At 36.4% G+C, this 130465-nt stretch overlaps 10 protein-coding genes and 1 pseudogene across 12 annotated transcripts; 6 read left to right on the forward strand and 5 right to left on the reverse strand.

Moving 5' to 3' along the window:
- Window positions 1-2772: 2772 nt before the first annotated feature.
- LOC146136953 (peroxisomal acyl-coenzyme A oxidase 1-like) lies at window positions 2773-27026 on the reverse strand. Its single transcript, XM_083395877.1, has 15 exons — window positions 26879-27026; window positions 25695-25860; window positions 24758-24912; window positions 22961-23068; window positions 22140-22259; window positions 20982-21097; window positions 19013-19185; window positions 17471-17633; window positions 16184-16285; window positions 14701-14789; window positions 13240-13368; window positions 9271-9385; window positions 7997-8143; window positions 5611-5820; window positions 2773-3523 (listed from the first exon to the last, which is right to left on the reverse strand). Exons 1-15 carry the CDS (start codon window positions 26994-26996, stop codon window positions 3440-3442), a joined length of 1995 nt encoding a protein of 664 aa, XP_083252003.1. The 5' UTR covers window positions 26997-27026; the 3' UTR covers window positions 2773-3439.
- On the reverse strand, window positions 27026-29001 carry LOC146136954 (phosphatidylinositol transfer protein alpha isoform-like). The gene has a single exon (XM_083395878.1). It carries the CDS (start codon window positions 28957-28959, stop codon window positions 28114-28116), a length of 846 nt encoding a protein of 281 aa, XP_083252004.1. The 5' UTR covers window positions 28960-29001; the 3' UTR covers window positions 27026-28113.
- A 2020-nt stretch (window positions 29002-31021) lies between these two features.
- On the forward strand, window positions 31022-47439 carry LOC146136955 (ribonucleoside-diphosphate reductase large subunit-like). Of its 2 annotated transcripts, none has more exons than XM_083395911.1 (20): window positions 31022-31135; window positions 31695-31783; window positions 32528-32705; window positions 33224-33324; window positions 33463-33522; window positions 34014-34130; window positions 34367-34452; window positions 35600-35741; window positions 36210-36293; window positions 36676-36754; window positions 38158-38320; window positions 38661-38862; window positions 40130-40276; window positions 41088-41309; window positions 42029-42105; window positions 42680-42815; window positions 42895-42990; window positions 43762-43950; window positions 45399-45509; window positions 46850-47439. In XM_083395911.1, the coding sequence occupies exons 1-20, from the start codon at window positions 31117-31119 to the stop codon at window positions 46928-46930; spliced, it is 2379 nt and encodes a 792-aa protein (XP_083252037.1). In that variant the 5' UTR covers window positions 31022-31116; the 3' UTR covers window positions 46931-47439. The 2 variants fall into 2 exon arrangements, with proteins under 2 accessions (XP_083252037.1, XP_083252038.1); XM_083395912.1 differs by having other exon boundaries at window positions 46853-47439.
- Window positions 47440-50266: 2827 nt separating this feature from the next.
- On the forward strand, window positions 50267-51532 carry LOC146136956 (uncharacterized). The gene has a single exon (XM_083395803.1). The coding sequence runs from the start codon at window positions 50506-50508 to the stop codon at window positions 51058-51060; it is 555 nt and encodes a 184-aa protein (XP_083251929.1). The 5' UTR covers window positions 50267-50505; the 3' UTR covers window positions 51061-51532.
- A 10497-nt stretch (window positions 51533-62029) lies between these two features.
- LOC146136957 (uncharacterized) lies at window positions 62030-63375 on the forward strand. Its single transcript, XM_083395597.1, has one exon. It carries the CDS (start codon window positions 62458-62460, stop codon window positions 62869-62871), a length of 414 nt encoding a protein of 137 aa, XP_083251723.1. The 5' UTR covers window positions 62030-62457; the 3' UTR covers window positions 62872-63375.
- A 7474-nt stretch (window positions 63376-70849) lies between these two features.
- LOC146136958 (uncharacterized) lies at window positions 70850-79049 on the reverse strand. Its single transcript, XM_083395884.1, has 7 exons — window positions 78938-79049; window positions 78394-78557; window positions 76888-76997; window positions 76140-76268; window positions 74953-75104; window positions 73066-73314; window positions 70850-71444 (listed from the first exon to the last, which is right to left on the reverse strand). Exons 1-7 carry the CDS (start codon window positions 78975-78977, stop codon window positions 71272-71274), a joined length of 1017 nt encoding a protein of 338 aa, XP_083252010.1. The 5' UTR covers window positions 78978-79049; the 3' UTR covers window positions 70850-71271.
- A 4408-nt stretch (window positions 79050-83457) lies between these two features.
- LOC146136959 (NEDD8-activating enzyme E1 regulatory subunit-like) lies at window positions 83458-89136 on the forward strand. Of its 2 annotated transcripts, none has more exons than XM_083395423.1 (6): window positions 83458-83625; window positions 84260-84363; window positions 85512-85728; window positions 86800-87502; window positions 88069-88255; window positions 88816-89136. In XM_083395423.1, exons 1-6 carry the CDS (start codon window positions 83484-83486, stop codon window positions 89053-89055), a joined length of 1593 nt encoding a protein of 530 aa, XP_083251549.1. In that variant the 5' UTR covers window positions 83458-83483; the 3' UTR covers window positions 89056-89136. The 2 variants fall into 2 exon arrangements, with proteins under 2 accessions (XP_083251549.1, XP_083251550.1); XM_083395424.1 differs by having other exon boundaries at window positions 83481-83631.
- A 2921-nt stretch (window positions 89137-92057) lies between these two features.
- On the forward strand, window positions 92058-92897 carry LOC146136960 (phosphatidylinositol transfer protein alpha isoform pseudogene; annotated as a pseudogene).
- A 1216-nt stretch (window positions 92898-94113) lies between these two features.
- Window positions 94114-107289, reverse strand: LOC146136961 (transmembrane and coiled-coil domain-containing protein 4-like). Its single transcript, XM_083395249.1, has 11 exons — window positions 107069-107289; window positions 105936-106086; window positions 104567-104757; window positions 103373-103515; window positions 102285-102503; window positions 101272-101436; window positions 100014-100108; window positions 99030-99156; window positions 97516-97633; window positions 96505-96684; window positions 94114-95864 (listed from the first exon to the last, which is right to left on the reverse strand). The coding sequence occupies exons 1-11, from the start codon at window positions 107254-107256 to the stop codon at window positions 95096-95098; spliced, it is 2346 nt and encodes a 781-aa protein (XP_083251375.1). The 5' UTR covers window positions 107257-107289; the 3' UTR covers window positions 94114-95095.
- A 1583-nt stretch (window positions 107290-108872) lies between these two features.
- On the forward strand, window positions 108873-114186 carry LOC146136962 (uncharacterized). The gene is made up of 8 exons (XM_083396296.1): window positions 108873-108879; window positions 109321-109431; window positions 110076-110164; window positions 110879-111046; window positions 111695-111978; window positions 112472-112649; window positions 113581-113762; window positions 114183-114186. Exons 1-8 carry the CDS (start codon window positions 108873-108875, stop codon window positions 114184-114186), a joined length of 1023 nt encoding a protein of 340 aa, XP_083252422.1.
- Window positions 114187-115153: 967 nt separating this feature from the next.
- Window positions 115154-128044, reverse strand: LOC146136963 (uncharacterized). Its single transcript, XM_083396297.1, has 11 exons — window positions 128021-128044; window positions 127703-127773; window positions 127143-127251; window positions 122758-122818; window positions 122112-122203; window positions 119644-119752; window positions 118472-118666; window positions 118025-118130; window positions 117362-117480; window positions 116361-116524; window positions 115154-115625 (listed from the first exon to the last, which is right to left on the reverse strand). The coding sequence occupies exons 1-11, from the start codon at window positions 128042-128044 to the stop codon at window positions 115440-115442; spliced, it is 1236 nt and encodes a 411-aa protein (XP_083252423.1). The 3' UTR covers window positions 115154-115439.
- Between the last annotated feature and the right edge of the window lie 2421 nt (window positions 128045-130465).

The following is a 130465-nucleotide window of genomic DNA, read 5'->3' on the forward strand; positions in this document are numbered from 1 at the left end:
ATCACTGCAGACTAGATAGTAGTTAATTAATCAACTGATTCCGATTAGCCACCTTGAAGGCTCCCTATGGTCTATATTTCCTAATATTGTAAAAAATGAACGTTTAAAACATTTTTCGCCTGAAAAATTAAGATAAAAGCTTTTCAAAGCGCCAATGCCAAACACCTTTCTACAGTAACACTGCGTCGGCGATTGTTTATATTGCTATGATCAACGTGACTGTGTTATTTCTATTTGGCGTCAGGTCACGAATTTTCACATTTATTAAGCCGGGACGTGCACGCTTCCTTTTCCTTTCGCGTAACGAGCAAAGCAACTTTTGCCGTTTGACCTACTAATAGACAGTGTGCGTTAACACCCAGACACAATAGGCGTTCCTATAGACTGGGGTTCTCAAACCTTTCTGAACTTGACGACCAGCGATTAAAGTAAAATCATTTTCTAATCTCATCAGTTTTGTAAACAAGACTTTTTTAAAATGACATAAGTCCACTCTAACTCTAACCCCGACCCTAATTCTAACTAAACTCAAAAAGGTGCGCACATCTTTTAAAGGTATTTTAAAATGCGCGCGCAGTTTTTGCACAGTTTTGCGCACGCTTGGCAAAACAAAGCCATGTCCCCTGATGCAGTTTGGAGCCGCTAGCCATGGGTTGAGGAACACTGCTCTAACATGTAATGGACATTATATAGTTAGTTAGTTGAATCTAAAGTAAAACACGGTTGAAAAAGACGTGTGTATATTTCAACAGGTGAGACATGAACACCGTGCTATCTGAACTCCACTAAATCGAAACTAAACAAACTGTCGTAGCATTTCAAAGTGCTTACTGTCAGGTCGCTTATATATTTATTGTACATTCACATAATTCAGCATAGCTCGCTTTTAATTAAATGGCTTACAGCGCAGTAAAAACGGGTCTCGCAAGTAAGGCATGCATCTTGACTGTAGTGTTTTTAATTAAGCATCCGCGTGACAATATATAGCACAAGAGCGACTGCGATGGGGATTAATTGAGTCGAAGTGCCGGCTCGATTTGCCAGAACGGCCAGGAAAGGAAATGAGTATCGAGGTGAAATATTTAACACTTTACCAGGCGAACACGCTATAATTACAAGCACAAACAGACATGAGTCGTTCCTCTACACGTGTCAATATTCAACTGTTGTATTTAAACATAAAAAACAACATTTATTAACTAGTTGAATGCTGTAGCCTACGGGTAGTATTTTTTTATTTGCATTGTTGTAATGACTTAAGTCTGAAAACGTATACCTGAAGTTAAGTCGCAATTTTTAAATGACCTGACTTAAATTATAAGTAATTAATTAATTAATTACTTTTTAGCTAGGTGAGGTTCTTAAAAATTCATTTACTTAGTTCAAAATGACTTGGTATAAAAAACATAATTTATTTAGCGTAAGGTTTCTAGCGAATCACTTGGCCTAAGTGGATCTAATTACTGTTTTTACGTGATTAAACCAGGGCTGCGGAGTCGGACTCGGGACTCGATGGAGTCGGAATCGGGACTCGAGTAAGACCGCGTAAAACTACCCAGGTCCGAGTCCGACGTGCGCATGCGCAGTACCAAATATTAAATCTGTTAAGGCGGCAAAATGTAAGTAGTAAAAGTGTAATAGCAAGTGGTGAAATATTTTTAAACCATGTAATGCGGGTGGATCAATAATGACACCAATATGAGTGGATTGCAGAAAATTCACCTTAATTTAGTTGCGTAAATGGGTAAAATACAGGCTGTAGAGTCAGAGCTATGATCAGGACTCGACAAAATCTTACATTTGGCCGGACTCAAAATCTTACATTTGGCCGGGTGTATTTTTTTGGCCCGAGTTGTACTCGGGTTGTTTTTAACCGACTCCGCAGCCCTGGATTAAACTAGAATAGACTGAAGTATTTTTGGCCAAGTGACTTGATTTGACTGTTGTCTTTTGGATAAATAACTTGACTTTGTGTTTTTAAAACACTTTGGCGTACAACCGGTTGTGAAACAAATATATCTTAGGAGCATAATGGTTGGAGGTTGTAGTAAGACGTAAAAAGAATATCAAAGCCCATACAGAAGTAGATATCATTCGAAACGTTCAAAATGATACCTACGTCCAAAATGAATAGAGTTATTTGAAACGCTCAAAATGCTCCACGTTTTTTTGGCTTGAATATTCTTACTACAAGTTATAAATTACTTTTTAGCGGCTTCCAAATCGGTCAAGTTTCTGCACAACACACTTTAAAAATTGACGCTTAAATCGGAAATGCAAGTCTGCATAAAATACTTTTCGGAAGAAAACTTCTAGTTTTGAAAAACTAAACTTGGATTTTAAATTTAATTCAAATAAACAGTATTATTGCCATAGTGAACAAATATTTTAAAATTATATTTTGCCTATGCCTCATAAATTAAGCTGCACATGAATAAGTTCAAAGAGCTTTTATAAAAAAAACGTTCAAAGCATTTATAAAAGACTTTTTGAAATACAAATCAATTTTAAGACAATCAAGGATTTTATGGCAATATCGGTGTTCACTGTAGTGGGTTTAGGGCGATGCCTAATGTTAAGGGGGAACTATTATATAAAAGGTCCCTTAGACTCCTTATAGATGATTACTACATCGACCCAACACTACTTGATTTATCAGTTCAGGTTTTATTAGCACCTTGAAACTCTGCTCGACTCGTCTCCGATAAAAATTAAACACAAAGCACACGAAAGAGAAAAGAAGAAGGCGCAGAATATGATTACGTAATTGGGGGAGAGAAAAAGAACAGCAACAAGTCACGGAACAGCGGTACGTTTATACTTAATTTAATCACGTCACCGCACCGCCATTGGCTGTTTGTATTTATAAATGAATTAACTTTAATACTGTGTTTTTTGCAAATTAAACAGGCGAGGCACTAAGACGGAATAACGGCATTAGGTTTTAAACATCGACCAAGATTTTTTAAGCACAATTGTGCTCCGGGCCACCAGGGTGCTTGGTGGTACAACAGCTGCCTTGGTTTGTTTGCCGACTCGAACGCCAAAGACCCGGATAATAACTTCTGTTTCCAGAGTGACAACGGTTTGGGCGACCGGGACGAAAATAAAAACGTTTTAATTTGAAAATGACAAAAAAGCAAAAGAAAAGACCAATTTGCAACTTTGTAAACTTAACCGCAGATTAGACTCTATTAAAAAATCTTAAAAGATATATATATTTTTTTAGTGGGTGGTTTAATTATTTTCATTAATAGGCATTTAAAAGAAGTGCATAGAAGAAGTCGTTTTAGTGAGATTTTGTTACGAGCAAAAAAGTATTGGCGAAAATTGCACATATGGGACAATTACAAGTACATGGCACAATTACCTTGACGCATTAATAATCTCAGGGTTATTAAAACACCACTTGGGTGAACACATGATTAGAACACACGCCTCAAAGCTTGGATTTTGGGCCTTCCAATATATCTCGTCCTTCCAGCAAATGTGGCTTTAGATACTGGTAGGATGCCTGGTGAACCTGCAATATAATGTACATTTTTACAGTCTCTAACTTACTTTTATTAAAGACATAAAATGGTCATCTCATTCCGACATCAAAAATACTGCGTATTTGGTTCTAATCGTTAGTTGTTGTAATTACTTAAGTCGACGACTTGATTTAAGTGCACTCAAGTCACTTTTTAAAATGACTTGACTTAAGTCTTTTAGAACTAATTGATTGACTTGAATTTAAGTCGTTTAAGCAAACGACTGGACTTTAATTCAAGCGCTTAATTGATAAAATTTAGTCAAACTTGGTAATTGTTTTGCTGATGGCGTTTGTGGTGCGAAATATTGCGCAAAATGTCGCGTTCACTGCTTTTGTAAGTTTAACCTGTATTTCTGATGCAACCCACAATTTTTGACCTGTTATATCTATGACTTGGCTTGGGTAAAACTAATGACTTAGATATGACTTGATATTTGGTGAAATGGCTTAAATGGGACTTAATTTTTTGCATAATGCTTAACACTATGCTACTACTGAAACATACATATTATTACCGATACACAATATTAGAGATCGACCGATATCAATTTTTTAGACCGATACCGATCAGCGATTTTTTTTACAATTTTGGCAACCGATACCCGATACCCGATACAGATTATTTTATATACCTTGGAAATGTTCAAAACTTGAATAAATTGAAAATAAAATCCTAATACAGTATTAGTTTATTTACCTTTATTAATTATTAAACTATTATTTTGCATATTAAATTGGAGTAATGCTAAAACCCAATTTTTTTGGATCAAAAAATAAGTAAGTTGTTTGTTTTACAGAAAAAATTATATTATATTTTCGCACTAAAATATCGGGAAAAGTATCGGCCTACATTTACCGATACCGATATATCGGTAGAAGCCAAATATCGGCCGATATTATCGGTAAACCGATATATCGGTCTATCTCTACACGATATACAATATGTATTCTGTGAGCAAGCCCTTCTGTAGTCGTACTGGCCAGGCAATCCCACACGTATATACACAAGATCCTGATCAGGCTGACTGATTTCGGTAATCCTCTATAAAGGCATCTTGTGCACTATGCTACAAATTGACCCACCCCCACACAAACGTAAACTCGCACCCTAACCTAAATGTTGTGTGTTTAATTAATAACTGTGGTAGGATTGTAGACCAGCGCCACATATTGTATTAAGTAAACTAAAACTTCTGGCTTTACACAAACGTCGGGAAGTTATAAGATTTTTAATATCTGCAGACTTGGGCAACTTTTAATTCACTAAAGTAAAATGCGACAATTCTAATTGTAACTTAATTTGTGAATGGCTTGTGGGCTCAAATACTAGTTCTAATCTAATTAGGATTTTACCAAAGAGACTACTTTGTCGGACGGCATTTTTAGTTTCTCAGTAGAAACCTAAAAATTTAAATTAAAACTTTAGGTCGAAACGACTTGTAGGGGAATTTTACAATCTAAAAGCCAAAACCTAAAAAAATAGCACAGAAATATTTGCAATTTTAATTCTGATTAGAGTAAATTGCAATTTATACTTAATTGATTATATGAATAATTAAATTTTTTTCTAGTTTATACTTAGTATTCTAATTTGAGAAAACTAAAATGATCTAATTCTAATCCATAGTTTTAAAACTTAAATGATCTAATTTTGGAGCATAATGGTTGGAGGTTGTAGTAAGACGTAATAAGAATATCAAAGCCCATACAGAAGTAGGTATCATTTTGGACGTTTCGAATAACTCTTTATTCATTTTCAACATTAATGTTGAAAATGAATTAAAGAGTTATTGTTGAAAAATGAATTGGATGTTGAAAATGAATTAAAAGTTATTCGAAACGATCAAAATGATACCTACTTCTGTATGGGCTTTGATATTCTTATTAGATCTAATTTTAGTTTTAATCTAATTTAAAAAAGCTAAAATGAATCTACTTGTCCAAGTCTGCTACAGGGTAAAGCCTAAGCCTAAGGCATCTTGTGCACTATGCTAGTATGCTAATACGCATTATTCCGCTTTACGGTTTTGCAGGTCTTTGCCCCCTACAAAAAAACGAGCTTTCCGTTTTTTTACCTCTGTTTTGTTGAGCGGCGAATGTTCTTTAGCGTGTCGAAACAGCGCCTCGTACACGTTCCCGTCGTAAACTCCCAAGCAGGATCCCAGGAACCGATCACTGAAGTCGAAAGCGTCCACGATCCCGACAGCGTTGGGTCGCAGCTTGGCAAGAAGTTGCATTTCGGCTTCATAAGCTTCGTCGCATTGCTGGGCCGTCAGCACTCCAGCCTAAAGATAAGTTATAAGCTTGGAAAACAACTTGGGGAAGAATAAATTGGAAAACAACTCGGGAAAATAATAGCTTGGAAAATGACTTAGGACTTGGGGAAATAGCAGCTTGGAAAAATATTTAGGAATTGGAAAAAAAAATAGCTTGGAAAATGACTTGGCGGTGCCGCACGACACCTTTGAGAATAGGTTGGTTGTTAAACTGGGGTCTTTGGGTATGTGGAATAGTTTTTGGGGCCTATAAAGGTCTTTGTGAAATCTAAGCGTATATTGACAACTGGAATTTTTAATGAAAAGTGTACAATTAATAAAACGTTTCGTGCCCTTTTCCGTTAAACTTGACTTCAGTTTTCCCATTATTTGGCCGAAAGTTGTTTAACTTGAGAAATGCCTTACGAAAAGGTGGTAGGACTTTGCATACGTTTGTGGAACTTATTATTAATATCAAGAAGGCTACTATGTTGGGACACTGACGTCGTGTGTTTATTGTTAGAATGTAGGTGTGTTTATTGTTAGAATGTCAGATCGCAAAGTTACTGGAAACCTTTACGCACAATAAAAAAATCTGTGCGGTATCGCATCGTGGTTTCTTAATTTCAACAAAAGGGTTTCGAATTTGCTCGGAGCACAAAAGGTTTTCAAATTAGCACTTTTTGAAGAACGGTTTCCGAATTTTGTACTTTTTGCACTCAAACATAAAACTCCGGCTGCGAATTTGGAGCCGTTTTTTGCCGGAGTCAGACTTGGGACTGTTGTATAGGACTACTGCAAATCGTAAGGTGAAATACGTTTGGTCAAAACTCATTATATGGGTGTGTGAGTTGAATTACACATCTATGAGTGAACAGCTTCATTTTATGGTTTGATAAATTTCTGCGGATTCTGACTAGGACATTGGACTCAACTAAGCCGAGTATTAAGCTGGAATGGAAATCATTTTTTTTGTCTGGGCCGAAGCTTTACTCCAGTTGTTTTGAAACAATTCCCAGCCCATCTTTGAACAAAGCATATCATCCATTCAATACTTTGTAAAGATGCTACTCGTAGACTTCCTACTTAAAAAAGATAAATGTTCCGACTCCGATATTAATCAACAAATGTTTCATCGACTTAACGCAGTTGTACTTAATAAAGGCACAATATGCAGGGACCTTCAGCCAAATCGCTGTGGTTCAAATTCCAAAATCGATATCCCAATAAAGCAACCAATTAACGTAATGCATTTCGTCACCGAATCGATTTACGATAATTCGTCAAGTTGCAGTTGCGGTCCACGCGAAATAACTTCGGTCGATTGATCTGAAAATCGACATAAATTTGACGAGAGTTTAAAATGAAGGAAACAGAAAGCATTGAGGTGTATCTCGCTTAAACGGGTTTAGTTCGATTTTGGGATTTGAAGGTCTCTGTTTAATTTCCTTGGAGGCCCATCAAAGGATTGTTTTTACTGTACTTCAATGTGCATTGTTTTATACGAATACCGACGACGGCTTACTAGACACAAACGTATTTTTTGTTTATTTCCCTTTTTCTTATTTTAAAGTTTGTTTTGATAAAGGCTTCTGCAGATTGTAAAAACTCTACCAAAAAACAAACATATTTTTACCTACAATAGCCCATTTAAATTATAATTTTGGTATAGGACACTTTTTGTAGATTTTGGGAAGTCGGTGACAGGGTGTCACCAAAGCAGTGACAAGGTGTAACCGAATCAATGACAGGGTGTCATGGAATCGGTGACAGGTGTCAGCAATTCGGTGACACTGACAGGGTGTTAATAAAAAGTCACAACCCCTGCTGGTGTTTTGAGTGACGTAAACCGTTTCTCAAAATTACTCCAATGGTCTCTTAAAATAGAGAGTGCGACTCCTACCAAATGTACGATTTCGTCGAGTCCCGAGCCCGGCTCTGACTTTTCACTGTACAGTACACCCTTGAGTCTTATCGGAAGGTAAGTCAATCTGGTCGGCCGAACTGTTAAAGGTCGCGGGTTCGAATCTCATCGAGTCTTTTGAGGCGGCCATTGCCCATCCGTTGGTGCTAACCTGCTACTAAATTAACAAAGTAGAAAAATCGGATTGAATGAATGATCGGGAAAATAATAAGGTCAAACTACATACAATTTAAAATATACAAAGTTTCCTATTTGGTCAAAAAGGTCCTATATGTTACAAACCTTTAGAAAGTCGCCAAGGTTTTTGTTAACATGGTGAATGCCGTACAGGCGAGCCAGGTCTTCCAGAATGTCCCGTACCGACGGCGAACAACGAATGCTGGCGATGTGCCGGACGAATGACGTCAGAATGTACTGGATGACGTAAGCCTGGAACACAAATGCACAAATATTATTTTTTGAGTCATGTATTCAGAACTTAGCAATTAATTGGTAAAATTTTTGATTTGTTATAAGTTCATTATAAACTAGTTGTAGAAGGCTACGTCACATAATGGCTTAGTGCAGGGGTTCTTAAACTTTTTTTACCGCGGCCCCCTGAAAAAAAATTTTGCTTAACATGGACCAGTGCAAGCAATTTTTAAAAGTTGACGTCATAAATTTACGTCATAATACAAAGACACTTCAGAAATTTTCTTTTTCCTGTCGTAAATATGTGAAATGAAATAAAGTTTAAATATATTCAGTGCAAAAACGTTTTATTTTTAATAAAGCCTACTATTTTCGTTGAAAAATTGTTTAGATATACAGTGATAGTTGAATAAGGCCTTCATGGACCCCTAAAACTAGTCCACGTACCCCCAAGCCTTCATGGACCCCTAAAACTAGTCCACGTACCCCCAAGGGTTCATGGACCCCTTAAACTAGTCCATGGACCCCCTAAACACGTACTCCCAAAGGGTCCATGGACCCCAGTTTAAGAATCCCTGGCTCAGTGGTTTGGTTTGTCGTAATCCGATATCCGATATTCTTGAGGAAAAGTATCGCGACTGGTCCGATTCTTAATGACGTCATTACTATAATCAAACACGCAAACATATTCTTAAAAAAAGGACACTAAGTATAAATCGTAAAGTAAAAACACTAATGTTCTTCGTGCCTACAATGCGGGGTTATATTATTGGTCGTAGTTGTTTAATATTTTTTTAAATTATGTTTTTGCTTTAAATCTAAAAAAAATGGCAAACCCAAAGTACAGTGCAGAATTGTACAACTTTTGCAAGCATCTTTTTTTTCAGGCACGCTTAAAAAAAGGTAAAATATAAATCTAAAACTTTGTTGGCCAAATTCGCAGTAAGAAAGTCATAAAAGGCGATATGGTATGTTTCAGTGATAATATGCAACAGCGGAAAGCGTTATTAATAGGCAATTCTGCACTGGTTAGAAAATTCCGCCTTGTAGGCGCCTATGCATGCAACAGTTAACAATTGACCCCAATGCATCGCGTGCCGGCGTGCAAGTTAAACAGTAACTTATCGACAAGCAGGCGCCGTTACCTTTGCAATGTTGACCAACTGAACGGAGCAGACGTTCCAAGCATTTTCTGGCGTCGCCCCATTGCGCGAGAGAGCGGACATTTTCTGCGCCGTCGTTTTGATCATAGCCGAAGCCCTGTGAGAAAAATAGGGATATTTTAAATCTGGCGAACACCTTTTTTAGGTGTCACTATATAAAGATAACTTGCATTGTATTCTCGACAAGCTTTCGTACAACCGTGCTTTATTAGGTCAAAGTGAAAAGAAAAGATTTTCTACTTAGACCTAATGAAGCACGGTTATACGAAAGCTTGTCGGGAATTCAATGTTTACTCTATTTATAATTAGACAAATACGGCCATTTACAAACCTCTTCTTAGGTAACCTTAACGTTTTTTTTTCTGGATTTTGCGATTTTTTAGTGGAAGCTTTACTGGCTCAGATAATGCATAACCTATAGGTCGAAACATTATTTTTTATGATTAAAATTTAAGGATTACGTCTTTATAAAGATGGTGTCGACTGCTTTTTGGCTTTGAAATCACTATCAAGCTAAATTTGACGACATTTAATGGCTTTAAAAAAAAATACAGATTTTAATAATCTTAAAACTGTACAAATGTCGTGGTCAACACAATAACGAACGGTTTGAAACGCGCTTTCTCAACATATATATTGAGCTGCACAAGACTTTTGACAAAACCTAAAGGATTTAGGTAGCTTTTAATGTGCTAGTTAATTTAAAGACACTCAAACCATTTCAAGATATAACGAGTTTGCGGCAACTCCGGTATAATTATTAATCGCCTGCGTAACGTAAGTCAAACAAAGAGACTATGATTACCTAAATGCATATTTTCAAGTGTGCCACGTATTCCATTTGCACAAAGATATCTTTCAAAACGAATCAACGAAAAATCGGTAAAATCGATATTTTGACAGCAGTGAACGAGTTTCATTTTTCTTATGAAATTCGCCAATAATGCTTGCTTAACGCGTCAATGGCTTTAAAGACGAAAATAACAAATTGGTCGGAAACGTTTTGTGTAGGATTAGATCAAAACGGTTTCCCATATTAACGATAAAAAGTACAAAAAACGCGATATTTCGCTGCCGATTCACGAAATTTTCGGTTAAAATCAGGTTTCTTTAAATAGTTGACGAATTTCTATGTGTCTTTAACGTTTAGTTTACATCTAGTCGGTTCATAATTAAAAAAAGCACGTAAAAAACAAAATTAATACATTTTAAGCATTTATATTTTAAAAAATTAAAAAAAAATTAAAAAAAACTTAAACTTTTGTAAAAACGTAAGTCTCTCTAAAAAAAATTCTACTATAAGACACACACCTCTCGAAAGAATAATAAAGCAATCTAAAAAGTGAAGACATAAGTAAATTAAGGGTGGATATTCACTCAACGCTTAAACAATATTGGCAATCAAGCAAAATAATTGTGTGAGCATCAAAGAGGTTGCTATATGGACGAATGGTTTGTGGTTACAATTAGCAGCATATATAGGCTACAGTGGCACGCTCTTAACGATAGGAATCGATTTTGTATAGATTGGTAACCAAGTGCAAGGCAATTAATATACACTGCTGATCTATCTCGTACGTGAAACACTGCGGTTTTTAATTTTTTTTCATCTCCTAAAATTAAAAATTCAAACCAATTAAAACAATTTAATGAATTTACTGTATTTATGGGGCGTTGTATGAATTATAAATTGTTAGGCCGACAAACAATTTATTAAATGTGCAAACTCCGCACTGATTTAGATGCCTTGGAATTTTGAAAAATTGACAGTCAAAACACTTCCCAGAGAAATTTATAGCTTTTCAAAAACGCCAAATTGGATATTTGAATAGTATTTGAAACAAAACAGTATTAATGCCATGAATAGGCGCCGAACTTCCAAAATTCCAGGGCGTTTTTTTAAACAGTACAAAATGCGTCAGCAATCAGTATTCACCAAGAAAACGTAACAATACTTGGGAAACTGATTAAGCGCTTCCGTGTTTTGTCATTGAAACAATGCGTTGTGTGACGTAACAAATAGCAAATGCGCGCTCTAAAACGGTTAGGGCAGGGTTTCTCAACCATGGCCCTCGGACCCCCTGGGGGGCCACAGAGCGGTCATTGGGGGGCCACGGGCATCTCTAGCAAGTTATGCGAAATTTTTTTTAAATTTATTTGGAAAGTTACGCCTAATGAGGCCTTAAGGGTGGTCGTTCGCGAGGGCAAGTTTGGTTAAAGGCCTACCGCTGCGGCGAAACAATTACTGTTGTGCTTCATACGTAGCCACCCAGAGCGGCGTAAGCGTTTTCTTGGGGCGGCCAATTATTACTCCCCGATAACCTTGCCTAATCATTAAGTGTCCTACAAATGTTGTTAGATGAGCAACTAGTGTGCAATGCCAGGTGCAACGGCTTCACAAATTCTTTTAAGGCTGTTTTGTCATGACAAACTAAGTTAATTTAAATCAAAATGACTAATTTGTACAAAGTAAGTGTATTTATTCGTTGATTAATGGCTGCATTTGTTATTAACGCGAAGAAGTAAAATAAGTTAAACACAATGCTTGGTGTTTTTTTAAACAGGGGGCCACGAGGGTCGAGAGCCATTCAAAGGGGGCCACGAAGCATAAAAGGTGGAGAACACTGGGCCAGGGCAACAGCCGCAACAGTCATAATAATCTCTGTCAGTGAACAACATAATACTCCCCTCATACACGATTATTTATTCATAACCGAATGGTAAAGCGTTGAGTTGTACGTGCTAACAGAGTCGTAACATACCTAAAACTCTGGCAAGCATAGGGAGCGCGACATTTTTTGTGGTCTACCCGTATTATTTTTTAATTGTCTGAAAGTTTTATTTAAACATAGACTTCATTGTTGCGTTATCTTTAAAAGTTTTTGGTTGCGATTGTCAGCTTATGCTTCGAACTAATGTTTTCTTATAAGCGATCAAGCTTCACAGCGTCTTTTAACATTTAGAAATGTAACGTCACACGAAGCAGTGTGTAAAATGGCATATAAAAAATAAAAAAAATAAACAGGTTGACTGTTCTGTCGATTTGAGGCTCAGTTGATAGGTTGATGCCCATTTTACTAGAAGAGGATTTACTCCGACAGAACTCTTATCAGCCTATAGGGCTAAGGCTTTGACCTACATCAGAGTTCGGCAACCTTTTTCTATAGACGCGTGTCTAAGCTAAACCTAAAACGTTTCGGCGGGCCAATATTAAATTTTACCTGACAATTTTTAGTTTACAATGAAAATGGGTTTAATTAAAATAAGAAGAAGCGGTTAAATTCATTAAGATATTCGAAGTTGACGAGCATCCATGGCGCAGGTGCATGAATAAGATTCGCGCAATGCGCAAAAATGCCGTTACGTTATTAAAATACCTTAGGTGAACGGCCTTGTGGCTTGTTTTTAAAAAGGTTGCAGGCTTTGTGTTATACATTGGCGGGTCGTTTAGCACTTCGTCTTACATATATCTGCTAACGGAAACTGTCCCACGCTGTAAGTTCCGCACATTATTTTGGTGAACCTACACTGTACAACTGGTAGGGCGTACTTTCAATATGATTAGTGGAAATTGCACACTAAATGCAAGTTCGACTTGGTCAAATTCCAGGGCGTTTTGTTTTGACACCCTGCCAATTATCTAGGGCGTCTAAAAACGCTCTGCACACCCACGTTCGGCGCCTATGATGCCATGGTCAAGACAAATAAAAAAATCATACAACTTGAGCTGTACATAAAATGAGTTGAAGAATAACTAAGATTTTTGGAGAAACAAACTATTTTTAGCATTTTAAAGTGCGAATCAATTCAAAGCAAATCTTTTCTAAAAGATTGAAAATCTTTGTAGCAACCCCCCCCCCGTTGATTAGCTTGCAAGTTTATTGAACCAGAGAAGAGTTTAATTAAACGCAAGATTGTAAAAGCTTCGGTCTCTAGTAATCGGTTAATTACCTCAGCTGAAAGCAGTTAACCAGATTGTCGAGGGACATCAGGCTTCCGCGGATGTTCGCTTTACGAAGCTTCAGGAAAGAAACGGTTTCGTCAAGTTTTCCGGGATTATTGGCACACTTCACCAAGTACCTATGGATAATAAACATGCGAGAAAAAAATTGTGATAAATTTATGCAAAAATTTTTAAATCCAACATAATACGCGACTCTTAAGACCTCATACTGTAGTCTGTACGTAATGATTTTTATGAACAGAATGGACATGAAATGGACAGAAAAAATATTCATAAAATTGAAGCCAAAACTTCAACCTAACAGGCGAATTCAGACCTTATTCTAAAAGTACTGATCTGTTACGAAAGGATAGACATACAAGAACAATTATGCGGAAAATTCAGGCGAAAATTCCAATTTCACATAACAGGCGACTCTTAAGGTCTCGTACTGAAGGTAATAGTCTGCTATGAACAAATATTTTTTACACAATGTACAAAAGATAGATTCATAATTCCTAACATATAAAATTTAAAAAATAGTCTACTCTTAAGTAGTTTTTTACAAATTCTACAGGAGCAGTTCCTGAACCTGACACATCAGTGATACTCTGTTATTACCAAAGCTTTAAAAATACTACACTAAAAGTTTATTCATTTCAAGTTAAATTAACTTTGGCTTATTTTATTGTTTTAGATAAGTTGTTCGATGTACGCAAAATTATGTTAGTAAAGAGAAATAAATCAAAACAACACTACAAACTACAACTAATCTGATTCAATTTTAACCCAAATTAAAATTTACAGAAATCAGAATTTTCTTTCAAATACCAGAATCTACCTGATTTCGAATGGTGAAAAACAAACGAATCTGGTTGCACATCAATGATAAAGATTTAAACTGAGTACAGAGCTTAGTAAACCAATAATCAATTTGTTTGGATAAAAAAATAAAAAAAAGATTTTCAGTTTACTACGTTCGTACTTAGTTTAATCTTTATAATTTACATAAAAGGTAGATTTTTTAAACTTTAAAACCAAGAAAAATTACCGTTGGTCGAATTAGGCATTCAGCTCAACTGTTTGACGTGTGCAAAATCTGCACCACGTGTCTAAACATATATTTGTGTTTTTACATTTTTTAAATGAGACAACCGCGTTTTACGCCAGGCTTTCCAGCCCGGTAAGATACAATCAATCAGCCGATTGCATTGTCATCTTAAGCGGCGTCACACAAATAACAACCTTTCGCTAAATAAAGCAACGTCATCTGTTTGTTAATTATCAAGGGGTTCTTCTGACAACTATGTATTCAGCGCCGACGTTTCGATTACCTATACGAGTAATCTTTCTTCAGGGCAATGATTGTCCTGAACATATTAGTCAGAAGAACTCCTTTATAATTGATAGAACGCCTGGCGGCAACAGCATATTCACTGTTGGGGTTAATTCGTCACTCGCAACTCTACCTGGCAGTCTGGAGGTACAGAACCGTGTTTTCTCCTTCGTAGGTACAAGCCGGGGTCACTCTAGCCAGAAGATCGGGCAGACCACTTGCCTGAAAAAAAAATCGTAAGGGTCAGGCAACAGAAACATGCATAATTGTATATTCTGTGATCAAGCCCTTCTGGAGTGGTACTGGTCAACGTTAACAGCACCAATATATAATACACAAGATGGCTACGGAGAGGCTCTCTGCCAACCTAATCAACATTTTATTATAAGCAAGGCCAGGCTAGAAAAACAACTAGCCTGCGGTGAGGTTCGAACTCACGACCTCCGTCATACCGGGACGATTCTACCAACTGAGCTACGCAGGCTCAGAAGGGAGCAAGTCGAGAAACAACCATGACACCGTTGCCTGCTGCATACTGTATTTCAGCAACTGAAAACATACATATATACATACTGTGTATTCTGCGGCACCAATATATAGTACACAACATGCCTACAGATAGGCTTGCCGAAATCAGGCAGCCTGATCGGGATTATAGTTGAAGCAAGTCAATGCTAGAAAAACAAGGGGTCACATTTCGTATTGCCAATTTTCACAAAACAAAGTATTCGATTTCACTTGAAACTATAGACCAGTGTCGGTCAATTATTGGCTGGCCGACATGTTTTCAAGGCTTTTTTTGCTTGATATGATCAGGGTTGGCAGACAGGTTTACGAAAACATAGACATTCGAAGACTTTTCAAAGAAAATTTGTGTCCTTTCAAAGACCTTAGGTCACTTGGCGTTTTATTCCAAAAACAAAAAGTGCTATGGTTAGAGTAAATTAAAAATTGTTTTTTTTTAACCGCACTTATTTAACACATTTACAAAAAATAAATTTTAAGACTTTTAAAGATTCAAAAACTATGTATCAACGTGTATGTTGTGGGTGACTCGCATTTGAAGTTTATTTATTATTCAAAAGTGTTGTAGTGGTCAGCAGTCCCTAGTTGCTACTACAGAAGGGCTGATCACAGTATATACCCAGTGGATTCCACGGCTTATTATAGTGCTTCCCAACCAGAGGGTCACGAACCGTTTCTAAATGTTACAGTTTTCCATTAGATCGGAAAATTATTGCATTACCATTACGTAACATTTATGCAACAATGTAACAAATACGTAACAAGTAGGTGTGCTGTGTCGCATTAACTATTTCAGTACGTACGTCAGCAGTAGATGTGGGTTTTATGTAAGTTTATTTGTTTGGTCAAACTTCATTGTGGGTCGCAGAATAAAATTTGCATTAAAAGTGGATCGCGAACTGAAAAAGGTTGGGAAGCACTGGCTTGTTGGACATAAGAGTTTGTTTTTGGGGACTACTCGCGACTCTTAACTCGTTATACGGCCCCTATAGGGTCGCTACGCCAATTTTGAAGCCCCTTGTCTACATAATCCATAAGCACAAACTTGGAAATCGATTCGTGGTATATCGATGAGTTAGAAACGTCCATACGTGTGAATATCCGTGACCTCCGCATGCCCTCCTGCAAATCTCCACGCCCTCTGTGCACTGGTCAGCTGCACTTGCCTTGAAACTTGCGGCGAGCGCGTGCAACTGTTGAATGGAACACAATTTATGTGTGTGAATATCGTGCAATCATACTTATACTTGAAAGATTTAGAAGAACATTGACATTTTTGTATTTAATTGTACAAAATTAGATTCATTTTTTTTAAATGCAACTTGCTAAAAATCCTCTGGAAAGTTACACTAGTTATGTGTCTAAAAATATCGAGCAATCATACCTACCTAAAGGTTTAGACACAAAAGCACTTTTTTACACAGTAAAGAAGTACGTTTAGTTTCGTAAAATGCAACAAGCTTCAAATGATTAGTGACACACAAGACATATGTAGAAATATCGCACACCTATACCTATTAGAGAGATTTACAAGAAACACAAGAACTATTTTTTAACCCTGTTAACCAATTATTTTAAATTTTGCAACTAGCTGTGAATACTTTGGAAAGTAACACAAAACATATGTCACGCTTAAAACAAGGTGCAAGCCGACTTGAAAGGTTTATTAACCACACAGATTAGGTTAAGTTTTATAAAATGCAAGTAGCTTTAAATGCTATGGAAAATAACACAATCTATGTGTAAAAAAACGTGCATAGGTAGTAGAGACTAGATTAAGAATTATGTTGAGTTTTTAATTAAACTAGCTTTAAATGCTCTGTGAAGTAACAGCCATGTTTATAAACACCTACAGGAGAGGTTAAGAAAAAATATTCAACATTTTTTTTAACCTATAGCAGAACTATTTTAAATTTTCTAAAATTCAACAATAGTTTTAAATGCTCTGAAAAGTTACACAAGCCCTTTTCAAAAAAGTACGACACCTGACATTGGACCGATGCCCGATATTTTGGACGATAAATATCGCGATCAGACCCGATAAAAAATGACGTCATAGCTATGCGAAAACAAGCAAATTAGATTAATTTGAAAAGCTCAAAGGTATATTAAAATTGCTTAAACGTTTAAGAAGTTTAGTTATCTTCGGCCGTTAACCTAATATATTTTTATAAACTTGTCTTTTAAGGTAGAAATTACTAAAATTCCATTTTCAATGTGGTATCGGATCAGGGCCGATACCACCATCGTATCGAACGAGTACCGATACTGTCACTTGGCAACGGGTAGCGGCTCCGAGCCGATATTATCGGCCAAAAAGGCTGAGAGACATCGAATTAAGGAAACGTTTTGTTTCGCATTACTGGAGTCGGAAATACCTCGGCCAATTCGGAGAGGTCTCCCTTGTCAGCGTTTTTCAGGAAGTTCTTGTGCTTTAACTTTATCTGCTCACCGGCGAAGTTGGTTGCGTACACCACTGCTATTTGAGGAAACAGCTTGTGCTGTTGTGTGACGTAATCCAGTACGACCACCTCAGAGTCACTGTAAAACAAAATTGATTAGTTTTTGTTTTTTAAGCGCAGACGACTGTAAGCGTTTTGGTGGCAAGGAAAGAAAAAAAAACTCGTTGCCACGAATGAAAACAGTGGTTCTCAACCGCCGCACCCTTCTAATGCCCAAGGGTGTCGAGAGATATTTGAGAATCTTCAAGAATCTGATTTTTGCTCAACTCTTACAACTTTTTGTGCAAGATAAGAGTATAGAATAAATTCAATTAAAACTTACTACGCAGAGTTGATGTGTGTTGTTCCAGTTCCGGTTATTGTGACACTCTAATGAATTACCTACGAAAAAAATCTTGTAGGATTGTCGCAATATATTTATTATTTCTGAGGGGTGCCGCAAGCCATAAAAGGTTGAGAACCACTACACTAAAACTACTGAAAATCGCAGTGTTGCAAAAAAATCATATTGAAATTTATTGGCCGTTTCGGTATGTGATCTTAGACCAGGGGTTCTTAAACTTTTCTTTACCGCGGACCCCTAAAATTATTTTTTGCTTTGCATGGACCCCGGTAGACAAGAAATGCTCCAAAATGACGTCATAAATTGACGTCACAATACAAAAAGACTTCAGGACTCTGTTATTTCGGTCCACGAAATGTGAAAGTTAAATGGAGTCTAACTATACATTCAGTACAAAACCGTTTAATGTTTAATTAAAGTGTTTTCTTTTAAAAATTAATAACTTTAAGTATACACTAGTTCTCTAATTAGGCCTTCATGGACCCCCTAAAACTAGTTCCCCCCAAGGGGTCCATGGAACCCAGTTTAAGAACCCCTGTCTTAGACCGATTTTCCAGTGTTGTAATGTCTTAATGACTTGACTTAACTGCACTTAAATTTGAAGTCTTTTGAACGAAATGACTTGACCTTGGCTTTTATTGTTTCCAATGTCTTGGGGTGAAATAAACGGATTTTATTTAACATTTTGATATAAAATTGAGTTATTCATCTCAATTGTTGCATGTAAGACTATCAAAATTGCAACCTGTTTTTTTTTTCTTTTTTGTAGTTGACGTATTATTCCAAATCGGGTTTTAACAATTTTAAAGGTTTTTATTTTGATAGTGATTTGACTTGGAGATGAGAGGTGACCATGATAATGACTTGACTGGGACTTGATAGGGGTAACTAATGAATTGGACTGGGACTTGACGACTTTTTTTTCGAAAAGACTTGACTTGGACAAGTTCTTTCCCAAACGACTTGACTGGGACTTGAGTTATTTCAAAATGACTGACTAACACAATAAAAATCGTTCTACTATCGTTGTCGAAAGACATAACTTGAGCTGCACATAAAATACATCCAACACTATAAAATACGGCTTTTCAAACGAATTTTTTAATAAGCCTTACTTCGGATTGATCAGGCCCTGCTGTCGAACAGTGGAATAACGGACGGAAATGGTGCACGCTTTGGCCAGCACGTCGATGGCCTGAGACTTTGGTAAATTGACTCGTAGGTTGACCATGGAACCGTACATCATTCGATCGCTTACTTTCTTCACGTAGCTGCCGTCCACTTGCACCTGTACGAACGTGGTAGGGTAAGAATTGTCGCGGGGTGAAGTTTACACGGACTCCAGCCATAAGACCGAAATAAGAAGAACACCAACGTCGGAATAAAACACAGTTCGGAATGAGAAAAGAAGAACGACTAATCGTAATAGTGATAAAAACATCTAAATCGGAATAACACCTAAATGGCCAGGAGCATGCCTATGCAATATTTTGCCTAACCTTAAACCCCACCCTTAAGTACATCACTAACTCCCTAACCCTAATATATTTTCTAACATCACCTTTTATACAGCAATAACACAAAAAATCCAGGGAGAAAATAGCGGCATCCTAACGGCGCCATTCAAACTAAGTCGCCCAAATCAAAACGGCCTATGCCTGACCCATGGTCCCGATGGTAGCATACCCTCTCCATACAGTCTAAGGCGTTATTTTTAAGTCATTTAGGCCTTATTCCGACAGGTTTATGTCTTATTCACTCGATTAAGTTCTTATTCTGTCATGGATATTACCACGTATTTGGCTTTATTATGTCGTTGGTCTTAATACTATGGTAATGTAGATTTTATTGCTATTAATATTATTGCTTTTTAAGTATTTTTGCGTGACGTTGCTGAAGCAAAGCCCAAGTTAGGTTTGAGTACACGTTAAAAACAAATAAAGAGATATTTGAAGCGTTCAAAATGTTACCTACTACACTACATGGGCATTTGGCATCGAACTTCCAACTAAGTGGAGTACACTTTTTCAAAAACAACCCAAAATTGAATTATCTCAAAAAAAGTAACCGACTGCACTAAAAGTGTCACAAAAATGTTTGTATATCACAAGAAATTTTGTGCACTTTATCACAAGAAATGTTGTGCAGAGGGTGTGGCCTGTGGTAGGCCAAGCGTGGAACTGTGACCTTTGCACTAATACGTCACAACTGGATGGCATTGTTGGCGCTAGGACAAATTGCAGTGCCACGCTGTGTTGACATTATTGCCATGAGTAAACGCGAACATGATGACATCGCCTGGCGTGGGAGATTTATGTGTCAGTGATGTTTTGGACATCATTTGACTGGTATCCCACTTACAGTGTGGTAAAGTGCAACAGAAAACACCAAAACCTTGTATGTGCACATTTTAAAATGACTAAAGTCCCAGTTGAGTGATTTATAAAATAACTTCCGTCCAAGTCAAAATTTTTTGAATAAATAACAAGTCTCGTTCAAGATCAAATCATCAGTTGCGCAAGTCAAGTCCCTGTCAGGTAATAATTAAAGCAGCAGTAAACATTAAACTATTAGAATTGGGTAACTCGTCCGATTAAGAGCAATAACTAAACTAAAAACTAACAAAAGTGTAATAAATGGGCAGCTCAATTTTATGAAAAAATTGCATAATGAAAACATAAAATAGTTAACTAGCTCAATTTTATGAAAAATTTGCAAAAAATATAATAAAACAGTTGGCCTAAAAGATTTAAAGCAAGTCAAGTGATTTATAAACAGCAGCTTTAGATTAGTCATTTGACTTTAGTCATTAAAACAGTGGACTGTTGAGTGCTGACTAAGGTATCTATACTCTTTTGTTTTCGAATTATATTTGAAAAACCAAAGCTATTAATTTTTTTTTGAAAAATATTATGTCTAATATTTTTTTTACACTCTTAGACTCTGGGAATTTTAAGTCCGCATTGCGGTAATGTTTCTACTCTAACAAAAGGTATACAAGTCCAACTAAAGAACTAGGTTAGCAGTAACTGTCATAATATTTCTTTTGTAAAACGCTAATTATTGTTTAAAACTCTTGCATACCTCCGCATTCTTGCAAAGCATATTTTCTCTTGGTATTCGGACATTTTTCAAGTAAAGAAAACCGTTGTCAACAGAGTGAAAGCCAAACTTGTTACCGATATCTCCAACGGTGACGCCTTAACATTTTAGACAGAAGTAAGAACTAAGGTTTAATGATAACAGTACGATACCGATCAATAAATCACACATTAATATCCTGCTTCGTGAAAAAAGCAATACTCATAAGACATAGCAAGAATATAAAATCCCATAAACTAGGCAGCATTTTTCATTTCGAATATCTCTTTTTCTATTGTGGGGTTTTGATATTCTTACTACGTCTTACTACAACATCTATTATGCCTCAAAATACTTATTAAAATAGTGCTATATACAACTATTTACCATGTGCCATTATATTTGGTCAGAATGACTACATGCAGGATTAATCACAGAAAACATGTTGTGTATAAAGATGTTTCAGTTGCTGAATCAGGCTATTAATTCCCTCTAATTGAGGTTGTAAGTACGGACAGGATGCAGCAGGCAACGGTGTCATGGTTATTTCTTAACCAGCTCCCACTAACCCTGTGTAACTTATTCGGTAGAGCGATAGTCCTGGAATAGTGTGAGGTCATAAGTTCGAACCCTGCCACAGGATAGTTGTTTCTCCAGCCTGGACTTTGTTTGCACGAAAATCCTATGAGGATGACTGATTTTGGTTTGACAAAATATTTAATAAAAAGATGATGTGTAAAGCAGTAAGGTTTTCAATCATAAATACGAAAATAACTGTGCCAAGACCTTCTACACAAATATATTAGGCAAAAAGATTTGATATATACTGTAAGGATGTCTAATACTTTACCGAGACAATTCTTTTTTCGAAAAAAAGTATCGGAATTGTTTCAATACCACATAACGTCATTGCTATGCTTAAACAAGCAAAAATGTGAAATTGAAATTTTCAAAGATCATTTTTCATGGTTAGTAAGTGTAAATTTGGTATCGCATTGACACCGCAACCACCCTATTATCAGACAAGTACCGATACTATGACTTGGCATAGAATAATAGCTCCGATCCAAAATTATCTGATATTACCGGACATCCTTCCCTTAATGTATATTATTGCCTTCATTGCTGGTAAAATCTACAACATTTTGCTTACTGTTGTACCTGGCATAGGCTGGTGAGTGCTGAGATCTCTGATCTGGACGATAAAAGGGTGCATTCCATATTTGACACCTTTGATGCGTAGGTTGGCCATTACCATGGCATGGTTTGCATTTTTGCCCACTAAAAAATAAAGATTTAAAATTTGTCTTTGCAAGACAGATTGATATGCATAAAAGCATGCAAAAAATGTGCTGAGTTACAGTAAATAATTTACAAATAGATAACTAGTTTTATATTATGTATACATTATATATACAATTATACATATAGAGTTGTATGTCATATCTGGCAATGTAAGTTACACGGATACGCATCAATTGTTTTTCTTTTTAATTTGTCATGAATATTGTGTCAAACAAGTCCACTACAAAAAAAAAATTATGTTTATAAGGTTAAAAGTTGAAACATTACTGACTACTGTAGTTAAGTTTTTGGCTGGGTTTTATACATAAATACATAAAATCAAGGTTTAATGGCTTACATTATTACAGGGTGGGTAACCTTTTTCTAGTCACAGGACAAAACCAATATCAGAAACGTGTCTACAGGCCGTAATAAATTTTAACTGACAACTATGCATTCAGATACAATGAGTTTGCAAAACTTCCATTGTTAATAATGCCAAATCCAGGGTACACATTACACCACTACGCTGTAAAATTTTTGCTTTAACCTAATAAAAAACAGAAATAATGGCCTCTTATCATTTCGTAAAGGAGGTGGCGGGCCCAAAATACTAACGGCGGGCTGACTTTGGCTCGCAGGCTGTCGGTGGTGCCCACCCCTGCCTTATTAAATTCAATTTGGGTTGTTTTACTCACAATCTCCAGGCCACCATTTCATGGATGTGATGGTCGGACAGTTTAGAACAAATTCTTCAGTCTCGTGATTATAATCTGCTGTCATTTCAAGACCCCTCAGAAAAGTTCCTGAAAACAACGTGAATGATGTGTCATAAATAGGGCGAATATTTTTTGACTTGTCAAAAAAGGCAAAATTTTGTCAAAATTTAAACGTTAGGTCAAAATTTGTCAATATTTTTGTAAGTCAAAATCGAATAAAAATGCACATAAATCGCTTATAAAATTAAAAAAAAACTAAAGTCAGCTTTTTGAAATTGGTCGTTCGGTTATTTTGAAATTTATCTTTTATTTTATCAAAAAAAAAAAATAGTTGTGATATAAGTTCAAAGTCATTTTAACCGTATTATATCTTTATTAGAGCAATATACAGTATAAAAAACGCGTGATTAACGACGCTAGGTTATTTAAATCAATGTATTTCTAACAGGTCAAAATTTTGTCAAAATACATTATTTTCAGGTCAAAATTTGTTAAAATTTTAATTTTTAAGGTCAAAATTTCCTATTTTTTTGGTCAAAAAATATTCGCCCTAGTCATAAATTATTTCAAATACTGCAATTGTCATGATTAATATTGGCATGATACTATATTTCAGATAAATAACTCAATTCGCCAAATATGCCGGTAAATGTAGATTATTTATATCATACACGAATCAGTTTCATCAATTCATGTTCTAGTCTTAACAGACAAAATTTATTAAGTTACTACTAAACCAAATAATTTGGCTCAAAACTAAAATGTTTTTTTTTATTTTTCTCCCTAAATCAATTTTAGTTTGATTTGCACATTTGAACACCATTTTTCTAAATATATATTTATACAAAGTACTGTTAAATTGCCAAAGTTCAGCATATCAAAACGTTAGAGTGATACCGGTACAAAAGTATACTAATTTAAATTAGAAAATAATGTTACGTGCTTAATTAGCACTACAAAATTATCACCGGTTGCTAATTACGCCGACTGTAAATTCTAACATTCATTATTAAAATCACATTCACATTAACCTAGTAGTAACTCGTTGTGTTTTAAATATATTTAAAAACAAATATATTTTAAAACACATCGCTACTAGGCTGATTATTTTTGGACTTAATTCAAAATTTTCAAAATTTATATGTTCAATCAAACTTGTTTAAGTCAAAATCAAGTAAAAATGCATATAAATCATTTACAAAATTAAAACAAAACTATAGTCAACTATTTGAAATTGTCGGGGCTCAGTTGTAACTTTGTTTTTGCATTATATAGTTGTTTATCTTTGATTTGAACAAATGTATTGAACAGTATTTTTTGTATTTTTTGCAATTTATTGTTTAAGTCATCAATGTATTTCTAATAGGTCAAAATTTTGTCCAAAAAATATATTTTAAGGTCAAAATTTGTAAAAATTTCTTATTTTGTAGGTCAGAAAATAATTGCACTAATGATAAAAAATCGTATAAAAATTTGTTTTATTTGACTTTCCAAACAAGCAATTAAAGCAGCACATAAAAACACTTGAAAAACTGTTTTAAGACTTTTCAACATGCAAAACTAATCACAAAAATTCAAGATAGAGACTCTGTGAGAACAGCGTATAGGCTATTTTTTTAGATTGTTGAAAAAATTTGACAGACGGTTACGGTCCCTAAAAACACCTGCTAAACACAAGACAAGATAATTACAGAAAATTTTTATGAAAAATAACACTTACGGTAGCTACAGCATAAAACTTATTGTACCACTCTAATACACCATGCTTAACCTTACCATGACCAAGCTCTGTTTGAGCATAGGTTGATATAATGTTGAGGTTTGCAGATAGAGGAAGCCATTTGGAAACTTGATCAGGAGAGCCAAAGCTCATAAGGGAAGGAATGAAGGCACCCGTGTGTATGAGAAGGTTGTAGTCTAGCGGCATAGCCCTAATTAAACAAATATCATATATTATAGAGATAGACCAATATATTGGTCGACCAATATATTGGTCTACCAATAATATCGGCCGATATTTTAGTATGAAAATATATAAGCTTTCCTGTACAACAAAAACTTACCCATTTTTCAATGAAAAAAAATTGGTTTTAGCATCACGCCAAGTTAATATGCAAAACAATAGTTTAATAATAATTAATGTATATAAACTATAACGATATTCGGATTTTTTTTCAATTAATTCAAAGTTTGAACATTTCTTAGGTGTATATCGGGTATTTGTTGACAAAATTGTAAAAAAATCGGATATCGGTACCGGTCCAAAAAAGTGATATCGGTCGATCTCTAATCATATATGAGATGGAATTAAAAAAAAATTGTACTAGCGCATAAAACAGTAATTTATGCATCCGTTACTTAATGAAACCAATGTTCAAGACAAAAAGGATCAAAATTTGCTCCAATATCAAATCACACAAAAAAAGTTGAAATTAAAACGTTTAAAGACTTTTGTTTTAGGTTTTTGGCCAAAATTTGCAAAAGAAGCAATCAATTGCTCACTTTTTTTTGTTTTACATCAGAATATAAAAAATAAACTCTATTTTTCAACAAATATACTTGTGTTGTGTTTTCCAGCTTTTATTACTGCTTTGTAATAACCCTTGCTTGATTCAGAATAAAAGTGTGGGGCCACATTTAAATTTTATATACTAACACATAGCTTCAAAAACATAATAATTGCATACTCATATAAATTAAAAAAATAACTGACCTTGGAATGTGCTTTATTTCTGGAGACAGAGGATGCCAGCCTTGCTTTTGAATTATGCCTTTGAAAACATGAACAGATTTCTTGGTTGCTTCTGTAAACCTTTCCTCTCTGGTCAAGGCGGTGACTGGTGGACCTTGCAGAACTGGGTCATCGGCAAACACCTTTTCTACATTAAAGTAGGGACGTCAGATACTTAACACTTTATTTCTGATATACTGAAACCAGTTTTTGTAACAAAAACTATTGCGATGTGATATGACATTACTATGCTCAAACAAGGAAAATGGATACATTAAAACACTCAACAGCAATTATTTCAAAGTTATTCGGCCAAAATTTGCCATAACATCAAAAACTTCAGTTAGCTCCAGTTGCTAACCTATTTAATGGTTTATATTGTTAACTTTTAATTTAGAAAAACCTCAGATCGCAAATTATGGCTAAAATTGCTATGCTAATGTAATTTGTATTGAATCGCTACTGAACCTAGTATCGGACGAGTACTGATACTACCACTTGGCACAGGGTATCTACCTATTGATACTATTTTCATATTTATCGGACAAACAGGAGTTTTATTTTATTGTCTTAGAGCTTTTAAGCATAGATTTGACGAATTATTATAGTTTTCCATCAACATTTTTTAAATTTGTTTTGTTTTTAAATGAGCATGGAGACCTAAAACATTTCCTAACTCTGAGGTGCTTGTTAGCAAATATAAGGGGCAAGATAATAAATAGGGTAAAAACGGGAACCAATGTATGGCAAATATTACTTCTTAAACACAACATATTTTATTAAGCATTTAAATTGTTGCAACCAGGCATAGTAATACTATTTAAAACTAGATGGGAGTCGATAGGTACAGAGAGCTTAAACAATGACGTCACAATATTTTTGGTTTTTTGCCCCCCAGTCGAAAACCCCTAGGGATACAGACTCATAAACCTCTTATGCACACCTACGTCCTACATACCACTTTACGTCTTGACTAAAAATTTGAGAATTCTACAATGTATACTTTTTCTATAAAGCTAAAGACAAAAATCGGTCTGAAACATTTAACGGAAAAACAAGATATATATATGTCCCGAAAATTTTCGGCCCATATAGATAGCTGTTGAATCATAACAATTACCAGAGGAGCTAGTTTTGGTTACTATAATTATTAAGGTTAGGCTTACCAACTTTGCGTCTTAATTGAGTTTCAGTTTTTCCACCATCCCAAACGTTGGTTAGTTCCTCGATATTAAAGGTAACCTTTCTTCTTTCTAGCTCAATTAATCTCCTCTGTTTAGACATTTTTTTAAATTATGCAAACAATCCTAAACCTTCAGCAAACAAACAATTTCCAATAAAATTCCACAAAAAAACAAATTAAGGGTTTGCTCTGTAAAACACTACACGTTTATTACAATTTAATTGGCTAGCTTCTCAAAAATAAACCAAAACAATGCATTTCATGTTGGTAAACTTCTGTTAAGTGCATATGTTTTCCAGAATAATTTAGTGGAATCTAATTGCAAATTTAACAATGTTGTATATATGTATATACTTAATTGTATAGATGACAAACCATACTAACATTGAGTTTACACAAAGTTTGTTTAAGGTGAGATTAGCTGACGTTTATTACAGAGGTTAACAAGGTGGAAATGATTTAGGATTTATTCATTTCAAAAGGTTGGTTATTTGTTAAAAAATCGACATTTGGAATTTATGTGTTAAATTACTTGGAACCACAATTTTAAGTTACAATTTATTCGTAAAAAATTGCCTAGTACACATAGAACGGCGTCCAATATATAATGTACAGGCCATAATTTTTTCTACAAACATTCTAATACCGTCAAACGAAAGAACAACACAAAACTATGTGAAAAACTTTACTAGATCTGCCTGACATAGTACGACAGGTATTGACGATAAAGACAAACAAGGTAACAGTGAACAAAAATCCTAACCAGTCACCCCACCCGCAAGATGTGGCACCAAACTGAAAGCTGCAGTTTAAAGTTTTGATAGTTGGCCTAAAACAGTATGTCATACTATTCTTTAAAAGTTAAAACAGAAATATAAAGCTTGGATTTCTGTAAAGAGATTACCCAAAAACAAAATGAGATGTGCGGGTGGTTGAACTCTGTTTTACATAGACTTTTTTCCCAGGTTTTGCTTTTACCTCTTAAGTGATGGTGCCAATGCTTATAAAATGCGCAATATAAATATCAAACCTAACATATAATTATAAACACACATTATTATTTTTTCGCTGTCAACAAGAATTGCTATGTTACATGTTTGTTCATGTCGCTACTTTTACTTTGTATATACAGCTGATTTTTTTGATTTCTAGTTGCACGACAACTGAAAGTTAGTCAACGCAATTCTTCCTCGGGAATTTGAAACATGAGTAATTGGTTTACAGCTTGTCAACGGCAGTGGTTACTCGCAATTGACCGGTGTTCCGCAATTTATCCAATTCACTTTTAGTTTCATTTTCGATTCTGCGAATGTCGTCCATGTTCAGTCCATACCAGTTGTCCATCCAGCAAAACAGCTGCCTATGAAAGTTGGTGAACAGGCGAGTCTCCTGACTGTGGATGAAGCTTTCCACTTTATCCTGTAAAAGACGCCACTTAAATCTGCAGGTTACAAGCTTGTAGGCACACATGTACTGCGGTTCGCCTTCACACTTAGTTGTTGCTGCTTTGGCCTTCAGTTCATCTATCCAGCCTTCCTTGAGCAGACCACGATCACACTTCTGCGATTTAAACTTTGTCGGATCCGTTTCGACATTATAATCGCCTCCCTTTACTGGCGCTGCTATGTCAATGTGAACAACGCCCCTGTTGGCCACTATATCTTTCCACTGGCTTTTCGGTAAATTATGAACGTTGTCCGACTCTCCCAGGTCCGGCTTATGAATGGTTTCAATCTTGATTTCAAAATTGTCCTTCATGTAACCGGGATTGGTAAACACAGTTTTGCAATTTGGGTAAGCGTTCCAGGCCTCTTCAAGAAAGTCTAAACTGCCAGCAGGAGCAAGAGCTGCAAAAATTTTAGGGACCCTCGACTTAAAGCGGTAATACTTTTTGGTGTACTGACCGCTTTCTCCGTCCTCATTGTAGGGTTCATTTTTCAACACTTCTATACCTTCTCCGCCGCCACTTTCTTCTTTACTTGCTTGAGCTACGGCCCACAGTTGGGCCACTTGATATTCGGAGACTGATATGGGCAGAACAACGCGATATTCTTTTACCAACATTTTGTTTGTGTCACTATGGGCTAAATTTAATTATAAGGTAGTTATTCTAAAAAGAAAAGAAAATGTTGATAACTCCTAGCCTTATAAAAGCAAAAGTTTGTTTTGTCATACAACAATTTAGAAATAAAAAACTTTTTGACAAAAATATAAACAAATATCACTATGATTATAACTTATCTAAAAAAATGATTCAAAAATCAATATTCTTAATCTAGGACTTTTTACCAAGCGGGATGCTTTTTGACAATTTGTTGTTGTGGTTTCGAAAGCGTGCACAATAATCGTTTTAGCGGTAAAATATTCCTGATCAACAAATTAGAAGCACCTATAACTCTGCTATAACAAAATCCAGAATTAGCCTGAAAACAGTATTTCATCACCATGAAATTTTGTGATTTTTAAAATAGAAATAGAGACTGTCAATGCGGCCGTCAACAACTAAAATGTCATACACTCCCACCATAGATAGATAGATCACACTGTAATACCGAACGTGGTTTTGATACAGCGACTGACATTATTACTTATATTTTTAAACCATGCACTTATGATTGTTACAAGATTTAGTCCTGCTTTAAAATCTTACCACATTTATTTTAACACTGGAAACAAAACAAGTTGTCAAAGTTGAAATTACAAGAAAGGCATAAATATGTATAAGAACAAATATAAAATAAAACCACCCAGGCCCAAACACTAACTTCCCAAATACTGTCAGCAATATACCCCCCCTCGGAAAAATGCTAGGCCAGCGCCGAAGATTCTACTATGATCCAAACTCATACCAAAGGCGAAAGTCATTTCATGTACCGCATAACATCTTATTCAATAGAATCCTAAATTTTAGCGGGGTCTGTTGGACTATTTGTTTAACCTATTGTTTATCTAATGGAGTGACAGAAATAAGACTAACGCGCTAAATTATACGACTAATTAAAACCAATTTCCTTTACATGCCGTTAAAAAAGTATTTCCTTTTATGAAACAAACGATTTCACTCCCCTTTCAATTTAATCAAGCGTAGCGAGAGAGTGAATTTTGGCTTCTATTTTAAACAAAATATTAAAAGAAAACTAAAAAATATAAAAACAAAGCCAAAATAAACTGGTAGAACAAAAATATTTAGACATTATGTACTTAAAACCGAACAAAAAATTAGTACCGTCTTCGAAAAAAACGACTTATAAAAAATTGTGACGTCGATACGGTGACATCACCCCATATGTCACATGATCATTGTGAGTATAATTCAAATAATGAAAAAATAATGAAGCTGAAGATTTAATAACAATATTTTGGTTTTAGCTTTTAAAATATAACCTGAATTGAGTTTGTTATACAATTCAGGTATCCTAAACAGAGTTATAGGATACAACCCACTAACAGTGTTTCATGTAAGTCATCAATCCACATTATAAACAGAGCACATACGAAAATTCAATGCTATTCTACATTTTTTAATGTGACTTTGAGAAGACTTTTAATTCGTTTTGCTAAGAGACCCACCCATTTCTTCAACCTGCTCGCCGCATTAAACAAAGATTCGTTGAATTTAAGAGGGGATTGTATTTCGCCCTGGTGTGCGACCAGACCAGTCTCTGTGAACCACAGCAACATTTAGCCCACAAACCGCAAATCTAAGGTGCGCAACTGCGCAACATTTCGCAGAAAAACTAACTTCTTGTTCCCTTAAAAATGACCTATCTATTACAAGTTTAACAGTCACTAAATATCGAAAAACCTATAAAAAAACGAAATGGCACAATATAAGAGAAACAATGTGTAAAATATTGATGATCGCTATAATGAACGTTAGCTAAGTCTGAAAATGCTCCAGAAGGGGCACTACCACCTTAAAACCCCTTAGAATGTGTTTATTTTTGGTAATTTTCTGCCAGTTTCGCCCGATTGAAAATCACCAGTGTATAACGAAAATTTCGTAAGCTAGGGCGCGTTTGCCTTTGGCGCGAACCAAAGGTGAATTGAAAAACAAAAAACGAAATTTCGCGCGCAACCGACTTTTCTTTTCTTTTGCTCTTCGAAATTTACGGCATTCCGTCTTTGTCGACTTGAGCTACAGTTGCTTTTTTGTTTGAATCAAGCCGAAAGTTTTACTTGCTTATATTTTCCGGAGGTTTTGAAATACACGCAATAAAGATGTATGTTTACAAACGCGGTAAGTTATCTGAATATGATTTACGAACGTTGTGCGTAACAATTTTTTCTGTTTTATTTTTCTCGCTATTACTTCAAGGTGTTTTGTAATTTTATCTATATTTGAGTTTCTTAAAACGCTTGCCCTAAAGCACTAAGATGCGCCTTTACTCAATACGCCAAGAGTAAGATACATCTCTTTTAGTAGCACATTACCAATGAAACGCCTGTCCTTTGATTCACAAAAAATGTTTTTTTTGTAGAATATTGGCAATTATTCCCTGTGCAACAATCATTGATGATTTTTTTTAAGTTCTTAACTCATTTTTTTTCTTGTAGTTAAATTAGTCCAACTTGTTACAAACTTATTTATTAAATGATAAAACTAATAAAATGAGAATAGAGGTAAATTTTGAATTACAATCTTATATACTTCTAGAACCAAACCTTTGGATAAATGATTAATCTGCACCCTAACCCAAAAGTTTACCAGTGTTTTATGTGGTTTCCAGAAAAACAATATTACAGAGGTAAAATTGAATCCTAAAACTTGACATAATCTTTCAAAATATTTGTTTCAGATGGCCGAAAGGAAAGAGTTATGTTCGACAAAATTACCTCGAGGATTTCCAAGTTGTGCTATGGCCTCAACATGGATTTTGTGGACCCAGTATGTCTTTTTAGCTAGGGTTTTGTTAATTTGTAATAAAAATGTATTATATGACTTTAGCTGTTTGTTTATTTTAAATGGTTAAATATCATTAACTTCATACTAAAATGTCATAAGCTTTAAAAACTCAATGTAAAAGAAATGTTGAGTCAATCAAGATATGTACATTACGTTGTGTTCAGTTCTGTCGTAAACATATAACCCAGATTGGGAACCTTTGGACATAGGAACAGACTGCAGTTCATAATTTGTGGCCTCCAAAGATTTTTGGTAAAATTTAGTTTGTCGAAATCATGCAAAAAATTCTGCATTAATTACACAAGGAAGGGCTTATTTATTGTTTATTTAATTTATTAAACAGGCAGTATTGCATGCCAAATGACATCACTGTCCGGTTTTAGGCAAAGTACTTCTGCATGTAAAATCTTTTTGGCAAAAGGTAGTGTAATGCAATTTGGGTGCATGGGAGATATTTGCCCAGCCTTAAACTTTCTACTGCGGTAAAGTTCTGTTGAAATTTGTTGGCTTGTGAATTTGTTAGTACTAAAAACTAAAAGCAAGGTTTGGTTTGACACATTTGCCTAATTTAGACTTGCGAGGGCGAACAGCTTTACAGCTATTCCATAAATTGTGACCTACGGCTGTCACAGCCCTGAGGGGGGTAAATCCCCTGCAAGGCAAACTTAATAATCTGGACAAGAATAAAGCTATTTATTAAAAAAAATATTTGTGCTCTTTTACCAGGCAAAGATAACAATGAAAGTTATCAATGGAATCTACGAAGGGGTCACTACAGTGGAACTAGACACTTTGGCTGCCGAAACAGCTGCCCACATGACAACAACACACCCGGATTATGCAATTGTAGCAGCCCGTCTTGCCGTCTCCAATCTGCACAAAGAAACTAAGAAACTATTCAGTGGTAAGACTGATCAGCTAGTTGTAATAGATTTGTAAGGTACTTGCCTCTGCTTGGATATCAACTTTTCTTGCACTGTGTTAAACACAACACATTTTTCAAATATGTACAAACTTTTAATATGGCTTAGAAAATGGTTGTCATACATTTATGGATCAGAAACAGAAATAAAAATAAAATTTATTGTTCGGTTTTAGAATTTGTTTGTTCCCTTAAAAACAAACATAATCCCTTAGAAGAAATATATAAAAAAAAGCCAACACAGACCTAGCGTTTTTGTTGAAATAAAATTTTGTAAATTAGCATCTTAAATCTTGTTTTTAAGTTATTTTTGCCCCGTTCGACACTCTAGTTGTGCAAAGTTCAATACTGAGGTGAACCAAGCAAATAGCTTTTCTAGATTGTCATATCCCAAGATTTTGTTTTCAATTCCAGTTTTTGTGACTGAATATTTAAAAAAATGTTTTTTATTAGGTGTAATACAGTGAACAGTGTCAATAATTTTGTAACTTACCTTTCAGCTGTGATGGAAGATCTTTACAATTACGTGAATCCGCGCAACGGAAAGCACTCACCCCTCATTTCCAAGGAAACATTCAATATTATTTTGGAAAACAAGGATGTGAGTTTGGTGAAAAAAAAGTGCCTGAAAACTAGATTTGGAAGATTAACACAACAAGAAACAACCACCCTTTTTATAACATATGTTTTGCAGAGCTAAAGCTAACCATAAAATATAAAATCTGAATATTTTTTTCAGAAACTGAACTCTGCTGTTATTTACGACCGTGACTTCAGCTACAACTTCTTTGGATTCAAGGTACAAGCGAAAGTCCATCTGTGTGTGAAAAAAATTAGCTGTATTGCTGAAGTGCACCTAATTGCATATGAATATATTTATATATATATAGGACAGTCATGTATGCAGCATGAAGTATCTTTATACTGCATACATGACTGCCCTGCATATTTAGCAAGCCCACTGTTCTTATTCATCATTTTTTTACCATACCCTATCTGTCAGAAGCACTACACTACACAGCTGAGAGTTGAATTAAAACTATTGACACATTCTATTCCACCAGGTCGAATTTGTAAAAAAATAATAACACTAACTTAATGATTTAACATTTAACAACAAAGTTTATACAGTTATACACAGTACGCTATGTGTGTCTTTATTCAGTTCAATATTTGACTGATGCTCTGCTTCTTTTGTTATGTGATTGCTAAAAATTGAAATTAACCTGGTTGGTCTCCTCAAGAGATGTGGTATAAATTAATAGATATTCATGATTTTGTTTATTTTAGACATTGGAACGGTCCTACCTATTAAAGCTCAATGGTAAAGTTGCCGAACGACCGCAGCACATGCTGATGAGGGTTGCCATTGGAATCCACCAGAGGGACCTTGATTTGGTTTTGGAGGTAGACTTTAAAAACACCATCACCACTTTTTATAACTGTTTTTTGGATATTTTTCTATAAATTGGGGATGTTTACAATTAAACAACCCTGTGCAATTTATTTTGGTGGTATCAAACATTCAGTTTCTCACTGGCAAGATTACCATTTGTTTTCGCCTCCTAAACTTACCACATTACCAGATTTCCAGTTAAAATATGTCTCCTATATTAATTCGAATTTTTTCTTTAATTTTCCAGACTTACAACCTGCTGTCTGAAAAGTGGTTTACCCATGCTTCCCCAACACTGTTCAACGCCGGTACCAACAGACCCCAAATGTCCAGGTAACAATTGGCTACATAAGTTGAGAACCAAATTGACCAAAATCCATGTGTATTCTTTGCACCTTTTAATTAAATAAGAGCTCTCCCGACCTTTTAGGCTCACAGAACATTTCTTGTTTGCCTTCTTTTTAAATGTCAAACTCACTGTTAGATTGTGTTTTATTAGTTTATTAATTTGAATAAGAAGTGTGTGTTTGCAGAAAAGTATACCTCTTTACCTCTTATGTAAACGCTAAAAATCATTATATTACAGTGTTAGTTACTGAGGTAATTTTATTGTATAAGTGCAAACATAGCTGTCTGTAACAGGATTGAGATGCACCGTTGCCAAATACATTCCAAGCGTTTTAATTTACTACAAACATAAGGGTCAAACCAGGAACAAAACTAAAAACTCAAAACCTGTCCTCGTCCTAAGGTGTTTACCTTTCACACTGTATTTGTATTGTATGCTTTTTTGTGCTTTTGTCTCTTATAGATATAGATATATATAGGATAATAGCCCTGATTGCACATAGTGTGTTGTTTTTGGAATACACAACAACTCAAAGTAGCCGATAAGTTTTGCCTTTTTTTCCCTATATTTGTTTTGCCGATGATGTTCCCCGGGACCTTTTAAGTTTTGAGGATTCCCGGTTTTAAATCATCGAATATTATCCAGGGCAGTTCTTCACGCCTTTTCCTGGCAAGGCTTTTGTGCCCAGCCCTTGTAGGAAAAAGGATTTTGCGGCCTGCCACATAAGAAGCATAGAAACAAGGGGGTACATTTAAAATATACAGGATCGCTAGAACCGTTCACCCCTAAATCCACCACACCAAACCCCAATCGCCAATCCCATATCTTTAACCAGAGCTGCGGAGTCGGTTAAAAATAACCAGAGTTCGACTAAGGCTAAAAATAATAATACATAGTGGTTGGAGGTTGTAGTAAGAATATCAAAGCCCATACAAAAAGTAGGTGGCATTTTGGGAGCTATTCGAAACGGTCAAAATGAACTTAATTCTGTATGGGCTCTGATAAACTCATTTTGGATTTGCAAGTTCTGTACAAATTTCTATCTGATGAAGTATAAGCAACGAATTTAGTTTCTCGACGCCCTAGTAGCCAAATAAAAAGGTCTTTGGCTAAGAGTCTACTCTTTTTTAGCTGCTTTCTTCTAACGATGGCGGACGACAGCATTGACGGTATCTACGAGACACTAAAGCAATGCGCTCTTATTTCGAAAACAGCCGGTGGAATTGGCCTGGCAGTTCACCGCATTAGAGCATCTGGAAGCTATATTGCTGGGGTAAGTTTGCCCTGGCGTTCACTTATTTTCGCTAATATCAGAGCAAGTACATAAATTAAAAAAAAAATCAGTCTGTTAGATTTAAAATGTCAAAAATTATAATAGGATTATCACCAGTATATATATTTTTTCCAAAAACGTGTAAATTTATTTTTTTGCGTTTTTAAGATATTAATGATGCTCGGGTTAAAGTAAAATGTGGTTTCTTTTTACATCTGAAAAGGTGATTTTTATTTTTATTGCTTTTGTGGTGACTCTTATTTACAGGACAACCAGTCTTGTTGATTTTTGCCTTTGCGCATAGCCAACTTATTGTACCTTTTTAATTTATGAATACTTAAAACTACTTTTTAAATGTACACTTTTTACTTTAAAATCCCATAAGTTGACAGGCGTTGGGAAAATACCCTGAATTTTCAATCAATTGTAGGTTATCTTGTTTGGTGAATTTAATTTGTTTGCTTTCAGACAAACGGTAACTCGAATGGCCTTCTTCCAATGCTTCGCGTCTACAACAACACGGCAAGATACGTTGACCAAGGTGGAAATAAGGTACTTTACAGTTTACAGCAATGCCGCGCAGATAAACCTTACATTTGTATCTAAAAAAACAAATAATTTTCAAAATTATTTACATAGGTTCCTTCATTTTTTTAATATTAGACAAAAAGTGGAAAAGACCAAAACAGAATTAAATATTTCGCTATATAAAACTGGCCGAAATTTTATCGCATATTTGTTTATTTCGTAGAATGTTTTTTATTTGTGTTTTTTTTTCGTCAGAAAATGATTGCTACTTTCGCCCGTTTTCATTTTCCCCTTGAAAAATATTAGCCTGATTTAGCCAGAAACTTTGTTTGGCTTCTACACCATTGCGAGAAATTCCTTAATGTTTTGTCGGCTGCATAATTTTTTGTTTTATTTGTATTTGTAGCGTCCAGGCGCCTTCGCCATTTACCTCGAACCGTGGCATGCTGACATCTTCGACTTTTTAGACGCAAAGAAAAATACTGGTAAGATACAGATCACCGATCGGTTGAAAATAAATGAGGAGTCACTGAAAGTTGATGTCCACTGAAATATTTATCAGTTAACAGACAATAAACACAATGATGTTAACAACAACTTAGTTCCCTAATTCGAATGAATCACACAAAGTTATCAACACTAATAACAATAAACACAGAATATAAAACTTAATTTACACCGCAACAGAGTAGATGTTACCACTAACGCAGGCGCGTCTCAAATGAAGGGCAAACAAAACACGTTTAAACGAGACACGCACATGCTCTAGGCAAAGCGCGCCACTAGGAGCAGTGTTTAAATAAAATAAAACACTAAGGTTAACAGTCACTTCAAAATGATACCTTCTTCCGTATGGGCTTTAATATTCTAACTTATACGTCTTGCTACAACCTCCAACCATTATCTTAACTTTTTTATTTATTCAAAACGTTCACGAAACTATACCTACTTCTGTATGTGCTTTGGTAATCATTCTACGTCAACTACAACCTCCAAACTACGTAAATATCACTTCTAGCTTTTCTAAAAGGGCCGACTGGCCTTAATTCAAGGACTGATACTTACTACATTTAAATACCTACTAACAAATTAATTGTTAATCGCTTGATGGAAAGTGTCAATAGATTTACGACTGGGAAACACCATAAAGCCTTGGACGGTGTTTCCCTGGAGTGGTTTGTCATTATGAACTACGTCTTAGATAAGGCTCTACAAACCACTCCAGAGAAACACCGTCCAAGGCTTTATGGTGTTTTCCAGTCGCAAATTAATTGTAATTTTGCTTATTTAAAAAAAGTAATTCCAATTAATATTCCCGACGTATAAAGAATCCAGTATTGGATATCGCTTGGCGAAAACATAGCAAAAAAACATCGGAATCGGATTTCAATGAATGCTAGAGTGCATAAATAGTTGTCTCAAAATGAATGTTGTTTTAAATATGAATAAAGTTCTGTATTGCGCGCTGTAAAACTAATCTAAAACCTCCTTGTTGTTAGTCATTTTAAATATGACTTTACTTGATACATTTTAAAAATGACTTGACTGGGACCTAAGATTTTAAAACGACCAACTGTTGGTCGAACATCCTGGAGGTACTGAAGCCTCGTAAGGTGATTTAAACCTTGTTGTAATTGAAAACCCACTCGTGGCAGGCAAGGATGAGTCCCGAGCTCGGATTTGTTCTATCGAATTTCTAAGCCCATACAGAAGTAGAACGTTTCTAATAACTCTTTGTTGATGTAGAAAAAGATAGTTACTTCTGTATGACTTTGATATTCTTACTACGTCCTACCAACTACCACAATCTCCAATCATTAATGCTTTAAAGTTGTCCAAATTGTTTTTAAATATAATGTAATATTCCTCTATTGCCCTGTCGTGGCAGGCAAGGACGAGTCCCGAGCTCGCGATTTGTTCTACGCGCTTTGGATTCCCGACCTTTTCATGAAGCGCGTCGAGTCGGACGGCGATTGGTCGCTTTTCTGCCCCGATGAGGCCAAAGACTTACACGATACCTGGGGAGAAAAGTTCGAAGAGCTCTACGAAAAGTGAGTATTGAGGATTTTGTGTTTTCGCTCTTTTTTATCTTTTGTGTTTTTAATATTTTTTTAATGTTTTAATTCATTTTTACCAAGCAAGAAAACGCAAACCCTAAACAAAAAAAAACGGCAATAATTTAAGGTTTTTAACAAAATGTTAATTTTTTTTGAAGAAAAGCGTTTTTATTTTCTTAAAAATCAGGTACGAAAAAGGCCCCGGCAATTGTCGCCATTTCATGTTTTGTATTTTTTTTAGATTTTCTTAAATTTTCATCAAATTACTAATTTGTTTCATTGTTACGAAATTTCCGTTTTTGTTAAGTACATTTCTTTCCCCAAAACCACCAAGGTACGAAAAAGAGGGCAAGGCGCGAAAAACATTCAAGGCGCAAAAGTTGTGGTACGCCGTGCTGGAGTCGCAGATCGAAACAGGCACGCCCTACATGCTTTACAAGGACGCATGCAACCGCAAGTCGAACCAACAGAACCTGGGAACCATACAGAGCTCCAATCTATGCACTGAGATCGTCGAATATACCAGTCCTGATGAGGTTGGTTTTGCCTGTGTGGGGTTTCCACTATGTCCGATAATGTCGTATCGGCGCTGATACCTCATGCTAAGTTTTAGTATCAGCACTCGTTCGATGCTAGGGCGGTATCGGTGCCGATCCGATGCCAAATTAATTTCTTCATTTCAGTAATGTGTTGCTTTCAACTTAGAGCTTTCTTCCTTTAAATGTAAATTTCTGAAACTATTAAGAATCAGAGATAAATAGGTTTCATAACGCAAAATAAAATTTAGGCCAAATGCCCTTAAATAATTACCATAGCACTTATTAATTTTACAAATTGTGCTTATTGGCTCATAGTAATGACGTCATGTTAAACGTTTGGGATTTGAATGTTTTGTTGTTACCCGTTCTTTTGCTTTACACCTTTTCCGTTCACGTCATGTGTAGCAAAAAAATGCAAATTATTTCGCCTACCGGTTATAGCAGATCGATCCTGAGACTAATAAACCACTCTTTCAGTCATTAGGTCGACGATTTTTAAGTTCGCTACTGGTAAAGTCCACGAAAAACTTAGCTATTCTTAATACTAGCGTGCCGCTGATCACCCGTGTATAAGGCTTAATGCTTTTTTCCAACAGCCTATTAAAATCTAGCCTACTTCTATACATCCAGCAGTTTTTTTTTACCTGCTTAGAGATTCAATAGTTGTGGTTAAAACTTTCAGAAAATGATTCTTTCTAAATTATTTACAAAGCACATGTAATTGAAAATTTTCCCGTTCATAGCACCAGGGTGCAGAGTTGGGACTCCGGACTCGACGGAGTCGGTTAATTTTGCTGAAGTCGGACTCGAGTAAGATCACGTAAAACCACCAGAGTCCCGAGTCCGACATGGGCAAGCGGAGAACCAATTTTTGAAATTAATAAGGCCACAAACTGTAAATTGTAGAGGTGGGATGGAAAGTAGTGGAATATTTTCCAACCATGTTTTGTGAGTGGATGAATTGTTTGAACTCTTAATAGAGGATAGCTGAAAACAGTAAATTGTAACGATGGAATAGCAAATGGTGGATATTTCCAACCTTGTATTGTGGTTGGATGAGTTATATGACACACACGAGTGGATTTCTCAATATCCACAGTATTTAGTTGCGTAAATTGCCGGAATACAGGTTGTAGGACTTAAGTAATCGCGCATTTGGTCGAACTTGAAAGCTCTGATGAACCGACTTAACCGATTTTCAAGCTGCTGAGCACCAGTGTGCCACTTTTTACACGTTCAACTTTATAATTTTTTTCCATCTCAGGTGGCGGTCTGCAACCTTGCCTCGCTGGCCCTCCCTATGTACGTCGCCGACGGCAAGTTTGACTTCCAGCGACTTTACGAAGTCACCCAAGTGATAACGAGAAACCTGAACAAGATAATCGAGATCAACTACTATCCAGTGCCACAGGTTTGTTACTTAGATCAGTGCTTAGCATCGATCTCCAGATTTCATTCACCCTTGTCTCATGATATGATAAAACTCTCATGATATGATAAATCTCGTCTATATATAACAGAACAAAATGACTTGGGTTTTTTCAATTTTTGTTAAGATCAAATTAAGCTAAGTTTTACCATTGCAAACCTATAATTTTTCGAGTCCAGAAATATAAAGCTACAAAAGCACAAATACAGTCACCAAATTTTTGTACTTTAAAATACCAAAAAACAACAGTTCCGTAACCGATTTACTGCAGACCTGTCATCCATTTCTGACGGTTCATCCTTTTGGTTGGTTTACCCCTGCAAAAATTTTATTCATCCTGGGGTGAACCATTCACCTGATTAAGAACCACTGACTTAGATCATTCTAATATTCCATAACTTGTGTGCTTTGTGTTCATTTATTGCGTTATAGACCAAACTATTACATTTCTGTTAATTTAAAAAATATATTTCTGATTTGGAATCGTTTTTTGTTAAACAGTATTAATTAATTTGTTATACGCAGAAAAAATATTAAAGCCCATACAGAAGTAGGTTACATTTTTTGTACGTTTTAGATAAAATGCATAAAGAGTTATTCTAAACATACAAAAAAAAGATTACCGTAAAAATAACAAACTAACAGTTCTTTTTACTATTTATTTGTACTGAAGATGCCATAAATTTATATGGCGAAATGCACATTTATAATAAAAGTTTCAGACCTTGCTGACCGATTTTTGTCCCAGCGATGCAATTAAGCTAAAATAAGAGTTCGTGCATTGTTTTTTCAGGCGCGGAAATCCAATTTCCGCCACCGTCCAATAGGCATTGGTGTGCAAGGATTGGCTGACACCTTCATCGCAATGCGTCTACCCTTCGATTCTGCCGAAGCAATGCGTTTGAACGTTCAAATCTTCGAGACCATCTACTACGCAGCCCTTACTGCATCTTGCGAGCTAGCAGAACAACTGGGCCCATATGAGACCTACCCTGGGTCGCCCGTTAGCAAAGGGGTAAGTTTAAATACCCATAGGCATAGATGGTTTGCCACAAGTCTGGGAATCTGTAAGTGTCTTTACTTATACATTTAAAACGATTTCCCCCACTTTTGGAACTAGAATTACAGTTTGGAACTAGAATTACATTTAATTATTTAGAATCAATTTAATTTATTTGCAGTTTGATAGAATGTAAAATAGCAAATATTTGTGTGATAATTTTTAAACATTTAGGATAGCCTACCGAAGAGTATTTGTTAAAATTCTTAGTTTCAACTGACAGACTAAAAATGCGGTTAGCAAGTAGCGTATTTGGTAAAATTCAAATTAGATGAGACCTATAATAATTAGAGCACACAAGCAATTCACAAATTCGATCAGAATTTGTACTATTAAAAAAAAACGTTTATCCTTAGCGTTGCGAAAAAAAAAAAAACTTTTAAAGATAATAAAAAAGTAAAGACAGAACCATTTTATTAAACGTTTTTGTTTTCGTTAAAAAAGTCGGTTATTAGTGTATTTTCTTGAAATGAAGCTACTGTAAACCGCTTAATTTGTATGTATTTCACTCAAAAAAAGCGAGAATTCCATAAGTTTGTACCTTTGTGGGCGGCCAATATTTTTTACTTATTTTAAAAGCACGAAGGCGTTCGCCAAACGTTTCGTTTTAGAACCCTCTTTTTTGCGGGCCTTCTTTTTTCGCCTTATATCTAACCATGTCGTTTTATTTCCAGATCCTCCAGTACGACATGTGGAATGCAACGCCAACAGACCTTTGGGATTGGGCCAAGCTGAAGGAAAATATCGCCAAGTAAGTGTTTTTAGTATCACATAATATGAAAAGCGAATATATACCTCTTCTTTATATTGCCTGAAATAAAACGTTGTTGGCTGTCACGGATGGCGATTTGAGATAAAATGTTGTTCAATAGTATTTACAGCTAAACTTTTTTAGGTTTTATACTGTTTTGGTTTACCTGGCATTAGTTTATTTTAATGGGATTAATTTAGATCAGGGGTTCTTGAACTTTTTTCGCCACGGACCTCTCAAATATATTTTTGCCCCGCGTGGACCACAGGAGGCAAAAACATTTTATATATGACGTCATAAATTGACGTCACAGTACCAAGATTTCCACCAATATTCTTGGCTTTATATGTTATATTTTTTTCACTTTTATGTTTAACATTAAAGCCCATACAGAAGTAGGTAACTTTTGAACGTTTCGAATATATCTTTATTCATTTTTAACATCAGATGCACGGGATTTAATATCCCTACTACGTCTCACTAAAACCTCCGACCATTAGACTCCCAATGTTCAACATTAAACTTGAAACAGTCGCAATAAAAAGCCGTATTGACAACCAACTTCCTTCCCTAGGCACGGAGTCCGCAACAGCCTTCTCATTGCTCCAATGCCAACAGCGTCCACTGCCCAAATACTCGGCAACAACGAGTCGATCGAACCTTACACGAGCAACATTTACACAAGGAGGGTACTGTCCGGAGAATTCCAGGTAAGTGATCGAGCGTTAACAAAACATCTCCTTGTCATTACAATTAAATTACGATTTTTTTTCTTCTAATTTTTGTCAGATCGTCAACCAGCGTCTGCTGAAAGATCTGACCGAGCGTGGAATTTGGAATGAGGATATCAAGCTACAGATGATCGCCGCTAACGGTTCGATCAAGGTGATTTGTGCGTTTTGTGTCCCTCGCTATGTTACGTCTAGCGTTACTTTTTCCTTCCCAGAAAGTCCACGAGCGAGTGTGTAATGTTGGCCACTATGACTTCTGCTTGGTCAGATCGCGGTTTAACAAACTTGTTTATAAATCTTTCAGATTAAACGCAGGTGTCACCAGACTACTGCCGCTGGGCCCAGATCCGCCGTTTCAATTAATCTGGCTTTAAACTGTCCAAACTGTACGACAATTTATTAGGGCTCACTAAAGTTTTATTGCGTAAATATTTACATTACCTTCGTTTAACGATAAAGTTAGACAAAACAATTTATACCCGGCCAGCGATCGTAAACCCTCAGTTATTCGGTCCTTTATGATAAAGATTAAGTGATCCCTGCTATAGTCTTAACTCAGGGTTCACCAAATTACTTTCCACGGGTTTAATTTGATTCGAACCGCGGCATATTTCTCAAACCATCCTAAAATACGGCTATTTATACTTTATTAATCGAAATATTTTATCTGTATCGGCAATTAAAACGCAAAGCAAGGAAAACCTCAGGTCGAAAAACGCCCTTGTAATAGTTTTTCACGTTGAAAATAGACTGAGACAAGGCAAAAAATCCGATTTTTGTCATAATTAAAACACACTATTGGAGATAAAAAAAGGTCTAGATTTTCGAAAACCCAGAAGCTTTTCTTGAAAAGTGTTCGTGAATGTTTGTGGCAACCCTGGAAATAGAACACAGCCTCAAACACCCCTCCTTTGACGCGTTTCAGGACATAGCGGCCATCCCTGACGACCTAAAGGCGATCTACCGAACAGTTTGGGAAATTTCTCAGCGCAACGTTGTCAAGATGGCGGCCGACCGCGGACCATTCATCGACCAGAGTCAGAGCCTGAACATTCACATCGCTGAACCAAACTACGGCAAGCTGACCAGCATGCATTTCTTCGGATGGAAAGCGGTGAGTAGAGTCGAGTTTTAGACGAGTAACCTAGGAAATAGTTCAGGCCTCAGGCCTCAGGAGTATTGTTTTTTCTTTTGGTGTGATCGGCACACATTGCCCTGTCTTGACTGATAAAGTTTTGGTAAAATTGACATTTTGACGGGTCACGAGTAACGTATAATATATTTATTATGTAATAATAATACTAGACCCACCCTAGCCCAAACGCTAACCCACATCCTAAATAATTATAGTAGTGCTTGTTTTTTTGTTATACTCGATTAACATGCACTTCTGGCTCAAAAGCGGTTAGAAGAGTCGAGGTTTGGACGAGTAACCTGCGCGGATTCGTTCTAACTCATGGATATGTTTAACTCGGTTCGATCGAGCTACATGCGTTTTTTGGCTGGAAAGCGGCTACAAGTTTATTTCTGGGGGAATAAGCAGCTACTTGACCTAAAATTTCGTCACTTTTTTCTATTATTCTATCAACCAAGTTAGACCGGCCGAGTTGCCTACTAGAGTTTATTCCTGGATTCTTCTCCCCCTCAAAATAGCTATAAATGGGAAAAACGTTTAATTGGCCTACTCGAGTCGAGTGCAAGAACTTTTTTAACTTGGGATTTATTGAGTTGTCGCCAGTTAACGACTTGAAATCGTGAGTATTCGACTCATTCCGAGTAGCCTACGCGGAATCAAAGTATTGTTTTGTCGTTGCTAGTATTTCATTATGGTTTTACTTGTTTTTTTTTCGTTTTTTTTTTGTTTGGAATCGTTCAAGAGTCCACATTTTCATCCGAATAGCCTAGTTCGATTGGAGTATTGTTGTTTTTTTACTCGGCATATTTGGGTTGCCCATCTTTTTAACTGGAAATACTTTTGGGAGTGTTTTTTGGGAAGAGTAGTTTGACCAAATATCCAACTCGGATTTGCCCATTTGAATTCTTCCGAGAAAAACGAAAGACCTTAATTGTTATTAAACACAGTACACCGAAAGCCATCGCAGACTCACCGAGTCTGTTGATCTATGATGCGAGCAGGGCAGACTAGAAAAACAACTAGCCTGCAGTGAGGTTCGAACTCACGACCTCTATGAGCTAGCTCAGTTGGTAGAGCGACGGTCCCGGCTTGACCGGAGGTCGTGAGTTCGAACCTCACTGCAGGCTAGTTGTTTTTCTAGTCTGCCCTGCTTGCATCATTGATCAACAGACTCGGTGAGTCTGCGATGGCTTTCGGTGTACTAATTATACGTAAGGCGTAATCGTTGGTCAAAAAGCAGCTTCGAAGGGCTAGATCTCAGCTATCAACACACATATGTGTGAATGTTTCATTGTTATTAAACACTTCGTACTCCCGACTCAACCATGTTAATCAAACGTGAACATTCAATAAGTTTTGTGCATTGTCACACACTGTAGATCCAATCTGGTTCTACAATAGTTAATATTTTCGATCTACGACCTTAGGGTCTGAAGACTGGCATGTACTACCTTCGCACCAAGGCGGCCGCCCAGGCAATCCAGTTCACCGTCGACAAAAAGAAGCTGCAAGGCGCAAAAGACGAAGCGGACAACGAGGTAAAAAATGCAGCTGATTTTAAAAATGTTGTTTAGCCTTTATGCTCTTATTCATACGTTTTCCGCGTATCTAATGTTTAGTATCGACAGCCTTAATTAAACGGGAAGAAGTTTTTTTATTCGTGAAAACATTAGCTTTACTTTTGCCTTCAAATTATCTTTGTGAACATTTACAGTTTTTAGTTTCAGTTTCAATTTGAACAGCCTTTTTTACTCAACGTCATTTTTGTTTTGTTGGGTAAACCATTATTTTGAAATGTTTTGCATTTCTTGTGTATTTGCATGAAAGTCGCACTTCATTTTAACTCCCGACCGACCAATTGCCATAAAAGGGGCACATTTTATCACAAGAATTTTTGACCCGGTGTTAAAATTACGCTGTATTTTCCAGAGCTGTAATTCTTACATCGGCGATACGACCTTATCGGACGCTGGTGCCGATTCGATTAATACGACCTTAGTATCGGACGCTGGTGCCGATTCGATTAATACGACCTTAGTATCGGACGCTGGTGCCGATTCGATTAATACGATCTTAGTATCGGACGCTGGTGCCGATTCGATTAATACGATCTTAGTATCGGACGCTGGTGCCGATTCGATTAATACGATCTTAGTATCGGACGCTGGTGCCGATTCGATTAATACGATCTTAGTATCGGACGCTGGTGCCGATTCGATTAATACGATCTTAGTATCGGACGCTGGTGCCGATTCGATAAATACGACCTTAGTATCGGACGCTGGTGCCGATTCGATTAATACGATCTTAGTATCGGACGCTGGTGCCGATTCGATTAATACAATCTTAGTATCGGACGCTGGTGCCGATTCGATTAATACGATCTTAGTATCGGACGCTGGTGCCGATTCGATTAATACGATCTTAGTATCGGACGCTGGTGCCGATTCGATTAATACGATCTTAGTATCGGACGCTGGTGCCGATTCGATTAATACGACCTTAGTATCGGACGCTGGTTATATCGGACAAGTAGACACGCGTAATCTTTCGCATTGATTACCATAGGGATGTCCGATATACCGATACCGATACCACATGACGTCATTACTATGCTAGAAAACGTTGAAAGATATTTTTCAGTTATTAGTTAAGTTGCAGTTGTCAAACTGCTGTTATGTGCAAAAATAGATGTTCAAGGTATAATCCCTGCGTTGAGCCGCAAATACTGGCAAAAACTGCTATATTAAATTGGTATCTGTCTGGCAGCAATACCACCCAAGTATCGGACTAGTACCTACCACTTGTTATCGGGTATCGGCTCCGATCCGATATTATCGGGCAGTCCTAGTTACAACACACGTATTTGTACTTTTAGGAGCAAAACCGATCTGACAACGAGGCAGCTATGGTGTGTTCACTTCAGAACAAGGAGGAATGTTTGATGTGCAGCGGCTGAACAACTGTGATGATGTGGTTTATGCCCTTAAATGCTTATATACTGTTGTCTCTCTTTCAACTGTACACGTAACTGCAATCTGTACATATTGACCGCTATAGAAACAGCTATACACGACACACTGATGTATTGAAATATGTTTTGTTGATTAGACAAAGTGAATTGGTGTAACTTGAATTTTTTGACAAAGCCTTTAATGAAAGGTGTTCACGTTGAGATATTGAATCATTTCTACTTTGCTTAGCAAATAAATACAACGATAATATGAAGAACTTACAATATTGTATTTTCAGTGGTTTGAAGTTAATTCGATTTCGTTATATCTCCCCCGCTCTTGTTTCATACGTTCCTATTACTCGTTTGTTTGTTTATTTTTTTGTTGCACGCGCCGCTCATTTCACACTAAACTGCCCTCTCTTTTTTGCGTATATATTCTTCGCCGTCAATCAAAATCTTTTTTTCGCGTTAGCTTTCTCTGTTCGATGCAATTTATCAAAAAAATAAAAAAAGTTTAGCGATAATCCTTGTAAGCTGAGTGTTTCTCAGCCGATGAAATTATGGCTCACCGTTAAAGTATTTTGGTCATAATGATTTGACTTGAACCGAAGTTTTTCTCGTTTAACGGTTAGCCGTTGTATCTTTGTATCAGTGATTTGACTTGACCTGTTTTTTAGTTTTGCGAACTGAAATAAAGTAAAGGGTAAAGGGGTAGTGGCTTCATCTTCCCATTGGCCAAAATGGAGGCCGGGGATGCCTGCAGTGTCAGTAATAGGTTCAGGCCCAGTCCTCGGGACAAGCATTCTCCCAAAGGGACGCGGTGCCGCCACTTGGAGGTAGGGCTCGAGTTATAACTGCGCATCGGCAGAAGGTCAACATTTTCGCCTTTTTGTTTGTGATGTAGGTAATAGGTTAAGTGTTAGTATAAGTAATAATTTTAGTATTTTACTGGCCAAAAAAACGCGGTGTTACCGAGGAAAAAAATGCCAGGACACAAACCCCACAGTGATCCGGTCCAAGACCACCGTCAGGTAAGTATTATTTCAAAAGGACTTTTATTCAACACTGTTCGATTTATTGAGTTTGGTTCTTAATGCTCAAGAGAATTAGGAGTCTACTCTTGTTATACTTCCAAAAAAGCTACTCTTGTTATACTTCCGATACTCAGTGAACAAAAAAAAAACGGTCCCCCAAATTTCTCCAGAGAATTCCCAAATTTTGGACTTGCAACTTTTTGGTATTTAAATAAAACACTTGCGGTCTCTTAAAACTACTTAGCGGTCACCCAAACCAAACCTTAAAAAACCCTGGTTGTCGCCATTAGGTGGTTCGTGGTCAGAAATCTTGGTAATTAAAGCAGTTTTGCATTAACTACATGAAATAAGAGGAATTTCAGTTTGAATAAATTATGAATGTAAAAAGGTACATTTTCATCAGTAAAATTGGCAAAAATGCAGTTTTAGTTGAGGCATGGTTCCTCGTTGTGCCGTATACTAGGTCATGACTTACAGTTTAGGAACTACATCACGCTTAAAACGCAAATATCTTACCAGTAAATCTATGCGAGTCCGAAGCAATGTATCGGCCACAACCGTCACCATGGCGACGCTAGCGGAAATCACGGAAGCAGCCAAGCACGACCTCATGAGATGACGTAACCGCTTTAAGGCCGCCCACTGGTTTTGAGTACTCTGTTCGCTCTTTTTGAACTCGCGCCGGTGCCGACGAAAAATGTAAAGGAACAGTAAAAAGAGGGCACCTGTAAATAAAACAATATTTGGTGAGGCAGGATAAGCCAGGGTTTTTTTAAACGGATCATTAGGAGGCACAGGTATTTAGTATATTGCTGCAAAATCGAAGTGTCACGATATTAATTGAACGCCAAACACACATATACACACAGCACACGCATGTACACACACAGACACATACATACATACACACACACACACAAAGGCAAACACAGACATACGCAACACTCACACCACACAGACATGCACACACACACATATTTACACACACACACACAGGCGGCCACATGCATAACACACGTACAGACAGACGCATAACGTACAATGGTATGAACACATACATATCCGTACACGCTCCATACGCAGAAATAGTGAGTAACTAGACCTGTGGTCGGCAAACCCCACTACGTAAAACAGCGTCGGATTCAGAATATTTGAATTTAAGCTGTAAAATAACACGGCGCCTTGGTGCCAAAAACACTGCCCTATCATAATGATAAAACAACCTATAAAACAAACAAAATATGCGCGAAGCGCTAAAATTTTTTCAATTACAAACAATTTAAGGTGAAAAAAATATATAGTTCGACGGGCTCCCAGGACCACCACATTTGGCACTTGGAGCTTTCCAAGCAGAGCCAATTTGAAAATTCTATGCCACACCAATTTTTAAAATAAAGTACATGTACGACTTCACGCGGCCCACAACTACATTATAACACTAAACTAATAAAAAGTAGCTCACGGCCCACTAAAAATGGCTCTGGCTCTGCGGCCCACAGTTTGCCGACCGCTGGACAAGACGTTTCCACAAGCGTCACAAATTGTTGCTGAGAGTATAAAAGGTTTACCGTGCAGTAAAAACACCAGTGTGTAGGACAAGTAAACCACGTAGTCGTTAGGTACGGTGTCCGGCTTCGCTTTGTACATGCAAGATCCGTTGGTCGCGTCAAATTCTCCACTTTTAACAGTGAATATTGGCAACACTAAAGCCACAGCACCGACGCCCACTATCAAAATGATCAAGCAGCCGCTAAATCTGAGATAGGTTCACAATATAGATGAAGGGGAGTTCGAGTGGAAAAAGATCGACTTGGGAAAAGTTAAACGTGTTACGGCAACCTTTTTTTTGTCGCTTGTATTTTATAATCGCGTTTGTTCCAAATATAAAAAAAACTGTTCCAATCGCGTTTAAGATTTTCCGCGAATTTGTAAGTACATTGGAATGTAGTTTGCACCACAAAGGCTAACAGTGAATCTTTTTGCATCTGAAAATGGCCTCAGGCTTGATCTCAGCACGACTAGAGTTAAATTTGTGTTTCCGCAGACTAGCGGGTCTTTTCAGTTCGTGAGTTGAATAATGAAGCTCCGTCACGTTTTTGTTTATCATTGGCGACTACTTTCGTGGTACGCGTGTAGCAATTACTTTAATGCAACAATGTGCCGGCTGAAGTTCGTGTTAGTTAAGACAAACTAAACTTTTACCCGGACTAAACAAAAAACAACGATAAAGCAAAGTTCATATTTTTCTTTCACAGCGACATATAAACTTTATATGTTGTTGTTTTGCACGAAGCTTACTATTTAACGTAGCGGCGAAGGTCTAGCGCAATAAACTAAATGCAGGAAAGGTAAACGATGCAATAAACCATTAGGGATTTCGGTATAGAAAGATTAGAAAAAATAAACTTGAGTATAAAGCTCACATAAGGACAGTCTATCATCAACCTTTATCTTTTTTCTCTAGCTTTTGACGCGTAGGGTAAAGTATCCAGTTAACGCCGTGCCAGTGTCCCTTTCGAATTTCAATTTTGAAAGGTTGCCGTAATGTCAGGAAGCAAAGGATATGGGGAAAGCCCTCCGGCCTACACCCCTGGGGCTCCGGCCAATTCCGGAACGCCAAAGGTGCAAACAGTCCCCCAGCAGCCTCCGGAGCCCCAGCAACCGTACCCTGTCGCCCAGCAGCCCCAGCAACCGTACCCTGTCGCCCAGCAGCCCCAGCAACCGTACCCTGTCGCCCAGCAGCCTCAGCAGTTCAACCAGCAGGAGCCTCAGCAACCGTACCCTGCCAATCAGCAGTTTCCACAAAAGCAACAGCAACCGTACATTGTCGCCCAGCAGCCTCAGATGCATAACACGGTCATCGTCCAAGCGGCACCGCAGATCCTCAGTCGCAAGTCTACCAACGTGGTGTGTCATGTCTGTCAGCAGCATATCCAGACCAGGACCGACTCACATCTGAAAAGCGAGGCCTGGGTGTGGGCGGCGGTGCTGTGCTGTCTTGGTGGCCTGCTGTGCGTCTGGATACCCTTTGTGTTGGACAGCAGCTACTCGGTAACCCACACCTGTCCCTCTTGCAACACCATGCTTGGTCGCGTTTAAACGACAGGCGAAGTTGACAATTGTACTTGACTGGGATTCGTCACTTTTCCAACGACTTTTTGCCGCTCACGTGGTCAGCGTTTTTTAGCGCGAACTGAACTCCGTCAAGTACTAATTGCATTTATGAATTTGAACGTGCAAGGTTTTGTGCTTTGTATATACCGCACTTATCCGATTTTATTTAGTTACCATTTTAGAGGTAATGTTGGCGTTGTACATTTGTAAAGAGAAATACTGTGTCCAACAAGGTATTGAGACAACAACGCAAACTCTGATGTATAGCTTATATGCCTAAGATCAGATAATTTTAAATATCTTAACAAATTTTAACCTATATTTAAGAAATTTGTTTTTTCATATTTGCCTTTTTTGTCATTCCGCCATATAACAGTTCCGTCGACTAAAATAGGTTTTCTACGGGTTGTTCGCTTCGTGGATTAATTTTGACTTTAATAAATATTCGTTGCCCTGACATGTTGTAGTTTATCGCTTAATCTAAACACATCCGTCATTTAAGGTTGACAAACAGAGTCGGGGCTCGGCGGAGTCGGGTTGTTGATTGGATCCAGTCTCGGTGATCGAGTAAGTCTATACACGAGCCTTGTGTCCAACGTGTGCTTGTGCAGTAGCGTATTCGGAACCGATAAGTCGCACACTGTAAACCGTAAAGGTGGAATAGTATAATGTGGACTGTTTTCGTGAGTTATATAACATCTAATTGAGTTAATTGCTGTAGATCCACTCTATTTTGGCAGCCAGGCAGGGTAAAATACAGGTTGTGGTCTCCGACCGCAGTGTTGTAAACAAGTCATTTCAAAATGGCTTTAGGCCAAGTCCAAGTAGAAAAACTAAAAGTCCAAGCCCAGTTATTTTGAATAAATAGCGTCAAGTCCCAGTCAAGTCATAATTTAGAGCAAGTCAATTTCAAGTCAAATGCTTGCAAAAAAGTTAAACGTTAAGCTTTAAAAATTGATAAAAGTCCAATTATTATAAGCAGTAATTCAACTTAAAATTAACGCAAAACGCAACATATAGCAAGCACATTGTTAGATGTGAAAAACTTAAAATAAACCACCCAATTGTATAATGAAAAACGCTTAACGGAAAGACTTCATTTTAACCAAAGTCATTTGTCCAAAAGACGGAATTTCATGTTTCGCGGCGTTATGCTTGCAAGTCCAGAGTTTTTGTTAATTGTCGTGAGTATAAAGATGTTCAATCTTTTTATTCCGACCGATATTTCGGACAAAATGTATCGCGATACGGACCGATGCCAAATGACGTCATTACTGTTATCAAACAGGAAAAATAAATTAAATTGATAACATTTTACGTTATTTGTCCAAGGTTATTTGGCAACAGTTTGCTTTAATTTTAATTACCTCCAGTTGTTATCCTACTATTTTTTGATAAATTTACCTTTAAAAGTAGAAATTACTGCGTTGGAGCACGAAGCATGGCTGAAATTCCTATATTAAGTATCGGATCGGCACCGATACCACCCTAGTATCGAACTAGTACCGATACTACCACTTGACATCGGGTATCGGCTCTGATCCAATATTATCGGACATCCGTAGCCGTGAGTATAGCCAGCCAAAAATCGCACCACTTCCGCATGTTACACACGTGTGCAAATGTCGAACAAATTTGACGTTTGAAACGGAACAATGAACCTAAACGTTCACTGACTACATAAACGCGATAGCGCTGTTCACCAGATATCCTGTTTCGGTTGTGCTTCGGTTTAGAGTTGTAACTCTTCCGTTGTAAGTTACACACACAGTGATAAACCTGTACATGAATATTTCCGCATAACAAAACAAATTGGCATTACAGGCTATCCAGTGAACTGAATAGAGACGCAAAACACTTATCTTTTCGATTTATAGTTATGGCCAGGCGCGGATGATCTAGTAATTTTGTTTGGGGGTGACAATTTTTTCAAGGAAGACGGCACAAAGTTACGTCATGCCATGACGTCACAAGTTTACGTCAAAATGTGACGAACAAAGTACATCTAAACGTGACGTCATAAGACGTTACCTTAGGAAAACCACACAGTTCGTTCATTTGGTTAAAGTTGATCAGGTGTTAATTTTAATACAAAAGCTATAAAGATGTAATCGATTCGTGCAAATCACAAAACGCCTTTTTATATCGTTGAAATTGCCCAAACATTTATTTTCGATGTTGCGATAAGACGTAGGACGCCTTTGGGCATAAACGATTTTATCATAATGGGATAGAATAGGATAGACATTCTAGCAAGATAAGCAGATTCTCGCAGAGTATTATGTTGCGAATGATAGTTGAATCTTCCTGCACTACCGAATAACTTTAACCCTTTAATGCCGGCCAATGTGCCAAAACGTTTACTAAATTTCGTTGACTTAAACGCGCAATTTACCACAATTCCTGTTAGTCGTTACCCCGTTTCCTGTTCTTGCAACTACTTTTATCTTAAGAATAAGATGTTGAATAGTATGGTAACAGAACCGGCTCAATAATATGACTTTTGTAATGGAACCGGCTGACAAAACTTGGAATCCCACCAGCGGCTTTACCAGAATTCCTGTTATTCGTTTACCCCATACCTGCCCGTGCATGAATTGATGCGCGGTCGCCAGCGAAGCACATGTGTTAGCGGTGACGTCAGTGCCCGAGGAAATCCGAAAAAACGCGATACCGAGCGACGCTTTGCCCATAGAAACCAAGCAGTATGTGCCCAAGAGGAAACAAAACACGTCGCGAACTCTCTGGTGACGTCTAGCGCTTATTGCGTTGGCAGCGCTTAGGTTTCTCCGCTTGTACATGCATGTCAAGCGAAAAGAAACAAAACGTTACATTAATTTTCAGGAAGAAAACAGTAACACAAGAGATAAACACCCTTTTATGATAAATGTTTTTTTTAGGTAAATTTTGTTAATTAAAGCAAAAAATGTGGAAGTTTTACTATAAGTCACTTTTTAACCATCAAACTGGATTTCGAGTTTAAATTAACAGCAAGTCAGGCTTGGCGTTTTTTTTGCCTGTTGTTAATATCCTTCTGAAAGGCATTTTTCTTTTGTTTTCAACACAGTTTTAATCAGGCTTGGACAACTAGATTTCTAATATCAGTCTGAATAGTGAATTTTAATTAACATTCCTTGGTCAGTAAAATAACATAAGTGCAGGTCAAGTCTTTTTGAATAAATAACAAGTCAAGTCCCAGTCCAAGTTATAATTGGAGCAAGTCAACTTCAAGGTCAGAATTTGTCAAAAAAACAAAACTTTAAATTATGAAAACCGGCAAACTCCTCCGATTATTATGAGCAACTCATGTAAAAAATAACATAAAAGCAACATATTACAAGCAAATTCTTTCAGGTGCAAAGATTGGGATAAATAATGCAATTTTATAAATAATTGCTAAATTAAAAACAATTTATTTTAACCCAAGTCATTTGCCCAAAAGACAGTCAAGTCATTTTGCCCAAAAGGCTTAAGTCAAGTCAGGTCAGTTAAAAACAGTGACTTATAAGTGCACTTAAGTCAAGTCATTCAGCTGGCGCCTGACAGGATTGTAGATGACCCACGTGGTCGCTTTTGCTGGACGTATTTGGCTGTTTCTGATTAGTTTTTTTTATTACGTCCTACAATCACCGTCTATGACGTCATACTGTCACTGTTTTATGACGTCATTATTGATTAACGTCAGACGAAAAATAGGGGACTTCCCTAAGTTGAAAACTCAGGTCCGCCTTTTTGATTTTCTTACATGTTGTAGTTTTTTGATTATCGCACACCGGCTCTAATATAGCTTTTAGACAACAAATCATATACTAGTCTAATTTTATCTTCTTGTATGTACTTAGGGTCTGAAGACTGGCATGTACTACCTTCGCACCAAGGCGGCCTCCCAAGCAATCCAGTTCACCGTCGACAAAAAGAAGCTGCAAGGCGCAAAAGACGAAGTGGACAATGAGGTAATAACTGAATGCAGCCATTTTTATTCTCTTACTCATAGGCTTTCCGCGTCTCTAAGGTTTAATATCTATAGTATAATTTAATTAAATAGCATAAAGTCAACAGCTTTAAAAAAAAAGCATAAATTTAATAGAAAATCATAAAAAAAAATAACTTAATGTTTTCTTTTAATATATCTTTAAACGTTTGCAGTTTATAGTCTCAGTTTTACCAAAAGCCTTGCAATTAAATAAGCATTGTTTTACGCATCATCATTTTATGTTCTAGGCCAAACATATGTTCTTGAATTATTTTGCATTCCTTGTGTATAAGTCCTTTGACCAAGTTTAAAAATCCATGTTTAATCCGATCAATTTCCGTAAGAGAGGGGCATATCTTGTCACACGAAATTTTGACCTGGTACAAAAATTGCGCTGTATTTTCCACAGCACTATTTCTTACATCGGTGATACGACCTTTCTATCGTCCGCGGGTCCACTATATCCTGCTTTGATTACCGACACGCGTATTTGTATTTTTAGGAGCAAAACCGATCGGACAACGAGGCAGCTATGGTGTGTTCACTTCAGAACAAGGAGGAATGCTTGATGTGCAGCGGCTGAACAACTGTGATGATGTGGTTTATGCCCTTAAATGCTTATATACTGTAGTCTCTCTATCAACTGTCCACGTAACTGCAATCTGTACATATTGACCGCTATAGAAACAGCTGTACACGACACACTGATGTATTGAATAATAATTATGTTGCTCAGACATAGAGAATATGCACAATTACATTTTTTGACAAGGCCTTTAATGAAACATGTTCACGTTGAGATATTGAATCATTTCTACTTTGCTTAGCAAATAAATACAACGATACTATGCAGAACTTACAATATTATATCTTCCGTGGTTCGAAGTTAATTTGGACGTTTTAAGAGTATCAAAGCCCATACAGAAGTAGGTATCATTTTAAACGTTTTAAATAACCCTTTAACATGATGTTGAAAAGGAATAAAGAGTTATTCGAAAAGTTTAAAATGATACCTACTACTGTATGGGCCTTGATACATCTTACTACAATCTCCAATCATTATGCTTCGAAGTTAATTTAGATTTCGTAATATCTCACCTGACTTCTATCGGTCGCTCTTGTTTCATACGTTCCTATTACTCGTTTGTTTGTTTATTTGTTTGTTGCACGTGCCGCTCATTTCACACTAAACTGCCTTCTCTCTTTTTTGTGTTTATATTCTTCGCTGTCAATCAAAATCTTTTTTCGCGTTAGCTTTCTCTTGTTCGATACAACTTATCAAAAAAAGAAAAAAAGTTAAAAGTTAAGCGGTATTCTTTTATCATTGTCCCATAAAATTATGGTTTGCCTTTTGAATTTTTTTCTTTTGACGGCAAGGGCAGTAATTTACATGGTTAAATTCCAAAGTCAATGTTTTAAATGACTTGACTTACCAACAAGTAGGTTGCTACGTGTTGTTTTAGTTAAATCATTGCTCGTAATCGGAGAGTTTACCAAATTTAATGGTTTATCGGTGTATTACTATGTTAGAGATTTGACTTATGATTCACTGTAATAATGACTTGACGACTGGGCCTTGACGAACAACTCTGTTAGATTTATTGAGTTTAGTTCTCGGCAAGATATCTTCATAATTTGGAAAAATGGCGAATGCAATTCGAAGACAGGTGTTCATTAATTAACTGTAAATTTACAAAAGCTTATATACTGGAGAATTATGAAGCTCTACCGTTATATGACACTATGTGGTACGTGGGCAGAAATGTGGGTAACCATGCACTTGCTTAAAGGGTGCACAACCTGGAATCAATACCCTTCACAAAAAATTGCAGTTTAAATTCAACTGTAACATTGAACTACACGTTCAGCAACCCAAACATGGAGTTACAAAATCATGAAAAAGCTTGCTTTTAGGCTGTTAAAGATATATATTTGTTTGCCAAACCGCAAAGCCCTAAAGTCCCAGCAAACATTAGAGGTGCTATATAGTTTAAATTTTATCCAGACGCCCGATATTTCGGGCCAAAAAGTACAGGCTGGTACCAAGTGGCGACGTAAAATCGATTAAATCAGCAAACCGCTCTGGAAGACCTACTTCTTGAAGAAACAACGCGTTAAGTTAAAACACACAAATGAACTTGGTACCACAAATTCGATATCGACATAATATAGGACGAGTACCGATGCTACAACTTGGTTTTCTGTATCAGCTCCGAAAAAATCGGACATCCTAAGAACTGGGCTTCTGTACAAGAGAAGAAAACTTATACATTGCGATCTTTAACTCCTTGTTCATGAACGAAGTGATAAACTGCTTATCACAACTCTTCTGCTGCCGTTGTTCCTGCTGCTTTGTAACCATGGCGAAAGCATTTGCCTCCAATCGGTGAAACATATGATGAGACATGCCAGGTCGATCATCATATCGACATCCCAGAAAATATTGGAACTCTAAATTTAATATAAGATGGTGTTTACTGTTGTGTATAGAATAAAACATTGACCAAAATAAAGATGGTTAAATTAATTTTATTAAATAATACCACTATGAATAAAAAAGTAACCAGGCTATGTAGTGCAAAAACCAGGCTATGTAGTGAGAAAAATCGAGTCCCAAAAACATTTTTAACTTGTAACAATTGTAAAAGTGATAGACAGAGTAATCAGCTGTCTTTCTACGAATGTTTATAGCCTAAATGTTAACGGTAGATTCACACGATATTGTAAAACTAAATGGCATTTTTAGGGCGTTTTGGTCTGGATAGGACGCTTTTCCTATACAGGTATGTACCGCTTAAATAATAACCCCCCTCCTCACAATTATAAGCTTAGGAAACATATTGTCATATGTCGTTCTCGTGGTCAAAGTTTCAAGAGTGTAAATAATTTTAAGGAGACGGTAGTACAGGGTTTGGTTAAATAGGCGTAAGCTGTAGCCGATCTATTTATACTGGCGAAACGCTTACACCAAAAAAAGATGCGACGTACACCAAACAGAGTTTCACTATTTCTATGAAAAAATAATGATCCAAGAGATGTGTAGTTGCACAGAAACAATTAACGCAACAAATTCGTGGTAAAAATTCAAACAATCCCAACGCGTAAAAGGGATTAATGATTCGCGCAATGCCCTAAACCTTGCATTAACTACTGCAAATATGCCAAAATTTTAGTTTGAATAAATTTGAATGGAAAAAGGTACATTTTCATTTGTGAAATTGGCTAATATGCAGTTTTGGGAGAGGCATGTCCCCTGGTTGCGCCGTATACCAGATCATGAATTACAGTTTGGGAACTACATCACGCTTAAAACGCAAATATCTTACCATTAAATCGATGCGAGTCCGAAGCAATGTATCGGCCACAACCGTCACAAGGGCGCCGCTAGCGGAAATCACGGAAGCAGCCAAGCACGACCTCATGAGATGACGTAACCGCTTCAAGGCCGCCCACTGGTTTTGAGCACTCCGATCGCTTTTTTTAAACTCGCGCCGGTGCCGACGCAAAATGTAGAGGAACAGAAAAAGAATCGCACCTGTACACAAGAGAATATTTGTTTATTTGTTGCACACACACACGCACGAACGCACGAACGCACGCACGCAAGCACGCAAGCACGCAAGCACACACACACATACACACACACACACAAACATAGACACACACAAACACGGACACACAAACATAGACACACACATACACAGACACACACGGACACAAACAGACATATGCATACCGTACACGCTCCATACGCAGAAAGTGAGTAACTAGACGTTTTTACAAGCATCACAAATTTTTGCTGATTGTATAAATGTTTTACCGTGAAGTAAAAACACCAGTGTGTAGGACAAGTAAACCACGTAGTCGTTAGGTACGGTGTCCAGCTTCGCCTTGTACATGCAAGATCCGTTGGTTGCGTCAAATTCTCCACTTTTAACAGTGAATATTGGCAACATTAAAGCCACAGCACCGACGCCCACTATCAAAATGATCAAGCAGCCGCTGAATCTGCAACAGGTTCACAAGATAGATCAGTGCTTCTTAAACTTTTTCAATTTTGTTGACCCCTAACATCTATCTCCAGATTTCATTCACCCTTGTCTCATGATATGATAAAACTGTCTCGTCTGTATAACAGCACAAAATGACTTGGGTTGTTTCGATTTTTGGTAAGATAAACTCAAGATAAGTTTTACCATTACAAACCTATAATTTCTCGAGTCCAGAAATATAAAGTTACAAAAGCACAAAACACAGTCACCAAATTTTTGTACTTATACACTCAGTGCAAACCGACTTTACTATTACAATAAGCTGAAAAAACACCAAAAAACACCAGTTCTGACGGTTCGCCCTTATTCACCCCTTTTGGTCGGTTCACCCTTGCAAAAATTTTGTTCACTCTCGGTTGAACCATTCACCTGATTTAGAAACGCTGAGATAGATGAAGCGGAGTTCGAGTGAAAAAAGACCGACTTGGGAAAAGTTAAACGTGATAGCGAGGCGAGCGCACTAGAGGTGTCAGAGTTTCAAAGCGGCCGCTTGTGAATCCTGATCGTGTAGCCACTGTAGCGCTTGCGTCAATATATTTCGACTGTGATCAGCTACACTCAGACAGCAGGGTCGTACGCAGTTACCAGTGTTGTATAAACGGGCATTTTGGAATTACTTAAGTCAAGTCATTTGCAAAACTTATGTTAAAGTCAAGTAATTTTTTTATAAAATAACAAGTGTGCTTACCTAAGTTGTTAGTCAAATCATTAGTTATGAAAAGCAATTTCAAGTCAGTTGATTGTTATTAGAAAGAAAGGTTAAACTATTCAAGTTGGTCAATTTATTTCATTCGTAGCAATATTTCGCATAGCAACCAAAACATTTATAAAACGAATGGTAAGCATAATCTTTAGGTCTAAGAGTTGGCGTAAATTACGATTTTTTTAGTGTTTTATTATAAAACATTTATGAAAAAACATTGTTTTTTTACCTCACTTTTTGATGTAAAAGTTGCATTGTTATGTTTCTTGGTGTTTGCTATGCCAAGTATAGATTGGAGTGAAATGAATTTACTAGTTTTTACATAAAACTAATAACTCTATTCGAGTGTACCTGCTGTACAGTATGCTTGGACTAGGAATTAGCTTCGGAGCATAATGGTTGGAGGTTGTAGTAAGACGTAATAAGAATATCAAAGCTCATACAGAAGTAGGTATCATTTTGAACGTTTCGAATAACTCTTTATTCATTTTCAACATCTTAAGGAATTAACTGGTTTTCAGTAAAAATAATTAGACTTGGGCTTGAGTCATATCGCAAATGACTTGTTTAGAACACTGTAATTTGCAATGGCAGTGTTTCTTAACCTTTTTTACTTGGGGGTGCACCTAGAGACGTATGAAAACGTGGCGGCGCACCTTACGAGCGAAGCGAGCGCGAAATTTTTGAGTTGTACCGATATTTCTCTTAAATTGCCTGCATTTTTTATTCTATGGGTTTTATAGTTGCCTATCTTTAAAGGGACTTCCAGCCTTTGAGACTAAAAACGTTCTTTTGTCCATTAAAGACTTATTTCGAATAATCTTGGACTTATTTCGACATGCTTTCGCTCGCGGCGCACCTAGCAGCCTTTCCATGGCGCTACCTTCCATGGCGGATCAGAAACGCTGTGCTATGGTACCATGCTTACCATAAAACAAAAGGCTGTTAAAGGTATTTCCGACACGACTAAGTGCAACATTAATCGGCGCAAAACGTATTTTTACACAAACCTGATCATTGCCTTGGATACGACTCGACTCATAAACTTGTTTCTGTATAGAACATTCTGTCGGATCCACAGGTAAACGAACATCACTGTAACGCCTGAAGATATAAACAGGTGTAGCGTTTCAAAGCGCATTATCACGCCATTTTAAATGTCATAAAAGATACAACAGCATCGAAAAGTAAAATTATTTTCTTCAAAAAAAAACATTAAAAAACTAAGGTTGTCATTTGATGATCTCAGGCGCAAATATACAACGCAAATCTTAGGAAGTTCAGGGGGAATGTCACAAGCCAATGTGTACCAAAATAATTACAACGAAAAAGAAATATACTATTTATAAAAACATTTTTTTGCTGAGCGATTGTAAGTTAAATGAAGGACGGATGTTGATTTGTAGGTTCCATGCTAGATTAGGAACAACAAATCGAGCAATTTAATTTAAAATAAAACCATGATGGTGTTTTAAATCATCGCGCAGATACTTACCTCACGGGGATCACTGTGGGGTTTGTGTCCTGGCATTTTTTTACGGGTTAAACCGTTTTTTTTTTGGCCAGTATAAAAACTAAAATTATTACTACTACTGACACTACTATTTATACTTATTACCTACACCCAAACAAAAAGGCGAACATGTTGACCTTTTGCCGATGCGCAGTTATAACTCGGGCTCTACTTCCAAGTGGCGGCAAGAACCAATACTGAATTTTCAGGCATTGCCGGCCTCCTTTTTGGCCAATGGGAAGACAAATCCACTACCCCTTTACCTTTTCATTTTACTCTTACTTTCTTTGCTTTCTTTTAGTTAGCAAAAAAAAAAAAATCAAAAAAATCGCTCAGCTGGTCGGTTATTTTTATTGTGACACAAACTTGTGAATGTCTGATGTCATTTTTTATTTGTACATTCCTCAAATAAAGGAATGTACCGGTATCAGCAAGCCAAGATATGTTTTGTGTCGCAATTTGGAGATATATTGTCGCTTGTATTTCATGATCGCGTTTGTTTTAAATATACAGAACAAATAAACGAATTCAATTGCGTTTAAGATTTACCAGGTATTTGTAAGTACATTGGAATATATAGTTTGCCCGACGAACGTATATCACAGATGAGCTGTGCGTTTTTTGCATCTCTTTTCGTGGTATGCATTTGGGGGAAAGTACATTATTGCGACAATGTGCTGGCTGAAGTTTGCGTTAGTTATTTTGTAGTCAAACTAAACTTTTACCCGGACTAAACAAAAACAAAAACAAAAAAACGCTACGACAAAGGTAATATTTGAGGTAAAGGGTTTTTAACATAAAGTTTAGGTGTAAAATCGTGACATAGAAAGGCCAATTTTATGAAATTAACGTTAGTTTTTCACAACGATATAACTTTACAAGTTGTTGATTTGCACGAAGCCTATCATTTAATGTCGCGCCGAAAGGCCTACTCTGTAGCGCAACAAATTCAATTGTGGTACGCAATAAACTACATTTGACGGCATAAATTATGAAATAACCTTAAGTATATAACTTACGAAAGGACAGTTTATCATTAACCTTTATCCCTTTTCTCTATCTTTTGGCGCGTAGGGTAAAGTATCCAGTTAACGCCGTGCCAGCGTCCCTTTCGAATTTCAATTTTAAAAGGTTTGTCGTAATGTTAGGAAACCAAGTATATGTGGAAAGCCCTCCGGTCTACACCCCTGGGGTGGTCCAAACTGTCCCCCAGCAGCTCCAGCATCCCTATGTTGTCCAGCAACCGCAGATGTTCAACCAGCTGCAGCCTCAGCAACAGATTATTATTGCCCAGCAGCCTCAGGTGCAGCAGAACACGGCCATCCAACCGCCGCAGATCCACAGTCGCCAGTCGACCAACGTGGTGTGTCACGTCTGTCGAAACCAAATCCAGACCAGGACCAACTCCAAGCTGAAAGGCGATGCCTGGGCGTGGGCGGCGGTGCTGTGCTTTTTTACCGGCATTCTGTGCGTCTGGATACCCTTTGTGATGGACAGCAACTATTCGGTAACCCACACCTGTCCCTCTTGTAACACCATGCTTGGTCGCGTTTAAACGACATGCGAAGTTGACATTTGCACTTGATTAAGATTCGTCTCTTTTCCAACGACATTTTGCCGTGGTCAGCGTTTTGTTCTGAATTCGGTCACCTGACTGCCCTATTTAGAATTAGACAAATACGGTCATTTACAAAGATTGAACTCCGTCAAACACTAATTGCACTTGTGATTTTTAACGGTGCAAGGTTTTGTGCTCGCACTTGGCCGATTGTATTTGAATACCATTTTAGCGATAATGTTTGACGTTGTACATTTGTAAAGAGAAATACTGTGTCGAACAAGGTATTTGGGACAATAACGCAAACTCTGATGCATATGCCTAAGATCAGGTATTTTTGAATATCTTAACAAATTTTAATCTATTTAAGAAATTTGTTTTTTCATATTTGCCTTTTTTGTCATTCCGTCATACAATAGTTACGTGCCGTAAAAAAGGCTTTCTACAGTTTGTTGGCGTTAGTGGACTAATTTTTGCTGTAATAAATCTTCGTTGCCCTGACATGTTGTTGTTTTTTTTACTAAATCTAAACGCAAAATGTTTTATGCAACAAATCTCTCTTTAAAGTTTGACAACCAGACTCGGGACGCGGCGAAGTCGGCTATTAGGCTGGATCCAGTCTCGGTGATCGAGTAAGTCTATACACGAGCCTTGTGTCGAACGTGTGCTTGTGCAGTAGCTTTTCGGGAACCGATAAGTCGAACACTGTAAACCATAAAGGTTATTGCGTGAGCACAAAGCATGGCTGAAATTTCTAAATTCATTAAGTATCGGATCGGCACCGATACCACCCTAGTATCGGACTAGTACCGATACTACCACTTCGGCTATCAGCACTAATCCAATATTATATGACATCCCTGGCCGTGAGTAAAGTCAGTCAAAAATCGCAGATCACTTTCGCATGTTACACGCACGTAAACGTCGAACAAAGTTGACGTTTAAAGCGGATGAATTTACCGAAACATTCAAGGACCGTTTAAACGCGGTATCGCCATTCACCAGATATCGTCTTTCGCTTGTGTTTTGATTTATTGTTGCAACTTTTCTGTTGTAAGTTACACACATGGTGCTACACTTGTATATAAATATTGCCGCATAAGAAAAAAATGGCATTGCAAGCTACCCAGTGAAATGACAATAGATACAAAATACTGGGCATTTTCCTTCCATTCCTACACACGATATTTGGACGTCACAAAGTTAAATCATAATGTAATATCACAAAGTTACTTCATGTCATGACGACTAGATGTCATAAGATGTAAACTTATAAACACCACACAGTTCGTTTGTTTGGATAAAGTTGGATACTGGAAAGGTATTTCTTTAAATACAAAAGCTACATAACAATGTAATCAATTCGCACAAAGGGCAAAACGCATTTACATTGTTTGAGTTGCCTTAGCAGCGAAACGTTCAAAGAACTGTTTTGGAATCAAATCCGGTTGGCTAATTCACTGTATTGAAGGAGTCTTTTGTTTTGTAAGCCTCGTGGTGTAAATTACACTCGTTTTTATGTACAGCACACTAAGCACGGATCTGGAATGTAGCTTCATAATAATGAATCTTAAGGCCAAAAAGCTTGTATATAAATATTGCCGCATGAAAAAATTGGCCTTGCAAGCTACCCAGTGAAATGACAAAAGTTAAATGTCATAAGATTTAAACTTATAAACACCAAACAGTTCGTTTATTTCAGGGGCGGGAAACTTCTCCAGTCGGCAGGCCGGATATCGTAAAATTAAGTACTTGGCGGGCCGTATTCCTGAATTGATTTATTAAATGTGTATTTATCCACACAAGAAATAAATCGTATTTTGTTGTATTCTTGAAAACACGGAAACAGTTTCATTGCACAGCAAACATACTGTTGTTTTACCGAATCGATTCAAAACAAAGAATTTAAAAACACAAAGAAAACATAAAGAATACCTAACAATCACTAATATTGCGGCAGACTGACCGCGGGCCGCATTATCATGTAAGACCAGAAACTGTCTGTGGGCCGCTCAAATTCCAATCCGTACGTTGGCCGCCCCTGGTTTATTTGGTTGAAGTTGGACACTGGACAGGTGTTACTTTTAATACAATAGCTACATAACAATGTAACCTATTCGCATAACGTCAAAACGAATTTATATTGTTTGAGTTGCCTTAGCAGCGAAACGTTCAAAGAACTGTTTGGAATCAAATCCGTTGGCCAATTCACTGTATTGAAGCAGTCTATTGTTTCGTTTTGTAAGCCTTGTGGTGTAAATTACACTCGTATTTATGTACTGTACACTATGCACGGATCTGTAATGTAGCTTCATAATAATGAATCTTAAGGCCAAAAAGATCGAGAAAGTCGATATTCTCTTGACGAGACGTTTCGATACGAACTCGCATCATCAGCAGTTAAATTATGATAGAAATACGTAACGAAACGTCGTTATCAAGATAATGTTGATTTACTCTACCTTTTTGGCTTTAAAATTTATCACAAAGGTACACTCGCATTATGTTGTTGCATATGCTTTTCGAATCTTCCTGCACTACTGAATAACTTTAACCCTTTAATGCCGGTCAATGTACCAAATCGTTTACTAAAATACGTTGACGCAAACGCGTGCTTCACTCAGTGGTGGGATACTTGGATTCAGTCGGTTCGCACCGGTTTTAATAGAACTGTCTCACAAAATTTTGTGTGTTCAGCTAACCGGTTGGCATTACTGGTTATACTGTCGATATATTTTTGCATCTTATCTGTTACACCGATTTTCGATATCCAAGTAGCTCACGTGTGTTTTTTTCAAAATGCTTAAGTTCGCACTTTAACATTGCGTTCATTTTTATAATTGTAGTAAGTTTCCTTTTGTATTTGTTTGTCTTAAAATTGAATTGTTGCGTCATCAGTACAACTCACGAGACCACTGCTGTTTTTTAGTGTATAGCAGTTAGCCGTGATGGGATTCAGCCGGTTCGCACCACTTGCTGGAACCAGGGGTTGCATTCTGTTCTTGCAACTACTTTAATCTCGAGAATAAGTTGTTAGATTTTGGCAAAACGGGCTAAAAAATATGACTTTTGTGTTAGGACCGGCTGAAATTAAAATGTAAATCCCGCCACTGGCTTTACCAAGCTTCCTGTTAATTGTTATCCCTTACCTGCTGTGTGCATGAATTGATGCGCGGTTGCCAGCGAAGCACATGTGTTCGCGGTGACGTCAGTGCCCGAGGAAATCCGAAAAAACGCGAAACCAAGCGACGCTTTGCCCATAGAAACCAAGCAGTATGCGCCCAAGAGGAAACAGAACACATCGCGAACTCTCTGGCGACGTCTAGCGCTTGGTGCGTTGGCAGCGTTTAGGTTTCTCCGCTTGTACCTGCATGCAAGCAAATAGAAACAAAAAAGTATCAATCTCAGCACACGAAAAAATTTCATTCACATTCTAACGAGAACAAATTGTGTGATTTAAACTAAATTATTTAGAAAAAAACTAAATTATTTAGTATATTTTCTAACTTTTAAAAATTAGGTAATTCAAATTCTGATCTAATTTGGAAAAAAATAAATGCTGTTATTTCAATTCTAATCTAATTGTAAACACACCAATCGTGCTAATGCCGTTAATCAGAAAAACAACAGTCCTCACTGTTCAAAAATAACTTAAAATGGTTATTTGTAATTTCACATCACACCTCGGCGTATTTTACCTTGTAAAATTGATTCCAAGGGCAATCAACACGTAAAGTGATGCTAAAAAGAAAGTTATCTCCAAAACTAGAGAAAGCACTTTTAAACCAGGCATTGTAATTCTTTTCTCGTAGCTCTGTTACACGTACGCGCTTGAACTAATAAATCCTAAGACAAATTAAAGACATCCAGAGAATAAATGGTTTAGATATAGCAAAATTGTATCAGTGTGGGATGAGCTAGAAATGAAATTTGAATAACAAAGTTTTCCACTTGTATATAACTGCCTGTCAAACTTACAATGTTGTAATGATTTTAAATAGCAGACTTAAGTGCACTTATGTCACTGTCTACAAGTGATTTAATTGAAATTAAGTATTTTGGGCAAAATGTCTAAACATGTCTCTTGACTTGGACTTGATCTTAAGCGTTTAAAAACTTTTTTCGTGAAAACGGTTATTTAAATGTATTGCTTGCTATTTTTAGTTTTTAAAGTTTGTTATGCAAAATTATAGCTTGAGATGATATGGACTTACTAATTGTTGTTATTTATTAAAAATGACTTAGCTTGTACTTGAACTTATTATCTGCAAAAAGAATTGACTTATTATCTGCAAAACTAAACTGTCATTTACTTTTGTCATTCGTACTTTATAACACCTTTCTTATAGTCTTAAGTCTATAGGCGTATTATTGCTAGTGATAGACATTCACTAACTTGTGATAGACATTCCCTAAACAGGACAGATTCAAAGTTGAAAACTAACTAACTCAAAAATGAAGTCTCTATAAAAAAGGTTTACGGTTTAACATTTTACTTTCGTCATACGGATACGTATCACGGACAATTATTCTCCAGGCTATTTTTAAGATTGCATTGCAACACTTGGGTCAAATCTGTTAGTTACAAGGCTAATATGGCACGCTCAAACGCACTTTGAACAGAGTATTTAGCGTCCTACGTCTTGCACTAGCGCATGCGTTGCCGATACGCACTCTCCTGAAGTCAGTATCCCTTTCAGATTGAGTAATCGCTCGTTTGTTTGTTGATGTCATATCTCAACGGCATGTTAGACGTGCTTTCAAAATTCCCCAATCCACTTGGTTGCGTTTTTTCGACGTAGACCTATGCCTTACTCTTATGTTCGCGTAAAAGGTGAACTACAGATAACCTTACATAAGCTATTGCTACCAGGCATAATATCAGGTTTGTAGAGACTGGAAGGTCACTTAACACCCGACGAAAAGAACATCAACGGGATGTTGCCAACAGTGACGCGAAGAGGTCGGCCCTCTCCAATCACGCGGTGTCACAGGGCCACCGTATTGATTTTAATGCGGCGTCTGTTTTGGCCCGGGAATCTGACTACAGGAAAAGACTATTTCTTGAGTCATGGATTATTCACCAACGGGGCAACACAATGAACATCAAAACGGACGTGATGCTTTCAGCGTGCTACAGGCACCTGCTTAAAGATTAGAGGCCCAATCATTCGTTATCGCGTTTTGTTTTTGTTGCGTTGTAACGTGCTTGCGTTCCATTCTTTTTTCCTTTTTTCCTTTGTTTATCGTGCACTGTACTAGTCGCATTCCGTGTTATTTACCCTGATGAAGACGACCTGTATAGGACGTCGAAACGTCGGAATAAAAATTACATTTGCCAGAAGAGCTCTACAAACCTAACCTTACATAAGATCAAATTAAGCAAACGGTAACTCTTCGAGACGTTTAAGTCTCTATTTCCAAACGCTGATTTGCAAACAACGGAGAATATTTGGCAGCGCATATTTTAGGTTAAGATACCGTTGAAATTAACGAACCGTTCGGTCCCTCCAAACACTAAAAAAACACTGACTGTAAGTATGCTTACGAGTTCCATGACCTACTTTTTAACTGCTCTTTTCAGTAAACAATCTCTTAACGAAAAATGTTTCATAAGCGTTTTCGTTACATAATTTAGAGCAAATATTCTTAGACTTATCGGTTTGGGTCAAAGTCAGTCATTAATAAGTTCTAGTCATTAAATCTTTCTTCGAATTAACATACTGAAAGTAATGAAGCCTTATTAAACATATTTCTCTTTTAAATGACTAGAACTTATTAATGACTGACTTTGACCAGGACCGGAGAATTTCAAGAATATTTGCTTCCATTTGAAGTCATTGTCGTCGTTTACGTGTAAGGACGAAGAGATATTGTTAAGATTTACACATGCAGTTTGTCATACTGTTACACTGCAGAGCTTTCCAGAACATTAATAATCAAGCTCAACACAAACCATTTTCATATCCGGCTAGTGATCGCCAATACTTTTTAAAGTCATCCGCCCCTTTATAAAGTGGCGCCGCTGGGATAGACTATAAAGTAGACCCTGAGAAACTGTACGCTTGCCAATAAATAGAAACATAAGTTAATAAACATTCTGTGGCGCGTTTTAAAAGCATTCCATCGTCTTCGGAAATTCCCGCGAGCAACATGATTTTTGAAACAAAGCAGACATTTTTTTTAAGAATTTGCGGGAACTTTACTTTTTTGCGGCCTTCAAAATCTTACAATGCAAATATAGCTTTTTATTTAGTCTTCATATCGTAATTTGCATGGCCAATTTGCTGCCCCAGGGTGCCCCTATATCCCAGTCTCTATATCAGTGGTTCCCAAACTGTGGTACGCGAGAGTCTTTCAGGTGGTACGCCACTAACTTCAGCATACGTATAAATTTCGAAAACGTTCAACTTTTTAAACTTTCAGATTGGGTAATTTGCCGTGCTGCGTTTTAGTTACCTTTAACTTGAGGTTTCGCACGTTTATGACGTAACACTTATCTTGTTCAAGATAATAAAACGCTAATTGTTAGCTGGTTTAATATATATGTAGTAATAAACTAACAGTGAGCGGTGTAGTTGTAGTATGTATCGACCAGCTGGTGAAGAAAAAACAACTATCGCATTGAACCTTGGGTTTTGTTTAATTTATGGCTTCTTTGTCTTCCTGGTATGGCGTTTGGTAAAGTTTAATTCTGCTTACTTATTTTGTATAATATGCTAAAATAGTTAAAGCAGCGGTTCGCGGTTCTTAACGGGGGGGGGGGGGGGGGGCGCGCCCCCCTAGGGGTGCGCCAAGGAATTCTAAGGGGGGCGCGAGCTCGACTTTATATATTTTATTTTTAATTTTTGCAGTGATTTTAATGGTTTCGTTTGGGTTAGGCATAATTCCTACATACAAACTCTGTTTTTTGCCAACTTTAACATTAAAACTGCAAAAATTTTCGCGCTGCGCGCGAATCTTATGGTTCCCTTTTAGAAAATCCATGGTATCACCGTCCTATTAAATTAACTTATAGATAAACGATAAAAGCTATCGCCCTTTCGGACTATTTTTCATCCATATTTTGTATATGATAACAGGCTATAGCAACAGGGGGAGTCGAACTTTTTTTGCGCGAAACTATATTGTTTTTGCAATATTGCCGTTGTATTGTGTGTCGTTACATCTTTTGAAACACGATAACGCAATGTTTAATATTTGCGCTTGACATTTTTTGCGCTCGACATAATAACTCTTACAACTGTGGAGTAAATGCCCTCGCAACACGTTTGTCAAAATCAGCTCGATAAAATCAATGTGTCGAGCTCGCGTAATTTGTTGCGTGCCCAATGCGAAACGCCTCTTCGGTTGCAGTTTAGCCAATTCGACCAACTAAAACTCAAAATTTTTCGCGCTTCGCGCGACCAACAATCCCTTCCTTCACTATTTTCCTGTTTTCTCAGTGATATTTAATTGCAAAATGTCGAAATATTAGGGGGGCGCAAGGCATGAGAAAATTACCAAAGGGGGGCGCGGCTGAAAAAAGGTTAAGAACCACTGAGTTAAAGTTTGAGATATTCTGGTAAGGTGTAACTTAGGTGGTACATCAACACTGTACAAAAGCTCAAAATGGTTCGCGAGAAAAAAAGTTTGGGAATCACTGCTCTATATGTAATTCATTAGCCCGAATGACTAATTAAATTATTAACTATTAGTAACGTAGGAATATTTTTTAGTAAAATCGGAATAAGTCTTAAATTCGTCAAGATAAGACCTATAAATTGTTGAGGCCTATACAACATTTTACCTAACCCCAAACCACACCTCTAAGTACATCACTAACCTCCCCTAATGATTTTAACCCTAACCCAATTTGTAACCCCCAAGTCCCCCACCCATTACCCACCAATAACCCCAAACAGGGGCAAACAATGCGGTGCCCTAACGGCGCCGGTCAAACTAGGGCGCCCAATGTCGACACCAAATCGGCCAAAGCCAGACCGAAGACCCTCGATCGTCCCATACCATATTCTTATAATTTCAGGCGTTATTTTAGCCATTTGGCCTTACTTCGAATAGTTTAGGCAAAAAAAGGTTTTGGTGTTATGTAAACGATTGAGATTAGATCTTACTATATCGTGAATATTATTGTGTATTTGACTTTATTGCGTTCTTGATCTTAATACTATAGTATTTTTTACTAATCTGCTCAAGATATTTGCAGGTATGATTGGGCAAAATAGCTAATTACCTAGGAACATACAAAAACTACACAAGACAAATCAGAATTATAAGTTGCAACATATCGTTGGACTTTGTCAAATCATACAACCGTATAAAACAATATCTATAGTATATCAAAGTCAACTAGAAAAGTGTGATTTCGAAAGATAGGTATGCTTTTTGGTGTGCCGCTTATAATGTAAGGCAGAATGGTTCGCTGGAAGTGGTCCCACATCTGCCAGTGGTCTCGTCGAACAACTTGTCGCGTCCGCAGTAGTAAATGGCCACCTCATCTATTCCGTGGCATTCGTAGAATGAGGTACAGGTTCGGAACAAATGCTTTCCGAACAGCTCCGGAACGCAAACTAAACCGAAAACAAACGACTTCTGCGTTAAGAAAAACACTCATGGTATTCTTAAAGTGAAACTGGATGACCATAAATTTCAGGGTCTATTTTTAAAAACAATCTTTAGGACTAATGAGAAATGGTTGCATGCAGTGGCGTAGCCAGTCGAAAATTTTTTTGGGGGGGCCAAAAAGTTTGAACTTTTTTGTTTAGCTTTTGTCATTGTATGAACTGCCGTAACGAACACAACTAACAATGTTAGCAAACCGTTTCGAGCAGCAACTGACTGAGTGTTAACGCAATACTCAAAAAATATTTAAAGAGCAAAAACTGTCTAAAAGTAGTAAAACAACACTAATACAGCAAACGTAATATTAACTACATCGTTTGTGACGTCACAATGTACGATAATTGGAGGTATGGCAAGCATGTGATCGACTGTTGTGGTAGGCTCATAAATGCTAAAAAACAAATTATTAAGAGTAAAATATTTATAAATTTATGAGGGGGGGGGGGGGGGGGGACCATGGCCCCTCAGGCCCATGGTTGCATGATACTTGGGGACCAGAGCCCTGCATATAACACATTAGAAAGATATTCCAAGAATCTAAAATGTAACTTAATTGAAAAACGATTCAGCTTGAAATATGAAAATAAATATTGCACTGAAAAAGTTTTTTTTAATAAAACAGGGTCCGTGGACCTGGTTCTTTGCCAACGCTTTGTTCGTTTATCTGGTACAATTCGTGATCAAGGGGTAATGGGTAGTTATTTTTGACAGGGAGCTGGATGAAACACATAAATTGCCTTGGGAAGGCCGGGCCAAAAGCGAGCCCGAAATACATTTATAAAATAAGGGTGATTCATTTAAAAATAAATCTTTAAATATTCTTGTTTTGACAAGGTGTTAGGAGTAGGGATAGGTGAGGATGCATTACAAGTGTAATTTGTTCAATAACATAAAATGAAAGAAAAAAAGTAAACGCTTATATATGCTTAAAAATGTTATCTGAAAAAAGGGCCGCGGGCCGGACTAAATTACTAGGCGGACCGGACGTGGCTTGAAGGCGTAGTTTGACCAGGTCTGCTATAGGTTTTAGAGGTAAAAGTTATTCGAAACGTTCCAAATTCCACCTACTTCTGTATGGGCTTTGTTATCCTTCGTACTTCTTTGTTTTGTTATTATTACCAGAATTTTACTAAACCTTCGTTGATCCTTTGCTGTACTGTGTTAACACTAGCGACAAATGAGCAGTTGTTATTTTGTAAACCTTTTAAAGAACTCTTTATGCGCTATGTGAATAACCTTTTCATTATTCTAAACTTGTAGTAAGTTAATCGAAACGTCAAAAAAAATAATTTTTTCGACCTACTTCTGTACGAGCTTTAATATTCCTAAACCTTCATTTTGTGGTTATTTGTTGATGCTTTGCTACTGTGTTTACATTAGCGCCAAACATTCTCACTATGTGGAAAATGGATAAACAGTTATTCGAAACAAAAATCCAACCTACTGTACTTCTGTGTGAGCTTTAATATTCCTAAACCTTCATTTTGTGGTTATTCGTTAATCCTTTGCTATACAGTGCTCGCATTAGCTACAAAAAAGCAGTCATCCCCGGATCGTATATCAACTCACGTGGTGGAGGCTTAGGCTTGCCGGAGTAGGGAGCTATGGTGGGAGCAGCTGTGCTGAAAGGTCGCCATGCGCACGGGTCCTCTGGATCAACTTCTTCTTCTACATCTTCGATCCATCCTCCCTCCAGCTCTTCCGCTCCGGTAGGCGCTTCGGTGACGTTAATGCCGATGTCGGCGCATCCGTAGAACTCCTCCTGAATCCCCAAACCCAGTGCGCAATTATTATTCTCGTCGCATCCCCAGTTGTTTCCTGCGTGATTTGGGTGAAAAAAGTAACATAAATCGCAACTGACCATAGTTAGTTCAGATACAACCAGCAATTAAAACATTGAACACAAGATTCAGTTAAATCCAAGGCAGGAGTTCATAAACTGGTCGCATTACCACTTGTTACATGAATAATTGGGGTTGAAATTTTTTAAGTCGTATTTTCAATTTGTTGTCGCAACCAGAAGTTCCTGGACCTTTATTGCAGTTATTTTCAAAATGTGTGCCGCGGCAGATTATTGTGCCTCGAGAGATTGTCAAGTGTGCCGCAAAATTTGTGTAATTTTTGAACATAAGTTATTTGTATTACTAATAGGCATTCTGACAAGCATGTTAGACTTAAATACGCACTATTCATTACAAATTAATAAAATTAAGACATTTAGGCCTACACGTAAAAGTAAATAAAATCGCAAATGGCCATAGTTAGTCAAGATACAACCAGCAATTATAACATTAAACACAAAATACTTTTTCTTTCAGGGAGCATTTTTGTAAGTTAACACTCAAGGCCGTGGATCCCTAGGGAAGTGTCTCGATCAAATCTTGGGTCGCATAGGGAGAGATGTGTGTCGAAAAAAGGCAGACGTCTGCTATTTGATTCGCAATTTGCGGGACTTTTCGATTTTTTTCGGTCTTCAATGCTATTACTACGACAATTAGTTTTATTATATAGTCTTCATATCGTAATTTGACCTAAATAGTATTTCATAAAGTCAGGGCTACAAACACCTTTTTGAAACATTTGCAGCATTCTTGGTCGAGCTATGGTATTATGTGTTTTCCAACAGTGCTTTGGATGGAAAGTAAATAACAATCGCAACTGAACGGATCCAGGGGTTCTTAAACAGGGGTCGGCGAACTTCTAGTACAGTGTTTTCAAAAGTATGGGTCGCATAGAGAAAAATATGGGTCACCGGACACAACCAACACCTGCTAAAAAAATGGATTTTTGTAAATTTATGAACAGTTTGTTTCATCCTGATATAAACTTAATTATGGTATCAAACGCATTCGTTTAAAAAAATGGTTTCGATACGAGATTGTATCATCTCCGGTTAATATGCCCCTCTTTGACTTTGCAATTCATTATCAACCTATTATTGTTTGATAAATTTGTCTCTTAAGGTAGAAATTGCGGCGTAGGATAATAATTCAAGTTGAAATTTTCCATCCTATAGTATCGGACGAGTATCGATACTACCACTTGGCATTGGGTATCAGCTCCGATCCGATATTATCGGACGAGTATCGATACTACCACTTAGTATCGGTTATCAGCTCCGATCCGATATTATTAGATATCTCTAATGCGCACTATAAACACGCATTGGATCGAAACGCGTTTTTTTACAGGAAAAACTGCTACGGGCAGAAACGAAAACAAGTTAAGTTTGTACAAAGGTAAAGACAAAACTGTATTAAAATTCAGAGAAAATGTAAACAGTGTTGTAAATTGTAATGTCGTAAGTCCACGAATTTTCCTAAGTGCGCCTAATTCACTGTTTTTGAATAACTTGAAAAGTCTTTGTGTAAAATAAATCGGGTTATTAATTTCAAAGTTCGCTTGTAAAACAATTTTCTTGCTATATGTCGTGTTTTTTTTTGTTTTCGTGTTTACCTGCGTGGTATCTCCACTGCAACACACAGTGCTCGCACGCTACGTCGTCAGGAAGCTTCACCCTTGGTTTGTGCAAGCCGTTTTCCCCGGTTGTCCAGTCTTCTAGGTATTCATACTTGGTCTTAGTCCCTTCGCCGAATGTCAAGAGATGCCTGAACAAGGTTTCGAACAAGCTGTAGTGTTTGTGTAAAAAACGACACAGCTTTAAGCAGTGATTCCCAAACTGTGTGCCCTAAGAAATTGTCAAGTGGGCCGCAAAACGTTTTGCAATTTCGGAAAATATGTGCATTACCAATAGGCATACACACAAGTATTTTAGACTTTAATACCCACTACCCATTACAAATTAATTATATTGAGAAATTTACATTTAGTTTGTCGTTTGTTAAGGGCGATTGTAAAATTACTCAATTGTTGTTCTGTTAACATGTGCCGCGAAATATCTAAGACTTTTTTAGTGTGCCGCTAGTCAAAAAAGTTTGGGAACCACTGGCTTTAACAACAATATACATTTTTTAGGCTTGAAAGGGGTTAGCTTACTTACAATACAACATTAACATCGCTTGCTCAAAAAAACGCGAACAAATTGCGTCAACAAAAAAAATTGGTGTTAATTGCATTTAGGAAGAAGACGTATAGCGTTAAGGCTGTGGTCACATAGAAAAGTGGAGAAAACCCTACAAAAAGCACGATAAATCTTATCGTTTGTCTGGTACTATTTGGCAAAAGTGAAGTTTGAATATTAGCGGTATTTAAAAGTTGCAATTAAAAAATATATACGGCAGGGGAGGCATATTGTCATGATGACTTTCTGGATCCACCCCTTGGTAGTGCTGTCTTAACATTTGGCGTCAGAAAACGAACAAATAACTAACAAGGCGTCACCAAGTACGGCCGCGACATAATTCCTTAATTAAGAAAAAATGTATTTAAACTGTTGTCGGATGCAGTTTCAAGTAAATTTTTCGTAATATTTTGAATTGAGCCACAATATATTAAAAGCCTACTACCAGTACAGTTTCTTACATGGTCATCTACATATTTCCTTCATTTAACGATAAAATCGAGTAACAAAAGTTCGACAGATTGTTTGTTTGACCCTCGATGGTCAGACCTTATCTTCAGGTTTTGTAGTTACCCGGCTCTTTCTATAAAAGTTTGGTGATCACTGAAATAGAACAACTTACTGTTTGAGACATTCGTGTGTAGCATCCTGCATGGACCCCGACAAAGGGCAGAGGTAAAATTGGAAGAAACCCTTGTGGGCAGCAGTTAGCTTCACTTGGAGCTCTATTGTTTCTCCTTGTTGATAATACCTAAAAAATCCTGCGTTTTTACCAAATGCAATTTGTCGGTAGCCACCTGATTTCAAGGTTTACAAAAATATCGGGAAATCACAAGAGTTTTTTTAGCTACATACCATTTCGATTGTATGGCGTATACCGCCTAAAATGTGTGAATTGAAAAAACAAAGCTCGTCATTTTAGGGTTGAAAGCCAACTTTGAGCTATGTGCAACGAAATATTTATTCTGCATTTTTGAAAAAAATTACTTGACCATTTGTTTTTCGAAAAATTACTTGACCAGGAAATGTGCTTTTAAATACTACTCGGCAAAATGCGGTTAGGTTTTTACAGAAGTTTTTACGGAATTTAGGCTTGCGTTTGCTCGCTAAACGTTACATTTTGGTTGTTTCTAATCAAAATGTTTATCATAAAGTTTTCCAGTTTAAATAAGTTAACGTTATGTTTTCATGTACATTTGGAATCGGTCTTCTGACTTGCTTTGACGATGACTTGGACTAGGACTTGATGTGATAGTTTTCGCTAAGTGACTTGACTGGGACTTAAGTCATTTCAAAATACCCGTTTAAGACACTAAAATAGACAGGTGTAGCTGTATAGGCGAGCAGTACAAGAAAACATGATACGTTACATTAGGACTTCTCCGGTGTAGTACTTCCCGCCAAATTCGTGTGGTTTGATGTTCAGGTCAGCCGCGTCGCCGCAAATTCCACATTTTCCCCCTTGGCTCTTGAACTGGTGCTAAAAAAAACAACAGAACTTAGTTGCAGCTTTAATAAGGCAAAACAGCGTTCGAAGCTACCCAAGTATTGCGCGTTATAGTATTACAGCGATGCTTTGGTGACCCAATGTACTTTACCGAACTTTTGTAAACATAAGATATAAGTAATAATAATTTTTAATTTAATTGTTATAAGCCGTGTCTTATTATTGCTTCCAAGGTTGGATAAATCTTACTTTAAAAGCAAAATCAATAAATCTAACCATGTGACCTACTGCAGTCGGCTAACCAGTGTTGTAAACAAGTCATTTTGAAATAACTTAAGTCCAAGTCAAGTCTTTTTGAATTAACAACAAGTCAAGTCCCAGTCAAGTCATAATTAGAGCAAGTCAACTTCAAATCCAGCCCTTGTCAAAAAAATGAAACTTTAAATTATGAAAACCGGCCAACTCCTCCGATTATTAGGAGCAACTCAAGTGAAAAGTAACATAAAGGCAACATATTACAAGCAAATTAATTGATGTGCAAAGATTGGGCTAAACAACGCAATTTTATAAATAATTGCTTAATTAAAACAATTTATTTTAACCTAAGTCATTTGCCCAAACGACTTAAGTCAATTCAAGTTCCCAAAAGACTTAAGTCAAGTCAAGTCATTTTGCCCAAATGATTTAAGTCAAGCCAAGTTATTTGAAAACAGTGACTTAAGTGCACTTAAGTCAAGTCATTGACTTAAGTCATTACAACACTGCGGCTACCCATCAAGTTGAGGAACACTATTATAGAACAACTTCTGTCTAATTTGAAAATTATTAGAATTAAAAACATTGTGAAAAATGGTAAAATTAAACAGCGTACTTCGGTGCTGCAAGTAGTTTTTGTATTTACGTTTATATGCACGACACGTTTCGTGACAACCACATCAGTGCACTTAAGTGGCGGTTTTTAAACTTTTTGACAAAATTACTTGACTTGACTTGACTTTAGTCGTTTGAACATCGACTTGGGTTAAAAAGAAATGCTTTCTTTAACATTTTCACTATAAAATTAGTTTATTTATCCTAAGTTTTGAGCATAACACAATTTGCTATATGTCGCGTTTTGTGTTATTTTTAAGTTTAGTTATTGCTGCAATCGGACTAGTTTACCAATCGAAATTCTTTAGCGTACATTTTTTTAATTTAACGTTCAATTTGGGGGGGGGGGGGAACTTTACTTGAAATTGACTTGAATTTGAAGGACTTTACTTGAAGTTGACTTGCTCTAATTATGACTTTACTCTGGCAATTGGTGACTTGGACTGGGACTTTTTACTTTTTCAAAAGGGCTTCACCTGGACTTAATTTTTTTTTACAAGGCTAGGACTTAAGTGATTTTAAAGTGCCTTGTTTTCAACACTGCTGATTTGCTACTTACCTGTACTCCGCCGCAATTGTTTCCGCTATCCGAAGGATTTTCAACAATTTTGTCCCGGTTTTGATTCACGAGCTTAAAGTTGGGGTCGCCAATCAATCGCCAAGCACTGGAACGACTCGGAGGTTTCAAAAGATAACCGTGGCCGTCCGCCAAACAGGCCCATGCTGCGAAAGGTAAAAATGTCTAGCTCTTTGCTTCCGGCCAGGGGTAGCCCACCAACCTGTTGCCATAATTTTGTTTTATAACGCAAACAATTAGGAGATACGTAGTAATAATATAAAGCCCGTACAGAAGTTAGTATCAGTTTGAACGTTTCGAATAACTCGTTATTCATTTTCAACACCGTCTGTTAAGTTATGTCGAAAATGAATAAAGAGTTATTCGAAACGTTTAAAATGCTGCCTACTTCGGTATGGGCTTTGAAGCCTACGTCTTACCAGCACCAAAGATAGCTCTTGTAATTTATCACGTTTACAACCTCACCATGGTTAAGGCGTGTTTCACATATAATACCAAAATAGAAAAAGTCAAGACAACGACTCACTTGACAGAATAACAGCAAAAATTGCGAGGAAATGTTTCATCTTGCGCTTGTTATAGCTTCAGACAAATCTTACTGATCGTTTTTTCGATCAGTCTTGCAATTTAAAGGGTCGCGACGATTTTTTTTTTTTTTTACTAACCTTCACCCCATTTTTTCACTATAGGTTTCCATGCCCCTTTCGAAATACCCGAGTTCGCGAAAAAAGAGATGTTCATTTCTTGGTGATGGCCCTTATTAACTTGATTGCCGTAAAGCGAATAAATTAAAAAAAATGTTGATACAAAAACTTATAAAATGTTGTTTAAATTAAACAAATATATATATTTTGGATTCCAATTCGACAACATTGTATCAATGTTTAAGTTGCATTAAAGCTATGCCAAGGGCGGGCAGAATTAAACCAGCAGGTCTCATTTTGATTTTAAATAGCCTAACATAAGATGAAAATAGAATAACGTTTTAGTTTAATTACTTTTAACGTCATTAAGATTGATTTCAATTAACGTGCTCTGTTTAACTAAAAGTCTGTCTACTCTCATAAAATAATACCAACCGACGCTTAATATAAACAAACTGTTATATTTCCGTCAAAACGGTTTGCCTTCGGCACATATAACCACCCACATTATTTTCGTTTCTCGGCTGCAATGGATTTTATCCCCTGTGTTGATCGTCGCCGTTGTTTTGGTTATACATAATTTTGTAGTTATGCCGCCGTGAGTTTTAAACCCTGTTGCTGTGCTACTAGTGACAGATGGCCGCGGAGCACTGCTGAAGTGCTGAGTGTAGTAAATACTTCTTATATTAGTTTCATTCTGACCTGAAGTTTTAGGGGAAGCATTATCGTGGATGTACCTTATTTGCAGGTAAATACCACAATGTCCTCAATATCTCCTATATAGCGTTGATTGAAGTCTGGCGTGCTTGGCTAAAAATCAGATATTTTTTTAACAATTAATGCAGATAGGTTGTTTTGAAAGGTGGAACAGATAAATGGTTATGTAAAATTACAAAAAAATCCGCGTTACACAGTTTGGAAATCACTGCTCTAGTGAGTACTTCATTATATGGTTCACTTCTGACCCCAAGCTTTAATGTGGCTTTTAGGGGGGGCATTATTGCGGAAGTATAACTACTGGTTGTGCCAATGCTGGTTTACAACATTCTGCACTCAATCGACCATGTGCTGCCCTATTGTGTCTTGCTCAAACAAGCGTACATACGTTTCGCACAAACGCACAAACTACAGCACTGGAATATTTTACAGTTTCCTGTAACATGCCCAACTGACCGTTTGCGACACAAACAAAAATCCTGGACAAATCGCTACTTTTGGTAACAGTTTATTAAGCGCAACAGCAGCTGTGCGCTGCTTGAATGCCTTGCCTAACATCTTTTTGCTTTCTTACGCGTGAATGCCCCCATTGTTGCGTTGAGCTGTCTTCAAAATCGCCCACAACGGTGACACCAATATCAAACACCTGTGGTTTAGGGTTCAGCCTATTTGTAACTTTTGGTCTCCGTGAGAAAAATCGTCCGACCGTTGACCTAGAATAAAAATAATGAAATGTAAAATATTTAGCTGTATTTAGGCGAATTTTACAGATTGCAAAGTGCTAAACTTAGTACCATTTTTGCCAATCAAAAGTCGAATAAAAAAACTACGATTTTATAAATGAAAATTGTGAATTAATTAAATGCTAGTTCATGTTTTTGATGTGTTTTTTTAATCGAAAAGTCTGTGAATCGTATGTGCAGCTTCAGTTATATGCTAAGAAAGTGCCGTAGTAAAACAACTTTTTAAACCAGGGATGTCCAACCTGCGGCCCCCCATCGTTTTCACTCCCAAGTAGTAATAACTTTAAAGGCCAATACTAGGCCAATACCCGTTATAACTCTAAAGGTCAATACTTAATCTTGAAACGTAATAGGTTCTGCGGCCCATTCAATTATTTCAAGTGTCAATGCGGCCCACTATAATAAAATGTTGGACATTCCTGTTTTAAACTATTTATTATTGAGTTCACCTTTGCATTTATAAACACGCACAAAAGAAAAAAGGACAAAAATAGCAAGAAAAGAAGGCGATATATAGGTCAGTTGGACTAAGTAGTATTAAGTGTTAAAAAGATACAAAGCCAAAACGTTTGTAAACAGCGAAATGTTGATTTTATCGAATATAATGGCTTTAGTTTTTTTATTCAAGTTTTAATCTCAATTTAGACAACTGAAAACCTTGAGTTTTAACTCTACAGTGTAATTTTAAAAAGCTGACAAACATAAAAAAGGTTAAAAAAATTCTAATTGTCCAAGTGCTCTTTCCATTTTAAGCGAAGTTTTTACGCAGCCTATTGACAGTTTGCGGTGTCTCTTTACCTGTTTGGCCATGTTTGAATGCGCCCCAATTGTCCCAATAATACTGGCCTCTTGATAAAGCTTTGTACAAAGTCACGCAATCACCTTACATTACGTGGGCGGGTGAGAACTGGATTCATTGCGAACGTGCGTCTAATCAGGGGTCGGGAATCTTTTCAGCTAAAGAAGTCATAAAAGCCAAATATTTTTGGCTGTATTTCAATGAAAGCCATTAAAAACTGTTTTAACATGTAGTTAGGTTGGAAAAAATAGTGAACGGAGCCCTTTATTTTGTTCTAATTAAAAAACAACAGTACATACTAATTTTTGTTACGGAGCTCCGTCGAAAGAGCGATAAAAGCCTTTTGAATATAAAGAGATTACATCAAACGGGATAACAGTGTATATTTCTACAGGGGAGACATGACCACCGTACTATCTTAACTCCACTAAACAAACTTCCATTGCATTTCAAAGAGCATACTGTCAGTGTTAGTACGCCTATGAATTTATTGTTCATTCAAATAATTCAACATAGTTCGCTTTCAATGAAATAGCTTACAGCGCAGTAAAAACACGTCTCGCAAGTAAGGTATGCATCTGTTACTGAGGTTTTTAATCAAGCAGCCGCGTGACACTATATAGCACAATAGGGACTGCGATGGGGATTAGCTAAGTCGAAATGCCGGCTGGATTTGCAAAATGGTATTGAGGTGAAATGTTTAACACTTTAACAGGCGAACATGCTATAATTACAAGCACAAACAGACATGCGTCGTTTCTCTACAACAGTCCCGAAAATACAAATAGGGTTCGCGCGATGCGTCGAAAAATTTACTACTACGCGTGTTACAAAGGAAAAATAGAGTTAGGAAAGCGGCCGTGGCCGTGTTCAGTTTTATTTGAGATCATGCTGGGATTTTAAATCATGCAAGCAAGATTCTTTCATAAAGAGAGCCATATAGCGTCTTAAAAAGAGCCATATATGGCTCACGAGCCATAGGTTTTCGACCCCTGGTCTATTTTTAAGGCTTTGTGCAAAGTCACGCAATCACATTGCATTACGTAGGCGGGTGAGACATGGATCCATTGCGAACGTGCGTCTATAGTCTATTTTATCCTTCCCACATTACAGGATACCTGCAACCCGGTGTTTGACGTTTCGGCGACAAATCCTACGCTTCTTTACGTTTCAGTGACGCGGAAAACATTATAAACGTCTCACAGGTGGACGACTTGGCGTGTAGCTTTAGCTAATCAGTGAGACTATCTTTTGTTTAGAGTTCGTAATATTTCGAATCCCTTCCGAACCGCATCAAGGAAAATTATAGTTATTTATCAAAATCAGTCGCCACCTTTTTTTCGAAACTTAGAACAAAGTATGATTTTGACCAATATTTAAAATTTTTTTTTGGTTTTTCAACAAAACGCTTTCTGTTAAACCGATGGACTTAAAAAATATTAAATCGCTACAGCAGGATTTTCCCTGATAATACTATTGATAAATACCCCCAAGGGGTCCATGGACCCCAGTTTAAGAACCCCTGATTTAAGCAGAAGGAAGCAATCCCATCCGTCCCATTGATTTTGTCAGCTTTGTAAATATATAAAATTTGGTTTTATTTATTTTTTACTTTGTATTGCGGTCCGCAAAAACAAAACAGATTTACAAATAGTGGTCTGTGGTCCAAAAAGTTTGGGAAACCCTGGGTTAAGGAACACTTTTTATACTTGCCAAATGTTATTTCTAATAAAGTAAGATATTTAAAAATAATATTATAAATATAAAAATGATAGTGGAAATATGTTATCATTGGAGTATTGCTTTCCAAATGGAATATTTTTCATATTTTATTTGCAATCATAAATTACTAATAAATTTACATCTGACAAACTTATTTAGGGTAAGTCCCTCGTTTGATAGATGTTTATTTATAATATTTATTTTCTTTAGGGATAAGTTAAAGTGGAAAGAAAAGTAAAAAAGCACGATTTCTTTTCATATCAGAAAACTTATGCTTTCTTACACTGAAACAGCAAACAGTGTTGTTTCTTATTTTAATCACATATATGTGGAGCACGTCACTCCTAGCTATTCCTATTTATTAAGTTTCACACTATACGTTGTTATAGCCAGGTATTCAACACTTTTTGTTTACCGATTCACATTTTTTTCTAAATTTTGAACGTTATGGGTGAAAAGGAAAAGAAATACGATCGCCAACTCCGGCTTTGGGGCGATCACGGGCAACGAGAGTTGGAAAACGCTAGAGTTTGCCTCGTCAATGTAACTGCGACGGGCACAGAGATCCTAAAGAATTTGATCTTACCAGGTATCGGTATATTTATTTATACATGAGGGGCAATTTACCAGGCTAACAAAATAGTTTGAATCATGAAAGAGTCCTATTTCTTAAACCAATGTTTTATCGCTAATGGTTTATGTCTGCATTCCATAATTTCTATTCAGCATATGTACAGGCAAAATGTTATCTGGCTAAAATCCTACGCCAAAACACCATATGTCATAATTAAAATCATTATGGAGGAGGCAAAATATCATGCTATGTGACAAATACTGACATTACTGCTGAGGCTTTTAACTTGCCTTGAGTTTAGAGAATAAAGTATAGAATATTGCAAAGCAGGAGAAATCAAGTTTAATTATAACACCACCACAATCCAAATTCCAACCCCCGACAATAAAAAGTACATGGAAAGTGATATTATCATGAGTTATAGTGGCAGGGTGCACTTTCAACCTTAGTTGCACCGGGTAACCCAGATTTTTTTGGCCGTGCATCCACTAGATCTACCATACTTTCCCAACCAAAATTAATGTACAATCACTAGTGGGTGTATGCCTAACTGTGCAAGCCGGGCAAATAGACAATTCATTTGTACCTGATAAGTATGACCTCGGTTTAAGGCCTGTGCATTCAACTTTTTCTTATTTTTTGTTTTCAGGCATTGGAAGCTTTGCAATTATGGATGGGAGTCTTATTTCGGGGGAAGATGCTGGAAATAATTTTTTTCTTGACCCAGACAAAATTGGATATTCAAAAGCAAAGGTATATGTTTTTTTAGTTTTTCAAAAATGTGCGGACCAGGACGTGTGTTATGTGGCAGGGGGAAACTCAACATCCAGTAAATGTTTAAGAAAATTTTTGCCCACCAGAATTAGTAAATTGCACACCTGAACTTTACAAATCCTAAATTTTTAAAAATGTTCAAAAACCCCTGATTGTATAATTACACTGATTTTTAGAAATTTAGAGCGACAATTTCTGAATCTTGGAAAAAAAAGTGCCATGCCATGCAGACTACAACTTTATTGAATATCAATTTTCTTTATAAATAAGACAAATGAACGAACAAAACCTGTTTTTGCATACGTGTATTCAATCAATTGTGTAAGCCTAATTAAGCTATTATCAAAACAAGATTGTGGTATAACCTTTTATCACAAAAAACAACCTAATTCCATTGATTCAGACATGTTTAGTTACATCACAGTTTTTGATGAAACCTTAGTCCGACTTGTTGCATGAGTGCTAAAACAGAGCTTCAATCAAATTTTACCTTTATCAAATAACAACTGGACGCCACTGCATGGTTCTAAATTCTTTAACTAATATTAAAAACTTGTGGCAATGTAGACAAATTATATTTCACTGTTGACAAGTTTTCGCAAAACTGTGATTCGTAATGAAGATTACAAATAAACAATATTAGTTTTACTCTGACCTAAAGAAGCACGCTTGTGTGTAATCTTGTAAAATTAACATCAAAAGATACAATTTGTCTAGTACTTGTCGACGTTTTTGGGAACAGTACACACTTTTACGTTTACTGAAGAACTTGTACAACCCAGTTCACGAAATGCACTGAACTTTTATAAGCATACACCCTGCTGTGCTGCAAAAATTAATATTAACCGTTATGAATAACTAGTTAGTAACTTACAACTACTGATTATCAAGAGAAATATTTGGTTATGATGTTACAAACAGAGGATAGTATCTCACACGCTATGTACACTCCCATAAAATGAACAATAGTGTTTCTGATGAGACCTGATAAAGCTTACTTAAGTGCAAAATCTTGTTAACAGTGAAAAATACAATTTGCCAAGAGTTGCACTTGTTTTCAGTTTTTGAATAAGACAAACACGGAGCTCTATCTACCAAGATTTTCGCTAACACGTATTCCACTTCAGGTCGCAACTGAACTTCTGCAAGAGCTGAATCCAGATGTTAACGGTGAGGCAGTTGAAGAGGACGTTACTTCACTGCTGGAACGCAACCCACAATTTTTCAGCAACTTCACAGTGGTGATATGTTGTGACCTTTCCAACACAGCCCTCTCAAGTCTGGCCGCTGTTCTTTGGGAAAATGATATTCCATTGGTGACTTGCACCTCCTATGGATTTATTGGTATGTATATTGTGTGTTTGGAAAATTGTTCTATATCTATTGCAATATTTAAAAACTACTTTTATCAGCATGAAATTTCTCACAGTAAATACTTAGTACAATGCAGCGTTTTCAACCTATGGATTGCAACCCTAACTTAGGTCTCCAACTGCAATAGTTTACATGTTAGATTTGTTGAAAACGGTTCTGAGCAAAATTGCTCTTTGAGAAAACTTTTGAAGAAGTATAGAGTCATCAGTCATAACATTTAATTTGTTATTTGAAATTTTACTTAGTTATATACTAAAGCTGAAGATTTTAAGTTTTTTGCAACCTTTTTTTCGTGTTGACCCAAAAACTAAGTGTAAGTATAAAAGCAAAGTTTTGGAGGCCCAGTTTTTTTTTAGTAAACTTTTTATGAGAAAACAAAATTTGAGGCATCATTCTTTTCATGCAAATGTAATTAATTTAAGTCATGCCTTTGTATTTCACTTACAGTTTTTTACCAGCAATCTTGCTCAGAATCAATCTCAATATCTCTAACCTTATAAAACTACTTCATTTGGCGACCAACTAAAATTTAACGATGACCCAATTTTAGGTTGCGGCCTATAGGTTAAGAAACACTGTTCTAATAACTAATAGGTATAAAGTTAAGTGTTAAAGCAAGTGTTTCTATATATTAGTTAGCTTTATTATCAGTAAAAGACATTTTTTTCCAAGTTATTTCTACTGCAAGCTACTGCAACTCATAAACTTGAAATGTAATAAGGACTCTGGGCACTGGTCAGTGTTGTAATGTTGTATTGGGTTACTGTTTTCAAATGACTTGACTTGACTTGGACGTTTGAGTGTGTTTATTTAATATTTTTCAATACAATTGGGTTTAAATCTCTATTTTCAGCATGTAAAATAATTTTCTCAACGTATGCTAGATTTTTCATTTTTTTTTAGAGGTAATCCTCATTATTTAACTACTTTATTAGAGGGTTGTTTTATAATTTATGTGAATGACTTTACTGGGACTTGAGTCTTTTCAAAATGACTTGTTTACAACACTGACTCCGAGTAACATTTATTTTACTGATCCAGGTTACCTGAGAGTTGTGGTCCAAGAGCATTGCATTATCGAATCTCACCCTGACAACGTCCACGACGACCTTCGATTGGACGACCCCATCAAGGATTTCGTCGACTTTACCAACTCGATCGATTTGGAGGCCTTGGACAAAAAGGACCATTCCCACACTCCGTACCTAATCATTTTATACAAGTACCTGCAAAAGTGGCAGAAGGATAACGACGGAAAGGCACCGGTCTCTTGGAAAGAAAAGAAGGCTTTTAAGCAATTGATATTATCTGGGATCCGGACAAATGAACACGGGGTACCTGAGGATGAAGAAAATTTCGACGAAGCTGCCAAACACGTTAACACCGCTTTCCTAACCCACAAAGTCCCGCCTCAAGTGCAAAAAGTACTAGATGACCCGAAATGCCTCACTATCACAGAGTCGAGCTCGAACTTTTGGATACTGGCCAACGGTCTGCGGCAATTCGTCCACAACGAAGGCGGAGGCTTTTTGCCGCTTCGTGGATCTCTCCCCGACATGACCTCCGACTCTGAGCGCTATGTAAAGTTGCAGAACATTTATCAGGCGAAGGCGAGCCAAGACCGTCAGGTTGTTACCACCTACGTGTCACACACTTGTTCGAGCATTGGCTGTGGCAATGGAAGGGTTTCAGAAAGAGAGGTCAAAAGGTTTTGTCGCAATGCGCACTTTCTCAATGTAGTTCGGTAAGTTAAAAATGTTTCGCCAGCTCCTCAAATAGGGACTTGTTGTCCGAGGACTGGGTTTAAACATATAGTGACACTTTTATTCCTCAACGAAATCGCACATTTCAACACTATACACTTCCTTTTAGTTGGTAAAAATGTTTGTTAAAGCCGGTGTTTCTCAGCCTTTTTCAAACTACGTAAATTGAAAAAAGTTCGCGCTCAGTGCGAATCTCTATTAGGATTCTGGTATGTCTAAGTCTATTTTGTTAAAATCGTTTTAGCCCCGAGGTGTGCGTCTCATCGCATCCTCGAAAAAAAAACGTTTGGGTAACTTAAACGATAAAAAGGCGTTTTTTCGCTATGCGCGAATCAAAAACGTCTAGTGACACCTCTCTAACCCTGAAACTTTAACAACATTCAAACTGTGTCGTGTTCTTAAAGTTACTTTATGACGTCACGTCTGAAAAAAAATTATGACTCCCTTAATTCTGAAATCCGTGAATCCGTGCCTGCACAAGGGATATGATTTCCATCTGCAAAACAAACTAAAAAAAAATAAATAAAGAACTTCACCTGTTTTACAGAACCCGATCGATCGCTGAGGAACATAGAAGTCCTTCAAACTCAATTATCGAACAGTTTACTGCAGATAGTAATTCCGATGCTATGTGGTACGTGATGCTCCGGGCGGCGAGCATGTTCCGAACTTTACAAGGGAGATATCCTGGCACTGTGGCCGACGAGCTGGAACTGGATATAACACGGTTGAAGGTAAAAAAAATATGTTAGCATTTGTTAAAACAGGACTACGGGTCGGACTCCACTTTCGAAACTGATGAGGCCGTGTACTATTTTGCAACCAAGTATTGTGGATGAATTATATATTACACAGTTACACTCCTTTGAGTGGATTGCTGAATATCGACCTTACTTTAGTTTCGTATATGGTTGAAGGTAAAAAAAAAACATGTTTACAGGACTGCGCCGTCGGACTCGGCACTCGGGATACAAATAACACTATTCGAGTCCGACGTGCGCAGTATCAAATTTAGAAACTTTTAAGGCCCAAACTGTAAATTGTAAGGCTGGATCAGTTATGACACCCCTAGAAGTGGAATACAGGATGTAGAGTTGGGATTCCACTTGAAACTACCGTATTCCAGATCCGATGTGCTCAGTACCAATTTTTTTAAATTTTCCTATATTAAATACTACACGGTTACGCCCGAGACAACTCCTTAGGACCCCTGGTCCTAAAGTTTGGAAACACTTTGTTAAACGATCCCTATTCTAAAAACAGCCGGCATAAAATACTCAAAATTTTTTTTCAGAACTGCCTGAAAGACCTTCTCAAATCCTGGGGAATCCCCGGGGGCATGGAGGCGATATCGGACGACCACATTCAGGAAATTTGTCGATGTGGGGCTTCGGAAATCCACTCGGTAGCCGCCTACATGGGTGGGGTGGCAGCACAGGAGGTTATTAAGCTCATCACTGGGCAGTATGTGCCAATATGCAACGCCTATGTGTACAACGCTCTCAAGTCAACTTCAACAACACTACGAGTCTAAACTATTAGTGTTATAGTGTGTTAAATACTTCGAAAGCGCAGCAGTAGATATTCCTTATAAAGTTCGTCGGTTTAAGCTTGTTTTTTGGCGCTATGGGTTTACCTGATCGTTCTGATGTGGCAATTTGTGTGTTGAACTGGGCAAACCAGTGTCATTTTTGAATTACTTGTTGTAACCCGAAAATAAAATTGTTGCTTTGACAAACATAATTGTCTGTTCGCCTCTGTAGATGTATTTTTGGGAAATATTACCTTTAAACATAATAGGGATGGAAATTTGAACAGTAGTAAGTATCTTGTTTATGCTTTGTTCAGTGATGACTGATAAGTTAAGAACTGTCAAACTTGTACTGTACGATTATGAGTAATAACTCAAAAAATACCAAAAACACAACATATCGCACGCAAAATGTTTAAGTGCACATGCACAAGTTAAAATAAATAACCCATTTTTATACTAAAAATGCTTAAACCACGACTGGTAAAATAACCCGCTGTTATTTATTTAGGCCTACTACTCAAAACTTTGACTCGTGAGTGGAACACAACTTTTCGGGAGTCGGATTCTTGTCGTTTCAAACCGACTCAGTAGCCCTGACCCAACGAAATGGAACTCTTTCTTTATATGTTGTTGCCTGACAGAAAGCGACTGTATAATAAACTCAATTCAGGTTACAGTTTGACAGCTACAACCAAAATATTGTTATAAAATCTTCAGCTTCATAATTTTTTAAATGTTTAAATAATATTTAAAATGATCATGTGGCATATGGCGTGATGTCACAGTGTTGAAATGTTTTTCTTCTACCATTTTATGTCAGTCTTATTTTTATATTTTATTGTTTCCTTCGAATATTTTGTTACTACTTAGAAGCCAAAATTCACTCTCTCGTTACGCTTAATAAGAATGAAGGAAGTCGTTTGTTTCATAACAGGAAATACTTTTTTAACGGATGTATGGGAAATGGATTGTAATTAGCCTCATAATTTAGCGCGTTAGTCATTTTTTGGTGACTCTGTTAGATAAACACTAGGTTAAACAAAATGTCGAACCGACTTCGCTGAAATTTAAGACGCTATTGGATAAGATGTCACGCGGTTCCATGAATCATTAATTTTAAAAGCCTCATCTTTGGTACGAGTTTGAATCATATTAGAATCATAAGAACGTGGGTAAAAAAATGAAGTAGCCTAATAATGTCAGTCGTTTTATGAAAACCACATCAGTTATTAAAGTGTGTCTGTCTATCTTTAAATGGAGGAGGTGCTAGTTTTGACGGTCGCATTGGCAGTCTTTATTTTTCTCACAGCCGCCAGTGGAATGACGTCATAAAGCTATTGTAGCGGTTTGGACTTTGGAACTATGCCCCCCCGTTAACTCTGTCCATTCGGTGAACAGCTTGCCGGCTGAATCGCTCATGTTGTCATTTTAACTTCCCGCCGCGTGTTGTAAATTCGTTGGTCGAATGCAACAGGGGCGTGGCGTTATTTTACACAATGTGCGCAAAAATGTTCACGCCAAAATGTGCAAAAACTGTGCGCACATTTTGAGTTAGACTTTAGAGTTCCCTAACTAATTCTAACTCTAACTTAAAAATGTGCGCACACTTTTGAAGACAGTTCAACACAGTTTTTGCACATTTTTGCGTGCACGGTTTTGTGCAAACAATTTTGCACATCCCCGTCTCGTCGAATGGCCCATTTCCGAAGTCATGTTATGTGTCATGTTTCCTGACGAATAAGTAATTACTAACATCAGGCCGATGTAGGTTATGTAAGAAACATTTTAAATCGTTAAATCAGCAGTCCTTACTGTCCACTGATGAGGCAGGTCGCGTACGTTACGGAGGTAAAAAGGTATATCGTAAGAATCTGTAAGTATAGGCCGTTGTCGCAGTAAATATTCTCTCATTGTGGTCAATACCCATACTCAGGGTTTTTTATAAGGTTTGGTTTGGGTGACCGCAAGTGTTTCATTTAAATACCAAAAAATAGCCATATTTGCTTAACGAATTATTTATTAGGCTTTTTTCAAATTTTGGGAACCACTGGAGAAATTTGGGGGACCGTTTCGGTCCCCCAAAACACCTTAAAAAAACACTGCCCATACTACTGATCTCAGAAAAACGTAAAGTCGTACGTGTTGTTCTCTAACAAACTAGTATGGAAGTGTGCAAATGCAATCCAGTCTAAATCGTGCGAAGTTTAATAAGTTAGAAATTAACAAAGCATTAAATTCAGTGATGGGGTGAGGCACATCAAACTAATCATACATTATTAAAAATAGGAACTTTATTTTCTAAATTTACAGAAGTTGGACGTTTGTTACTGACGATGCAAAAAAATGTTTTGGAGGGGCTATCTTTATTTAATAATAGAGTAGGTTGTTTAAATAAGCTATGATGTCTTAGAAACGTAACACAACCTGAATAAGGTAATGTGATTTTTGTTGTTGCTGTGTATAAACCGTGTTGTTGCTGTGTATAGGCTGCGGAGTGGGTTAAAAACAACCCGAGTCCGACTGTCGAGTCCCGAGTCCAGCTCTGACTCTACAGCGCATGTCGGACTCGGAAATCGGGTTGTTTTAAGCGGTCTTACCAGAGTCCCGAGTCCGACTCCGCAGCCCTGGTATAAACTGCAGTGATGTGATTCTAGTGACTGCCAATGTACTATGTCAGGGCGGCGAAATTACGTAAAGAATTTGTGACAAATGGGAACTAGAAGCTTATTCAGACTGGCGATTACACAACAATCTCTGATTTTTGCTACACCACGTTGTACGTCCTTACATTTTCAGCGGATCTACTTGTAGGAAAACGTTGTGTAAATTTCATTGTGATGAAATACTGTTATCGAGTTTTTTTTGACGCTTTTTTATTTCGAATTTTGGTATTACAAAACACAGTTTCGCTTTTTTAGGCCTATAGGCATTATCAATATTTTATTCTGTTTTTAGAATAATAATCATAACCTCATAATTAAATTCCTATATAGACACACAAAATGTTGGTAAAAGAATACCGCGTTGTTCTGCCCATACCCGTTTCCGAATTTCAAGTGGCCCATCTGTGGGCCGTAGCTCAAGCAAGCAAAGAAGAAAGCGGCGGCGGAGAAGGTGTAGAATGGGTGATAAATGAACCCTACAATGAAGACGGGAAAACTGGGCAGTACACCGTGAAATGTTACTATGTTAAATCGAGGATCAATCAACTTTATAGGAAACTTGCTCCTGCTGGCAGTTTAGACTTTTTTGAAAAGGCCTGGAACGCTTACCCGAATTGCAAAACCGTGATCACCAATCCCGATTACATGAAGGAAAATTTTGAAATCAAGATCGAAACCATTTACAAGCCGGACCTGGGAGAGTCAGACAACGTTCATAATTTACCAGAAAGCCAGTGGAAAGATATAGTGGACAACAGGGGCGTTGTTCACATAGATATAGCAGCGCCGGTAAATGAAAGGGATTATAAGGTTGAAACGGACCCGACGAAGTTTAAATCGCAGAAGTGTGATCGTGGTCTGCTCAAGGAAGGCTGGATAGATGAACTAAAGGCCAAAGCAGCAACAACAGAGCGTGTTGGCGAACCGCAGTATATGTGTGCCTACAAGCTCGTCACCTGCAGATTCAAGTGGCACCTTTTACAGGATAAAGTGGAACGTTACATCCATATGGAGGAGCATCGCCTGTTCACCAACTTTCATCGGCAGCTGTTTTGCTGGATGGACAACTGGTATGGACTGAACATGGAAGATATTCGCAGAATCGAGGAAGAAACCAAACCGGAACTGAACGAATTGCGGAACACCGGTCAATTGCGATCGGGCATGCAGTCCCGTTAACAAGCTCTAAATCAAATACATATATGTTTCAAATTTTGGAGGAAAAATTGCGTGGACTAACATTCAGTTGTCGTGCAACTATAGAATAGAAAAAATCACCTGTGTATCCAACATGTAACATAGCAATTCTTGTTGTCTGCGACAAATAATAATGAGTGTTTATACTTTTTTTCTATGTTAGGCATGATATTTTTATTGAGCATTTCGTTCGCATTGACCATCACTTAGAGGTTAAAACAATACCCAAGGAAAAGGCTAGATGTAAAACAAATCTAAACTAGCGCAAGTCTCATTTTGTTTTCAGATAATTCTTTGCAGGAATCCAAGCTTGATATATACGTTTTAACTCGTACACAAAAGTATGACATGTTAACTTTTTTTAGGCCCACTGTCAGAACCTTAAATTGCAACTTATAGTTTGTTGCCACTTTTTGGAGAGGTTATGGCGGTAATACTAATTTACGGAATGATGAATGGTCGGAACACTCTCTAATTTAAGTGTTACCCCGTTAAAACAATTATTAAACCAACGCACAATATTTGAGTTAGGGTGGGGGTTAGCGTTTGGGTGAAAGTGGGTCAAGTTTATTATATTTAATAATAATACTGTGAGCGTTCCGACCATTCATCATTCCGTAAATTATAGTGTTACCCGTTATGACGACCGTTTGGCGTTTAGGTTTCTTCGTTTTACTGTTTCCTTGTTTGCATTTATCGTCAATACTTGTCATACCATGTTATGCAGACCAAGTAAAGTTTTTGCCATAGTTTTGTTTCGTTTGTTCACTGATAAGTTAAGTCAAGTCTTTCAAAACCAAGTCCCAGTCAAGTCCTTGATATGAAAGTAAAACGTTAAACTGAGCGTATAGCAGGAAAAATGTTTATGTGCACTAGTTAAAATAAATAACGCAATTTTATAATGAAAATGCTTAAAGAAAGCACTTGATTTCAATCCAAGCCATTTTGCCCGAAGAAAGTCATCGACACAAGTCATTACAACACTGCATATAGCCTAACACGCAAAATATTTACGTGCAAAATTTAAGATATATAAATAAACCCAAAATGCTTAACAAAATCACTTGATTTCAACCCAAGTCATCGACACAAGTCATTACAACACTGCTATGCTTATATACTTGCCTCTCAAAACAACTACTTAAAAAAGGTGAAGCACAAAATTCAAAATCCCTGTATTTTCACAGTTTCCACCATTTTAAAGACATCTAAAAATACAATTAAAAGAGCAGCTGATTAAAATTAGGCTGCAATTAAATAGAATTAAATTAATAATATAAAAAAACAATAAACGGGAAATTAAGCAAACTTGATTTTTTTTGTTTTAAGACACTTCAATTTTGTGTAGAACTGGTTGTTAAATATTGAAATTAAAAGTACGTACAATATCTAAAGTTAGAAAATGTTAAAACAATTTTACACACACAGATACCATAATCGTTTTTGTGTATATAGGTAGAATGCTATTTAAATTCATTTCAAACAAGTTTTATTACATTGGAAGTCTTGCCAAAAAATTTACTTATTATTTGGCGAGGCATTTAGTTTTTAATATAAAAAACTATACTTTTATACAATAGACGCGATTATATGATTATACAACAATAAACCTGGTACTATGCTGGAGTTTTCTCTTTCCAAACAAACACACTTGACACATCACCAGAAAAATAATTGCACCAAATACTAACAACGTAAAATCATTGATTGCACATAAATACCAAAGAAATTAGTGCATGGGGAATGGTCAAACTAAGGTCAAATAACAGGCACTGTTGTTTATAATAAAACAACAAAAGACACATGCTTCAGGTAATTTTAAAATAATTTGGGAGAACTAATATTTCAAAAAAAAAAAAACAGAAACATTTTTATTTGGAACATTGTTTAAATTTTGCTGTGTTAAAACGAGTTCTATATAAAATGCTTAAAAAAAGAAAATGAACAATTTCTTTCTACATTTACCTTGTTTAAGATCAAAAGTTATTTGCATTTTGTTCTTTTATGTATTTTAGTGATAAGTTTAAATGATTGATCAGTAAATGAAATAAAAAAGGTTTGAGTTGTGCATTATTGCAAGACTATTCTTCTACGGGGTCATATCACTTCATATATGTTACGGATACAACATATTTTAGACTTGTGCTTAGGTTAGAGTGTTTTATTATTATCCTCCAACGTCAAAAATTTTCTCTGGTTTCGCAAACACTTTCATTACAATCAGCTTTAGGTAGGTCCGACTCGATTTCAAGTGTTTCCAATCGTTGTTCAACAACAGGCAAATTTTCTGCGCTGTTAAAATCTGATCCACAAGAATTTCGCACATCAGTGGCTTTCAAATCTCGGTTAGAGCCAAAAATTTCGTTTTCGCTCCCAAACTCTTCGGTTTTACGATTATCCGAATTATGATCAGGCGATTGCAAACTTTTAGAATTTTTTACATCTTCGGATTGGTCACAGGTATCTGCATTTTCGGATTCTGAAACGTTTAATACGTCGGCTGTATTTCCTTTAATCACATCACATGGCGACTGCGAAATTTCTTCGGCATTTGAATCTTGACTTGAAGTTTCTTTATCAAAGATATCGGCATTTTCGGATTCTGAAACGTTTATTACATCGATTGTATTTTCTTTAATCACACCAAATGGCGAAAGAGAATTTTGTTCGGCGTTTGAATCTTGACTTGAAGTTTCTTTATCAAAGGTGGCGGCTGTATTTCCATTAACCACATCGCATGGTGACTTTTCTTCGGCATTTGAATCTTGACTTGGAGTTTCTTTAACTTCACAAGCTGTTTTTTGACTAGATTCGGCACTCAGGTTATGGCAGGACACACTAGTCGTGGCTGCTGTATAAGCGTCCGGTGAACTGAATGACGGAATTGTTGGAAGACTGACTGATTGTTTTACATTAAGACCGCTTGCTATGGTCAGTTTCTCTTTAGTTCTGCAACACAAGGTTTGAACACCAATTTAAAACAACTTAAATGTCATGTCGGATTTTGAGCTAAAATAAATCTACACAGCAAACAAAAAAGTGATTTGTTATACCTTTAAAAATAGCAACTTTTTTTTAACTACAAACAATTCAACTGATAGCTTATAGTTCAGGGCTGTCACACAATTTTGTAAAAACAAATTCTTTTCAAAGAAAATTTGTGGGATTTTGTCGGCGTTTTTGTTTCTATAAATTCAAAAACAAACACCATAAATGTTTTTTTTTGTATTTTTTTGTATTTTTTTTACAGCACTTTTCACAAAATGATTTAAGCTGGAAGTTAAATAATTCAAACAACATAGGGTTTTACAAAGACTTTAAATACGTAGATCAATTTAAAAACATTCAATAACTTTTAAGATTAAGATTGAAAACCCTGTAGTAACACCTAGCAGCGAAATGTATTAAAATTTAATATTTTTTAAATTTAGTTTTACAAAACATAGAGACGCAATGAAAACACTGAAAGAATTACATTCTTAATTCATTAAAGGAATTAAAAATGCTGAAAATAAAGGACTTAAAAATATTAGGTGGCTGTACTTGCGAAATCCGACTATTTTTGATATTTCAGAAAGAGTGATCTTACCTCACGCCAATAGCTGCTAAAATCGTGTCCATATTCTTGGCATAGTCAAGGTGACCTTCAACTATGGAACTGAGGTCGATGTTTATCATCCGCCGGTCGTCCCACGTGATCGGTTCCAGTCCAGCGACTTTGACTTGGCGGGAACTTGTTCGATACAAGAATCTCAGTAACCAATCGGTCCTGTGAAATAATACCCGGAACACCTATTTAATATTAACACTCTTATTTTAAAGAATAATACAACTCTTACATTTTTTTCCGTTACGCGGAACACAGTGAACCAAACTATGGCGCAAAGGAGAAACTTGAAAATTCGCAAAATATCAAATTACTGTAGTTTGTTTTTAACGAAATCATTTTTAATTGGCTTGGCAAAACTATACTTAGTATTTTTTCTGGTGGTTTAGGTCTTATTCTGAAGGGTTTATGTCCTGAGTTTCAAACTTCTTTCGAATAAAATTAAACTGCCTAAATCCGGACATCGGTGAAAAACAGACGATTCTGATTGGAAATCTATTGACAAAGAAAATCTGCTTGTAACATGACTCACTGCTACCAGCATCATCGGTACCTTATTTAAATAGAATGGGTTCAAGCACCTAATTCGGCCTTATTATGACCGGTAAAGCAAGGCGGGCTAGCAAACAACTAGCCTGTGGCGAGGTTCGAACTCACGACCTCCGGTCAAACCCGGACCGTAGCGTCAACCAACTGCCGCAGCTATAGTTGTTTTAGTCTGTCGCGATGGCTTTCGGTGTACTATGAAACGTAGTCCGAAGCGTTGTTAAAAAGCAGCTTAAGAAAGGCTAGTTGTTAAAAAAGCAGCTTTAGAAAGGCTTACAGGTGTTGAACACATATGTGTGTGTATCTTTCATTGAGTTATTGTCAACTTTTATTTCGACAATATTAGAGTTCCCCCTGACTTAAACAATTAAAGGCGTTAACTTTACTAATTAAATTCATTAACAACGCATTGTGTGTTAGTTCGGACACCTCACCATACTTACAAACCTGCAATAAGCGTTGGTGATGTGGCCAGAGACGACTGGGGAAAACTTTATCCAGTCCTGGTCCTTGCCACTTACCGGTGCTCCAAGCAAATAGACATCTTCAACAATGCCGAGATGATCTTTATATAGAGAAAAAATAGCGGTAACACACGTTAAAAATATCTATAACACCATCAGTATTAAGACCAACGACATAACAAGCTTTAGTAACTTAAGTTTTTTACATTTCAAAATGACTAGTATAATACCCAATTTTCTAGTTCATTATTGGCAAAAAATAGTATATTGGAAACAAGATAATAAATTATCAAAATATTTGCTTTTCTAAAAAAGGAAATAAAATCACACGGCCAAAGATATTTATATATCTTACCTTAGGAATATTGTTAAACTACTTTATTTTTTATTTTTAACCGTGATAATACTTATTGTGGTACTATGTAAAGCTATAGGCTGGATGTAGTGTAAGGGCGAGATTATTCTCTACCTGACAATTAACCATCAGTGGTCGGACATGAATAATTTAACTCAAGGTAGCAAAGCAATAATTAAACATGTTTTTCCAACTCAGTATTCCCTCAATATAATAAGCAGTGTGTTGTAATAACAAAAAAAGTTTGGAAAAATGTCTTAGGTCAACATAAAGTGTACTTTTATTGGGCATATAATTTTTTTGTACTTTTATTAAGCATATGATATATATATATATATGTATATTTATTTAATTTTTCACATAAAACAATTAGCTTGCTATATGTTGCGTTTTTGTTATTTTTCAGTTGAGTCATTGCTCATAATCGGCCGAGTGCACCAATTCTAATTGTTTAACGTTTTATTTTTTGGGGCTTGAAATGGACTTGCTCCAATTATGACTTGAATTTTGATCTGGTATTTATTTGAAACAACTTGACTTTGACTTAACTGGGTCTAAGTCATTTCAAAAAATGACTTGTTTATACACTGGTAAATCAAATGGTATTCTGTTCAGTTTTAGCGTAAAATTAAACAATTTAGTTAACACATGCACGTGAGCAGGGGCTTAAGTCCGATTAGATTTAGCTTAAAATACTTGAAAATATTCACCAAAAAATCATAACAATGTAAAGATTAGGCATAAATATGCTCATTACATCAGTCATTTTGAAATGACTTGAGTCATTCGTAAAATCGTAATATAAAAATGCCAAGTCTTTTTGAATAAATAACAAGTCAAGTCCTAATCATTAAATTGAACGTTAATTGGTAAAGTTGTACGATTACAAAAACGTAACTTTTAGCAAGCAAATTGTATTATGGTAAAAAATTACGATAACCCAATTTTATAAAAAAGCCTAATGAAAACACATCATTTTAACCAGTCATTTGCCAAAAAGACTTAAGTCAAGTTATTTGTCTAAAAGACTTCAGTTAAGCCAGGTCATTTTGCCTAAGTCAAGTCATTACTTAAAATCAATACAAATACAATACTGATCATAGCATTGCAAATAGATGGAGTTTGCAAACAAAATTACCCACTTTTTCTCTTGGCCAATTCTTCCAGGCAATGGTAGATCACTCTGGCACCGAGACTGAAGCCAATTAAGGTGACAGGTCGATGGCCATGCTCCCTCGCAAGTAGAACCTCTGCTAGCTGTCGGCCGACCTGTGTTACGTCACAAAGTTGTCAGCACCTTTGGCGACAAGGCCTCTTTTGCCAGATAACCAACTTCCCTTTTAACTCGTTGAAAGCGCTGTGTTTATGTTTGGAAAAGTGACAGTTTCCCTTTCGAATAGATCGAAGCGCTGTGTTTATGTTAAGGCCATAGCTAAAGAGTGCAATGAACTTAATGCGTTTTTGATGTAAACCAGGAATCTATAAACTTTTTCCTTATTGGGGCAGATTACTGTAAGGCCTAAAATGGAAAATGAAGTTCTGCGTTCCGGCTTTATCGACTTAATTTGTCAACAAAGAAACTATATGTTCATATTTACCAAAATCGGTGGTGAGCATTATACAATAGTAATCTATAGTTCCTATCGAAAACTAGTTTGGAATCGCATTTAACGGCAGTTCAGCTGTATTTTATCTTTAGTAGACAAATACGCAGCGGGCCTAAACAATTAACACAACAGACAGCATTTGTCCCGCCCGCAGGCCGTACCCTGAGGTTCACCAATCGTCTTTTTACCTAGTTATTTCTCTAATACTACTTACTAACTGTTTTAATTCACAAAATGGCACAGAGTAAATATACTGTATTCATTGAAAGGCGTAGTAAGAGTATACGTATACAGAAGTACATGATGCTAAAAATCATGCCTACTTCTGTATGGGCTTTGATTGAAAAGCATTTTCTACAAATGAGCTTTTTTAAATTTGCAAATGGCAATTTAAGTGTGATAATCAATATATACTTTGAAGGGTGTGAATATCTGTAACGAATCAATTTTCTTACAGATAAAAAATAACAAATGCAAAACGCAAGGCTTGACCAAATTTTGTCTCCAAAAATTCTTTACCTGGACTGAGCGTTGTAGACACACACTCCACGGATTGTCAATAACACTTGCAACAGACAATAGTGAAGCTGGCCAAGCAACTGCAGTTATCAAACCTGCAAAACAGAGTTGAAATTGGCAAAACAAGTTCAACTATTCTTTGAATAATACACTGAGTTGTTTTAAGTGAAAAATTAACGCATACCTATGAGACATTTATATAAATGCACTTTCCAATTGTTTTTTTTACAGATTTCTAAAAAAACACCAGGCCAATAAAAAGTATATCTTAAAAAAATGAAACACAACTTATATATAATATGGGTGTCAAAATATAACTAAGAGGACAAGACGGGCATGGCATTCAAAAAGATAAGTGGTATATGCAATTGAAGCAGTAAAGCTCTAGTTCAGTGGTTTGCAACCTTTTTAGTTTTTAACTTACTAAAAAAACATTATAAAATTAATCAAGCTTATCAAGCTTCTAAACCCATACTTTTTTAATACTTACCTTAACCTAAGCAACACCTACCTAAATGTATAAGTACTAAATGGGACTTCAAATATAATATTGCAGTGAAATTAAAATTTAATAGCTGTTGCCGTACATTAAAACAAATCTTTATTTGCAATGCACTTGCACAAACCCCTGTAAATGAATGCACCAGTAGTGTTTCTTAACCCTTTTGCACAGCGACCCAAATACTAAGTGTAAGTATACCATAATAGCAAAACTTTGGCAACCCTTTACTTAACTGTTCGTAAGCTTTAAGTGTACAAAATACAAGACAATAGCATGAACAAAAAACTACTTAGAATATCACAGGTGTTGTACAAAAATGCATCCAAATTTAGTTCAGCAAAATCTTTGTAGTATATTCAGAATTTTTTTTTAAATTGAGACAAAATCTTGCTCAAAATCATTTCTTATAAATCTAGCTATGATAAAGATCAAATAAAATGATAAATATATTTCGCTATAAAAAAGCATCGTCAGTATCTAAAAACATAACACAACATAAGTAAAATATATTTATCAATTTATAACAACCAAACAAACTGATTTTCGGTTTACTAAGTTTCTTACTTTGTTTAATCTTTATCATTGATGTGCAACCAGAATCGTTTGTTTTCACTATCCGAATTCAGGTAGATTTTGGTATTCGAAAGAAAACTTTGATTAAATCTAGCCATGTTTACTAATTTTGCACTGCACTACATGGTATGCCACCAGAGTACGTTTAAAAACCATTCTTTTAGAGAAAACTTGCACACTCACCTGCGAGTACAGTGTACTTGAGTGCTTCTGTAGCTGCAACACTCATCAGACTGTTCAGGAGATATTCGAAAGCGTTTCCGAGTCTCATCAAGTGCTTTGATTCCCACACAAGGGTGTACTGTTCATGAGACTGCATCATGTTCAACCACGGCATCACAAAACCAGCTGAAGGGGAAAGTTAAAGTTTTTTTTGTTTAAATCAATATGCATCATTTTTTGTTGTATGTACCATTTTAAAAATGAGTGTCATTTAGGCTTTGTGTTGCAAACTTTGTTATTAGAATTAAGAAAATGCTTTCACATTTTACAGAAATTTATCAGGAAAGGTGAATTGATTATTATTTAATAACTACCAGCGTTGTTCTATTGGATTGTAATGATACTGTTACTAGTAACGATGTCAAGTAACAGTATAATTATACCTACTTATGTTTGATATTCTTACTCAGTCTTACTGCAACCTCCAACCATTATGCTTTAAAGTACCATTACACCTTTAAGATTGTGGTATCAGTGTCTACGTGATTCCAAATAAATGTGTGGATTACAAAATAACAAGGTTTAGACATCCCTAATTGCAATACAAGTGATTAAACTGGCATATGGCAAGTTGATTGGCCTCAAGTTTGATTGCAATCGGACATCCTTAATCATAACTTTTTTACTTTTACCATGCATATCAAACAGGATCTACAGTACCATGTGGAGTCAATGAAACGTTTATACAGACACATGTACAAGAACTGTATCTAGCCCTACAGAAATCGCCTCTTTGATCAACGATTATGGTACATGTATCAGATTACACTTGGAGCTCAAAACAACAACTTGCTGTGCATGTATGTGAAGTGCATGTTTTAATATTCACCACTAGCTTAAGGATACACTAATAAATTCATCCCAAATGTACTCGATAAACGTAAAGACCAAAATCATATTTAAAACAAAATCATTTAACTGCCTTTTTTACAAGAGGAAATAAAATCGTGATGAAAATAAACTCAAAGACTTACTGTCTGTGTCATTGGAAAGCCACCCAGATACTGCCACAGTGATTGATAGGTGTTTTGATCCCGAAAGTGGCCGGAACATAAACTCGTCAATTCCGCCGACTCTCTGTTTCATCTTGTACCCAGTCAGTCCGGCTCCGGCGGCACCGAAAAGGGAGGTGATGACGGCCAATCCGGCCACCGAGCCCAAGGCAGCGGCAGATGCACCCCCAAGTATTGCCCCTGTGATACAGAAAACAGGTTTCAAGATACTAAACATCAAATTTGGAACTATTTTGATGTGTAAATTATGGAATTAAGATTAAATCACAAGATTAAAAGTGTTGCCAAGATTAAATCAATACGAAAAACACTTGCAAATTAGTCCTACAACTTATGTGATGCATCATATTTTATTTAAGTTTATATGAGTAGCATAACATCAATCTAGCAAAGATACTTAAAAACTAATGTAAGAAAAACAATTTTATGTTAATCTAAAAACAACAAATTTTAAGTGATTTGTACAAAATACTTAATCAGTCATTTAAATTATTCAAAAAGATTTAATTCAAGTTAAGTCATGTAAAAACGATGGCTTGACTGAACTAGGTAAACTAAAAAACTCGAGTCATATTAACAATGGTAAACAAGGATATATTTAATTATGCAACTTAATCAATTTACCAGAGACTTATTTTAAATCTAATGATTAAAAAACAGCTAATTTTAACATTTATTTTGCCAACATGTAAATTATTTAGCAGTACATGCAATTAATTGAGAGGTTACACAAGATAAAATCCATATAAAAAAAAAACTAGGAACATAGTCTAACAACTTAAATGACGCTTGCAAGCTTAACCCTTTTGTCCAAAAACTAACAACACTCAAGGATATTCCCACCTTAAAAAACTAATGCATATATTTACCAAAATATAATTTTAGAAATTGGTGGACAAAAATTAGCAATCATTATTACTAAATTACTGAACATATTTACAGACAAAAAATAGTGATTGCTATCACTAAATGACTGTAAAAACATCTCCATATTTATCAGTTGATTCCATTTATCTCTCAAAAGCATATTGCTTAGATGTTTAACCTACCAGCCCCAGCGGCTACCAGCGGTGCAGCTAATCCTCCGGTTAAACCGATCAAAGCACCCCCGCCGGCCGTTGCCAGACCGATTAGCGCGAATCTTTTAATCTTCTGATTCCTGGCTTTCTTGTTTTTTATCATCTCCTGTTCACTGGGAAAAAAGTAAATCACTTGTTAAAAGTTAGGACGCTTGACTAGATCATCTTTGTAAATGGCGGAATTTGCCTAAATCTAAATTGGGTAATCAGGTGGCGCTGTACAAAGACAAAAGTATTGAAATCTTGACAAGCTTTCACACAACCGTGTTTTATTAGATTTCTACTTTGACCTGATGAAGCATGATTGTACGAAAGCTTGTCAAGATTTCAATACTTTTGTCTTTATGTAGTGCCACTGGACTAGATAACAGCTTGTTTTGTTTTTTGAGTCCTTCAAAATGCAATTTCCTTTCATTTACTTAGCAAACGAAACCAATTGATTGTCACATTTAAAATTCGAATTTTTTTAGTTTTCCATGAATAGGTTTTAGAATATAAGCTATGCAGCCCACAATATATATATATATAAACCTTATATCAAGGTTACGGTGTTCATACAGTGGTTTACATAGCTAATTCTTGTAAAGGATACCAGTATTTTAATGAACAAATGATATTTGATAGAAAAAAAAATAAAATAAAAATTTTCCAAAAAGAATTGCTTAGAGGGCGGTAGTTTGTGTGCACTCTACCTAACGTGTTTGTATTTTTATTTGTTATTGAGGATGGCAGGCAATAAATACTGTTAAACAAATTGAAAACGACAAAAATTTAATTAAAGATTCCCGATCATCCATAAAAGTCTACATAAATATAAACATTAAAGTTAATTGTAGTATATTTTATAACATGTTTTAACACTACAAGGTAAGATAAATATGTATTAAATACAATAAAATATAGTCCATTCTTGACATTGGATAGTGCAGCGCCAGGGCGTAGTCAAACAATTTCTGTGTCAGCCATGATTTCTACATACTCCGCAACCCATGTAAGGTGAATCACTCTTTATAAAAACATATTAAGTGTTTGGGAATAGGGCATAAAACCCCTGTAAAACTTGCATCACACACCTAACCAAGAAAACCACTGGTAAAATAGCATAGTAGTCAAAAAAATCAGAAGAAAATGAAATCTGACAGAAAAAAATGAAGTTTCATTTACTCTTTTTCTTTTTCGGTGCTTTCGTTGAGCATTTGAACGAGTTCTTCCTCAATTGCTTCAACGTCCTCTAGTTTTATCTTGAGCCGCCAGGTCATGTGACGTATGGCAACCCTCGTACGGGCGTCGTACCTTCCCTTTGATGACGTCACGCTCCAGGTAACTAGGTCAGTGAGAAGTGGAAGGATGTCGTCCTGGGTTTTGAAAAATACGCAAAGTTTGGGCATAATGGTTGGCTGTTGCAGTAAGTATTAGAGATAGACCGATAAATTTGCCGATATTTGGCTTCTACCGCTATATCGTTATCGGTAAATGTAGGCCGATACTTTGGCCGATATTTTAGTACAAAATTATGATATAATTTTTCCTGTACAACAAACAACTTACCCATTTTTTGATTAAAAAAATTTGGGTTTTAGCATCACGCCATTTAATATGCAAAATACAAGTTTAATTAATAACAAAGGTATATAAATTAAAACGTTATTTGGATTTTATTTTTAAATATTTCAAGTTTTGAACATTTACCGGGTGTACAAAAAATCGATATCGGTTGACAAAAAATCGGGTATCGTTATTGGTCAAAAAAAGTGATGTCGGTCGATCCCTAGCAAGAATATCAAAGCCCATACAGCAGTGGAAAGCATTTTGAACGTTTTGAATAACTCGTTATTTATTTTCAACTATATTTAGTCTCAACATTTTCGAGATGTTAAAAATAAATAAAGAGCCAAAATGATACCTACCTCTTTATGGGCTGTGATACTCATACTACTCAAGGTTTGATCAGTGGTTCTCAAACGGGGTCCACTGACCATTCAGGGTTCTGTTACTAAGTTAAAAAAAAAAATCTGCACATCATTTATTGAATGTTTGACACAATATTTAACCTGTAGCATATCATTCTTATTGAGTTTTTTGATTAAAAATCATTTTCACAGTGTGCGCAGCAAGTTGTTTGTATGAGTACTAATTAAAATGTTACAGCACTTATTTTACCATGACTAAAACATATTAGGTTCTACATTCATTTCAAGGAAAAAAAAGGAAAAAATTGAAAAAAAAAATTGAAAACCACCTGGTTACATATGATGAGTAAGTTGTAAGAGGCTACCTACTTTCAATTAAACTTAGTAATATTTTTTACCAGAAAGCTAAAATCATAAAAAATACAAATGGTGTTAATGCAGATGGAAAACAAATACAAAAAAAAAAAAAAAACTACATATCTAACCTTATCATACTTACAAAAGAAAAATAACACATAAAACAGCTGTGTAAAGAAAACTAACATAAATATATACTAGCTACGTATACTCATCAACAAATCAATAGTTTGACAAACTTGAATGTAAATTAATAAGTTAGGCACCTTGAGTGTTTCATCTTCCAAAAGTCCTTGCACAAAGACGTCGGTGCATGGCGATCCATGACCGTCGCAAAGTGCTTGCATCGTGTTGGCGACATTGCTGGGAAGGCAAAGATGAGCGACCAACGTGTTGACGAATACATGCCGAAACTCACTACACAAAACGAATCATAATTAGGGGTGTCCAATAATATAGGGTCCGAGCCGATACCCGATGCCAAGTGTGTTATCGGTACTTGTCCGATGCTAGGGTGGTATCGGAGCAGACCCAATACAAAGAAATGTAAATTTCAGCCATGACTTGCATTTTCTACCTTGAAAAGATAAATTTATCAATCTATTATTTCAAAATAACGACCCTGAAAAACTGATTTCTTCAAATGATCCAATTTCATCTTTTTCACTTTTTACATATAGAAATGACCTTAGATCGTGATAACTCTTGTTTAAAATATAGGATATGGATATCAGAATAAAATGTCAAGTATCGGACGTATACCTATTAACATAAATTTACATTAATGATTTTTTACAAGCAGTTGTATATCTGTAATTTATCTAACAAAGATAACTGCATCAGAAAACCCAGGTACACTGTTGACGAGTTTGACAACTTTGTATATAACATCTGCTTAATCAGGTTAAGAGTTTTTTAATAATTGTAAATATTGGTTTGTATTTATTAATTTTTTTATCAGTAGTATGTTCTTATTTATTTGTTATCTTATTTATGTTACATAAAAGTCAATATTGTTTTATTTTTGTTTCTAAGGTAATACATATTAACTTGTAAAAAATGTGCTAGTAGAAATTATTCTAGTTGTTTTCATAAACTCTAATTGAATGATTTATTTTTATTTTTAATAGTTCCCTTTCCCTACATACAATAAAAATACAAAGCTAGACAATAGGTTGTGCGGTTGTGCCCAGTCTTCATTTTGTTAGTTAGTAACTTGTACATCTACATTTAAGAAAAAATGTTGAGGAGTGCTATATTCACGAACTTCAGGTGTACAAAACCTTGATTGCACAGCACACCACAAAATGTGGTGTTACACACCCAGGATCTTGGCATGAAGAGCCATGAAATGTAGACTGGGGTTGTGTTGTGATGGAAAAAACGAAAAAATAATTACCTGTTTTCTTTTAAGGGAAAGAGAATGCTAAGAGTTGTCGCACATAATCCAGCATAGGAAAACTTAGTGGCATCCCCAAGCGAATCTATTACTTTCGTTGTAACTAGAGAGTTGTTACTGTTGTCATCGTTAGTCTCATTTTGCTTTTCATTATCATTACTTTTTGAAGTCGTTTGGTCAGTTGGCATTATATTGTTTCTACCAAAACTTCCATTTTTATATATTACATCACATAAAAAAAATAACTTGACCTAACAAATAATAATAAAAGATATTCAATTAATCAAAGTCAAAATTTAGACAGACTACTTCAGATCTTTTTAAATTGGGGGCAGCTAAAAAGTTTTTGTGGTTGCAACTTGGCTTATAATTATAGCTGTGTGAGTGTGGCCTGCACAAAAACAAACTGATCACGCACCAAGCTTGTTTACATTTTTAGAATGTTGTATGTCCCAAAATTTAAAATTTAGAATATGGTGCGAGGAGAAGTAAAGGTTCCCCAAAACAGTGCAGCTGTTTCTAGACCAGCGCCAAACTTTCTGCTAAGATTTACGTGGCTAATGACTTTTTTTCAACCTTTTAAAAGTGCACACCAAAAAAATCTTACCCGAAATATGTAAAACGCTTGTGCGGCATACATTTACAGTGCAATGTATATAATACAGAGTAGGGTTCCTCTCCGGGAATGTTTCAACAGGGAAATTTACGGAATTCCTCGCGAATTACCGGTCCCGAATCTCAGGAATTTTTTTTATAATTCCGGTCATTCGGCAACATAGCAAAACTTTAAAAAAACTTCAATTTTAAGTCAAGTCCTTGTCATAAATTGAACATTTTACTACTAAAATTGGTAAACTTGTCTGATAATGAGCAGTAACTTAACTAAAAAATTACACAAAATGCAGCATATAGCAAGCAAATTGTATAAAATAAAACAATTTTATCATGAAAAGTCACTATAATGAAAACACTTCATTTTAAATCAAGTCTAGTCATTTTGTCCGAAAGACTTCTGTGAAGTCAAGTTGTTTGAAAAAAGTGACTTAATTCAAGTCATTCATTACAAGTCTGGATCATCCAATATAAAGTTTGAGAAGTCATTATATAACTTAATTAATTGAAGAGAAAAAACACTGTGCAGTATATATATGAGTCGCTAACACAGCCTAAATCCTTAAAAGGGGGGTCTATTGGTATTAAAACGCGCATTTGTATTGTATAACCTACTAAAATATAAACAACACTGTTTCCTTTTGTACTTCTATTTCGTACGAGCTGTAACCTTTATAAAGAAAAAAGAGGCAGAAAATCAACGTACAGCACTACGGTGATTCCCCTTCCTATTCAAGCGTGAATCGTCAGAGCTGATAGCATTCGGTATATTTTTTAGTGTTTTGGTAAAAATATAAATTTTAAGGTAAAACATGTATGATCAAATTATTTATCAGCTTAAATAAAAAAAGCAAACAAACTTGAACCGTCTAAAGTTACACATTTATAAATTACCGATATGTCATAGGTTGATTTTATTATCCAACATAGGCCTACATCGCAATAACATTTTAATTATTTGTTTAGTCACTTAAGTTTGTTGACTTGGTGCCATGAAACAGCGACATGCTTCCAGGAAAAAAAAACATACGCTGCAAAGCTGACTTAATGATTAACTTCAGACAAGCCCCTTTTTTCTTTTTGCATGAGAATAAAGCAAATACAACAGCCTACGTTCCACACAAACCATCGCTTGTCGAACATGCACTGAAACGTTTACGGCATTTGGAGTTTTCGGAGTGGAAAGAAAAAAATGAACGGTAAGTTTAAGGCTGTTTTTAGAAAACATATTACATAGATTGAAAACAATTTAAAAAAAGTGAAATTTTAAAAATGTTAAGTAAATAATATTAAGTCGAGCGAGTTTAAATTCGCGAAGCATTTCCAAATGTTACAGTTTTCTATTAGATCGGGAAATTACTGCATTACCATTACGTAACATTTATGCAACAATATAACAAATGCGTAAGAATTAGATGTGGTGTGTCACACTATATTAGTAGGTACGGCAGTAGTAAAAATGCAGGTTTTATGTGAAGGGGTGTGAGTGGCTACTATATATGTAACTTTATTTGTTTGGTTATATATCATTGTGTGATACACAATAAAACTTGCATTAAAAGTGGATCGCGAACTGAAAATAGTTGGAAAGCACTATGTAGCCCATTGTACCTACTCTGAACATCTTGTCTTACAAGCAGGTATCTTTATATTGGCTGTATTCTTACCCCTCTTCGTAACCGCAAGGGGCGAACGGTTAAAGGGTTTGCCGACGCACAGGCCCCTCAACATTGCACACAGAGGCAGCTCCGGTAAGTGTTATTAAATTTTGAAATAATTGTTCAGTATATATGCATGTTATTAAGGTGGAAAAAACTATAAGTACCGTAGTTCGTTAATTTTGTGGCTTTAAGTGGCAGTTAGGCGTAAGATAAATATTGAAGCCTATATAGGAGTTGGTATTGTTTTGTGAACGTTTCAAACTAATACTTTATTAATTTTAAACGTTTTAAAGGTAGAATAAACAGTAAAGGCAATACAGAAGTAGCCTATAGGTAGCGTTTTTTGATGTTTAGACGTCGAATGAATATCGAATCCCATGTAAACTTAAGTTGCATTTTTATTTTATCTTCGGGTAGTTGTTTATGTCCTCTTTACAGTGTTTTTATAATATAGAAACAAAGTGATTTTACGTTCCACCGATTGTAGTTTTTTGTTTGTTTCGCTACTTTGTTGCAAACCCGGCAAATACAACTATAAAAAAGGCCAAGTAGGCTATCTGTTTGTCTCAATTTCTTTTTCTTTTAATGACAAAAATAAAACTAAGAAGATGCTGCATCGTCGCCTTGGAGAATTGCATATTTCGATGACAGCACTCATGAAGATGTTTTTTCGAAGCGTAGGCCTACTGATGTCTATAGATAGTTGTAATCATGGTAAACAATGCTTCTCGCAGGAATGCTGCCAGAACACACAGTGGCTGCTTACCAACTCGCAGTCGATCAAGGCACCGACATCATCGAATGCGACCTGGCCCTTACAAAGGTGAAAGCGGGTCATTAAACTTTAAATGATTTCCTGCGGTCAAAAGTCAAGCCGGGGTTGTGGTTTCGCATTTGTCGCGATGCTCTATGGCAGTGTTGTAAACAAGTCATTTTTAAGTCCCAGTCAAGTTATTTGTAAAAGTAGCCTACGTACAAGTCAGAAGTCATTTCCAAAAGAACTTAAGTCCCTGTAAAGTAATTTGTAAAAGTACTTAAGTCCACGTCAAAAGTTATTTTTGAAAGATCGTAAGTCCAAGTTATTTCTTTTTGTATAAATTACAAGTCAACTCCCAGTCAATCGAATATTTCGATCCTTGCGAACCTTGTGATCCTTCTGTACCTTGATCCTGTATATTTTAGATCAGCCTTTTTTAACCTGGGGTAAATTTCCTCGTTTTAGGGGGTAAATTAGCTATCAATCAAAATATTCACATTGTTTTTTTCGTTGTGCATTACCTACTACTTTACCAAACAAAGAACAACTCGTTACCAAAAAGCAAGGACAGCCTTCGCATAGAACTGATGTAGCTGGTGTAATTTGCTACTTAATATAAATGACCACTATTTTGTATGTTGGGAGTAAAACTGATATTCATCTTTGTAAAAAGGTTGAACATACAAAAAAAGTAAGGAGCCCCAGTTTTAGATGAACCCAAAAATAATTTATTGATGTTAAAAATTCCGTTAAATTTAACTGTCGGTTGTTGACTTACAGGATCTGCAGTTCATATGTTCGCACGACGCAACTCTTAATTCCACAACCGACGTTCACTCGCACGTTATTTTCCGAAACCGCGAGGAAACCTACCTAATGGATGGTCGGCCAGTAACCGATTACTTCACCGTCGACTTTACCATGGCCGAACTGAAGACCCTGAGGAAAGTAAGACACATTGTTAACACGTCTTCGCCAGTATTTTTTTTTAATTTGACTTAATATGACAATTTATGATGGCTTTCAATTTTTGAGACACAAAAATTGGCCTTCCAGGATAAAATTTGCCATAAAAGATATATCAAGATACGAAAAAGTAGACGCGTTCTGCGGTAAGGCTTTTTCCAAAGATATGAGGTGTAAAATTAAACACTAAACAGAATCCCTTTATATAGTTTAAATACCGGGTAACCAAACTTTTTTTATGCAGGGCCGAATAAATATAAAGGTTAAGACCGCTGGAAATTTGTGTAACTTGATTATCGTTTAAATATAGAAAAAATAGATCAAATTTACCAAAACATAGTGAGCTTTGTACGTTGTCGTTTAATTTAAACTTTCATAAAAAAAACAGCATAGAATAACTTTATAAAATGTGCTGCCAAAATAATTAAATCGGTGGGATATAGCCCGCTGGCCGCAGCTTGGTAACAAGTTTAAAGCACCGTTTGGAAAAATCAGCTCGCCTAAGCGTGGGCAACCTTTTTCTAGTCGCTGGTCAAAACTGTATTAACATAAAAAAAAGGCCAAAGTATAGATTCACTTTATGTGGGATTTTACCGCATATTCCACTCATTGTTTTTTTGTTTTCTTTAGATTCAGGTTCGATCGTACCGCGACCAGTCGCACAACGGGGAATTTCCCATGGCCAGTCTGGACGAGAACATCGCCGTGGCCAAGAACGCCAGTCGGACCGTCGGGATTTACCCGGAAACGAAAACGCCCCAGTTCTTCAACAGGATTCTGTCGGAGAGGGGGCACGACACCACAATGGAAGACCTACTGATGACGTCACTGGACAAGCACGGCTATAATGATACGTCATCACCGTGTCTTATCCAGTCGTTCTATATTCCCAGTTTGGTTTATATGTCAAGCAGGTAATGATTTTAGGGGAAGCGATGCGCGAAAACAGAATTAACAGGACATTTATAGCATTTGCGGTATTATTATTAATGATGTCCGATTTCATATTCAACTCCGATAGCGATCCGCGGTATGGCAAAGAAAAAGTATCCCGATGCGATCCTATACCAAATGACGTCATCACTTTGGCCAACCGAGCATATTTGAATATATCGAAACTTTACAGGTTTTTTTTAGGGTATAAGCCCACATTTGCTTTAGCGGGATTATTTTTCAAAAACAAGTTTCGAAAATATATAGGAATAGCATTTGCTGCATAAGTGCATAATGCCTATCGCTACAGAAAACTGACTCGGTCTACTTATTCGTTTGTATTAATCTGGTTTTTGACAAAGGTCAAACTATTTTTATTATAAGCATCACAAACAAGTGTTTTTGCGTAATTTGTTCTTTTGTTGAGGTTAGAGCTGTATATTTTAGCTTTTAAGCAAGCCTTCCTGTTTGCAGGACGCCTCTACCCCTCATTTGCCTCACTGGTACAAGTCTTACCGATCAGCTCTTGTCGAACTATTCCGACTTCTGTTATGGGATCGGCCCGTCTAAGAACACCATCGTCAGAGTTGTGTCCGACGAAATAACTGAAGTAACTGATTTCCTGGAAAGGGCACATTCCTACGGCCTAAAGGTATGCCATTGTTTTCTAATTTGAGGTGGTAAAAAACTCCACGTGGGGTCGCCTAAACATGGTATGGGTTCGCCATCACTCACCAATTCCAACAGTTTTAGTGATTTTTTTGCGCCCGTGGTTTAAACCAGTGCTTCTTAAAGTTTTTTTAGTTTTACTCACCCCTAGCATCTACGGTATCTTTAGATTTCATTCACCCTTTAGATCTTTTTCACCTCTTTAGATTTCATTGTCTCATGATATGATAAATCTCTCTCGTCTATATATAGCCTAATAGAACAAAATGATTTAGGTTGTGGGCCTAAATAAAAACCGGCTAAAAGTGGTTAATGTAGTTGCATATAAAGCTAACATTTGTAGTGAATTATTCAGGCTACAAATACGACCAGAACGTTGTCAATGGAATGATAACGCTCTGTTTGACAGAGATAAGCTTTACAAATATTCTATATCTACCGACTGCTGTCCATGCCTCAGGGAGATTACATGTTTTTCCTACACGAACTCCAAGCGTCTGCTTGCTTAGGAAAATGTTAACACAGTGATGTCAAAAATCAGACATTGCTCATACATTATAAGCGTTTTTATGGATTGATACTAACTTAGTTTAGATGTAGGCCTACCGACTGGGGCAGATCCAGGGGAGGACAATCAGGCCATTTTATCCCTAAACTATCTTTTTGACCAACTTTTTGTTATGTAAACCTAAAAAAGAATCGCGTGCGTTTTGTACATGAATTTCCTTGAGAACAAGTGTTATGTAAACTTGTTTTATGATGTCATGTTACGCGGTTACGGCGTAGCTTCATGACGTCATTTCAATAATGATCTTTTCTCGAAAAAAAAAAAAATTATTTTCGGACATATCAAAAAGTTGCCTCCGGGTTAGGCAATAAGTTATACATAAAAAATGAGATTTTTTTCTTTTAAGGTGCATCCGTACACATTCCGAAATGAGTACATGTATCTTGCCAACGACTATGGCGCGGATCCGTACAGAGAATACGAAAAGTTCGTCGATCTTGGAGTAGACGGCCTCTTTACCGATTTTCCCTGGTCTTTTGACAACTACTTGCAAGCCAGATACAGTGGTGGAGCAGTTGCTAGCACAACGTATGCTGGCAAATTACATTATGTCGTCATAATTGCGTTGCTGACTACGATTTTAGCGCAATGCTCTTTGTAAACAATTGCTGGAAAGTTAAAGGTTTAAACTTTAAAGTGAGGTTGTTAACAAATTTATTTCTATGTACAACGTCGAAAAGTGCTAATCGGCTGAATACGGCCGTAAGTTATCATTTATTATGTGCTTTGAGTAATGTTTAGCTTCCACTCCAAACAAATTTTTCAACAAGTCCTTAAAACAAATTTTGATTTCAAAATGTTGTGTGACACGCCAGTAACAAAACATTGGCTGACACGTTACACAAAAAATGTTAGTTTTGGTTTGTATCGTTTGGCTTCGGACATTGTTCTTAGTACACGTTAGCACAATACAAAAGAAACTTTATAACGTTATTTGTCATCACGCAGTTAGCTTTATACAGTGTGCGGCAGAAAAACCTACAGCATTTCAAGGAAAAAAGAGACAAAATTTATAAGCAATCAAAACATTTATTGTGTCATCTCAAAAAATGAAATAAAAAGGTTGCCGTTTGACGTATTTATGTTTTGAACATTACATCCTGTAGATGGCGCCCTTGAGTCACAGATTCCCTATTTCTATAAAAATGTTCCACAATAAATACACGGTTTACGCCAGTCCAGGCCATTTTACTTACAGATAAAAAAATTTATCTTATGAAAACTAAATCTTATGAAAACTAAAACCTGAAACACAAATGGTAAGTCCTTTAATTGCTGCAAAATTTCAATTCAACCTCCTGTTAGACTGATAGAGCTTTGGTACAATAACAATTTGAAAAGTTGTAGGTTTTTTCTGCCTTCGCCTGTACAATGTTTTATTCTGTAAAATAAAATATTGATGATGAAATGGCAAAATTCATATTGGTCCTTTATCTAACTAGGCCTATATTTAACTAGTTGCTCGCCATTTTATGTGGTATTTTATTAAAAAAGGTAGTTAACAGACATTTCTAGTTGTACCTTTAACTGTTAGAAATTATTGCGAGCAAAATGCCCGCAAGGTGTGGGCTAAATTTGGTTCCAATGCAACATCAGTGATAAGATGAGTTGCATAGAATAAAACAAATTTGTACCAGAAAAACAAATTAGTGGTAATGTTAGATATTTTGGTTTGGGTAAAACCAGAAACTTGTCATTATAAAGCTTAATAAGGGTGGCATTTTTGAATGAGATCCCCTCTTTTGATTGGGCATTAACCGCATTCTTAACTGGTAAACTTACTTTTCATTGGTAAGCTTACTGAGTTCAGAAGTTGACTATCTTATAATATGGATCGAGGCGCACTGACTCCGATTTTTAGGTAAGTTTACTTCGAAGACATATTCGAATTGGTTTGTCACTGGCACTGCTAATAAAGAACCATTATATTGTGTTTTATTATTTAACGTTATTGAAATATACACACAATGAACACGACATAAACAACTATTAAGAGTTGGTTTAAGAATACTCTTTCAACCTATGAGTATGCAAGTTAGGAAGTGCCATCAACCGGATATACTGAATAGAAAAAGTACACAGATAAAAACAAAATATTAAGAAGTCAAAATTAAACGTTGTCAAGCTTATAAGTGAAACGAAAATCGATTTATCATGGCCTCAGACGTGAACGTTGTTAAGCTACAAAAAAACAAAAAAACACTTCTATTCTACATCAATTGGACACGGGTTGGCACATAATTTTTTAACGATTCCGGATAGCAAGTTTTCAAAATTTTTCGTGGTTTTCGTATCATTGACAACAAAGATGGTTTCGTTGCTACTGGCAACCGCTCTGGCTTCATTCATGTCCACCTTGTGTTCCGGACTCTCGTAAAAGATGTAGTAGATCTGAAACAACGTAGGTCTAACTAAAGCAGGGGTCGGGAACCTTTTGAGTTAAGGGAGCCATGAAAGCCAAATATTCTTGGTTGTATTTTCATAAGAGCCATGTAAAAAGATTCTATCAAACGGGATGACAGTCCCGTAATGAAAATACTATTAGTAATAGGATTCGCACAAATTGCCTAAAATGTGCTACTATGTGTTGGCCCAATAATAAAAAAGAAAATCTAAAGTGAGGAAAGCGACCGTGACAATTTTATTTAGATCATGCTGAGAAATGGTAGCCTAGATTTTTCTGCAAGCAAGATTCTTTCATCAAAAGAGCCATATATGAGCCATAGGTTCCCGACCCTGAACTAAAGCAATTTAATCAGAATTTTTTTCAAATAACAGTATCTGTCTGAATCCGAATGATGAAAAGCAAACGATACGATTTTGGTTTGCATCAATTATGAAGATTAAAGTAAGTAAAGAATTAACTTAGTAAACCGAAAATCAGTTTGTTTGGAGTTACATGACAACATATTTATCATATTATAACATCCAAACAAACTGATTTTCGGTTTACTAAGTTCTGTACTTACTTTAATCTTTAGGTCCAAAGCGTTTTTTTTTTGTTATTTCTTTAAAAGACTTTTCTTGGACTTCAATTATTTTAAACTTGACATGATTGGGAATTAAGTCATTCCGAAATGACTTCCTAACAATACCAGGAAACAAACGTAGGCCTAATATGCTCACGGTCGCCCCTGCTTCTTTTAATGTCCTGGCAGGAGTGGCAACATCATCGTCTGAGCTGCTTTCAACTGCGAGCAACAAAAACGCGCTGTGGTGATCCTCTCTGGTCGAAGGAAAGATTCCTTTCTGCATTATGTATTGAAGCGCCTTTCCCGTGTTTGTTTTATCTGAATAAGGAAATGAAACAAAAATTGCAAAATGCTAGGCTATGTGTATCGGTATAGAGTCGCAATTTTCCTTAGAATAAAACAGACATCTGCCTGAATTCGACCGGTTAAAAACGAACGATTCAAATCAATTAGTAACGAACAAAAGTACGAAACTAAGAAAATCGGAGATTTGTTTTACTGATTGCATCTTTTTTTGATACCAGCGCTCTCAAACTGGGGTAAGCGTATCCCCAGGGGTGCGAGAAAGAAATTTCGGGGTTACGTTGAGCAATTTCAGTGTACTATAGTACTCTATTTCCCGCAACAGCGATAAAAAATCGTTTCTGAAGTTTAAGTAAGCGAGAAAATAGTTTAAGATCACGGTTTTCTAAGTAGGCCCTACCTTAAGTACCGTACTTAATATGATCTTTGTATATAGGTACTTGGGTAGGCTATATATAAATTTAACCCATAATTAATCCGATATCAGCATTAAAAGTAAATTAATATGATGTACTTTTTTTTTTTTTTTAAGTTTTAGAATCTATTTGTTTGGAAATTTAGAATTGTCATATATTTTTAATTTCTTTAAGACTAGAGTTGTAAAATTTGGGGCTCGTGAAGATGTTTTAGGGGGTTAATGGTAATACCCGGACCACTTTTTTCACATATTATTAGATCGTTGAGAAGCTTAAGAAATTAATGTTGTTTTTTTTCTTTTTTTTTAAACATTAGGTTTGCGAACCGCTGCTTTAGGTTAGGATCAAAAACATAGAGTAATTGTTGTGAAAAGAAAGAAATATGCGCTCTCGTTTAATAAAAACAATTCGGAAATAAGCCTACAAAGTAACTCACTTGAAGCAACAAAGTCCGGAAAATCTCTATCGCCTTTTCCTGCTTCCATATCACTGTGGACTTCATCCCCGAAGGTTATCTGGAAGTTTCTGTAACGGTTGTATTCCTTGGCGATGAGGCTGCCAGAAAAAAAACGGGTGTATCTAAATATGGGATCACAAGGATCGCTTGAATCAATCACAGGGATGGATAGAATCAAGAACCTGTGTAATGACTTGTCACTGTTTTTAAATAATTGATATGAGTATTAGCGTTTTGACCAAAATAACTCGACTTAAGTCTTTTTAGGAAATGAATTGACTTTGACTTAAGTTAAAATTAAGTGTTTTTGTCAAATATTTTTTATTAAAGAAATTGAATAATTTTTCTCAGTTGTAACACGTAAAACAATTTGATTTCCAAGTTATGTTTTTGTTACTTTTTAGTTGAGGTAATACTTATTATTATCGGATGAGGTTGCCAATTTAATAGTTCATTATTTTATTTTTTGTCAATAACTTGACTTGGAGTTGACTTGCTTTAATAATGGCTTGACTGAGACTTGACTTGTTATGATTTTCAAAAGACAACATTTGACAGGACGTACTTAAGGTTAGAAAAACCTATAGTGGCCATTTAGAAGGCATATTAATACTTTAAGCAATTAAAAAGGCTATTTCTCACTCTGTGAAACCACCGTGGGTGTTTTCAACGCGACGCTGGAACGATTGGAGAGTGTTGAACTGCAGTAAACTCACGTGGATCACAGAAAAATACGGCGGACAAGGTCCTGTTAAAGAATGTAGTTAGTTTTGGAATTTAGAAAAAGTGATATTTTTCTTTGAGGCTCAAGTTTTACATATATGTCGGACCCTGCTATGAACGGGAAATAGGGGGTTAGAAATTGAGTTAGGGTTGGAATTATTTGGAGAGTTAGTGATTAGGGGTTGGGCTTTGGGATTAAGTAAAATGTTGTATAGGCCCTATTCTGGCCGATGGGTTTTTGACTTATTCGATTTAGACGTTCTTACGAATATTAGGCATTAGTCCTATTTTGGTCTTATTCTGAAGTGTGTTTTATTTCGACGTTGTTATTGTTGTAGTTTCGGTCTAATGACTGGAGCCTCTTACTTGCACAACAAGGTTTTCTATCACTCCATCGTCCGTTGCCAAGACAAATGGAGTCTTGAGTGTTTGGAGGGTAGATCTGAAATCCAGCTTTGGTGCAGCGCCTTCTGCAAACTGACCCGACCTTGTTGCCGTTTGAGCAGGTCACCTCGCCGTGTGTCAGTTTGACGGGTGGTCGTTTACACTCGTCAGCGGTCACTAACAAAAGAACGAGATGTAGTACTCTATACCAGGGGTTCTTAAACTGGGGTCCATGGACCCATTGGGGGTCCATGAACTAATTTTAGGGGGGCCATGAAAGTTTGAAATATTATTCTATATTAAGCAAGCAGTTAATTTTTCAAAGGAAAGAGTTAAATAAAACATAAAACGTTTTAGCACTGATTGTATTTAACGTCCATTTTACCTAAATCATCAGCATATTTCTGAAAGTATATTTGTATTGTGACGCAAATTTATGACGTCAATTTTAATGTTTTTTTGCCAACCGTGGTCCACGCGAAGCCAAAAAACAAATTTTAGAGGTCCGCGATAAAAGAAGTTGTAAGAACCCCTGCTCTAGACCGATAACTATAGCATGGCGCTTTAGATATTTTAAGTTCACTTATGTGCTGAAAACAACTTCGTGCTAAAAAGTTTTTCTGACAAAACGCTACTTATAATCTTTCTAGTTGTCTAATAATGTTCGTTTCTCACCGACGAACGATAACCTCAAGTTTCTTAGGCAATTTTAACTACGTAAATTCAAAAATGTTTGCTTTACGCGCGAGTCTGCGTTGCCTTTCTAAAATTTTGGAACACAATACACGGATTTTTTAGTAACTTAAATAAAAATATCAAAGCCATGATATTCGATAAAATCGACATTTCGCAATTTACAGAAAAAAAATTTACAACGTCAGTAAACTGCGAAACACTTGTAAAATGTTTTAATAAAAACGTTTTAGCTCAATGCACCCAAGAAAATCACTCAAAACAAAAAAATCCCTGATCTACGGCTTGGCGCAATACGTCACCAGTCACGGTTAAGCAGCAAAGCGCGACCAAGCGTGTCATGACGTCAGCGCCGAAAATAAGCTCGCCTGCTCAACAAACTACAGTTTAAAACCGCTTATATTACCCAAAGCCGCTAATATTCCGAGGCTCTCGTTATGTCTGTCCAAAGGTATGTTTACCTCGGCAAGTCTCGTCCAAGTTGCAGGAATCTGTATCGCAGCAGCACCAACAGTGAGAACTCAGCCCGCCTTTATTGCAACGGCTGCCTACCGCCGCTTCACCCCAATTCTTAAGAAACAAACGTTTATTTTTAATTAGTAACAACAAAATTTTTTTTTTAATTAGTAAGAACAAAATGCATATAGAAGTAGGTGTCATTTTGAACGTTTCGAAAACTTTTTATTGTTGAAAATGAATAAAGAAATATTTGAAAGGTTAAAAATGATACCTGCTTCTGTACGGACATTGGAAATTTTATACTTTCTTGCCAATTTCACACATATACCTCTCAAAGTACAAAGTAATAGAAATGATTAAGTTCAACCGCCCGGATGTACTTTGATGCTGGAATAACTCCGAAAGCATCCCACGATTTGCGATGCTGTTCCTTTCTATTAAAAACGTCACTATCCGACATGTGTGTTTTGGTTCTCTACCTAGCAATTTAATTATTGTTATTATTGATAAACGTGTAAATATTGAAAAGATGAAAACGAATGTACACAAAGTGTCGACCGGTTCGGTAAGTCTGCGATGGCTTTCGGTGTTCAAAGTGTTTTATATTTATTAGCTGCATTTTCTCTTCTTTCGATATGCAAAACGGTCAAATTAATGCAAAAAATACACGTTCCTTCAACAAATACGTGCCGAAACAGACAAAGAATGTTTAATTTAAACCCGTTAAACTTAAATTCAGCAGTGTCAAAAGCTATATAACATACAAACCGGTATATTACGGCCAAAGAGTCGTGTCAATCAAATGCAAAGATTGGGAAATTAAACTAAAAGAAGGCGAGGCTTTGTAAAAGTTCGAATGTTATTACGCCGTGGATTATTTGAGGACATACAGCACCGCGGGGCTTTGCGCTCTTACACATAATATTTCTATAGCAAATAAAACAGGCCCGAAAACCTAATTTTGACTAACCTGATGCAAATCTATTACGTCGTTATTGTTTGGCACAATTAAAAGTCTTTAACGCAAGTTTTGCATTTTTTGCAGGATAAACGCATTTGTTTGTCAAACAACGTGAAGAGTTTTCGCCCTATTTTATTGTTGCCAAGTCTCTATTGCAACCACATAGAGCCTTTTGAGTGTTGCTTGTAATGACTTAAGTCAATGATTTTAGATATTAAATGTCTTTACTTGGTTTAATTTTTTTTTTATTTGCTTTAATTTTTATACTTGAGAATAGTTTCTTGCTATTAGCTTAGTTTAACGTGTGTACTATATGCGGAATATGCTTGGAATGGAATGAATTTACTCGTTTCACATTTATTTTTGACGCCCATAACTTGACTTGGACTTTGAAGTAAATAATGACTTGGACTCGAACTTGACTCAGTAAATGTTGGAAATTACTAGACTTGGACTTAATTTGTAAGTGACTTCAATGGGACTTATGTCATTTAGAAATGACTTCTTTACAATCATGGCATATTCAATGAAAGACACATACGTGTTCATACTGTTCAACAACTGTATCTAGCCCTTCTGAAGCTGCTTTTGGACCAACGATTACGGCTTACGTATAATTAGTACACGAAAAGCCACCCATGAGGTATTGCAAACGCTCTGAATAACGACGGACCACAAAAGTTAAATCATGAGGAATAATGCTAGACAGCAGGTTTTGTAAGGTTTAGTCTTGCTGACCACTGTGATGTTTTAAGAATGCCACCACCTACCGCTTACATAGACTTGCCGTTGATCACCTGCTGTAGTTACAGATAATTTAAAATAAACGTTTCGGTCAGGCAAAAGCTCCCACAAAATATCTGGACGTATATCGCAATTACAATTTAATCTGATACTTTTTAAGGGATGACTTTATTGTGTGCTTTTGTGTTAATTATAACAGCAATAAAGCGCTACTGGTGCCACTAAATTGAATTAATCACCGAGGATTTAGGCTTGTACAACAATTTTAAACTGAATAACAAGAACTAAAATGTTATAAGAATATCCAAGCCCATACAGAAGTAGGTATCATTTTAAACGTTTTCGTCTTACTACAACCTCCAACCATTATGCTCCAAAGAACTAAAATGTTATATCATTTCAAGCGGCAAAAAAGAAATTGTAAAAGTAATTTTTTACCCACATCCCTTTATCTATTTGGAGCCTTACATGGCCACCAGGCTATTTGAAATGTCCGGTGAAAATTACACGGCGAATGGCCGATTTCGCTCACCAATGCATTTGACTTGGACTTGACTTGGGTAACTAAAGATTTAGGACTCGACAGGTTATTTTTTACGGATTTCTCATACTTTTAAGAAATATTTAAGTGGTTTTAGTCCTAATTTTCAAATAAATTTCTAACCAAAGATTTGCAAACGAACAATGGCAAAAATCGTAATACTTCGAAATAGTTTCCGTTGAAAAACGAGTAAGTCAAAAACAAATAAAAGAAATTTTTGTTACGTCTTCGTTTGCACAGTTTTCCAGTTGCCCTCTGAGTTGACAATCTTCGTTGTCGATAGCACTGTCGCACTTCCAACATTGCAAGGATGAAGCTGCAACAAAAAATAAAAATAAAATCTTTGTAAACCTGCAATCCTGTGTCTAATAGGGCTGGCAATTAAGAATGTGTATGGGAGTCGATACCCAATGCCAAATATTGGTATCGCTACTCGTACGATACTATAGTGGTATCGGTATTGATCCGATACCAAATTAATTTGGGCATTACAAGCCGATTTTTTTGCATTAACAGAGCGTTTTACAATATAAACGACATTTCTGAATAGTATATGACAATAAAGGTAACTAGTAAGGGAAAACTGCTTAATACTTTTGAAATTACTACGTTTAAAACGCTACACTTTTGATCCATGCTGCCTACTTCATAATAATTAGAATCGTTTGGTGACATATCGGATCGGCAAAATAGTTGCCAAATTATTGGGAATAAGAATAGGAAGAAAATGTTTAGTATCGGACATCCAAAATGGAACGGCTGTTATGTAATAGAGTTTGTTCGAATTGATAACTGTAGATAACTAAATAATGTAATTATGTTTAAAAACCGAATCCTTGCTAAACGACCCTTGTATTCACAGTACCTTACCTGCAAAAGCCTCCACAGCCAAATTATCCACTTTAACTGTGCACGGATCTGTAATGTAGCTCTTCAATGAATCTCAAAGACAAAAAGGTCGAGTAGATCGACATCATCTCGATAAAGACGTTTGGGTACTGATTATACAAGTTTGTATCGAAACAAGTTGATCAAGATGACGTCGATTTACTCGACCGTTATGGCTTTGAGATTTATTTTATTGCAGGAAGTCGAACCGGCCACAACCGAATATTTTGAAAGTACCTGAACCTTAACCGAACCCGAACCTGTCAAAAAAGCGCTTCAGCTCAGCATGACGTCACAACTTTTTTACAGAGTCAAGTTATGCCATGTTCAAAAATTAATGAACCAAAATAATATATTGATTAGGTAAAACGTTTAAATTTGTTTTACAGATATTTTAATAATTGGTTGCCTGTTTTTTATTACGCCACGTAACTTAAGACTATAAATCTATGAGTTACAATTCAATAATTAATCTCTACCCACATTTTTACGCATCTTATATTGTATACCCGAAACGGAACTTTAAAAACCGTTTATGACAATAAATTTAGTCGACCTGGAACTGAACCGGATTTCGAAATGCTCCTTGAACCCGAAGTGAACCTGAATCAGAAAAGTCAAACGGTTCGACTCCCTGTTTTATTATTGCTTACTCTCAGAAATACTTTCGCCAGCTATTTGGTTATGTAGAAATAAGAAAGTAACCTATTAATAGGAGTATTGCTTGCTATTTTAATTTTGCTTTTTTAAATTCGCTTCGCATAACCCCGTGGTCGTGCTTCTATACGGCGTTTTTGTAATCCTAAAATTAATTATCTTAAGTATTATTGTATCCTATATGCATAAAGACGACTGTTTCACAATAAATCTCACAAATTAAATGTTTGCAAATATCTGCTGTTAATCTTAACCCTTGTCCAAATTGTATGTCGCACATATTGCGTTTAAACTGAGTTTCTCCTCTGTGAGAACCAGAAAAGCAGTGATTTTATGCCTGTAAAACGTTAGTTGTAGTCATTCCAATGCCGCAATGCTGGTTTGACAACTTGCCCTGCGTGTGGAGGTTCTGCCAGCTACACAAAATAAGCCTGGAGGCAAAAAATACCACAAAGTGGTTTTTCGCTGAATAAAATTGAATGCGTCTACTAACAGTTTAAACGGTGTCAAAACTTAGCTTTTAACTTGTTTTTAGTGCGGCAGTTTTTTTCGGATATAGCCTTTTATACTAAGTAGCTGTAGATTAAGTAATATTATTTCCATATTTCCGTATGTTTTTCGTCTAGTCTGGCTTTATCAACTTCTGAAGTATTTTCAATTAATTACTCCGGTTCATTCACCTTAGCCAGCAATTGTAGGAAATATACAGCAATTCCATATGGAACAAAGTAACTGGCTCCCTGTGGATGCTTTACCTAGTTCATTAGAATTCTGCTTTTTTGCCCAGGGTAACCGGAGTTCTTTGGGGCAGTATAACTAAACATTTTAAATAACTAAACAATTAACGAATACATTGATGTTGAAAATGAATAAAGAGTTATTCAAAACGTTTAAAATGATACCTAATATTCTTATTACAACCTCCAACCATTATGCTCCAAAATTAACCAATACTGTTCTTTACACAAATTTGAAAAAAAAAACTATTTATATGGTATTGATATCAGTGTTTTAGACAAGTCATTTGGGGAACTTAAGTCCAAGTCAGGTCTTTTTGAACAAATAACAAGGCAAGTCACAATCCAGTCTTAATTAGAGCAAGTCAATTCCAAATAAGTCTCTTTCATAAAAATTACAATATTCCAGTCCGATTATGAGCAATACCTCAACTAAAAAAACGGAATATTCAGCAAACAAATTGTGCAAAAATTAGGCTAAATACCGAAATTTTATTTAAATATTACTGATGATGGCATAAGCATTTGCCGAAACGTTTGAACAATAAAGCATTTCGCTTTTTACGTCTATTTGGGGCCGTTATTTTCGACCATTAAACTCAAATTTAAATGTTTAATGAAAACCATTCAACCCACACACGTCATTTTTTTAAACGACTTAATTAGGTTAAGTCATCACATTACTTTTCCTACGTATGCAGCACAGCAAACCAGCAAGCAAATATGACAATTTGAGATAAGAGAATGGTTAAATATTTTTCAACATGTTATTTGCGTATGCAGCAACACTATGCCAGCCATGTTATTAAGCTATCCAAATTGTATTAACACTCGGTTGTAATCCTTTTCTTTACTGCACCGTTTTAGACGAAAAACGCCACTTTAGGTCGCAAAATAAGAGTGATATACAAAATAATTTTGTTCCTCCAAATATAACTTTTGTTAAAATGTTTTTCAGTGGGTCCGACAGGTGTATTTATATACGACACGGGAGTTTTCGTTGTATGGTGTGTCATAAGTGTTCGTTGTATGGTGTGTCAGAAGTGTTCGTTGTATGGTGTGTCATAATAATTTTCACAGTACTGTGTAACCAATTGTCTTACAATATCATGTTTTGAAACTACTTGTTTTTCTATCAAACCTAAATGTTGGATTTTCACTCTATCCATCCTGTCAGCCATTTACCAATGACAAATGTTTACCAATGTTTGTTATATTTGCGAGAAGTCATTGGTAATGAACGAAGGAGTTACCAGCTTTAATAGTAAGATTACATTTTATTTGTAGACTGGATTTTCTCTGAATAGAAATCAACTTGTTACTTATTTGAAAAGACTATAGTCATTTCAAACTGGCTTGTTTATATAACTCTGATAGCATTACACGTATCGTATACTTGACAATCACGATACACATAACATCTTCAGATTTGGACAAAAAAATTAATTTTTTAAAACAGTTTTGTGGGATTGGACTGGTGCCTTTCGGTGCACAACGGAACCGGCTAATTAGGCCGAAGATATACCTACACCACAAGCCAGCCTTGCCATGTGCACAACATGGACTTCCAGTTCTTAAAGAAGAACATAGTAGCCCTAATACTCGCTAAAATAGAATTGGGGTTGTGAGGCAAAACACCGTTGTTGCTTTTATATTATACCTACCAAGGGTTCTTCAAAACTTTTGGTCCCCTAATTTTTTTTCTGATTCGCATGAACCAGTGTCAACAAAAATTTTTTTTTAGATGACGTCATAAATTGATGACACAAATTGACGTCACAATGCCAATAGACTTCATGACTTGATAAATATCCAATGCAAATACATTCTGTTTTTAACAGTAGCCTTTACTTATAGTTTAATTAGGAATCCATGGACCACTTAAAGCTAGTCCACGTATCCTCAAGGAGTTTCAGAACCCTTGCCTTATACATATTTAACACAACGGTTGAGCTTATTTTACACAGCATATTGAAGAAAAAATGACTCGTGAATTTTGTTAAGTTTATTTTATTTTTTATGATGAAAATCCAGGATTCAGCGTTCAACTTGGTAAAGATGCAGCAAAACACATCGGTCGTTCTAAAACAAAGGGTTTGTTATTTTTTAAAAAACTTTGATGCAATAATATAGTCACTTACGTTTTCGCTGAAATACATACCGTTCCATACTAATGTCGAGTGTTTTTTACAAACATTCCATCAGTGTTTTTTACAAACGTCCTACTTATTTTTAAAATACCTACGGACCTACATTCTGTAAAAAAGCAACGTTAAACCTGAACGGAAAACATATGTTAAGTAGCTGCAACAAAATGACAAAGTTAGCGGGTCTTTCACTCAAAGCTTTATGTGATAAACCAGTCTAGACCGCTGACTGACCGACTCGCTCTGAACAACTTTTCCTTTATTTTCGGATGACAACCAACACTCGACAAGCCATTGCCAACTTACCCAATGACAACCAGGAACGAAATTAGTGCAGTTCTAAGCAAAAAGGTCTACGAGAATAAAGGCATTCAAAGAATCGAAATGTCTTGATTTTTAGACCTTAGCTCGTGACAATGGACTAATTGGACCTTTAGGTAAACTCCCGGCACAGATAAAATTAGACTGAAAATTCACAAAAATAAAAAAATGAGATGTATTTATCATAAGAATTTATCGTCCAGGGTACTATAAAGGATTGTTACGTCACGCGCATTGATGTATTAGGGGCCTAAAGCTCTTGTATAATTATTAAATCAACGCACATTATTTTGGTTGTTAGAGTGTTAGTTAGCGTTCGGGAAGTTAAAATTACTGCATTGTACAAAACCCCAATGTCTAAAGTCCGGCTTTTCGATCCTTGGATGCCTTAATTGTCGCAGACATATTTGCTTAGAACTGCACTAATTTCTGACGGATCGGGTGCACAAAAATATAGCACACGCCAAGCAACTTCCTTTAGTTACAAAACTAAATGTATAATCACCTGGGTTGGATCCATGAGAGCAAATTGCGCTTCCCTTTTGGCAGCTGCGTCGAGTCCTTCACCTGATAAGGAGCTCTGCATAAAAATTATAATTTTTGGCGAGTGGAATCTTGTGAAAAAATGTATAAAGTTAACTATTACAGGTGATGTAAAATTAACTGTTTAAGCTCTAATGATCGACCGATATTATTTTTTTTTTTCGACCGATAACCGATTTTTATACTTTGTAAACCGACACCCATTACCGATAACGGAAAATAAAGCAAAACATTTTAACTTTTTTATTGGCTTACTTCACGCTAAGTAAGTAAAACAAAAAGTTATTTTTGCAAAATTACCATTTAAAATTTAGATTTTTTTTTTGGGGGGGGGGGGAAATCATATACTATATTGTTATAATATAATTAATTGGCATATAAGGGCCCGAAATTAGCGATACCGATATAACAGTATAACTAGTTTTACCAATAACCAATAAATAAGTGCGCTTTATCCCTAAAATATACTTGGTGCTTAAACGCTGCCATGTCAACATTTATACAGCAATAAACATAGCTTACGGGATTTCCAAGTGTTGATTTAAAAGGGGAGGAGGTGGGGATCCGTTCGGTGGCGGTAGGGAGCAGTCTATCTGCAAAAAAAATAATTGTATAAGAAGAGTGCATTTGTTTAAAAACGGAACAACTCACTCACTTTATTTAAAGGTTAAATCTTCTTCTCGTGAAGTCTTCCTCTTTTACTTGGCTTGTGGACTTCATGGCGTCTTGGCTTTTTCCTATTTCCTTACTTTAGGCGCAAGTTTAACTTAACACGCGCAAATGCGAAAAGCGTAAAGCGAATACGACGCGACGTTTGCGAACGAACACACGCAAACCCACCTTTTGCACAGGATTGATCGTCATCGTCTCATCGGGGAAACACGTATGTTTTAGTTTTGGTTCAGGTAAAACCGGTTCAGGATTTAACCATTAGTTCGAGTAACAAAAACAGTGCGGTTATTGCACTGCATTAATTTAGTCATGGCGCATTACACTAATTTAATGGAAAGGCGGGCAAAATTACCACGACTATTAATAAAAAAGCTATAGTGACCCCTGAATTTTTCATTGATTTTAAACCCTGAACCAAAAATAAAACCAAAAATAAAACCTAAAATAACAATAAATAAAAAGGCTGTAGCGTAGCTTGTTAACGTTTTATAAAATAAACTACACAAGCGCAAATTTTTAGGAAATGTCATTTTATAGACGCATTTAACCCAAACATTTACAAAAAAATAAAATGCGCAGATTAGTTATAATTAGGAAAATGTCACTGGAAAAACGTATTGCACCCCAAATATAATTTTTTTTGTACTACCAGTGTCAGCTTCGATTGAGTGGTCAGTACAAGAAAACACAAAAAAGGTACTTGGAAATAACAACAGAGCCGGTTCGCTAAAAACATGCGATTTCGCGAGAATTAATCCGCATAACGTCCGTTACATTACAGCCACGAAACCTGTCAATGTTACAAAAATCCGTCGACTTTGACGTGCCAAATACGTCATTGGTGAAATGCACCGATTGAAGAAGTGACGTAAGAATCATACGTCATGCTATTTAAAAACGCGCGAAAAAAGGCCACTGACGTTTTGACGCGCCGAATACGTCATTACGTGACGTAAATATCTACGTCATGTTGAAAAATGCCACCAACGTTTTGGCAGAAAAAGCAGGCCTCGTGATATTCCAGGTAAATAACCTGGTTATATATCAAAAATTGCGGGCCTGAAAAAATAAAAAAACACTCAATCGAAGCTGACGAGCTCGCTACAGCCACAAAAAACTATTCTACGTCATTTGGATTTATGGGCAGCTGGAAAGTGTGCTGGTTGTGGTGCTGGTGTCCATTTGTTGCTGCCAGGTGAAGTCGTGGAGTTGATTGATTCTGTAAAAAACGCGCGTTTTAATAAGCAAGGTTTGTTGTCGTCATAGTTTGAGAAACGTACACATAAACATGAGCAAGACCACCAAGTTCCAAAGGTAATTTTCTTGAGTGCCAAAGCCACGGCTTACATATTGAGGCATCAACATATAAGTATGTTATGCAAACACAAGTATACGACTGATATTAACCTTCTGTGTTGGGTGTGACCAATAACAGTAGTAGATCCATGTTGCGCCGGTGTTGTTCTCTTTCGTCGATTTTCTGCCTTCCCCGCCTAAAATAAGAACAAATAAAATAATTACATTTACTGTTCTGTGTCAAGTTTACTTTAATTAGTGGGACGTTGAGAAAGAACAATAGCACCATAAAACACCATGGATATCGGTTCAAGCCTTTCCGCAGGCATCTTGTGTACTGAACGATCACACAATACATAGTGTTTTATGTAGGTTTTAGTTGCAATATTTATCACTACATGTATTTATCACAGTTCCACGGTACGTTTTAAAGCGTCAAGCAGCGCGCATATAAAGTTAAAATAAGTTTTCAAGTCAATACAGTCTTGTTTTCTCACAATCTCACCGAATTCTTGGAATCCAATTTGGATTGCTCTCGTCTGCAGCTTATTCTCTTCATCCTGAAGATAAACAAAAAACGTTTTTAAACTCCCATCTTTTTTTGTCGATTAGACTGGTTTAGGGTCGCAATTTACGTCGAAATATAAATTAACGGTTGCCATTCAGTACTTTTTATCATTTCGTATGCAAAGTAGAAATAATTAGGCCACAGGCCCGCAAATTGAACGACCCTCAAACAAATTTTTTAATATTTGGTTGCGTGTTACCGCGCAATAAAAGATTTAAATATTTAAACTGGAAATGTAGGGGTTTAGGTATGTCTTGTCTGCGTGTTACTGCGCCATAAAAAGAGATTGAAATAATTAAACTGGGAATGTAGGATTTCAGGGATATCCAATACCTGACATTTCATTCCAATACCGATGCCCGATAAAAATATCTTTATGCGATCCAATACCAAATGAAGTTACATCAATGGTCACACAAGTTAAATAGATAAAATTAAATCGTTTAAAGTATTTTTGGCGCTCGTCTAGAATCCTACCACAACGAACATTATTTGGGTTAGGGTGCCGGTTAGCGTTTGGGTTTGGGTGAGTCCAGTAATAGTGTTAAACAATATTACTTGACCTACCCACACCCAAACACTAACCGACACCCTAACCCACATATTATGCATTGCTTAATAATCATTTCAACGTTGTGGTAGGATTCTAGACCAGCGCCGTATTTTTTTTTGGTTATTGTTTCAAAATTTCATATTAATTTTGTATGTGATCGAAACGAGTACTATACTATCACTTGACATCGGGTATC

Source organism: Ascidiella aspersa, chromosome 8 (genome assembly GCF_963924565.1).
Source record: "Ascidiella aspersa chromosome 8, kaAscAspe10.2, whole genome shotgun sequence".
NCBI lineage: Eukaryota > Metazoa > Chordata > Ascidiacea > Phlebobranchia > Ascidiidae > Ascidiella > Ascidiella aspersa.

Excerpts from the sequence above, each read along its gene's own strand:
- LOC146136953 (XM_083395877.1), bottom strand. The coding sequence starts at position 26,996 with ATGTCTAAACAGAGGAGATTAATTGAGCTAGAAAGAAGAAAGGTTACC. Across the intron at positions 23,069-24,757 it reads TCAAACAGAGCTTGGTCATG|GAACTTTTCTGAGGGGTCTT; the intron begins GTAAGGTTAAGC and ends CGTTGTTTTCAG. Across the intron at positions 14,790-16,183 it reads GAGGTCACGGATATTCACAC|GCAAGTGGTCTGCCCGATCT; the intron begins GTATGGACGTTT and ends TTTTTTTTTCAG.
- LOC146136954 (XM_083395878.1), bottom strand. The coding sequence starts at position 28,959 with ATGTTGGTAAAAGAATATCGCGTTGTTCTGCCCATATCAGTCTCCGAA.
- LOC146136955 (XM_083395911.1), top strand. Across the intron at positions 35,742-36,209 it reads CTGGAAGCTATATTGCTGGG|ACAAACGGTAACTCGAATGG; the intron begins GTAAGTTTGCCC and ends GTTTGCTTTCAG. Across the intron at positions 38,863-40,129 it reads AATATACCAGTCCTGATGAG|GTGGCGGTCTGCAACCTTGC; the intron begins GTTGGTTTTGCC and ends TTTCCATCTCAG.
- LOC146136956 (XM_083395803.1), top strand. The coding sequence starts at position 50,506 with ATGTCAGGAAGCAAAGGATATGGGGAAAGCCCTCCGGCCTACACCCCT.
- LOC146136957 (XM_083395597.1), top strand. The coding sequence starts at position 62,458 with ATGTTAGGAAACCAAGTATATGTGGAAAGCCCTCCGGTCTACACCCCT.
- LOC146136958 (XM_083395884.1), bottom strand. The coding sequence starts at position 78,977 with ATGAAACATTTCCTCGCAATTTTTGCTGTTATTCTGTCAA. Across the intron at positions 76,269-76,887 it reads TACACCGGAGAAGTCCTAAT|GTATTATCAACAAGGAGAAA; the intron begins GTAACGTATCAT and ends AGGATTTTTTAG. Across the intron at positions 75,105-76,139 it reads ACACACGAATGTCTCAAACA|GCATCTCTTGACATTCGGCG; the intron begins GTAAGTTGTTCT and ends AACCTTGTTCAG.
- LOC146136959 (XM_083395424.1), top strand. The coding sequence starts at position 83,484 with ATGGGTGAAAAGGAAAAGAAATACGATCGCCAACTCCGGCTTTGGGGC. Across the intron at positions 83,632-84,259 it reads TTTGATCTTACCAGGTATCG|GCATTGGAAGCTTTGCAATT; the intron begins GTATATTTATTT and ends TTTTGTTTTCAG. Across the intron at positions 87,503-88,068 it reads CACTTTCTCAATGTAGTTCG|AACCCGATCGATCGCTGAGG; the intron begins GTAAGTTAAAAA and ends CCTGTTTTACAG.
- LOC146136961 (XM_083395249.1), bottom strand. The coding sequence starts at position 107,256 with ATGCCAACTGACCAAACGACTTCAAAAAGTAATGATAATGAAAAGCAA. Across the intron at positions 101,437-102,284 it reads GCTTTCCAATGACACAGACA|CTGGTTTTGTGATGCCGTGG; the intron begins GTAAGTCTTTGA and ends TTTCCCCTTCAG. Across the intron at positions 95,865-96,504 it reads TTAGCAGCTATTGGCGTGAG|AACTAAAGAGAAACTGACCA; the intron begins GTAAGATCACTC and ends CTTGTGTTGCAG.
- LOC146136962 (XM_083396296.1), top strand. Across the intron at positions 110,165-110,878 it reads GCGACCTGGCCCTTACAAAG|GATCTGCAGTTCATATGTTC; the intron begins GTGAAAGCGGGT and ends GTTGACTTACAG. Across the intron at positions 111,047-111,694 it reads AACTGAAGACCCTGAGGAAA|ATTCAGGTTCGATCGTACCG; the intron begins GTAAGACACATT and ends TGTTTTCTTTAG.
- LOC146136963 (XM_083396297.1), bottom strand. The coding sequence starts at position 128,044 with ATGACGATCAATCCTGTGCAAAAG. Across the intron at positions 117,481-118,024 it reads ACCCACGGTGGTTTCACAGA|CCTCATCGCCAAGGAATACA; the intron begins GTGAGAAATAGC and ends TTTTTCTGGCAG. Across the intron at positions 116,525-117,361 it reads TCCGGACTTTGTTGCTTCAA|ATAAAACAAACACGGGAAAG; the intron begins GTGAGTTACTTT and ends TTCCTTATTCAG.